Source organism: Halichoeres trimaculatus, unplaced genomic scaffold, assembly GCF_033239565.1.
Source record: "Halichoeres trimaculatus isolate MK-OKI-2021-1 unplaced genomic scaffold, fHalTri1.1 fHalTri1_scaffold_22, whole genome shotgun sequence".
Lineage (NCBI taxonomy): Eukaryota > Metazoa > Chordata > Actinopteri > Labriformes > Labridae > Halichoeres > Halichoeres trimaculatus.
The window spans coordinates 87775-231953 of record NW_027437200.1 but is presented as its reverse complement, the minus strand read 5'-3'; the positions used below and the strand labels follow the sequence as shown (position 1 = coordinate 231953).

The following is a 144179-nucleotide window of genomic DNA, read 5'->3' as shown; positions in this document are numbered from 1 at the left end:
GGACAGCGGCTCTGACCGTCTCCGCTACCGGGTCTTTCCAGCACACTTTCCGCTGCGTCTAGGATCAGTCAGACCAATCAGACGCTGCGCCTCGGCCACAGCACATTTAAAGGCGAGGAGAGGCGCTCATTTGATTGGTGAAAACAGCGCTCGGCTGTGTTAAACCCACTCAGGCTTTTCTCCTCCCTCTCTGCCATTTGCGCGGAGGGAGGCGTGGACCCGCAGCTCTGCGCTCCTCTGCGCCTTGACTGCGCCTCTCTTGGCACTGCAGGAAACTTGTCCACACAGCGAAGGCCAGCACAGGGCAGGTGCACCTGCGCTTGCGCTTGGTCTATGAAATTAGAGCCCCAGGTGTTTATGGTTATGGGCCAGTTCCAACTCTAGACCCCATAGCTCCTGAAGAGCTACTCCAGTTTACAAGCTGCAATTGCAATTCTTCTTGCAGTAACCGGTGATGCAGCTGCATGAAGGCGTCAAATGAATCTTAGCTTGTGGAGTCTGTAAAGGCATTATCTGCAAGAATGCCATTCATGATGGTTTTGATGATTTAGACATTGACACCTAAAGCATTTCAGAGCACGGATAAGTATTTGCTCTAATTATTGTGCAACTAATTGAAATAAATGCAACTTTATATGTAAATGCAAAGGTGGGTGTGTCATTTTTTCCACTAAGGAATGGTTATGGTGAAAAATAAATGATAGCAATCAACTCAGAATAATGAAAAACCACTTGTTTGAGCCTTCACAAGTTACTAAAGTCCAATTTAAGCACTTTTGAATTTTTGAAAATCGGTTATCAGTACCCCAACTTTGAGAAGTTTTTTGAGAGGTTTCCCACAGGAGTTGAATTTCAAACTTTTAGATACATGATATTAGACACCTTAAGAAACACATTGGTGAAGAAATTTCTTGGTAACGATTTAGTTCCCAAATTTTCAGATCTTTCCCGTACTATTACAATTGTGACTCTTCTCCTCCGCCATTTTTCTGCTTCTTCCTTTGGCCGAACGGGCAAATTGCATTGTGGGATTGGAGCTGTGAAAAGTCCGCTCAAGTTACGTCCGGAGGCAGACTTGGTGATAGGGGCGGGCCAAGTCCACATCCGGGTACGTGAACCGAACTTGTTTCGATGCGGACTTAGAATTGGAACAGAGCTTCGGCTGTGATTGATGATGTATCACGAGTCCGCGAGTCCAGAAGTACGCTGAAGTACACATATTGAGAAACACCTATAGCCTGGCCTTCGTGAAGTCCTAACCACTTAGGCCAGGGATGTCCAACTCGTGCCATGGAGGGCCAAGAGGCTGCAGGTTTTCTTTCCAACCAAGAACTCCACCAGCTGATTCCACTGATTAGCCCCTGCTCTCTGCTTGAAGGTGAGGTAATCAGTGGAATCAGCTGGTGGAGTTCTTGGTTGGAAAGAAAACCTGCAGCCTCTTGGCCCTCCATGGCACGAGTTGGACATCCCTGACTTAGGCTGTATTCAGACCAGAAAAGTCCTTTGGTCCACTTGTTTGGTCCGGACCAAAAGCGGACTTTATTTTTTTCGTTTGGTGCAGTTCGTATTCAGATTGTACTTTTTGCAAGTGGACTATATTCTGTAAACACATCCACGTGTGTGACAATCGGTGCTCTCATTGGACAGCACTGACAAAGGTGGCACACAGAATACAGACCCTGAAATGGAGGTAAACATATGAGTTTGTGCTCTTATTAGAGCTGCAAAATCATTTTCAGTTTCAAGAGCAGCTCCTTCAAAGCAGCTTAACAACACCGTTTACAATTTTGGAACAGGGAAGGCGAATGTACGCAGCAAGGAGACGCTATGCTCTGTGTGTCCTGACCCACAACATGCTAGCAACAGCATGTCTAAACAGAAGACGGAGGATCAGGTATGAACCAAAGACGGTCAGGTTACGGTGGCTTTACAGGCCAAAAAGGCGCATGTATCCTGTAGTTAGTTCGGATGGACCTTGGTTTGTATTCAGACCTGCACCAGAGAACCACAAACCGCCAGTGTTCGTTTGGAAGTGGACCAAGACCACCTCAAAAAGTGGGTCTCGGTCCGGTTGTTTGGTCCTCACCAGGGTTCGTTTGTGTCTATTCACACCTGCATGAAAAGTCCGCACCACCGTGGGAAACGAACCCTGGTCCGTTTAAAGTGGACCAAACAGTCCAGGTCTGAATACGCCCTTAATGAACCAGCAAACCGGGCTCCGATAGAGATAACATGTTTCAAGACAGTAACCTTTTCATTGCTGAAGTGAACTTTGCAGTACACTTAATTTCAAAACTTACATGATGTATTAAATGTGTTTTATTCAACTAAATTATATATATATATATATATATATATATATATATATATATATATATATATATATATATATATATATATATATATATAAATATATATATATATATATGATACGTTTATTTTTTGGTCCACGTTTTAAGGCCTTCTCTGAAGGCCTAGAAGTCCCTGAAGGTTCCCCACTGGTGTACAGAGGCCAAGAGCAGAAACACTTCTATATATCCATTTTACTCTGTTTGGCTTTATGAAGTAAATATTATCTGTTCTCTCAAGATCTCGGCATATCCTGTCACCTTAGCTTAGAAATTAGGGGTTACCTATGACAAACTTTTGACTTGAGATGTCTAGAAAGCATCCAACATATAAATATTATGCAGAGAAACATAGTAAGTATTTCAGGAGCATGTCCGCCCAGTGATTATGAGATTGTTATTATTTAATGTTTATAACATGTTTTACCACTTCACTGTATGTTTTATCTAAAAAGTAAAATGTGAATTTTTCCTACCAAATCCCAAATGAACTTATACTAAAACCCTTCATAGATGAAACAAAAAGGAAACCAGTGGGTCATTCATTTTTGGTAAAAAAGTCTTTTTTTATATAACTAGTCTTTAACATAGCAAAATGATTTTTTTAATCTAATTAATCTATGTCATTTTAATTTTTTTTTTTTAATCCAAAAGATGTATTTTAAAAAGAAGTCTTGAGGCATGTGAGGAATATTAATGTCTACATGTATATCGAACATATATATGTTGTCATGGTTTGACATCAGAAAACCACATTGTCAGGTAGAATAAGCTTAACGTGCATTTTTTCCATTAAAAGTAAGTAATAAAACACAAAACATTTTGCAAGACGTCTTGTGGCATGTGATGAATATTAGTATGCATTTTGCACAGTTGGTTTGACACCAGAAGGTCAGATGGTCAGGAAGAAGAATAGCTTTATATCCATTTGTTTCCATTAAGAAATAATTTAAAAGAAATGAAGCTTAGCGGAAGTTCAATCAGAAAGACTATCTTCCTGGCATGCCCCTTTTCTGTCTCTGTCTTTAACCGCTTCCTCACAACTCCACCTCTCATCTCTGTTTCTCCCAATCACAGTCAGTCACCTATTCTCTCTCAGCCAATCCGTCGTAGCTGTCATATTTAAATATGCTCTCTCTCTCTGCAGCCGGTCAGCTGTCATTCAGCGAAAAGGTCCTCAAACCCACCTCCACCCCTTCACCACCCCATCAGGTCTCGGTCATCCCTCAAGTCTCAACTCAAGCATCTCACTTCTTCACCACCACCAGTGTCTAGGCTCCGGGGGGAAGTTCACGGGAGCATCAATCATTCCTCATGCTCCTGAAACGATCACTTCCTGCGGGGTCTAAGCGCCAAAGACTTTTTCACTCATTAATTCTTTATCTGTTTCATTAAAATTGGTCACTCATACTATTTGTCTTCTCTTCCTTATTAGTCTTTCCTGATTGAAATACTAATAATGTGTTTTAAAAAAAGAAGTTGTTTGGCATGTGATAACTATTTGTCTCTATGTTGCACAGTTCATAGTTACCTTTTGAACTGAGCATTAATTCACAATTTCCAATGCTTGTCATATTTTTCAGGTTGAATACATGACTGAACCCCAAGTCAAGATCTGAAGGCATCTGACTGGTTCAGAAGGAGCGGACCCCGCTTTTTAATTGGTTAAGGTTAACAGTCCTGTGGCTGCTACAGATTTCTGATTTTTTTACCTCCTATTTCAGTCTCATGTTGTTTTGACTACTCACAGGGTGGAAGGAGCATATCACCCAGTATGACAAAAATGACTTTGAACAAGATTACACACCCTGCCTTTATTTCTGATATATTTTGTGTTGATTTGTTGACTTAGTAGATTGATATGTTTTCTTTGTTTTGTGGATTGTTCTTTGGAGAAAATCCTGATAATTTAATCTATTTTTTTTGTTCTTAAAAACACTATTTTATTGTATTATTTGTGAATTTTTATTTAATTTGCCCTTATATTTTCTTGTTTAATTCTAATTGTAATTTTTACTTGTTCTTGTTTCGTTCCGAAATTAATGATTGGGCGAGAACCAGGAAGAGGTGTGACGCTGCGCCCTGCGTGTGACCGTGAGTCTTCTCTGGGAGAGTTGAACGCAACAGCTGGACGCTATTCAGGTAAACAATGGCAAAGAAAACGCCATTGAGAAAACACTTGAGTTCAGTTTTGTCCAGTCTATGGTTCAGAGCCACTTCCTCTCTCAAGTTTTGCTACGCAGAGCAAGGGAGGACGGTTGTTGAGAAGGCGACGAATAAAAGGTGTTTGCATGCTGAGAAAGCGAAACTTATGAGGTTAAATTTGTGCCACCAGAAACTGAATTTGAACTAAAATATTGAATTTGAAAAAGCATGATGTGTAATGGAATTTAATGTTTTGAAATTGAATTTATTTTTGTAATTGAATTTTTTATTTGAATTTTAAAGTGTATTTTATCTATGAAAATTCAACTCTTTTTATACTTTCAATTAAAAAACAGAAAAATTCAACATTTTTATACTTTCAACTCAAAAATACAAAATTCAATTTCAATTCACAAAAGGCAGATTCAGTTTTACAATTCAATTTCAATTCAGAGTGGCATGACCATTACGTCATCTTGTGCCCGTCGGAGAGACTGATCGAGCAGATTCACGGACCCCTCTTCAAGTCCGCTAACTGTTCCGACATACCAGGGCTGTTGTGTTAGCTGTTGTTAGCACGCCTTGCGTTTAGTTCACAATTACCACACAAGGGATGTAAATAACACTATGGCAGCATTTCTACAAATATAAGTTAAACAATACTATGTATACGGCTGATTCATTGTTACAAACATTTGTCAGAAGTGCTATGAACTGATTATTACAGGAGCTTGATGACTGTTTAGGATGGGGGGCAGCCATCTTCGATTGTCTACTCGGGGTGGAGAGGGGCGTGTATGTGTTTTCATTCATTTCTATACCAGCCATCCCTTTTGGGGTTGGAGGGCTGATGCATGAGCCAAGTACTAACAGCTGCGACCTGCGGGAAGGCGGGGCTAGACATCCACTACCCCATCTATGTCACCTACATCACACGTCCAGCCCGCTCACATCCACAACGCCATTGTGGTTTGTTCAGGGACAGTCGGGATTTCAGAAACTCGATTGAAACAGCGTACTATTGGACTGAAGGCTGACTTAGAAATAATTAACATTTAATGAACATGAATGAACATGGAAAATGATTGTTTTTGGCAGTGATACATTGTGTTTTTGCAAATAATAATAAGTTTTTCACCGTTTATCACACTAACGGAAACCCACAAGGAGAATGGTCTAGCAGAATGCTAAGGAGTGGAGAAGTGAGTGACTGTCATTATATTAATCAGTTACTCACAGTCATGTAGGCTACATCAATCAACACATTTTTCAATTATCAGTAAAAGATCACATTATATAATTTACTTATCTTCCACTGAGTGACTGATTTTATATTAATCAGTTACTCACACTCATGTAGGCTACAGCAATCAACACAATTTTAAATAATCAGTCAAAGATCACATTATATAATTAACTTGTCTTCCAGTAATATATCAGATTGAAAAAAAAGTTTTTACCACTATTTAGCCAACATCAATTTATCAATATTAACCTCTGTTTAAACAGTATTAGTTGCATTTGTACTGACTATTTTATCTATTCAAATTATTACCAACAGAACTTACCTTTGCCAACCTCCTGACCAGCCCTCTCTCTACAATTACATTTCTATAGAGGGCATCCAGTACACCACCATCTTTTGTACTATTTTTTTTTTTATTATATCTGACCTAATGTCAGAATGTGTGAACAAGTGTTAGTGATAGCAAATAATGGACACTAAAGGAAAAGCTGTTCTATTATTTAGCAGTTAAGAAAGGAAGACGTCCACCACTGCCGGGTTTTTTTTGTTTTGTTTTTTTTTTTATTCATCAAGATGTTATTAAGTGGATGATCCTGGAGGTTGTTCTGAACGACCTCTCACACCTTGGGCTCTAATTTCGTAGACCAGGCGCAAGCGCAGGCGCACCTGCCCTGCGCCGGCCTTCGCTGCGCGGACAGGGAGTGACCGGCACACAGGAGAGGCAGTGCCAAGAGAGGCGCATTCAAGGGGCATAGAGGCGCAGGGATACGCTTCCACGCCTCCCTTCGCACAAATGGCAGAGAGGGAGGTGAAAAGCCGTGAGTGGGTTTAACACAGCCGAGCGCTGTCTTAACCAATCAAATAAGCTCCTCCCGTCGCCTTTAAATGCCCTGCAGCTGAGGCGCAGCGTCTGATTGGTCTGAGTGATCCCCAGCACCGCGGAAACAGTGCTGGTAGCGGAGATGGTCAGAGCCGCTGTCCCTGCAGTAGGAGAATGGACAGCGGGGTGCATCGGAGGACACGAAGCACGTCACCATGTGAGCCAGCTCCTGGGACAGATTTAATCTGTTCCTTTGTCATTAATAGGAGTACAAAATGAAGAGACAGTTACACAGCTGGCTTATCCATTCAGAAAACTTTTGATCCACCTGCACTCCTGGTTTGTCATCACCAAAAAGCAGAACCTTTGGTGATATACTGTATACTCTCCCGTTGTCTCCACCTCATCCTCCTTACAATAATGTACTCCATCTTTTTAGATCACGTTAAAAATAAAGACTAAAACAGAGATATATGGGAAATCACGGGTAAATCCTGAGTGACATACATTTATTTTGTCTCCTTTTCTTCATCTTTTCTCTCCCTCTTTTCTTTGACTTTAATGTTATGAGAGAAGCCAGATATATACTCAGTATCCAGTGTTAAGGCTGTTTATTGATTAATTGTAAGATGTGAATCAAACTTCCAGCTGCTGTCAGGTTAACTTTCCATTATGACAAAGGGCTTTAATCAGACATCAGATGTGACGGGACAATTAATATAGATATAAATGTATATGCTAGTTTAGGCGGTTACATTAAACAGCAATTGCTGTGATTGTTTATTGTTTTAAAATGTGCCTGACACTCTGGAAACCTGCCTCTGCGATGCTTTGTTGACATGTGTGCACTTGTGCGCCTGTCAACAAATGACAGCTGCGAAGGGTCCGCTGCGCTTTGCGCCGAGGATAGACCAGGTTAGAGCTGGCGAGCTTGCAGCGCACTTTTTGGGCACAAAATTGTCACTGCACCAACATGAATCTGCTGACACCTCCCCCTGGTGCACCGTCAACTACCCTGGCACGCAGTCACACCCATCTCTGCGCAGACAGTCTACCAAATTGTCAAATTGGCAGCACACGGTGGTGCGCCGCATGAAATTAGCACTGTGCAGGGCGCGCCAGGCTTGCGCCCCCTACGCTGCGCCCCCTACGCTGGGCCACGAAATTAGGGCCCATCCTGTGTACATGTCTCCACCACCAAGTAGCTTACCCAGCTGCTTTGCATCTTTGTGTATGATGCAGTCTCCCCAACAGGCTGCAGCATAAAACAACACACTTGCCACCACAGACTGATAAATCATCTACTACAGACGTTTGAACAATTTATTCAAACAAAATAATATGAAACATGAACATCTGACTGAAATTCTTCTTCTTCGCTGTCCACTCCCAAAAGGAAAGCATAACATGTCAATAAATTTGGATACAAAAGTAGAATTTTTGTCAATGATAACTACAGTTATTATTTAGTCATGAACACATTTACTCAGTCTTAAAGAACTAGAGGAAGGATAAGTATTAGCTGAATTTTTGTTGGATATAACTGATAACTTGTAGTCAAAGTAAAAAAAGGGAACATTTCTAAAACATAAAATAAAAATTGTATTGAGATAAAAATAGTCACTGACCAATCAAAGAGTCTTCACTCTGGAGTGCCAGCACAAATTTGGCAGAACTTCGAACAAAAGCCAGGGTGAGTACATTCAGAGTAGATTCCCTGCAGCTCCCCTCTCTTCCCCCTTCCCGCATAGCCTGTAGGAAAATAAAAGATTAATTAACTAACAGTACTTATTTGAAGCCCGACTTAATTTTTCCTATGTGCAACAGGTCTGCATTGGAGGCTGCATTTGCAGATGGGGTATTCTGCAAGACAAAATATTTATTACATTAGAGCCATTGCCAGCCTCACACACGATGCACATGTACTTGTGATGGGCAGGTGAAAAGGGAGGGGTAGGAGTAAAAGTTAATACGTGATATGTTAGAGTAAGATAAATCTAATCAGTAAATTCAGACCATACCTCCATGGTGGACCGCTCCAGATAAATTATACTGTAGATGGTAAAGACATTTATGATTTTGTTGGGTCCGGAAAGGACAACATGGACAATGGTATTCCTCTGCTTGAGGAAAAACGGGTTCTTCAGTCACTCGGAAATGGGTGGGATGCTGCGGACATATCCACACACAAAAAAAGAAACAACTGACCATTAGATTTAAGACACACAAGGCCTATTAGCATTAGTGTTCTTTTACATTCCGGTTAATTCATTTAGTCATATAAGTTTTAACTACAAAATAAACATGTTAGATAACTTTTTGTTACATTACATTACGTAACTATTTCATGTAACTTCCAAGTTCGTCACTTTCAAAATAAGCAATGAAAATGACAGACAGACAGACAGACACAGACATACACACATGCACACACACACACACACACACACACACCACTAAATTGGGGTTGCAACCTATGGTTACAAAAACAATGCTAACGCTAAAAACGCTGACGCTAACATTGCGAAGGATAATGTTACCACACAAGCTAAATTTTGACCATTAACCTGCCAAAATAACTTGAAGCTATACAACAGCAATATACAGCAACAGAATCACCATGAGATATGAATAAAGCTTTTCATTCATTGCATTTATTGTAGCAACATAATTTCACTCACCGACATGAACCATCTTGACACTGAAACACGATGGGAAGAGGTGTGGTAACCTGGGGAGGATTTCTATATTTGGAATTGTTGGGCAGGGCTGGACCTTTGTGTCTCTGGGCGAGAGGCGGTACTGGTCGCCAGTCAATCGCAGGGTAACATAGTAAACAGAAAACCATGAGTATTATGTGATTTCAAACTGATTATTCAATCGCTGGTCTTCAGCCATCTTTGTACTCACGATCAGCTAGACACAACACAGGGGAGTCCAGGGATGTGTAGAGGGTGTCTGTGAATCTGTGCTCCATTAGTCTCCCCACAGGCACAAGATGACTTAACGGTCGTGCCGCTCTGAATTGAAAATTAATTGTAAAACTGAATCTGCCTTTTGTGAATTGAAATTGAATTATGTGTTTTTGAATTTTAAGTATAAAAAGAGTTAAATTTTTCTGTAATTTTGAATTTAAGGTATAAAAAAGTTGAATTTTCATAGGTAAAATACACTTTCAAATTCAATTAAAAAAAAAACTTTCAATTCAAAACATTAAATTCCATTACACATCATGCTTATTCAATATTTAATTCAAATTCAGTTTCTGTTTGTTAGCAGAAAGCTAATCAGTTGTTGATCATCAACAAGAATGGGATTCTTTACAAAGCCTGTACGTTGTCTCCTATGTGTTTTCATAGCTATGAGAAAGATACATCCAACTCCACACCCCTGAAACACAGAGAGAGGCCGCTACCCCCAGCTGTTTCAAATGTCTGTTTGGAGTCTCCTCCAGACCGGTGAGTTCTATTTCGTATAGGCTTTGCCCTTTAAGGCTATCACTAGTGGGTTTACCCTCGCGCGTCAGCGCAGCACTGAAAAAACTTCTCTACGCCCACCCACGTGATGGGCCCCCCCGCGCCACCTGCCTATATATAGCCGCGGGTCCATACAATCTGCTTCTTCTTTTCTTCAGCATCATGACAAGCAGCACTAGAAGAACAGCGGTAGCAGCAGGTATGGCGTCGTTGGAGACCGTCCGACTCTGTCCGGATTGTAAGACGGGCTGCATCATGGGCAACGACATGCGGTCTTGCTGCAAGTCCTGCCTTGGCCCGGAGCACGCCGGGCAAGCGCTCTTCTAGAGAAGTGCCCGTACTGCAAGCTGTTGTCCCCAGCGGAGAAGCAGCATCGGGTGGATTTTTTCACCTACGCTGCCGAGGATGATTTCACTGTTGCAGACACTTGCAGAGGAGACCGACTTCGAGGATAAGCACGTGGGGGGTTGCTCAGGTTTTGCTGGGGTCCCCCTGTCGTCGTCGACAACCTCTCTGCCGGTCATCAGAGCTCACCCAGGAGCTTCCAGGCATCATTGAGAGGGCGGCTGCATACAAAAGCCTCTTCGTGCTCCGGCTCTGGCTGAACCTGATGATATGGCGGGCTGTTTCACAGCAGCACACATGGCCCGCCGGTAGCCCACCTGGCCACGTTTTCCTACCATCATCCCTTACCAGTCTGGCTGAACCAGGGAAGCTTCAGGCGCCGGTGGCTACGTACGCTCCCATCACCAGAGTCGAAGGGCTCACAGATGAGGGCTTCCCGGGCGGTCCCTCCATTGGATCCAGGCCTGGAGGCCGTCTGCGGGGTTCGACCGAACCTGATTGGCTGCCGACGACAGGCCCTCCCCTCTTCCCGGGACCAGCTCACATGCCGTTTCGCGGACAGGTCCCACCAGTGTGCCAGCCAGGCATCAGCAGCAGCCAATGACATCACCTTGCTGGCGTACTCCATTACACGGATGGCGGAGCCTGAGAAGCTGGCTGAACGAGCAGAGGAGCTGAGCAAGGCAGCGAGCGCGATCATCCCGCTCTGCACCTCTGTAGCGGTGGCTTTACCTCGCATCATGGCCTGGCAGCACCAGATACACCGCAACATGTGGCTCGGTCTGTCCTCCTCCATCCCCGAGCCAGTCAAGAAGGAGCTGCTAGAGGACCACATCTCCGCGGCCACGCTGTTCCACCAGCAGCTGCACTCTCTCGTGGAGCACATGCAGAAGACGTCAGAGGAAGAGGAGAAGATCTGGAGGCATGTGGCCGGCCCTCAGCACCCACCGAGTCGCTGGCGGGACCGCCGGGACCAGCCCCAGAGGCACCAGAGACGTTCGCAGTATCCTGTGGCATCAGTCTCTTGGCCCCCTGCTCCAGCTCCTCCTCCACCTCCTCCAGAGTCGTCTTTCACTGCAGCACAGCCAGCTTGTCAGCGCAGTGCCAAACATCACCGGGTGGCCTGCTCCTGGTCCAATCAAAAAAATGTAATCTCCAGAGTCCCACGGGGAGAGGAGAATCAGGGGTTCTACTCCTGCTATTTCCTTGTTCCCAAGAAAACAGGAGGAATGAGACCCATTTTGGACCTGTCACTGTTCAACACAGTGATAATGCAGCATCGTATTCACATGCTGACGATAAAACAAGAATTGGAATGCGTCCACGAAAACGATTGGTTCACTTCGGTGGACCTGACGGACGCATACTTCCACGTCACTATTATTCAGAAACACAGGAAATTCCTTCGATTCTCATTTTAAGGGGTCCAATACCAGTACAATCGTCTCACCTTTGGCGTTCCCTGACGTCCCTCCTCAGACGAGTGTTGACCCCAGCAGGGTGTTGACAGTCGTCTCTATTATGCGGCTGCTTGGCACAATGTCAGCGGCTCATGTGGTTGTACCATTGGGATTACTTCACATGAGATGGCTACAGAGGTGGTTCATCCGTCTGCAAATCGACCCGGTGCGTCAGTGAAGACGCCTGGTTTTAGTCCGTCCCTCAGTGTTACCCGATTTGGCTCACTGGAACGACCCTGAGGTCCTGAAGTCGGGTGTCCCGGAGGGCATCGTGTCACGTTTCTGTGTTCACAGATGCTTCTCTCTCAGGGTGGGGGGGGGGCACTTGTCTCTCTCAGGTAGTGAGGGGGCAATGGCCAGCTCACATGTCTCGCCACATAAATGCATTGGAGCTTCTGACAGTGTGGAAAGTGGTCCAGCATTTCGCTCCGGTTTTACAGAGGCAGCATGTTGTGATTTACACAGACAACCAAGTAACAGCGGCTTATATAAACCGTCAGGGCGGTGTGCGCTCGGCGCAGCTGCTAGACATAGCCAGAAAGCTGTTATGTTGGGCGCACAGATATCTCCTCTCTATCAGAGCGTTGTACATCCCTGGTGTGCTAAACAGGGGGCGGACATCATGTCGAGGGGAGGTCCTCAGGCGAGAGACTAGAGTCTGCACCCCGAGCTGGTGTCTCAGATTTGAGTTTATTGTTGGAAGCTTTGATGCTGGAATTTTTCGGATGAGGACCCAGTGAGGCATTGACTACATCCTGCTTCACCTTTAACCCACTAGTGATAGCCTTAAAGGGCGAAGCCTATACAAAATAGAACAATAGTTACGTATCGTAACGCCAGATTCTAAGTATAGGCGCAGCCCTTTAAGCTTTGGGCCTCACTGGTTCCCTTTATCAGCTGAAGTAAAAGGCTGTTATTGGGAGTAGATTGTATTTTTTTTTTAGGCAGGTGGCGTTGGGGGGCCCATCACATGGGTGGGCGTAGACTACGTTTTTTCAGTGCTGCACTGACGTGCGAGGGTAAACCCACTAGCGATAGCCTTAAAGGGCTGCGCCTATACTCATAGAATCTGGAGTTACAAAACGTGACTATCGTTTTAGCTTAAAGATAGAGCTCAGTGAACAAGAAAAGTACCTCGACCACTTGACGACTGTTTGCAGTGAGGTACGGTTAAGTAATGCCGTATAAACTGAGTCATATACACAGTATCAGATTGTTGGTAATCTGTGGGCAAAGTTTAAAAAGGGAGATAGAGCACATTCACACAGAGATCTTTTTCTTTCTCTGTATATCCTAACCTACAGAGTAAGTTTCAACCAGACATACTTCCCGTCCTTGTGATATTAGTCATGTTTTAGCCGCCATATGAGATCAACGTTTGAGGAGACAACAGTAAATATTGCAGATAATATCAAATTACAATGGGGAGCAAATGAGAAGTACAAGTGAAGGACATCAACAACATATTCACTAATAAAATATGAGATAGTAGTGAAGATATAACAATGATAATAATAATCATAATAATAAACCTACAATATGGGTACAGTACATATTACTGTAGGTATTAACCACACCTTAGTGTGTGATAGCAGCATAGAGTATTGGAGATAAACTTATTTTTTGCGGAGTGGTCATGAAAGGAACACTCTTTATTCTTGCTCTTCATTTGTGTCACATCATAAATCTTATGTTTGTTTTTCTTTGCAGTATGTCCTCACTGGGACTGGAGGAAGAGGACATCAATGATTATGACTTCAATGATATCCGTAATTCAGTGTGAGTTTATGTGTGAACTGCAAAGATCAATAATTTTTTATAACTTTCTGTTTTTGTCTGTAAAAATTACCTTTCTAGTCAGTTGTACTCACTAACACTTTTAAAGACACAACTCAGCAGAGGGCTAGGTGAGTCAGCACATCACACTACTGAATGAGTTATGGTTACATTGACAGAAAAATATACAGCTTCAATTGTCCTTTTTTATTGGCTTGCATTTATCTGGAGGAGCAATTTTTGACACTCCAAACTAGTGATGATTTTGCCATACTTTTAGAAAGGGGAAATGTAAATGACAAAGAAAAATGCTGTGAAAAAAAGACTTATGATAAATTGAGTAAATGCAATTAAGTATCTGAGGCAGAGGATTGTACACTGTCCAGGTAGTGCGAAATAATGCTTTGCTCTGAAAGGTAACACAGTTGGCATTCTTGGAGTCAATTTGATGTCTTCAAAATGTGGCATTTAGTTAATAATGTCCATACGTGCACCTGGCACCAGGACACCCTAGGCCACAGTTCAATGATCGACTTTGTAGTCGTGTCATCGGACTTGCGGCCGCATGTCTTGGACACTTGGGTAAAGAGAGGGGCGGAGCTGTTAACTGATCACTACCTGGTGGTGAGTTGGTTCCGATGGTGGGGGAAGATGCCGGTCAGACCTAGGAGACCCAAACGTATTGTGAGGGTCTGCTGGGAACGTCTGGCAGAATCTCCCGTCAGAAAGAGCTTTAACTCCCACCTCCGGGAGAGCTTCAACTGTGTTCCGGGGGAGGTAGGGGACATTGAGTCCGAATGGGCTTTGTTCCATGCCTCCATTGTTGAGGGGGCCGATCGGAGCTGTGGCCGTAAGGTGGTTGGTGCCTGTCGGGGCGGCAACACCCGAACCCGCTGGTGGATACCAGTGGTGAGGGATGCCGTCCAGCTGGAGAAGGAGTCCTATCGTGCCTTGTTGGCGTGTGGGACTCCTGAGGCAGCAGACAGGTGCTGAGGCAAAAACCCGGACATGGGAGGCCCATGATCGGTGAGGCCATGGAAAACAACTTCCAGACGGCTTCAAAGAGGTTCTGGACCACCATCCGGCATCTCAGGAGGGGGAAGCAGTGCATGGTAAACACTGTGTTCAGTGGAGACAGTGCGCTGCTGACCTCGACTCGGGATGTTGTGGATCGGTGGAAGGAATACTTCCAAGACCTCCTCAATCCCACCAGCATGCCTTCCTTGGAGGAAGCAGGGTCTGGGAATGATGGGGTGGGCTCTCCCAGAAGTCGCCGAGGTGGTTAAAAAAACTCCTCGGTGGCAGGGCCCCGGGGGTGGATGAGATCCGCCCAGAGTTCCTAAAGGCCCTGGATGTTGTGGGGCTGTCGTGGTTGACACGCCTTTGCAACATTGCGTGGACATCGGAGGCAGTGCCTCTGGATTGGCAGACCTGGGTGGTGGTCCCTCCAGGGGGACCGGAGGGTGTGTTCCAACTACAGGGGGATCGCACTCCTCAGCCTCCCTGGTAAGGTCTATTCTGGGGTACTGGAGAGGAGGGTCCGTAGGTTAGTTGAGCCTCGGATTCAGGAGGAGCAATTTGGTTTTCGTTCTGGCCGTGGAACTGTGGACCAGCTCTACACCCTCAGCAGGGTCCTCGAGGGTGCATGGGAGTTTGCCCAACCTGTCCACATGTGTTTTGTGGACTTGGAGAAGGCATTCGACCGTGTCCCTCGGGGAGTCCTGTGGGGGGTTATCCGGGAGTACGGGGTGTCGGACTGCTTGTTACGAGCCGTACGTTCACTGTACGACCGGTGCCAGAGCGTGGTCCGCATTGCTGGCAGTAAGTCGGACTCGTTTCCAGTGAGGGTTGGACTCCGCCAGGGCTGCCCTTTGTCACCGATTCAGTTCATAACTTTTATGGACAGAATTTCTAGGCACAGTCAGGGTGTCGAGGGGGTCCGGTTTGGTGACCTCAGGATTGGATCACTGCTTTTTGCAGATAATGTGGTCCTGTTGGCTTCATCAAGCCGTGACCTCCAACTCTCTCTGGATCGATTCGCAGCCCAGTGTGCAGCGGCTGGGATGAGAATCAGCACCTCCAAATCTGAGTCCATGGTCCTCAGCCAGAAAAGGGTGGAGTGGCCTCTCCAGGTCAGAGACGAGATCCTGCCCCAAGTGGAGGAGTTTAAGTATCTTGGGGTCTTGTTCGCGAGTGAGGGAAGGATGGAGCGAGAGATCGACAGGCGGATCGGTGCAGCGTCTGCAGTAATGCGGACTCTGCACAGGTCTGTCATGGTGAAGAGGGAGCTGAGCCGGAAGGCAAAGCTCTCTGTCGATCTTCGTTCCCACCCTCACCTATGGTCATGAGCTTTGGGTAGTGACCGAAAGAACAGGATCGCGGGTACAAGCGGCCAAAATGAGCTTCCTTCGTAGGATGGCCGGCTCTCCCTTAGAGATAGGGTAAGAAGCTCGGCTATCCGGGAGGAGCTCGGAGTAGAGCCGCTGCGCCTCCGAGTTGAGAGGAGCCAGATGAGGTGGCTTGGGCATTCGGATGCCTCCCGGATGCCTCCCTGGTGAGGTGTTCAGGGCACGTCCCACCGGAAGGAGACCCCGGGGCAGACCCAGGACATGCTGGGGAGACCATGTCTCTCAGCTGGCCTGGGAACGCTTTGGGATCCCCCGGGAAGAGCTGGAAGAAGTGGCTAGGGAGAGGGAAGTCTGGGTCCCTGCTTAGGCTGCTGCCCCCGCGACCCCACCATGGATAAGCAGTAGAAGATGGATGGATGGATAGTTTAAGATGTTCTTGTGGTTCTTATCACAGGACAACCCCTGCCTAAGGACCAGAGGATACTGGGAACTTACCGCTGCTCTCTAATCATGTCAACCATCCTCAGATTGTTAATCAATGAACAAGACGCCTCTAACAGACCTGTCTACCTTCCTTTTATAAGAATACAATTTATTGTGGAACTTCCTGAATATTTTGTTTTGTAATAAAGTTTGTTTTCTGATGAAAACATGTCATACAATATTTTCATGATGTAATCCTTTATGTTCAGTGTTATTTACTACTTCAAACTGATTAGATCCTTTTGAAATAAAAGAAAGACCATTGTGAGTTTTAAATATTTCTTAAATGACACAGTCAGCTTAAACGACAAAATACACACAAATGAAAAATCTTTATTGTTGTGTGGTACATGTACTATCAGCATTCACAGAGAAATCACCAACATCATCTTTACAGTGTTTTTATTTTGCTCGATCAAAAATAAAAACACTAGGATTCACTGGTTTGATAGTTATACTATATTACTCACTATAAATATTACCAATGGAGGTAAATTTGTTGAAGATATAATAGACGAAATATATCGGAAGTAATATGAGGCCATATCCGTTCATCAGAAATCATTCGGGCTTGTAGATTCTGGACTGGCTGGAGGTCTTGCTCTGTTCCTCCAACAGCGGTACGCCCCCGGCCTCTGTCCCCGGCCTCTGTCTCTGCCTCCGTCCATGGCCACTGCTCTCCCACTCTGACGTCTACCTCTGCCATGCCCTCGACCGCGGCCTTGTCTTCCCTGATCTGATGAGGTGCTCAGAGCTGAATTACAGTCAACCCCAGAACCAACTGCACTCTCATCAAAAGAGCTCTAACAAGAAAAAAAAACAAACAAACAAACAAAAAAAACGTTATAAACCCAAAGCGAAAATCTGACTGTAAACAACTGTGTACCAAAATAGGTATGTATGCGCCGTAGTCATTGAGTAGCTCCACATACACTGATAAACGTACACAAATACAAATCACTGGTTACTTTTTTTACTGTTGACTGTTGTTTCCAGCTCTCTGAATAGCAGGAATTGTTAGCAAGGCAATAATAAAAAATTTGTCATTTCTCATCAACCGATCAGCTAAACACAAACGGACGTGCTAACATAACCGCTCGTGCACTAAAAAGCATCATCCATCTGCCCTTTTTGCGGTAAATTGAATTCACTTACATGACAATGAGACATGCTTCCTTTTCTTTGATGAAAAAATATGGCAAACGGTGTAGCAAGTTAGCTCTCCACCGCTTCCTGGGCCCTGTTCTACGAAGCAGGATTACTGCCTAGCGAGGTAGCTTTGAGGAGGTTCCAGATTCCCTGTTCTATGACACGCGTTCACTCCTCAGCGAGGCAAGTCTGCATGGCAACATACGCTGGACATCAGAGCTCGCATTGTCTGAAGAGCACTCCGGCGCGCGAGAGTTTTCAGGGACCGCACCGACCCACTCTCTTTTTCAGATGACCACCTTTATAAAAGTTACTGGTTTTCCAGGGAGGGGTTGGTAGTACATTACACTTTCTACAAGTAGCTAAAGGGAATGAAGAACTCTCATTGCCGTAAAAAGATCTTCAATTCTGTTCAATGACAATATTTTATTGCCTGTATTAAAATTGTGACAGGAATTAATGTAGGGCTCATGTGGGCTACATATCACACAAAAAATATAAACATGATAGGAATGAAGAAATGAATAAATTCATCTAAGAAATAAATTAGGTATGTTGCATGTTACAGTAAAAGTGCATGTTGAACAGTGCTATTTCAGGATGATAATGGCACTTTTTTTTTTTTGCACTACACTTACGCATTTAGACTGTCAGCAATTTTCTGCCAGCACTCCTTCCGTGCATTAGCAGCGGCGACGGTGTTGCTTTTAACGTTAATTACATGTTTCACCTCGTCATACTTCCTCATGATCACCTCCTGCTCCTCCTGTGTGAAGTATGCGATCCTTCTCTCTCCAGCCTGCTCTGACACTCCAGACTGCTCCATGTCCGCCTTATATGTGTGCACATGCTCATTGCCTAGCTGGATCCACTTATGAGGTTGATAACCAGCGTTGTCAAACCGTGTAGCGAGACCGCCGGCTACCGCGCTCAGTTCAGCGAGGTAGCTCCAAGGCTATCTTGCTAGGCTGAACTTGCTTTGTAGAATAGGGCCCTGTACTCATCCTCCAGGTGTTATGATGGAACCCACATCAGTTCTAGGAAAACCCCGCCCCGCTGCTCTCCAGCCCTGGTGACGCAGTCAAACCACGCCTGCAACACGCTCAAGCGCAAGCGCAATAAAACAAACTGAGATGTCAAATGCTAAATTTGTCATGCAAGACGCAACGCACAGAAAATACACTAGTATAGAGCCCCAAGGGACTCTGCTCAACCATCTGGGGCTCAAGTGGTTAAATAAATGAGCTGATATTGGTCAAAATTAACTTGATATTTGAGTTAAAATTGCCTGTTTGTCTGAATTTACTTGCATATGCAACAGTGTTGATTCCCGTGCAATAATGTTGATTCCCGCTCACTCATATTGTTGTCTTGGCCTTGCATAAATGGAGTGGACTAATGTACATTTATGTGATAAAAATTTAAAAAATGCCTTTCACTCTCAGATATGGTGGGAACAAATCCTGTCGGGATGCTTGCATGAATATATCCCACTTCCCTGCCTTGAAGATAGGCTACCTATACTAGCAAAGCCAAAACATTTTAAACAGAACTATTCATTCAATCACACACACACACACACACACACACACACACACACACACACACACACACACACACACACACACACACACACACACACATCATCTAAACTTTAAATTTAAAATAAAAATACAAAAGTCAATGTAACGTTCAGAATAGAGGTGTGTTCTAGAACGCACGGGTGACGTCAGCGACGCTTGGTCCATGTTTTATACAGTCTATGGTCCAAATACACCTGCCAGAGCTATAGAGATAGTAACTTGTAACTTACTGGGCTCTAATTTCGTGGCGCAGCGCCATGCACTGCCAATTTGACAATTTGGTAGACCGTCTGCGCAGAGATGGGTGTGACGGCACGCCAGGGGGAGTTGACGGCGCACCAGGGGGAGGTGTCAGCAGATTCATGTTGGCGCAGTGACAATTTCGTGCCAAAAAAGTGCGCTGAAAGCTCGCCAGCTCCAACCTGGTCTATCCTCGGCGCAAGGCGGAGCGCACCCTTCGCAGCTGTAATTTGATGACAGGCGCACATGTGCGCACGTGTCAACAAAGCCTCAGAGGCAGGTTTCCAGAGTGTCAGGCACATTTTAATGCAATAAACAATTACAGCAATCACTATTTAATGTAACTGTCTGAACCAGCATAAACATTTATTTTTATATTACCTGTCCCGTCACATCTGATGTCAGATTAAAGCCGTTTGTCATAATGGAAAGTTAACCTGACGGCAGCTGGAAGTTTGATGCACATGTTACAATTAAACAATAAACAGCCTTAACATCTGATACTGAGTATATATCTGGTTCTCTTATTTCATTTAATTCAAAGAAAAGAGGGAGAGAAAAGACGAAGAAAAAAGAGACGAAATAAATGTATGTCACTCAGGATTTACCCGTGATTTCACATATTTCTCTGTTTTAGTCTTTATTTTTAAGTGATCTAAAATTATGGAGTACATTATTGTAAGGAGGATGAGGCGGAGACACCGAGAGAGTATACAGTATATCACCAAAGGTTCTGCTTGGCGATGACAAACCAGGAGTGCAGGTGGATCAAAAGTATTCTGAATGGATAAGCCAGCTGTGTAACTGCCTCTTAATTTTTTACTCCGAATAAAGACAAAGGAACAGATTAAATCTGTCCCGTGAGCTGGCCCACAAGGTGACGCGTGTCGTGTCCTCCGATTGCGCCCCGCTGTCCATTGACCTGCTGCAGGGACAGCGGCTCTGACCGTCTCCGCTACCAGCACTCTCTCCGCTGTGCTGTGAATCAGTCAGACCAATCAGATGCTGCGCCTCGGCCGCAAGGCATTTAAAGGCGAGGAGAGGCGCTCATTTGATTGGTGAAAACAGTGCTCGGCTGTGTTAAACCCACTCACTGCTTTTCTCCTCCCTCTCTGCCATTTGGGCGGAGGGAGGCGTGGACGCGCAGCTCTGCACCTGGACTGTGCCTAGACTGCCCCTCTCTTGCCACTGCAGGAAACTTGCAAAGTGCGCCGGTCACGCCCTGTGAAGGCTGGCGCAGGGCAGGTGCGCCTGCGCCTGCGCCTGGTCTACGAAATTAGAGCCCACTATCTCTATAGCTCTGTTTGGAACTATTCGAGGCTCCACAACCCGAAAGTAGACCGGAAGAAAGCGTACAACGGCGTCTTATGGGAGTGTCGTAACTCTTACTATCTCCATAGCTCTGGTGCTGAGCCACCCAGGCTGAAAACAGTAGAGGTGACCAGTATCGTTGGTGCTTGCACCCCCTGGTGGTCTCAGGCTGTATCGCCACTGAGGCTCACAGACAAGTCTCCAAACACAGATACAAATCGCTGCATGAATGTTTTCTTCTTCCGCGGCAGGAGTGTAGCAAAAGTCACGTGTGAGAATACATCCAATGTACTGGCCAGATATTCACAGACCACACACATAGTGATGAATGTATTTATTGACCTGTCTACGCTCACACATCAGTTTACGCAGCTGCAGATTTATTTTACATATATGTAGATCTGACTACACACACAGTTTATTTTACACACAAACAGATTTTTTTTAATAGACACTGTTTATTTTACACATACACAGATTTTGTTTTCACATTTAAGGATGTAGTTACACACAGACAGATTTCCTTTACAAATTTGTGGATCTGGTAACACACAGATCGCAATACACATTTGTAAATAGTTTTAGTTACAAATTTGTGGATCTGGTTACACACACAGATCAAAATACACATTTGTAAAGAATTTTGTTACAGTACTGGCCCCATAGAAGAGGTGGGAGAAAGTGTATAAAATAAAATAAAAAAAGCATGAACAAATAATCAAGAAACAAACAGATAAAAGAGAAGAAAGAAAGGTGGCAGTTTCACCAAAGAGGACAAAAGCCATGGTCTCATGCTGCAAATAGGTACTCATAATAAAGAGTAACACACCCACAGAAGTGTTACTCACTGGATATTTTCTCTTTTTGGGATCAGTCTCTGTAAATCCTAGAGATGGTTGTGAGTTAAAATCCCATTAGATCAGCAGTTTCTGAAATACTCAGACCAACAACCATGCCACATTCAAAGTCCCTTAAATTACCTTTCTTCCCCATTCTGATGTTCTCTTTGGACTGCAGCAGATCGTCTTGACCATGTCTACATGCCTGAATGCATTGCGTTGCTGCCATGCAATTTGCTCATTAGAAATTTGCATTAACAAGCAGTTGAACAGGTGTGGCTGGTGAGTGTAAACTGCTCAAGTCTACCTCTTTTAACTTCTGTTGGGACTATATTTCTGTTGTGGCCATATTTCTGATGTGTGGCATTTGCATTTGTGTTGTGGCACTGGCATTTGTGTTGTGGTTTTGGAAAACTGTCTGACACCTACCAGCCACCATATGTTTCTCCCAACATTTTTGGAATTAGATTTGTGCCAAAAAGAATCAAACAAAAAAATCAAACAAAGGGAAAAAAATTGAGAGGTATAATCTAACTCAAGCAAGATATTTGTGTAATTGTGTAACTAACTAGCCTTTTACCTTTACCATTGTGAGGCCGTGACTGATAACATGGTCCACAACTGTAGCCCTAACTTCATCAGGAATCCACTTGTATATACTTGGCCTCAAATTCCTCTTCCCCTGTTTTGTCCCCTCCTCCCCTTCCTCCCCCATCCTTACCCCTCTTCCACCACGCTAACCTTCCATTTTCCTGTAACAGAACAGTAGAAATGGAACACACTATGTCCTACACGTGTCAAAGTTAGCTAAGTGAGGGTTCATGGGATTCAGCTCTGAGTGACTGTGGAGAAGTGGGTAATCTTTGGTTGCAACTAATGCCTCACACACACACACACACACACACACACACACACACACACACACACACACACACACTATCTCGTAAAATTAGAAAATATTTTGTTTTGATTTTCCTGTTTTTACGAGATACTATCTCTTAAAAACAGGAATTTGAAAATCAAGAATTCCTGAAAATCCTTAATCGAAGAAGCAGGTCTCACCTGTTAAAACTCATTCAGTTTTACTGATTAGATTCATCTTGTCTTCTTAGAAATATGTGTAAATATGTGTAATATATAAGTGTTTTAGTGTTCTTTTTTAAAGACAAAAAGGTATGGTCACCTTGCCATGTTTCAACGTAACTCTGCCGTCTTCTTCAGATGCTGTCATCCTGACAGCTGTGGCGTGTCTTTTTATCAAAACTTGTCTTTAAGAAGAATAGATGGTATTGTTATTAGTTTGTCCTCTGGAAAGACACCTGAGGGATGCATCTGAAGTTTATCCAAGCTGGCTACGTGGTTAGTCAAGAAACAATCAAATAACTGCTAAAACTACTTGAAAAGTACTGGTTTGTAAAGGCTGATTTATGCTAATGAAGATGATTTTGGCACCTCCATGGGGATCCAGTATGTTTCTTGACCATCATTGCCAGCTTGAATACACTTCAGATCATCTTATTTCCATGCATCCTCCCGTATTGATCCAGCTGATCCTGGAGAAAAACCACAATGTTGAGCAGACTGCCGAAGACTTTGTGGGCTTTACACCTGAACAACCAATTAATGGTCCTTTACTTTTCATATTCCTGTACTTATGAGATAGTGTCTCATAAAAACAGGATAATCAAAAAGAAATATTCAAAACAAGAAAATCAGAAATAAATATTTTCTGTTTCTACAAGACAGTATCTCCTAAAAACAGGAAAATCAAAAATAAACAGCTTCTGCTTTTACAAGCTAGGATCTCATAAAACAGGAAAATCATAAATAAATATTCTAGCTATCTCATAAAAACAGGAGGATTTTTTATTTTTATTTTCGGGTGAATGCAATACGCCACCCTAGAAACGGGTAAAAAAAAGTATCTTAGATTTTAACTACCTTTAAGGCACTAAATCACGTGGTTTCTCGCGCTCCTCTAGGAGGTTCACGCCCACCCGAGGGGTTACTGGGGTCACCGCCCACGCCAGCGCGTGCTCACCTAAATGGGGGCCTGTAAACCCCGCCCTCGGCCGCGCGGAGGATGGTGACCGTCTGTAGCCTCTTCGGTGGAGCTTGCTAGCGCCAGAGAGGTTTGACACGAAACATGAAGGCGACCCCCTACAAACTCAGCTTTCTGCGCGTCTGCCTGCTTTCCTCCTTTATTTATCTGCTGTGTTCCACCTGTACGGGTCACGGGGTGATGCCCGGGAGCACCGCGGCCTCCCGGCACCCCACGCTGAGACGCAGCCGCCGGAGTCAGCATAGCGCCAGGCCCAAAGGCGGGCAGCACCACCGACCGTTAACAGACGAGCAGAGAGCGGACCAGAACCTGCAGTTTATGCTGAGTCTGTACCGGAGCGCGGCAGAACCGGACGGCAGGCCCAAGCAGCACCGGAAGTTCGGCTCCAACACGGTGCGTCTGCTCAGGCCGACTGCGTCTGCTGTGTATCACATACCTGCACCTGCGTCAACAGGTGAGAGTCAGGCTGTTTTTAATCCAGGTAAACACCTCAGTGTTGAAGCTAAAAGACTGAAGAAATAGCCTCCGAGAGGTAACAATGACTCCACCTGTCCTTGTATGGCGTGGTGGCGATGCTCTCCCTGCATTTTTCACCAGGAAAATCACTAAAAAGTGTCAGACGTTGACTCAAAATGCACGTTGTGTTGCTACTGAAGTGTGTTCTTGATAGTAAACCAAAAATAAGCCCGTTTTGATGCACCTTATTAAAAATATATATATATATATATATATTTTTTTTTTCTGCTTCAAAGATCATTACAAAAAGTGAAAAGTTATAGTTATTTAGTATGATACTTAAAGCACAAAATTTTCCAGTTTATAAATAAAATTAATTTACAAAACATAGCTGTCCGTTGATTTTATGTTCCCGTCGTTACTGCTTCTAGAAACCTTTATTTTGAAAAACTGCTGTGTTCCTCCAAAAATCCTCTTGGGTCAAAAGCATAGACTGTATAAAACATGGAAGTAGTCTCGCTGACGACACCCATCTGTTACTGAAACGGAAAATGAAGCACATCGGCTATAGCGGCCATATTGGTAGTGGCAACTGGCTTCAGCCTACAGCCATATAGGGCCCCGGCAGTCACATGACCCTCAGCTGTGCCTCTTATTGGGGGGGGCTGGCGATCTTAATATCATCTGAACAGCCAAGTTAGAACAAAATTCCCCCCCTGTACAGTGACAGCTGGTAGTAAAATTAGCGACTCAGAGGAGATGTTTTTTGAACCAGGCTGTAAATAGGTTAATGCTTTGAAAACGTCTTTTTTTGGCTTGGTGTGTATGTGACTTCTGCTACTTCTGGAGCCAGCCTCAAGAGAACTCTCCAGAAACAGCAGATTTTAGCACTTCAGCATTGTCTCATATTCTCAGACTGGAGGTTGCAGCTTGGTCAAGAGGTCATTGGAGGTGTTTCCATTTTGAGGAGCACATGGCAATTCAGCACCTTCTCTTCATTTGTTGACAATTTTAAGAATTAAGTGGTGATCTCAGGTGAAGACCTAAAATTTTCTCTGTGTTGTGGAGTTTATAGTACAGGGAAAGAAAATTTGATTAAAATAATTGACCAAATTGTATGAGTAGCTGATACACTGCCTAGCCAAAAAAAAGTCTCCACCAGAAAAAAAGATCACACACTCTGATACATTCTCTGTGGCATTGTTTCAATAAGCTTCTGCAGTGCCACAAGATTAATTTCCATCCAGTGTTGCATTAATTTTTCAAAATTCATGAATTTTTTCTTGCATTGATGATGGTTGAGTCTAGGGCTTAGCGATATTTTAATGTTATGATTATATCGATTTATTTCTTCTACGCAATATAAAAGGGACTCTGTCATTTGTGTTGATGAAGTTCATTTTGCGTATTGGTAAACAGTAAATTTCTTCATATGGTCTGTAAATTTGCTCCTATTTCCCCTCTTCCTTTCTCTGTATCAGTATGTCACACACACTAGGTGTCCCTGCTCCACCTCCCTAGTTCTGTGACTAAGGCTGCACGATATGGCCAAAATCCAATATCTCGATATTTGTAGGCTATATCTCAATACACGATATATATCTCGATATTCTGATTTCTCTTCTAAATCACCATATTAATGTTAAATCCAACCCTTTGATGTATAATAGAAATAGAAATAGAGAATAGAAAATACTTTATTTATCCCCGAGGGGAAATTCAGGAGTCACAGCAGCATTTAAGAAAACAAAAGTAAGAAAGAGTATAGAAAGTGCAAAAAGGTCCATAAGAAATTAGATGACGGCATCCCGTCCACCACTCGTCCACCACTCTCCAGCCCAGCCAGTCTCTACCTCCACAGGGTCCAGGACTGAGCCTCCCCAGCAGTCTGTTCAGTCTCTGTCTCCTGGATCCTGTCTGCTCACAGCAGGCGAAGCTCCTCCAATGTGGGGCCGGCGTCCGATGTCTGCTCCGTCAGCCACGTCCGTGAACAGCACGATGCCGCTGGGTTAGCACGGCTAGCTCGTCCATCCCCCGGGGCTAGATCCCACGTTCCCAACAACGATGGATGGAAGGACAGGTCCATGTCGTCACCTCCCAGCTCACAGCCGAGAACCAGCACGTCATCCTCACCTTCTCCTCCTCAGCTTGAGGGAAATCATCAAGCCCTACACTAGTTAGCATTGGCATGATACAGGCTGCTAACAGCTAATTTCGCATGTAAACAATGCAGCCATGGTTACATGTAGGATCTCCAGACAAACACAGGAGAAAAGTAGTAAAAATATCACTGAAGCCACAAAAAGTTTGGTGTTCGTGACCGACAAGGAACCATACAAAGTGATGCTCCACTCCAAATACAAAGATTACGAAAAAGAGACGAAAAAATTACAAGAAACGGACAAAGACGAGAGAGCTGCTGCAACAGGCAGCTGCAACAGGCAGCTGCAACAGGCAGCTGCAACAGGCAGCTGCAACAGGCAGCTGCAACAGGCAGCTGCAACAGGCAGCTGCAACAGGCAGCTGCAACAGGCAGCTGCTAGGGCAGCGCCTAGCAACGGATCTAAAATGACATCATTATAAGGATTCAAGCAGATCATTCAGTTGGATTTTTTAAATTTAAATGCAAAAAGGGGAAAATCTGAACCAGGTAAAGTTCAATAAACCTTTTATTTTAAACCAAACTTTATGTAGTTACATATTTTTAGTTCCAGTAGAATAATTCATTCAGATTTATTCAACTGGCTGATTATATTATATTATATTATATTATATTATATTATATTATATTATACTTTCAAAGTATCATGAACTAAAGTTGGAGATATTACTTTTATTTCCATAAATCAGCTACCTGGTCATGCTGAAAGAACTCTAGTGATTTCTGTCTTTGAGCCTGGGGTCTGGTTGAATTGTATCACTTTTTGGTTTGTCCTCTGATCATATCTCAGCCTGCAGTATTTTGGTATTCAGTTGTAAAATAGCATCAAACTCACCTGCCGTCATGTTTCGAGCAGTGATCAGCTGATTGCTTTGACTGAAAGGCACTCGGGGGGGGGGGGGGGGGGGGTGCAGGTGCAGGTGCAGGTGCAGGTGCAGGGTGCAGGGTGCAGAAAAGCAAAAGTGAAAGTTAAAAAGGTTCCGTGTTTGTTTCTCGTTGTGGGGAGCTGGAAGAGAATCAGGGATCATACAGGCAGCAAAGCAAACCCAAATGAGCAACTACTACAGTCTTGAAAACAAGCCCCAGGAACCTGCAACCCTAGACTGATATGACGTCCACGCAACTTTTCATCTCTCCTCTCCTAATATCATAACATGCATGCGCAGGAGAATTTTTCTGGGCGGGCAGGGGGAATGTTGTGCTGGCTGTGAGAGGAGCACCGGCTGAACAACAGAGAGTGAAACGAGCGAATCACCGAAGATAATTACGTTCTGACATCTGAAAAAATGTAGTTTTCTGTTAATACTCGATGATTGCGATATAGCCATTTCATTCATCTCACGTGCGCCCACGATACATCGAATATACTCAATATATGCCCCAGCCCTATCTGTGACGTGACCTTTTTCCTAAATGCTGTCACACATTCGGTGCAGGATGAAACAGTAATAGCAGGTGCTTCTGAGCAGAGAGCCGAAAGTGCCAGCAAGTAGGGATGCTCCGATCAGCATTTCAGTGCCTATCACCGATCATTGAAATCAATATCTGCCAATCTGATATTTCCGATCACAGCATAGAAAGCAGCAAATGATGCATTATTGTGTACCATACATTGAGTATTAAAATAGGAGATGAGAAAGTATGATGATGAGCTGACAATCTGTTTTATTGCAGAGAACGTGCAACGTTTCACTCTAGAGACTCTTACTCTAATGCCGCGGCCACACCAAACGCGAACACGCGAATTTACTCGCGCGAATGGCCTGTCACGCGCCGCGTGAACGCCCGAGTCTCGCCACTGGACTTTTTTGACAAGCTGAGGCGCGAACACGCGAATGCGCGGTACTGCGCATGCGGAGTAGAGAGCTCGTTCATTTAAAGACCGAAAGTCCAAAAGAGCAGCTGAAAAACAATGAGCTGTGGTTTCCAAAGCATGACAGGAGAGTGTGTGAAAGCTTTGGAGATCACAATCAATGCCTGCTGCCTCTCCCTGGTAATCCACCAGCCCTGCTTGGCTGTTCCCTGCGATCTCATCCTCGATCCCCCGAACCTCCGACCCCCCGTACCCCCGACCACCCGAACCCCCGACCCGTGTTCCCGGAGGTCTCCCTGGGGATAATGAAGGGATGGAGGAAAGAGAGGAGCAAAGTGAACTTCCATCTTTTCCCTGGCTCTGCCCCTGCCCCACTCTTTCCTCCTCTCTATCAGGCTCAAAACTCTGCTGAGGAAAACACAGTCGGACTCAGTGATAGCCTGTGCAGGCAAATCCAGCTGGAAACGAATGTTTTCAGAACTTACATTCAAAACCTGTCTCCTCAGAGACTTTCAACCAAGCCTGCTTCTGTTTTTCCAGTCTCTGTAAAGTACACACGTCGTATCGTATAACTCTGGATGATGACACACCGCACAGATTGTTTTCTCCTCCATCCTCCAGCGGAGTTGGAGCCGGAGCAGGCGGCAGTTGCCCCCCAACGTTGTCAAAACAATGACGTCGTGGGGGAATATTTTGAACTCGAGCGAATTCGCGTCTACCGCCCAAACGCGTGAACGCTCCAAACTTGCCGCGCCAAACGCGCGAATCGCGCCGCCCGAGGCGAATCGGCGGCTAAACGCGTCTTTGCATTGACTTTGTATGTAATCGCGCCGCAAATTCGCGTTCGTCGTGGCCGCACCATTAGAGACAACTTGCAAAGGCTGTATAAAGTCAAATATAATCAATCATAAATCAAATAAAATGTATATGTTTACATCTCATGTGCAATAGTCCACTCCAAAGGTTCCTGAGCTTGGAGTTTAAACAATAGCTTTCCTGTGGAAAGGTAATTAACTAAACTGCCACTAACAGGCAATAACAAAAGATAAATTAGATTTCAAGTCAGTTTGTCTGCATTTGAAGAGATAACAGACAAAAAAGTGCACAGCAATTAAAGAATTTACATGTATATTTATCTGTTGGCCCATTGTGTAACAAGTTCTTTTGTGTCTTTTGGACCCATTTTGAGAGAGCCATGGCACAGTGCACAGACACAGAGAAATAATATTAAAAATAAAACAACAAAATACATTGCTCTCTGTGCCATCTGTAACTATCTCAGCCCAGGCATTTCTGCCTGACAGTGGGCACACAGTTAAGACTTACTTCTCCTTAAGCAACATCAGTGGCAGGTTGATCCAGATTTTTCTCCATGTTCTTGGCATTATCCTGTAGAATAACGTGAAGCTTTTCCCTCGAAATTCCCCATGTTTGGAACATGTCCCTGTATGCTGCTGCACGCGCCTCTGCGGTGTGCGAGCCTGGAAACTCTTGAGAGTGAAGCACTACTTTTGTAAGCACCAGGTTTTCATTAATAAATTCTGCAGTTAGGCTCAGCATAGACAGGACATACACTCAACTCCATATATCACTCGTGAAGCTGATTGCGGCGATATTGTCGTTTATAAGGCCCTTGATGTGCTTATAGACATTTTGATATAACTCCAGCAGGCAAACGTCAGTAAAATATTAAATATTTTCGCTCCAGTGGTGAATAGCGGGGATTCAGGCAGGACACGAGGCGTTTAAACCCTGTGTCCTCTACCACCGACAGCGGCTGCTCATCCAGACAGATAAACTCCATCACTTTTGCGTTAATTTCCTTTCTTCTTTTGCTATCGTTGCCGTAGGTCTGCTGCCATTTGAGCACATTTGTCAGTCGGCTGCCGAAGTGATATTTGGGGAGGCTGTTTCACCTGCTCCGCTTTTTCTCCTTTGGCTCTCGTCAACTCGAACTGTTCAAATTCTTTGTGGCTCGTCTTCAAATGGCGAATTAGGTTGGTTGGTGTCTTCCTCCAGGGGAATTTCTTTTGAGCAAACATTTAGGGCTGAAACAATACCTCGAATAACTCGAGGTACTTGAGTACAAAAAATGCTCGAGGGATTTTCTTCACCTTGAAGAATCGTTAATTTTTAAAAAAAGATCAGAGAGTGGTATTTCAAATAAAGCTGACGCTATACTTAGAGAGTTTTCATACCCCTCAAGTTACCCACCCCACCCCCACCCCCCCTGCTGCCGTAACGTTGCTGCCCCCTCAAACAGTTAACCCAGGGAAAACACTGGTGTGATATTATATGCTTTCTGTCCCTCACATGATGTTATTCCTCTCTCCTTCAGTGTCCACAACCGTTACACACAAATGACTTGTTATGCAAATTAGTTGATCACTGATTTAGTGTTGTAGATAATCTACAAAACACAGCACTGAAAAGTGAAGAAGATTTAAAAACAGAAACATAATAGAGCTAACTGGGCTGGTGTCAGGGGTAGAAGGGTACAAATATCAAGTAGTAATGGAGCCATATGTGCTCCAATACAGCAGGGATCATCATTTTAGTCTGAACACTGCAAAGACTCAAAATCTTTCAAGAATGTCTCATTCTTAGTTAAAATGTCACATATGTTGTCAGAATTTAAAATCAATCACCAAAAGTGACTTGATTTTACACTTGCTTAAAACAAATTTCCATTTGAAAAATAACTGCTGTTTAAGTACGCCAATATGTGTTTTATTCGAGTACTTGATGTAATTTTCAGTAGAGTACTCGAATACTAAAATATTCGATAGTTGCAGCCCTACAAACATTACAAATTGCATAATTCTGGTCGGCTTCTGAAACTTTCAAAAAACTCCCACACTGGCAACGCCATTTTCTGTCCCCTCTTTCCAGGCCTGAGAGCGTGCTCAACCACGTGACATAACAAAGCGAGACAGCCAATCACAAGCGCCCATTTAGGTGACCTGGATGGAAACGTTTTTCCTCCAGCTTTGTATGCTCAATTGCAAATAGTAATTCTCATGGGTTTAATGTTTTCTTGATCGGCCGTGTTTGATCGGTCATTTTGAGAACGCCGATCCCTTCCCAAAATAAATAGTCAAGTTACATCCCAGGAAGCCTGACTTCTCATCTATAACAGTGGCAAAGCAAGAACGAGCATTTTTTTTTTTTTTTGACATGATGGAATAAAGACGTTAAAATAGATAAAATTTTAATTTATGTTGAAATATTATGGTTAGTGGTTAACTGGCACTGTTGTATTTGTTGAAAAAAGAAAACAAATAAAAAATTACTGTTCAAAAAGCCACCAATTTCATAGAATGACCCCCAAACAGATTTAGTTTAGACAACACATAAAGATCTTAGAATATTGGGCTTTGGAGTTTGTTCATGGGAGTGCACCTTGCATTGAGAAATTACTGTAGAATAGTATTTGTTTTGTATGTGTTTTTTTTTAAATAAATACATTTGGGGGAGAAAACTTTAAATAATGTTTCATTTTTTTATTTTCCTTTGTCTCTCTTTTGTTAGACCATCACTACAGCTTCACGGTGCAGTATCACCTCAACACTCTCCCATCAGAGCAGCTGATCAGAGCCTCCTTCATCCACCTCAGGTCTTCTTCCTCCCCCAGCACCCAGGTCCTCCCTCCTCCCCGCTGCAGGGCTCAGATCACTACCCTGGGCAGCAAGACCCTGGCCACCCTGGAGCCCCACGAGCAGTGGACAGAGACAGACATCACAGCACACGTCCAGCAGAGGGCGCACCAGGACAACAGGGGACATTTAACTCTCACTACTCTGTACTGGTGCACAGAGCTGGATGAGGGCGGCGCCCTCTCCAGGTGGTGGACTCAAGGCAGAAACAGACAGCCTCATGTGGAGGCCCCGTCTCTGCTTTTATACCTGGAGAAGGGGCAGGAGGTCAGGGACTGGATGGGGGACTTGTTAGGTGCTGAGGGGGAGATGGTTATAAGGCAAAAACTGCCATGGCACCCTCCACTGCGCAGTCGGCGTCACTCCAAAAATGCCCAGTCTTCAGAACCCAAAGATCCTTCTCTTGATGCTCTGAAAAACGCGCCACAGTCCCCCTCTTTGTCGTTTTCCACCTCCCCCTCAGCCGTTACCATCCCTGAAATCCCATTCTACAAACACAAAACCAGCATGCCCAAAAACCGCTGCAAGCTGCACTCCTTCCGCCTCTCCTTTGACGAGCTTGGCTGGGGTCATTACTTTATTGCACCGCCTGTGTACAACCCTCGCTTCTGCAAAGGGAACTGCCCGAGGGTGCTCCACTACGGCTACCACTCCCCACACCATGCCATCATCCAGACTGCCATCAATGACCTGGGCATGGGCGACGTTCCACCGCCATCTTGTGTACCGTACAAGTACATGCCCATGAGCGTGCTGGTGATGGACAAGAAGAAGGTGGAGTACCGGGAGCTGGAGGACATGGTGGCCGAGTCCTGCACGTGCCGCTAAATCCCCCTGAGCAGACCTTAGGAAAGAGACTTTAAGGGGCGGATGTGACTGTCTGATCTCCGATTTGAAAGGAAACCACAGTGAGCTTGAGACTGTCTCTTAAAGCGCTTTAAAATGTTGCCTGTGAGGAACTGAGAGACATCTGCTAAGAATCTGTTTAAGTTTTTCTTGTGTGAGCTCTTTAAAGCACTGTTCACATCATCCAATGCTCTGGTTGCTGCTTTAATGAGCTCTAAAGCACCTTAACTGCAGAAAAAAGGAGGTTAAAGTCACGGACAGAGCTAACTTTATGTAAATAATGAAGCTGATGCTAACTTAAAGAGCAGCTCCATCAGGTTTGAATGACTGTGGCTGTAACTAGCAGGGGTAACTTTTAAGGATGAAGGAAGAAACACTGAGAATTAAAATAAAACTTAAGCATATTCAACAGAAACAATGGAATTAACGGATACCTTATCTCTTTGAGGTCTCAAAAAGATATCCCAGTCCTGAAAATAAATATCAAGCAGTTTTAAAGGATGAGAGAGGTGGAGCATTGCCAAAAAACCCTGTCAGGTTCTTTTTTGCCATTCCTTGTGTCACACATTTGCACTTTGTATATATTATAAAATGAGAGGTCTTAAAAACCTTAGAAAAAGGCTGCTGCTGACAAAGCTTTAAAAATTATTTAAAAAAAATGAAGAAAAAAAGTATTAAAAAGCACTAATAAAGGGAACCATGGAAGTGTAATCATGGAGGAGAATGCAATTTTTTATGTCAAGTTGAAATGAGTAATAAAATGAAGGCATGTTTTCTAAAGCCCCATTTGTTTTCCTCCCCTGTTGTTGAGCAGAGGGATTTGTTGTTTCACCAGGCAATGTTTTAAAAGGTTTAAGAATGTCACCTTTCTATCAGTTCCGTGATAGAAAGGTGAATTTATTATTTTTGTGTTTGATACATCGTCACAATGTTCTCTCCAACTGCACTGCAGAAACTGAGTTCTAATCAAGTCTTTATGTCTTATTTGTGTCTCATTGGATTTAGACACATTAACCTGACAAGCCCCCAAAAAAAGTCTTATTTCAAAATATTTGAATATAAAAATGAGATCAGGGCCGGTATTCACAAAGAATCCTCAGGCTAAAAGTAGCTCTTAGTAACGTCGTTTCTGGAAAAATCTCTGAGTTCCTCAAATTCTAAGATTCTTCTCTGACTTTTCCCTCAGCAAGATAAAAGTTATTCACAAAAATTTTCTGAGAGCTCCTCAGGTGAAAAACTGTTCAGAGGAGCCAGGAGGAGTTGGAGAAGCGTCAGAGTGGACGCTGATACTGGGGTAGGATTTTTTTTGTTTTGTTTCTGCGAACCATTCACAGCTTTTAGAAAACTGTCAAACCTAGCAACAGGGTCAACCACACCTCCTCACTAGGATCATCAGCTGTTCTTGAAACCGCCTGCTACATACTACATGTGAATGTAGTATGTTGTAATAAAGTTCTCATATACTTTCATTTATAAAGACACAACTCATTTAAAAAAAAATAAAATAATGGAAAACTTCAAAAGCAAGGGAAAAAACACTGCAAAATTCACTTTCAAGAAATAGATTTATTTTGTATTCAAGTTTTGAAAACGGAAAATTTTCCAAGATAAACTGAAGGTAATTAATTTTTAAATGCCTGGATTATTTTAAACAGGCTAATTTAATACAAGCAGACAACAGTAGACAAAAATTGACTTGGAGATTTGTGATCGCTCATCTAATTTCTGACACTTAATGAAAGTGCAATGTAACATAAGTCCTCCAGATGGCGCTCTTAGCAAATGTAAACTGTGTATTACTTTACTTACTTTCTGCAGTGGAAAGGAGCTGCTTCTACACACACACACACACACACACACACACACACACACACACACACGTGTGTGTATGCATATATATGTATATATATAGATAGATAGATAGATAGATAGATAGATAGATAGATAGATAGATAGATAGATAGATAGATGGATGGATGGATGGATGGATGGATGAAAGTGCAAAGAGATGAAAGTGAAAAACTGAGTTTATGATGAAGTCTCTTTTTTTTTCACAACTCCTTGACCTCCTTATCAAGTGACACCTCCCTGGAGGTCATGTGGGATTTACACAAGGTAGAAAGGTCGGCTAGACATAAACAGGCAAAGACAACATCAAAGCAAGCAAAACAAAAGACAGAATTATTGAAACAACACTCTTTTACTCTCATACTGTCAGTAACGATTAAATGACAACTAGATAGTTCTTTTTATTGCTCTGTGGTGAAGGGCAGCTCTTGCTCTCACACAAAAAGACAATTCATAGACAGTGAACAAACACTAAAAGTATCCCAGATCTGACTGAATGTTTTTGTTGAATTAGTCAAACTGAATTAAAAGGTTTCAAAACATGTAGGAGAGTTTAAATGAAGCTGGACTAAAAGTGCAGTGATAAACTTAAAAAAGTGTAAACTTTATCAGCTCTACACGAGCCTCTGGCACTGAGGAGTTCAGACCCTGGACCCAGTCTGCTGTCGTAACTACAGAACTACAGTGTCTGTACATAAAGAACATGCCTTTGATGGTTAATGCAGTGTGCACTGTTTGCATGTTTGTCCAGGTTTATGTTCACTGCAGCAGGGCACTGACGAGCTATTTGGAGTCTTCATGGAGCATAAAAGTGCTTTAAATGTACAGGTCCGAGACAATATGTATCATATCTTCATGCATACCAAGATCTGTCCTCACTGTCATTACTGCCTTTTCCTGTAAAATGCATGATGGGTTTAGACCATAGACTGTATATAGAGTGGACAGCGTGGCTCCGCCATTTATCATTGTACAGTTTTGAAGCCAAAATACCGCCGTCTCAGGCGCCACCATTGTAGCAGTTTGGAGCCAGATTCTGCGCGGTAGAGACGATGAGGGATTCTGGGAGACTCTGGAGCTGTGTGACAAAAATAATAATAATTTTTTTCTTTCGAGAGTCTAATCACTTCCTGACTCTACCTCCCGACAAAAGTACACGAGAACGGCAGCTGTCAATAATCGTGAAACGTTACGTAAAACCTCGTTTTTAACCTTGAATAACTAATGAAAACAAAACTATTCAGAAAAAAAAGGATTTGGATACAACGTGAGAAACATTTCTATGAGGTGTACTAATTTTTTAAAGTTTGACCACAGCCCTTCTGGAATGCCTGGAAAGCTGTATTTTTAAACCTATACTGCAGCCAGTCACCAGGGGGAGCAGTTTTTGTCACTTCAAGCAGAGTAAGCGGAAGTCCATTTTGTCTACAGTCTATGGTTTAGACCATAGACTGTAGAAAAAGTGTAGTTGTTGACGTCACCCGTGCTATCTGAGACACGATTTTGAAGCCAATCCATGGCTGTGGCCATTGTGGAAATACAGCCTTCAGGTGGAGCCAGGCTCCGGTTCAGGGGTGGAGTCCAGGCAGAGTAAGGGCGGGCTGAATTATGATCAGGCGATAAAACTGTGCCTAGCCGCCTTTTGACTAGCAATCCCTTTCGCCCTCCCAGTCCTCCACACCTTTCAATGGCACTCTTTGAGGTAAGTTGATCCAAAAAAAAGTTGTAAGAAACTTTTATCATTTATGTCAATATCAGATTTATACAGTCTATGGTCAATATACAGTCTTAATATTTAAACATGCAAGTTATCTCTTAATGTACATGTATAGGAAAAAAAAAATGATGACAATTATTAGATGTTATACTGACCATATACTGTAGTCCTAGCTTGAAAATTTCCATATTACTATTTTAAAGTATGTTTTAGTGTCTACATTACTTACCAAATGGTTAATATGAATGAAATTCAAAATTTCATCATCACATTAATATGTGTTTGATTTGGGTGCCACTGGATGATAATTACATAAAGTTTAAGATACAGGTTTTGTAAGAGAAGTATTTGTAATTATGCAGTGCTTGTGATGCTCTTTTTTAAAGTTAATTGGGGGAGCATAATATATAATGCTGAAAGTTATGAGCCTTAATAAGGAAGAACCTAATGCATAAAATATGGTGCAGTTGTGGTTTTCCTAAAAAAGACACCCAGGACTGTGTAAAACTGTTGTAGCAAAAAGCAAAATACAGCAAAAAGTATGGTATTTACTTGGACATGACAGTTAAAAAAATATTTTTCTTAACATATATATTTTTACTTTCCCTTATATACTTAAGAAACAAGCCATGGCTGCCTGCCCACTGGACGCTTTCCCTCAGGTGAATCTTGAACAGCCTGCAACACCGGTGGCACCTGCAGCAGCTTTGGCCCCTGCAACACCAGTGGCACCTGAGGGACCTACGGCAACTGCAGCGCCTGTGGCACCTGTGAAACGCTGTAAATATCTGTGTTATAAACTATTCAAAGAAAAAAAAAAGTATAAATGCATCCATTTGGTTTGCAATGTTTTCTTCCATATACTCCTGAAAGATGTATATACCATTTTTAAAATAATGAGTTTTATCAAAAAAAGCCCCCCTGTTTTTTGCTCCCATAGACACAGTGTGGATTACTGGGGATAGTTATGTCCGTCGTGGTGCCCAGAGAGCTGCAGAGACGACTGGAAACAGCCTTGGGATACAAGGGACACGGATTTGTTGGTTTGGTTGGGGTGGACTGCGGTGGAGAGGCCTCCTTCCTTTCTTTGTCCACTCTTTGAAAGGGAAGACAGCACCAGATGTGGAAAAGAGCAGAAAATGTATTAACAGTGTCATGGCTACATTTATAAATAGTTTAGATGGAGTGAGCACCCTCACATTTGACATGACAGTCCTGGGCTATTTTTGAGGGATGGAGTTCATTTCACACCTAGGAGAGAGAGGGATAAGTACGTGCTACCTGTCAAAAAGTGATTTATGACCCTAGAGGTAAAGAGGTCAAACCCGCCCCCCACCACCACCACCACCTGTTGTTAATTAATAACATAACATTACATAACAACACCTGTTGTTGTCAATCAATTACTTACATAACAACCCCGCCCCCCTCACCTGTTGTCAATCAACTCCCCCCATCCGTGGGAACTTGGGGTGCCCCCACCCGTGGGAATTTGAGTTGCTCCCATCCGTGGAAACTTCAGGTTCCAGATACATGGCTATTATATATTTGATATTCTTTCGATATAAAACTAAGATTATTTGAATACTTGAGGAGTATACTTGTGGCTGAATGCTTTAAGATGTCTGCAAACAGGCTAAAAGAAAGCTATCTTGCCTTCAAACAGGCTAATAGAAAGCCAACTTGCTTTCAAACACACTCATAGGGCCTTTTTCAAACCGCCCCCTACACACTCCCCCTCCATGACGGAGTGCACTCCGTCACGGAGTCACACTCGCAGCTGAATGAAGTTCACTTCGTCAGGGTGTAGGGTATAAATACAGCTTTGGGACATAGGGCTCTAATTTTGTGGCGCAGCGCAGGGGCGCAAGCCTGGCGCAGCCTGCGCAGTGCTAATTTCGTGCGGGGCACCGCCGTGCGCTGCCAATTTGACAATTTGGTAGACCGTCTGCGCAGAGATGGGTGTGACTGCGCGCCAGGGGAGTTGACGGCGCACCAGGGGGAGGTGTCAGCAGATTCATGTTGGCGCAGTGACAATTTCTTGCCAAAAAAGTGCGCTGAGTGTCAGACACATTTTAATGCAATAAACAATCACAGTAATCGCTATTTAATATAACTGTCTGAACCAGCATATACATTTATATCTATATTAACTGTCCCGTCACATCTGATGTCAGATTAAAGCCGTTTGTCATAATGGAAAGTTAACCTGACGGCAGCTGGAAGTTTGATGCACATCTTACAATTAAACAATAAACAGCCTTAACATCTGATACTGAGTATATCTGGTTCTCTCATTTCATTTAATTCAAAGAAAAGAGGGAGAGAAAAGACAAAGAAAAAACAGACAAAATAAATGTATGTCACTCAGGCTTTACCCGTGATTTCCCATATTTCTCTGTTTTAGTCTTTATTTTTAACGTGATCTAAAAAGATGGAGTATATTATTGTAAGGAGGATGAGGTGGAGACACTGGGAGAGTATACAGTGTATCACCAAAGGCTCTGCTTGGGGATGACAAACCAGGAGTGCAGGTGGATCAAAAGTATTCTGAATGGATAAGCCAGCTGTGTAACTGCCTCTTTATTTTTTACTCCGGATAAAGACAAAGGAACAGATTAAATCTGTCCCGGGAGCTGGCCCACAAGGTGACGCGCGTCATGTCCTCCTATGCGCCCCCGCTGTCCATTGACCTGCTGCAGGCACAGTGGCTCTGGCCGTCTCCACTACCAGCACTCTCTCCGCGGTGCTGGAGATCACTCAGACCAATCAGATGCTGCGCCTCGGCCGCAGGGCATTTAAAGGTGAGGAGAGGTGCTCATTTGATTGGTGAAAACAGCGCTTGGCTGTGTTAAACCCACTCACGGCTTTTCTCCTCCCTCTCTGCCATTTGCACGGAGGGAGGCGTGGACTTGCAGCTCTGCGCTCATCTGCGCCTGTACTGCGCCTCTCTTGGCACTACAGGAAACTTGCAAAGTGCCCTGCACGCCCTGTGTGCACGGCGAAGGCCGGTGCAGGACAGGTGCGCCTGCGCCTGCGCCTGCGCCTGCGCCTGCGCCTGCGCCTGCGTCTGCGCCTGCGCCTGCGCCTGCGCCTGCGCCTGGTCTAGGAAATTAGAGCCCATAGACTTCACTCGATCTCAGGCGGAAACAGATAAAGAAAAAAAAAGAAAATATAACGTAGAAAATACAAAAGAAACTTACTCCCACGCTTCTTTGGCTGCATTTATTTTTTCTATTGAAGAGTTTTTCATGTTTCACTCTCACTTGAATTAATTCTTCTGTTTTTGTGACAGTCCCTGTTAATATTAAACACTCAAATAAACACCAACTGTCTGAACAAATGCAAGGCAGGCCTTAATCAATGACATGTACATCTTAAGTTGATAACATCTGCACTTGTTAAATATTTGTGTTAGTTTAACAGTGTTTGTGCAGGCACATATGCGTGGAACCTACATTTGTCAGGTACTCCAGATGCAGCATATTCAGATCACAATCAAGCCAAGGCCTTTGGGGTGGTTAAAAACAGGTCCGAGTGTTTCCAGGTAAATACTTCTGTTGTACTTCTGTCCCTGGCAGTTAGAACCCATCACTGAAAGCATAGAGGGCACTCATGTATTTATTAAATTGCATAGAACATCAAGAAACACATGATTTGAGCAGGGCATACATACGTCTTAAAATTAATTTTGGCCGCTGCTCTGTCAAATCTGAGTGGTAAGTTGAATCCTTATCATCATCAATAGAGACGTGTTTAAACTAACACTATGTTGTCTAGGTCAGTACCTTGCCAGAGACAGAGGCATAAATCAGGGCTAAAGGCTCAAAGGGTAACCTGAGGCTCGCACTGCTTATCCATGCTTTCTTATTTTTCTGTCCGACCAAGTTTCCACAGTTGCTGATACATAGTTGGTGTTGCTCAGCTGTGTTTTTAATTTGGAACGGCACAGGGCAGTCAGGTTCTCTGCTTTTGTTGTTAATGTTCTTTGGCAAACTGGACTGTACTTGCTGTCTTGTTTTCAATGATTGAAAGTGGCATGTTGCTATCTATGATCAAGTCAGACAGTACGGCATTTGTTATGGCTGTCTGCTGTGGATGACTTGTGCTGTAATGTCCTGGATGAGCATCAAGGAACTGCGAGATTGAAGGCCGTTGAGAGTCACTTGGGAGGCTTCTAAGCTGCTGGGATTCCTCGAACCTGCAAGTGGTGAATACACAAACATTTCTCAGAATTTGTCTAGTCTCGCAATAAATGCAGGTGACATAAGACCTGAAAAATAACCTGAAAAAATGGGTAACACTTTATTTTAGGGTCACCTTATTGGCCACTAATTACCTACTAGTTAGCATGCTAGTAAGTAGCTTACTAGCTGCCTATTAGGCAATACTGAGGGCTTATTAGCACCTAATTCTGCATGACCATAATATGCAGTAATTAGGATATTAATAAAGACTTAAAGTAAAAGTAAAGTAGTTAAAATAAAGACTACCTTAATTACCCCTTAATTACAGCCAATTTTTTATTAGAAAAGGAATTGTTCTTTATGAATAATGGTCTTAATTAACTTTGCTTAATAAACACCTCATAAGGTAGTAGTAGCACAGCAATAGCAATTAAAGCTGCAAGCAGCAATGAACGGGCCCTCGCCCTGTGTGCGCCAGTCGGAGCGTGTCCCAGCCGGCACATGGGCTTGCCCAAAGCTTGCCAATCAGAGCATGTCCAGCTGCCGCATGAGCAGCGAAATGTGCCTCAGCCAAAAGCCATACTAGGCATGAGTGTTAAGCCCAAATGTTTTGATGCCTGTTGCTGAAAGTAGCAAGACGGGCTGCAGATTTAAGCCCCTGGGTGGCGCTATGGAGCATTAATGTTACTGCAAGCAGCAAGTGGAGTAAATGCACTCAGGTTGTGACACTGAATCTCTGTGTGTCTTCTGGCCCTGATCCAACACTGTACTAGTGAGCTATTAAGATTTTAATGAAGCAGCCAAAATGGTCAACTTTGACAGCCATTTGTGGCCACGTCCATTGACGTAGCAAAAATCCATTTGCAACTTTTCATTGTCCGACTGTGAAGTGTACATAAGCCAAGTTTGGAGTTGATCCGATGAAAATCCAGGGAATTGTTCCATTCAGTCTGAGACTAAAAATCGTCAAAATCCGATGATGTCAGGCCATTGCCACTAGGGGGCGCTGTACTTTCTGTTAAAAATAATGACATGGCTGTGTCCGGGGTGCAACACTGAACATCTATGTCTATTTTCGTGCAAATTCGACAAAGTTGAAAAATTCCGAACTTTGAGCCGATGTTGTAGCGACAGCGGAAAAAAAATAAAAAAAAAATAATTATGATTATTGATCTTCAGTGTGTGTAGTATACTCAGGCCAAGTTTGGAGTTAAAAAGTCAAAAAACTTAGGACTAGTTTGTTAAAATACCTAGCCCAAAATTGCGAAATTTCGACGTTTAGGTGCAAATAGCAAAGTTCGTGTTCAGAATTCACAAAAGTCATAAGAGACTTTTTTGTAGAGCCATGCATACTTGTTGTGCACACCGAATTTCAGGGCTGTAGCTTTAAGTCACCTGAGGGGCTGCAGTTTTAATCCCCTAGGGGGCGCTATGGAGCGTTCATTTATGTGCAAGTTACAGATTCATAAATTTTTTCGGGCATGCGAATTTTGGGCACACGCGCGTTCTCGTTTTCGCCAAGCAAAAGGCACGCAATTCGGGTTGTTTTGGCGGAAACAAATAATAAAGCGGAAGAATAATAATCGCAAGGGTTTCAATAGGGCTCTCGCCCAACCTGCGGTTGGCGGGCTCGGGCCCTAATAATCGCAAGGGTTTCAATAACCTGCGGTTGGCGGGCTCGGGCCCTGATTACTCCTTAATTAGTCTTAGTAATCATGGTCTGTTCTCATAAGAACAATCACAAAATCCTGGCTGTAACTAAGTGTGAATAACTCATAACTGATCATTTGTAACTCAGGATACGTTCCCTAAACTAAAGTGAGGCACTGTTCATACCTATGTGATTGTAACCTTCATTCTGGAGATGACAGTAAGATCTCCATCCATCTGAAATGACTGTACTTCCCCGCGGTATATGCTTTTTTATATGGGGCATGAGATGCATGACTGAGCGACGACATACAATCTTGAAAATGGGCCTCCTCTGATCATTCTTGATGCCAAGTATGCCAAACACCCAGGAATTTCTGTTACTTCCTCGTCCTCTGTTGTACTGAAATGTACAAAAGTAAGACATGTTAAAATAAGAACAACATAATCTACAACAAAATGTCAAGAGTCTACAAAAATGGATATAAAACAGGTAAAAAATAGGAATCAAAAATCCAAGAAACATATCAAAGAATTCTTTGTTTGTTTTTTTAAAGATGACCAATGCAGGTTTGAAAGACTTATGAAGGTTTAAATGTGAAAGAGAAATTCTAAAACAGGGATTGTACTTAATAATTTCAATACTGTTTCTCATGTATGTAATACTATTTCTCACTAAGGTTTGTACCTTATCTCATATGAAATAACAACGAAACACCTTTTACAAAGGCTAAAAGAATGACTTTAGAAATTGTACGTAAGATTATTGATGTTGCCACATAAATGAGTTGATTATAGAGTCATAAGAGAAAATAGTGCATTTAATTGAACCTGTAGCTATAGTGTTAACTGTGATGCAAGACAGACTTGGGCCCAGAACTGAGAAATATAATCAATGTCACATTTCAAAACTGGGAGAGGTCAGTATGTTCTATGTAAAAACTTAGTAAAAAGTCCAACTTCAGCACTGGTGTGACTTCCATGTTATTGTGTATGTTAGGTTTTTTTTTATGCTTTTTTGATTTCCTCAAGAAAGTCATTATATTTGGGACTTTTAATGAAGTACAGCTAGCATAAAGTGTATTGAACAAATTTTCTAAATTTTTTGAAGAAGATTGCATGTTTGGATTAGGGGGTAAAACAGCTTTTGATTTATTTTGCATATCAAACACTATCAAAAATTGAGAATAATGAATAATAACACTCAGTTTAGAGTAATTATAAATATATCCTTGATTCATTTTTAAAAAGATACATTGTGATAAATCGTTTCAGATAGTATTTTTATTTATGCAAATTTCCACATTAAGTATAATTAGCACAGCCCTGTATGTTTTGAGTCATTTACCTTTCTTTCATGGCCAAATTGGCTTTCATCAACCATGACAATTTCTCTTCTCCTTCCAACAGTGTGATGACCTCTTCTTCTCACTCTTTTCATAGCAAATTTGCAGACCTCTCTCAGCTTGTGTGCAAGTTTACTAAGAGTTGCGTAGCTTCAAGTTATCCTATCCTGCAGCATGTCCACCTGTCGTAACTGAAGGCCTTGGGCAAATCTGTAATACATTGATCAAAGATATGTATGCTCTGTAGTCATTTAGTAGCTTCACATAATGAGATACAAATGCTAAACGTATACAAACACTCAAATCAATCGTTACTTTTTACCTCTGACTGTTGTTTCCAGCTCTCTAGCCAGCAGGAGTTGTTAGCCAGGCAATAATAAATCTGTCATTTCTCATCTGCCAATCAGATAAACACAAACGGACGTGCTTGCATAGCCGCTCGTGCACTAAAAATCCTCATTTTCATCTACTTCTAAAATGTGGTAAAGTGACTTTACTTACATGAGACTGAGACATTCTTTCTTTTCTTTCATGAAAAAATACCGCAGACAATGTAGCAAGTTAGCTCTCCATCGCTACCTGACCTGTACTTCTCCTCCAGCTGTCGTCTGCCTCTGCGCGTTCATGTGGTTCAGGAGCCGTGGTTTCAGAGGAAACCTGGAGGGAGGGGATGGGGTTGCTTCGGTTGTATTGTTAAAAATCCACCTAAGTGCTGCAGGTTTCTCAATCTGACCTACCCTACCTTTAATGGAAGCTTGGATTCAACTTTTGTTTGTTACAGTAAATAGCAAAACAGCTTGCATACTTCTATGTTTATGATACTTGCAAGTTATAGTATATTTGTTTCATGTGATGGTCCATAGTATTTTCTTAATATTTGTATTCCAAATTACTAAAACCATTAATGAATGTAGTTACAAAATTTAAAAGTTTTACGATTTTTCACTATAACAAACTTTTTTGGAGTTAATCTCTCTTCACTGGCTGCTAGTAGCAGCTCGAATCAAATTTAAGGCTCTTCTTCTGGCTTACAAAACATTGACAAGAACGGCACCTGCCTACCTGGGGTCCCACAACCAGGTCTCCACTCCTTCTCGCCCACTACAGTCTGCCTGAAAAAGACGTCTGGTGCTCCCAGCCCAGCATGGCACGTAATCTCAAGCCAGACACCTCTCCTCTGTTGTGCCCAAATGGTGGAATGAATTAGCTAACTTTATATAATCCACAGTCAGGGAACACATAGGCCCTTAAGCTGACCCTTCTCCTCTTTGTCCTCAGGGGTTGATTGAGTCAGAAGGTCTCTGACCCAGCTCACAATTAATTATGGTGAGGCATGGCTACATTATTGTACATGGAAAAAAAATCTCATTTCTAATACTAATACTAATCTCATCTCACTTAATTGCAGAACCTGCAGCCAAATAACTTGTAGCACTTTGTCACACTAACAAAGGTTGCTACTCACATCTAAGGTAATTAATGTAAATTGTTCATGCTTAAAATTGCCTATCTGTTTGATGATGATTGTTCATATTACAGATGAAATGTTCAAGATAATTAATCAATAAATTTTGCTTATTGAGTTGTTAGGTAAACAACATTAATTTTAGAAGAAAAAAAGGTGGAATTATTTGTTGTTCTTAGGCCACTGCTACAGCCATCAGAACTTAGTCACCACAGTCAGAGTTAACTTTTTTGTTGTATCAATACATTGATATGTTCAAATTATTTTTTGAATACAGTTCATTCATGTAGATAATCAATTTTTTTAAACAAAGTCTAAAATTGTCATTTTAAATATTTCATATAAATGATAAAAGTTGCAAGTATGAAGTTTTTCTGAAAGAGAACAAAGCTTTACACATTTGACAATCCATCCGTGTGTTCCTATGGTGGAAACAGACTTATTCAGTAAGACAATACCAAAATAAGAATAAATGAACCAAAATAACTAGCTTTTAATTTTGTCTGACAATGACAAAAATTAAGAAATTACAGTTTAAAAAAAGACATTTTTGTGATTAAATCACAGAATCAGCAAAGGCAAAACATTTTTGATGCTTTGCTTCATATACACATAAGTTTAGATTTGTTAACATTTTAGGAAAAACAAAATCAAAATCTAATCCTGTTTTAGCCAAATTCTTAAGCATCAGAGTTCTAATAAACATTTTGTGTTTACCTTTTAAAGCACAGCATTTAGAAAACTCTGATAACTTTCTTTTCTTACAAACACAGAGGTCAGTTGGGTGGCCATGTTAGAAAGACAGATGTTTTGTTTCATTGGCTGATATCTAGCGTGCACTAGATATCAGCCAGCAGATCATCAACAGAGAACAAGTCTGTTTTTTTGTGTTTTAAATAAAGCCTTGAAAGAGTTTTCCTTTACAGAAGACACAAATCCATTGTTGGGTCTAAGAAGGCTGGGCGCGCAAATCTCAGCTCATAGATTTTTGGATTTCTTCTGCATTAACTTCATGTTTGTGGACCGGGAGTTGCTTCTTGCTTTGATTTCATCTCTATGGTGAAGATGTAAAATAAGGACTTAATCTTTGGAGATCTTTCCTGCTCCGTGTATGCGCTGACGAAAAACACTCAAAAACAGTCAAACTTCCTCCTTTTCTTTTAATCCACATTTCCTCTCCAGCCCCCCTCATGTAGTATGCCATACAGTACAAACAGGACAGGACAGGACACAGTACAAAGATAATTTGTCCTCAGAAAGTGCAATCCTACTTTAATGTGTGTGTGTGAGAGAGAGCGCTCAGCATCGCCTGCTCTGTGCGTGGCATAAACTCTGCAGGAAAGTGGAAGCTTTATGCCTTTTTAACGAGAGGAGATGACATGAAAAAGTAAGACTTACTGAAAACACAGTTAACAAAAAAAAACTGTTGTCTAAATGTTGACGGAAACAGATGTAACTCACGTTTTTTCTTAGATTTTCTATCTTCTAAAAAAAAAAATATATATATATATATATGTATATATATATATGATGATTCTGAAATCTTTGTATATGAAACATTATCGGAGGTGAGATTGGACTTAAGGACACTTACATCTCCATCCATCATAAATTGCAGGATCCAGGACGCCAGTACACTCTAGGCTGATGAGTCACAGTGCCCCACCCTCCCCTTTCTCACACTGCCCTGCCCTCTTTTATTAATGGCATTAAAAGCTTTAAAATAAAATGGCACACGCTCCCTGCAGCCTCACAGCAAGAAGGTCACCGGTTCAAATCCCCACCTTGTCGGGTGGGCCTTTCTGTGTGGAGTTTGCATGTTCTCCCTGTGCATGCGTGGGTTCTATCCGGGTACTCCAGCTTCCTCCCACAGTCCAAAAACATGCTCATCAGGTTATCTGATCACTCAAAATTGTCTGTAGGTGTGACTGTGTGAGTAAATGATCGTCTGTCTCTATATGTCAGCCCTGTGATTGACTGGCGACCAGTCCAGGGTGTACCCCCCCCCTCTCGCCCAATGACAGCTGGGATAGGGGTATAGAAAATGGATGGGTACACACTCCATAATGTTTATAAAGAGCATAAAATCTTAAAGAGTGTGGCGAGAGCCTCTGACTTTTTTTGTTTCCTCCAGGCTGAGGATCACCAGAAGTGTCTTAAAGTTTCCACCCTTGTTGAAACCAGGAACAGTTTCAAGTATAAAAAGACACATTAATGTCTTCTTTCATCACAACATTTGAAACACATCAAGTAACGTCATCATTTTCCCCTCACACTTCTTTCTTTGGGTGCAACCTCCTAATCCATAAATTCATAAAAAGCTTTGATCAGAAACTTTTTGTCACAAATAAATACAATCTTAACAACACACACCAGAGACATGCTCATCCCTAGTGGTAAAACAAATATTAAATGTAAACATCCTGGTTGTATCTGCAGAGTTAGATGGTGGCGGTCTCTAACAGAGCTCGCTGGGTGTTGGAGCAGTGTCCCGCCCTGTAAAGGACAAGAGAAGAAAAATCAGTCATCATATCAACTGAACTATCTCTACAGTAAAATGATATTATTTTGAAATCAAAGACTTTTATTTTGAAATTAATGAGGCTAAATGGACCCAAATATAGTGATGCAAACAGTTTCAGGTTGTATGTTCATCTGCATATTGAGGGTGGAACAGATTCTGATTTTTAGAAATCAAATAGAGTATATCTTCCCTCTGATAAGTTTTTGGGTTGTTTTTAGCATACGCACGTCTCTCCTCCTCAGTGTCTACCTGCAGAGTCCCGTGGAGCACTCATAGTTGTTCTGGCAGTATGCTCCAAATGGTTTGCTGTTCATGATCCTCCAAAGCGGGGTCATACGAGCCACCCTCCGCAGGCTCTGTGCCTCCAAGTTCATGCTGGTCTGGATCTGCTGGACTATCGGACCTGCATAAACCTGGAGGACTCACCAAGGCAGAGACAAAAAATTACCACTATTAACACTAATAATCTGTGTGTGTGTGTGTGTGTGTGTGTGTGTGTGTGTGTGTGTGTGTGTGTGTATTATTATTATAATTATTATTATTATTATTATTATTATTATTATTATTATTATTATTATTATTATTATTATTATTATTATTATTATTATCACTTTTGAAAATTTACAATAAAATAAAATTGTGAAGAGGACAAGACTAAAAACCACAAAACAAAACAAACAAAACAGAAGAGATTTAAATAAAAAATAATAATAATAATAACAATAATAAAACAACAGGAAAACAAAAACAAAAATGTAACCAAAAGCAAAAAAGAAAAAAATAAATCTATGTAAATAAAATATCAGAAATGTACCTCAGAGTTTAAGAGAAGATTAAGAAGCCTGTCTGTAAAATAAATTAATAAATAAAAATGTTTCATTTATAAAATGTTTTATTTGTAAAATAAATAAATAAATGAATAAATAAAATGAAATGAAAAAAGATACTTTAATAAAAGCTAAGTTTTCAAATTCACCAGTCTTTAACAAACAATACATTCAAAATGCTTAAAATGATTTGGAAAAAAAATCTTTGAAATAAAAAAATTGTTAACATCATTACTTTTATAATTTTCTTCAGTCTTAATCTAAATCACCAGATTTCTGTCTCTGTTTATATTAAGCTCAATATCAGCACGTTTTTTACCCTTCAATAGGCCTTTATGGTTGTCTGTCAAAAAAAAATGTTGAAAACCTTTTCTGATGGAAAATGAAAAACAGTAGTTGTGGTTGAACATATGTTGTATTTCAGGCTTTTAAACCTCTACTTTCTCCTGTGAATCATCTAATTTTGCATGCTATCAATTTTTATGTTCTGCAACGCTGCATTTATTTTCCCTCAATTATCATGCTTTTAAGAAAAAGCTCTCAGTAATTTTTATAAGTGTGGAGAAACACTCTTAAAACCAACAAGCTTAATCGATTCATCTAATTTGACTTGTTGGTTGGTATCCATGCCACACTCACCTGCTGAGCCAGCACAACCAGCACCAAGTAGAAGACCAGCACTGCCTTCCTCCGGCTGACTGAGCTTCCTTCTTGCATGTTCATCAGATAGTCTTCAAGTTTAAAATGTTTTCAGCTTCTTCACCTCTTAGGAGTTGATTCCTCTTCAAACTTGGATTTTCTCAAAACCCCAAAAGTTTTGTATCACGGGACAGATCCTGTGGAATATTTGTCAGTGGCAGTGTCTCTGAAGTCTCATCGAGTCAGCCTGACTCAGCCTGGAGTGGTCCCTCCTTTATATAGACGAGTCGTGATCCTAGGAGAGAGACAGCTAGAGAGGGGAGAGAGAGTCACAGTCCATGCCGCCCATGATGTCCTCCCCTTTTCATTATCTCCTCCTTCTGCTCCTGATGTGACTTAATGCAAGGGCAGGTAACTGTTTCCACCATTTCTCTTTAGGTAACATGAGCTCAGGAGGACAGACTCAGCACACGTGACACCAAGGAGAGACAGCGAGGAGGTCAGGGGATGAGTCAATGCCAAAATGTATGTTTGTGTGTGTGAATGACCAACCAGATGGGTTTAAGAAAAGAGTAAAGGGTTTATATATGCAGGTACACACACAAATACACAAATACACACACACACACACACACACACACAAACACACAAACACAAAACTGGGGCACGTGGGTTTTGTGTGTGTGTGGGGGGGTGGGGGTGGGGGGGGAGCCTGATCTCTCTGAATGTTTGGAGACATACCTGGGAGAAAATTGATGATTGAGTATGGGAGAAAGCGCATCAAAAACCTGCACACACACTCACAATGGATTCACACACACACACACACACACACACACACACACACACACACACACACACACTGACGACTGGCACATATAGACTGAAACAAGGAAAAAAAACCCACCCAAAATCTGCACATACACCCACAGTTTACACACACTCACACTGATAATAGTTACTTACACACTGTAAAAAAAGGCTAAACACATTAAAAAGCTGCATACACACACCTACAATAGGCACATACACACTAAAGATATGCACACGCAACTGCATGCACTCACACACTGAGAACTGATACATACACAATCAACATTTTCACACACTGAAAACCTGTACACAAGCACACAATGAGTATTTACACGGACCACCTTTCACACAGGGGGTAATAGCTTTCATGTCTGTGTAAACTTCCACTACTTATCTTGTGTGTGGGTGTGTGCGCGCATGTGTGTTGGTGTGAGTGAATAATAAATTCATTGTGCCTGGAAGCTCTGGTCAGTGTAACCGGAAGTACCTGAATCTGCTTGTTTACAACTCGTTTAAAGCTGCCAATAGCACAGTTACTTCCGGCTTTGCTGTTTCAAAATATTTATCTCTTTATTATAAATAGTTCATAACCTATACTATAGAAACTTCACACTTGAATGACAAGGACTTAATGTTCATTATTTTTGCGTAAATTAACCATCTATCAGAACAAACCACCTCACTCGCTTCGCCATGTTTGCATCTATTTTATTCTGAAAGCTTTGACAGAAAGTCCTAGTATCTAATCCAGCGTTTGATGCTCACTTGACTCTTGACTTCGATCATGACAGAGCGGGAAGCTTAGTGGTGAGCATCAATGGCCGCAGGTAGGCAAACCGAGGAAGCTCTTGCTGTTTTGAGGAGGCTACTGGGTTCACCAGACCTCATGAACTGTCTGGTAAACCAGGTCCTGCTGAAAACAAGCTAAAACTCAAAATAATGGAGATCACCTTGCTTTGATAAATTTTTATCTTCAGGGCCTAGAGTGAAACGCAGTCTAGGATTGCCATGGAAAATATCACAACGTAGAGTACAGTCAGGTTAAGTGTTTCTCACATCCGATTGTTGTAGTGATTTAAGGTATTATTTGGCTGCCTTGTATTCAAGTCCTCTTTTTTCTGAAATGTTTCATTTTCATTACTCATAAGATGTTAAATATGAAGCTTTACATCATGTTTGACGATGATTGACAGCTGCCATTCCTGTGTGTGTTTTTTTCAGGGATTGTAAACCAGGTCGGAAAAAATATATTATTTTTGTCACCCAGCTCCACTCAGATTCTCTTCAAGTCCCTCATAGCCTCTACTGCGCAGACTCTGGTTGCACATCGGCTGCCAATGGCTGTGCCTGTGATGGGGGTATTTTGGCTTCAAAACCATACAATGATAAGTGGTAGAGCACAATATACAGTCACTGGTTGAAACTTAAACTTGAGAGTCAAAACTTGAGAGTCATTCAGTAAAATAAGGTGCCAGGTTATGTAAGCTCTGCTTGGTGAGGTTGGAGTTGGTAGATGAGAACAAGCACTGGAATTTAGTTTGAAGTAGACCAGCTGACCTTTGAACCTCACATGGCCTAGATTGCTCGATCTCGTTGATACGCCCTCTATAACATCAGGAGGATCAAACCTTACCTGACACAACAGGCCACGTAACTTCTGGTACAGGCCCTTGTGATATTACGCATCAACCACTGCAATTCCCTCCTAGCAGGCCTCCCTTGGTGTACATTTAAACCTCTGCAAATGATCCAGAATGCAGCAGCATGTCTGGTCTTTAACCAGCCCAAAACAGCATGTCACCCCGCTGTTAATCTCTCTTGCTCTGGCTGCCAGTAGCAGCTTGAATCAAATTCAGGGCTCTTCTTCTGGCTTACAAAACATTGACACAAACAGCACCTGCCTACCTGGGGTCCCACACCTAGGTCTACACTCATCTCGCCCACTACGCTCTACTTGTGAAAGATGCCTGGTGCTCCTAGCCCAGCACGGCTCCAAACCTCTTGCCAGACTCTTGTCCTCTGTTGTGCCCAAATGCTGGAATGAATTACCTAACTCTATCCGTTCCACAGAATCCCTTTCTACTTTAAGAGATGTCTGAAAACTCATCTGTTCAGGGAACACTGAAGCTGACTCCTTTCCCCTTTGTCCTCAGGGGTAGAATGAGTCTGAAGGTCTAAGACTTCAGCTCTTACTGTTTTTTTAGCACTATTACTGAATTTTGTTGAAAGTTGAATTTCTATTGTTGAAGCAATTAATTTCGGTTTGTTGGCTAGGTTTTATTACACTACCTTAAAAAAAACAACCAAAAAAAAAACCTGCACTTAAATGCAGAACCTGCAGCCGAATGACTTGTAGCACTGGTGTGGCACTAACTAGGTTTTCCTTCTGTCTAAATTCTTGCCTGTGTTGTACGTCCCTTTGGACAAAATGAAACTGTGGCACTGTAGATGAGCACTAGGACGTTACACATTACAGACACGTCTCACAGCACAGGGCTAAATAAAGCCAGCTACTAAACTACTGTATAAACTGACAACGTTTGCTTGTTGTCACGTTTCCAACCAACAGTGCTACATAACTGTACTTATACTGGGTGTCGGTGGTGCAGTTGGATAGTGCGCTTCGTCGGTAATCGGGAGGTTGCCTTGCCCAAGGACACATGGTGATGTGCTTAACCCCAATTTGCTCCAATTTGCTCCCACTCAGTCAGTGGTGTGTAAATGAGTATGAAAGGGCGTGAATGTGTTAGACATACTGATGGATATCTCACATGGTAAAACTGTGATCCATCAGTGAGTGAATGAGAGTGCGAATGGGTGTGAATGGGTAAGTGTGGTAAGTGTGTCCTGTGTGACCTGTGGTGTAAAGCAGCTTTGAGTAGTCCATGACTAGAAAAGCGCTATATAAGCTCAAGTCCATTTACCATTTTACCATCAATACCATCCCTCTTTACATTGCATCCAGTCCTGTCTTGAACAAACACGCCTGGTTAAGAATCATTTACGACAGGGTCACAAGACTTCAGGCCAGAAGGTGGTGAGGCACTCCAATTAAAACAGATCCTTCTCATACCTTCTGCTGGTTTTGTCACATAAAAATTTGACATGTAAAACATTTTCACGGAAAATATTTGTCACGTTAAATATTGTCATGTTAAGTTTGGTTACATTAAGTGTATAACAACTGTGTTGCTAAAAAAAAGTTTTGTTGATATACGCTAACCGCTATCATATCAATGCAATTTCTAATGTATGTTAGCATCAAGCTAGCACCAAATGCTCTTTATTGCTTTTGGTACATTAAGAGCTATATAACCAGGGCTTGACATCAACACCCGCCAACCTGCTAAATGCCCGTGAATTCCAGATGTGGCAGGTAACACTGCCACTCCTACTAGCCACTGTGGCAGCTTGAATTTTTTAATTGTAGTTTTCTGATCTGGCATCTGAAACTCTTAACCCATTGCAAGATGATACTGTGACACTACAACTCCCATGAGCACTGCCTGCATACAGTGTTTGCTCATTGGTCGTGGTGTCTTCTGCTGACAGGCACTCAGAGGCGCTTGTCTCCAGCCTCCGTCTTGGACTCCGTGACAGCTCCCAGTGTTTAGCATCTGACAACATGATTTAAAAGTTCCCTATGTCTTTTTTGCTCTCTATTGCAAACAAATTCCGGGGTTTAAACCACAATCTAGCATCAAAACTCCCGTAACTTTGTTAAAGTGAGGATATTTATTGGATGGAGCACATTTAAGCTCACACTGCACCGATCTCACCAGCAACACTCACCTGGAGTGGGGGGTGCATAGAGAAGAGAAACTGGTCACAGATATGAGGAGCTGAAGAAGCAATATTTAAATACATTGCTCTTGGTCCCGGGCTGCTCTCCAAGTTCTTTAAACTGAGTGAAGTAGAACCAAGCTTCACCCTTGTTCAAAAAAAAGCTTTATCTGTTTTACGTTTTGTTTCTTCCTCAGTGCTACATCCACTTGATAGCCATTCAGAATAGCTTCTTCTACACCCATTAATCTATTAATCAATCAATCTTTATTTATATAGCACCAAATCATAACAAATGTTATTTCATCATCACGCAAAGTCACTTATACACTGGCCATGCTGTGATTGGCTGAGGTAACCATGGCTACCCTCCGCCAAGAAATATCTTGATACAACCATTACATCAACATCCAGGCAGAGGAAGGGGTTGAGGCAGTCACAGACACTGAAATATAAGTGTAGAGGCCCAGACATGACAGCTGTGCAGAATTATTCCTGTAAAAATTGTCAGTGTAGTTTTTGGGGGTAAATCCTTCAGACTACCTCTAACCTGCTTAACTTTTCTGACTTCACACTACAAAAAGCACAATCTAATCAAGCGTTCCATTTTGCTTTTAAACAAAAATGGTCTTATTTAGACCCGCCAACCTGCCAAATGCGGGTCGGCTGAAACGCCATTTCCGTGTAAACGCGAGGCTGAAACGCAACAAAACTTTTGCGTTTCACCCTAAAACCGTTGTCGTGTAACGGCCCCTTAAGCTCACACTGCACCGATCTCACCAGCAACACTCACCTAGAGTGGAGGGGCTAGGCGTTGAGAGGTTGAGACGCACATGTTGAGAGTAAAAAAGGAATTGCGTTAGTAACTCAGTTACCTCATTGTAAGAGTAACTAATTACTCAACAAAGTAACTGTGATGTTATTTTTTCATGTTCTATATGTTGTTACACTCTATTACATTTTTTAACGTCAAAGATGTTCATGTCAGCTGATTAAAGAATAAAAACACTATATACAGTATTTTAGAACATTTGGTATTTACTTGAACTAAAAAGATTGCAAACTGTTAAGAAAACACAAATGTAAACTTCTGGCCATTAAGTAGTGCAAATCTCTAACTGTACATAAGGCCTACTAGACAATAAACAGAGCAATATCGAACTCTTAAAGTAATAGAAATTAAATCTTGAAAATAAAAAGGCTAATATTCACACACTTTGCATTCAAGTATAAAACCCAATCCCAAAAATGTAAACTTGGGTAATAAAAAACAAAGGAAAATCTGGCCTTTAATTAGTGCAATTCTCTGTATCTGTATAATACTGCACAATAAACAGAGTAAACTCTTAAGTCCTGAGCTCAACGCCATCATTGCTGTCTTGTTGTGTTCAGCAGTCAGTGCGTGCAGTGAGACAGCATGAGCAGGGCATTATCATAGGGCATGATCCCCCTACTTAGCCAATCATCATCCCATTTGCAATGGCGTCATCACCCCCCCCCCCCCCCCCTCCCTTTTTTCGCTCCAGCTTAGTGATGTGTGGCCAAAACCTGACTCTTGTGCTTTATTCAACCAAACTGTTACTTCACATTCTCAGTAACGGTAACGGCGTTGCAACGATGGGAAAAGTAATTAATTAGATTACACGTCACTGAAAAAAATAACGCCGTTAAGTAACGCTGTTATACTCTAACGCCGTCATTACCAACACTGCTAATAACACTTGTCAAAGAAATTTCACTCTGAAAATACTGTAAACACACCAAATCATTATAAATAATTGTGACTTTAAGTCCAGTGTGACGTTTGTTGTTTTCCTCTTTATGACACATTTTTTGACTGATAGAACTTCAAAACAAATGCATGATTATACTATGGAGTGACTTATGGTCAAAACAGTATGGTACTTGGTTTATTACTGCCCAAATATACTGTTGGAAATAAATATTTAATCAGATGGTGTTTCTAGCTGGATTTTTTTCAGTTAAGTGTTTATCTTCTCTTTTATCTTTTAATTAATTTTTAACCAAATTTCACAACTTTAATTAGATGCAATAATAAACTTCATATTACTTTGTCTCAATAGTCTACATATTTTCATATCAAAGGAGTACAACCGTTTCAGAGCCGAATACCTGACAATGACCTGTGGTGTGAAACATTGATCTAGTCTTGATATGAGTGTGCACGGGGGTCATTCACATTTTAAAATGTTGTTAATCTAGTTCAAGCAAACTTTAGCATGCCATAGTTGGCTTTCATCATATCAAACATAGTTATCAAACAACACAATTGTGGTTAGGGAAAATGATGACTAGCTAGTAACTTTGGGAAACCATTAGCCACAGTGGCTGGTGAGCAAAAATGTTAATGTCAAGCCCTAGTCTTGTCATACTTAATGTTAGCCACATTTACCTGACAAGTCCAGAATTTTTTAAAGGTTTTTAAAAAACTAAAATGATGCATGAATTGTTTGTTAAGAGTAAAAACAAAAGCTAACAATGGTGTAATTTTTTTAAGGTATTTTTTTTCACTCCTTTAAGATAAAAAAAACAATGTTTTAAGGAAGCAGGTTCCAAATTTGAGCGAGGTTAAACACATTAAAACTAAATAAAATGTTTGACATTGTAAACCAAGCATTTTTTGTTTTTAAATGGGTAGGAAATCATCATCAGTGATCTGAAAGAAGGAAATACATTTTAATTTGACTATGATTTCAGAAAAATATAACACTTCAGGTGAACAAAATGAAAACTTATTGGAAACTTAAACGCTCAGCTTCTAACCTCTTTACACACACATATCTGTTTTCTTTATGCTTTCATTTATTTTTTCGGCACATTTTCCAGGTTGATTTAAGGTCAAATGTGCTTGTGTTTGTTCTAGCACATTCAGTCCACAATCCCCTGTCTATGAAAAACCTCATATGGCCACGAATGTCTGTACTTTAGACTTTGATTTGTTCTGAAAAAAGCCTGGAATAATTCCCCGGGACAAACGGATCGAAGAGAGGTCACAGATGCCCTCATCTGACCAGATCTCACAGTGAATCCAGCTGCCCAGAAAGGCCCGCGAGCATAGACAGGCCTTGAATGGAAGCCAGGAGTCCTCTGATAGGGGATTCGGTGACAGTTCATGGTGAAGTTTGTCACTTATCTCTGTCTCCTGTAAAGTGAGCTGACATCTTTCAGGACAGTGAGGAGGGAGTACTGAGATGACTTTCTGTCACTGAGGGTGAGGGGCTTGAAGGCCAGGGTTTGCATATTTTCAAAAACATCAGATGTTGGATATTTCATTTGTAGTTATGTTTACATTTTGGTTTGCATACTGAAGACAGCAGTGTCTTCAGTATGCAAATTATATGCAAATCAGGTCATAACTGGCTTATGTCAACAACACCAAGCAGTGACAGAAAGTAGAAACAGAAAGCTTAACAGGCTAATAATTCAATAAATGCATCAAAAAATCGACAAAACATCTCATTTGTCTTCATCTTATGTTTGTGTCCCTGAATTCTTCCCATGTGAGGCTGTCTTAGAGTATCTGGGAATCAGCGTGTGTCAGAGGAGATTAGACACCAAAGAAACCCCTCTTCGGTGGCCCTTTGTTTGGTTGTTTTTTCTCTCTCTATCTCAGTTGTCTGAACTAGGGTCTAAGGCTATGTTCACACTGCAGTCAAAAGTGACCTGAATTGGATTTTTTGGCTCAAAAGTGACCTGAATCTGATATTTTGGCTCAAATGTGACCTGTATCTGATTTGTTTCTGACAGTGTGAACAGCACAAGTCGCATTGAATCTGACCTTTTTAAATCAGATTCAGGCCACTTTCAAATGTGGTACTAGATCAGATACTAGATAGAGCTACCTGGTTAAGATTCTTATAGTTGTCTGGCTCTACAAGGATCCAGAAATGAGAGAACTGCTGTTGAGACGTAAGCTGCACATTATTTTGGTTGTTAATAATCTCAATTTCTGTCTGCACTGGATCAACACAGAAAAGTTCAGCCATCTGACCTGATAGCTCACTTTGCTCCACATCCATGAATGGATTTGCCATAAATGTCACACAAGGCTCAACTTTGTCAAAATCAGTAAACCTGTCAGAAAACTCCTGTCCAAGCCTTGCCAGTAGGTCACAGTATTTGGAAACATTTAAAACACTGGTTGTACCTGTATGAGTTTCACACATCTTTGACACAGAGGGGAAGTGCTGCAATTTTTGGTTTCTCACTTGCAGAATGTACAATGAGAGCTTTGCACTGAATGCCCTGACAGCACTGATCATGTCAGAAACACGTTTATCCTTGCCTTGCAATTGTGTGTTCAGCTGATTGATTTTCTCAGTCACATCAGTCAGAAATGCAAGATCAAGAAGCCACTCTGCATCAGTTAAAAGAGCTGTGTCCTCTCCTCTACTTTCCATAAAGGTCTTAATTTCATCAAGCAAGGAAAGAAAGCGCTGCAGTATCTTACCGCGACTTAGCCACCTGACGTCCGTGTGAAGGAGGAGATCCCCGTGCTCCGCTGCGCATTCTTCCAGAAACAACTTGGAGCTCCTGTGCTGCTTTGCCTTTGCCCCAAATGGAGTTGATAATCTTGAAGACTGGTCCCATGACGTGGTCAAAATCAAGAACTTTGGCGCATATTGCTTGTTGATGTATAATGCAATGATAGGTCAGAATCTTGGGAAAGTCCGGGTCGTTTTTACAGTGTGCAATAAACCCAGAATGACGACCTATCATAGCTGGCGCCCCGTCTGTGGTTATAGATTTTCCAAGGGTATCTTTGTCTTCAAAAAAAAGTCCTTGATGACACTGTAAATGTCCACTCCACTGGTGGTAGTTTTAAGTGGAAGTAGAGCAAAAAACTCTTCCATGGTTGAAAAGTCCTCAAAAACCATGCGAATGATTGGGTTGTGTCACCTGAGTCCACTGACACATCGCATTGAATGGAATACCATTTGCACCTTTTAATGTCCGAATCCAGTTGTTGTACGGCATCCTCAGACAGCGCAGTCACTCTCCTGTAGGGCTGGGCAAGTATGGTTAAAATAAGAATCCCAATTATTTTAAGTGATATTGAAATCACGATTAATATACACAATTATCCATTTATTCAAAAACTTCAGTACTGATTTAAACACAACTTTAAAGAACCAGCAAGTGGCACATACAGTATTATTGATAAGTCACACACACTCGCTGTGGCTGCACATGGAACACAGAAGAGCTATGGCGCACAGGAACTTGCATACATCTACACGGTGTGGCATATTATTTGTTTTTCTTCGATTATATTGTTTTTATGACTGTCAGATGGCAAAATTGAAATCACGATTAAAATCTGATTAATTGTCCAGCCCTACTCTCCTGGCTACAGTATTTGCTCCCACTTGTACATCACGGATAGCAGACAAAATTTCTGTCTTACTTTTATGATCCCCAAACAGTACAGGACAGTGCGTGCGATCCGTTACGTATGATCACAGCGAGCGCATCTCTCGACGGTCATTTTAAACAAAACGGGGGTGTTAGAGGGCTGTGTCGGTCGAAAACGACTTAATATAAGTCCAAAAGTCTCTAAAGTTGGAGCAGTGCTCTCTGTGTCTCATTGTGCTGACTCTGATGAGATTGCGCTTCATGTAAACAAATGCTTCACGATGACGTAGGCGGGCTGTGCGCATGTCTGATACTGCTAAAGTCTGGTTCATATTGGGGTAGTGTGACCGCCGGCCGTACTCTCCAGCTGGGGATCTGCGCTGCAGGGGGCAATCGTGCTTAAGCACGGCACGTTTTGGAGGGCCAGTGTGACCGCGTCCTGAGATTATTAACATTCAAAATAATGTGCAGCTTACGTCTCAACAGCAGTTCTCTCATTCCTGGAGCCTTGTAGAGCCAGACAACTATAATCATCTTAATCAGGTAGCTCTAAAAATGTCTGCTTTGTTTGGGTCTACTTACCTGTGTGAGACTGACTGATGAACACTTATCTGACTGTATCAGGGTGAACTTAAGTGGCTACACTCCACAGTACACCTCTCTTGATTCCTCCATGCAGTGCCAGGCATCCCACTGAGTGAGTTCATGTCCTGTGTGAATGTTTGTATACGTTATGATTGTTCATAAAGGCATATTTATGTTCAGACCAACTGAAATTAGGTATTTACTTCAACAAACATGCAAACAAAGCATAAAATGTTATCTTTTTATGTAAAATGCAAGTTTCTGAACTCTAAAGATGTGTTAATGTTTAGATAAATGCTCAGGCAATACTACAATAATTTTGTTTCCTATAAATATATTCACAAATAAATATTGTGAAACATGAGTAGCTCTCTGGTGTTTTGCTTTTCTAAAAGTAGCTCTTGGAGGGGAAAAGGTTGGACACCCCTGCTTTAAGCTGTACGTGTCAGTGGATCTCCAGTTTAAAACAGCTGTTCAAACACAGAAGAAGTCCTGGGGGAGTCATTCTAGTTTGGTTTTATATATGTGTATGTGTCATGAGCTCCTCATCAGAACAGGATTTAATGAGGATCTAAAGCTGTTGGAGAAGGATGTATCCGGCACAGAGTCATCAATCAACAAGTTCAAACATGGCTTCCAAACCATCTCGACTGTCTTCATACTTTATAGGGGAGAGCCACTTTTTACATGGTTTGACCTATAGGCAAGTGGGAATGTAACTGAAGTAAAATCAACACATGTACATTAATTTCATGATGTCTCATGTCAATGGAAATAATTAGAACACATCCATAATGATTGGTCATGGAAATATAACATGTAAAAAAAAAAAGGTCTTTGTGGCTCAACTTGCCCCAGCTAAGGGGTAAATTGCTCCACCCAAAGGGTAAATTGAACCACATGGGGGTAAGTTGACCTTCTGACTTTTTCAATTTTCAACTTGAGCAGAGTTAGAATATAACTAAATAAACAACAAACCAAATTGAAACTCAAGTTCAATATTCAGAATATTTATTTTACAGGCAAGCCTTTCACGAAAAAAACAATCTTATCTGTTCACCTGAGTTAAATTGTGATCTCTTCTACACTACCTGCTGAACAGTTAGCCTTCCAGCTCTCAGGGACAGGGATATTGTTTTTCTCTGCCATTTCGTAGGCTAGATCACGGGATTTCTTCGGCCATGGAACTGGTCAGCCAGTTCAGTCAGGACCACTTTGTCAAAAATAAACTTTATTGACTTGCACAATTTACATTTGGCGGTATGGTTCTGTTCAGGGACTCCCTGCTCTTCCACTTGCGTGGAAAGCCTGAGGCAGGAAGAGCACACCTTCCTGCCCATCATGAGCCATCATGAACGGCATAAACAGGGAGCGCAGCAGCAAAATAAAAACCCAGACAGAGCAGAGCAAACATGAATAAAATAACAGGAGGATCTGGGGTGGAGGTGGGTTGTGAAGTGCCAGCAGAGGAAGCAGGAAGTAGGTTTGACAGGAGCAGCTTAAATAGCCCGCTCTAACAGCAGTTTTCCAATAGGAGGTGGACAGGGGAGTCAGCCGAGCCATCAGCTGATCTGCACTGATGATGACAGCTATGTTGTTAGAGCTTGACGTCGTGACCTGCATGAACTAAAGCTACGCTTAATTTTTTTCACATGGTTTGCAGTGTCTTCCTCCATCTCCTCCGTGAAGACCCTCTTTGTGTTTGCTGTCCCTGTGTTGCCTGCCACTGTCATTTCCCCTCCCTCTTTCTTTCTTTCTTAGGAATCTGCATAAGGTTGCCCTGTCAATACTTCTCTCTGTGGCCACTCCTCAAGGGTTGATGAGCCCCAGTTTGTCTTCCTGCTGTATTTTCTCGGCATTCTAGGTTGTCTACAATGTTACACAAATTAAAAAACAACAACAAAACAAATCATTATGTATTACTACCATAGACTGTATCAAACATGGACGTAGTCTTGCCGATGTCACCCATCTTTTTCTGAAACGGAAAATGCAGCACATTGGCTATAGCTGCCATATTGGTAGTGGCAAGGGCTTCGCCCACAGCCATAGGGCGCCTGTTGGTCACATGACCCTCAGCTGTGCCTCTTACTCGGGGAGCTCACAATCTTAATATCCTCCCAATGGCCGAGTTAGAAAAAAAATTCACCCCCCGTACAATGGGTGCTGATAGTAAAATTAGCGACTCAGACAGGAGACGTTTTTTGAACCAGGCTGTAAATAGGTTAATTTCAGCTTTGAAAAATAACTTTTTTGGCTTGGTGTGTATGTGACCTCTGGTACTTCTGGAGCCAGCCTCAAGGGAAAACTCCAGAAACAGCAGATTTTAGCACTTCAGCATCGTCTCATATTCTTAGACCGGAGGTTGCCGCTTGATTACTACACTTAAACACGTTTTACCTCTGACACTTTAGTGCATCATTGATGGGTAAGTTAAACCACTGGGTCAATTTACCCAAAGCAGTTTGGCTCACTTTACCCCACAGCCACCATTTTGTTAAAAACAACCTAGCCTAGCAATTCAGGCTAATACCTAGCTACACAATTCACATGCTTTTACACATTGATAGTTCAGCAACATAGTTGATTTATGTTTTTTAAATATAGTTACAATAATTTTGAGTTTATAGTCATTATTCGTGATATGTAGAAAATTTACTTCGACATGCGAAAAATTATTTTTGGAGAATAAAATTTACTTACCACTCAAACTTGTGTTTCTGTTCACTACAGAGAGCTTGAAATGAAGCAAGCTAACTAAATCCAGAGTCATGTGACCACTGATTCGTACCGTTTCCGAGAGACAGGGGTGGGTCAATTTACCCACAGGCTCAACTTACTCTGTTCTCCCCTATGTTGTTTGTGTCATTACTTTAGCTGTTGTTTGTAAGGAAACTTTAAATTTGTGGGTGAAATTCAAAGACTCCATTCTATGAAATAACCAGCCAATCATACATCTTATGGATTTCTCAGATCCCCTTTCCCTTACTATAGTTCCAGTCTACAAATTAAAATTGTCCAAGCCATTGCTATGCAAAAAGACACAAAGGCCATAAAACACATTACATGTATATATAAGTAGTAGAAACAGAAATTGACAGAAGTAATGTTTATGTATTGCTGTCATTGTAGATATAAACAATCTGATTACAACAATCCAAAAATGCATTGGTTTTTACTTGTATCAATGGCTCATTATTATCTCATCACAAAGGCATAATATACAGGCCCTTTGTGGCTGCTCAATATTAAAATGAATAACATTTCATGTGAAATGTTTGTTTTGAATCCAGCATCCAAATTCTAAATGAAATCATACTTAAAGGATGAATTCTGAACAAATATTTAAAGGTTCCCTGATATACAAGATATGGAACAATATCCTGATTCTACCACAGTAACCCAACCTGTTAATTGAACAACTTTACCGCTCTCAGAATTTGATGATTTTTTTCCCACCTTGAGAATATATATGTGGCCTAATAATTTGTAAGTATTTTAGGTGTACAGCAACTGTACGTTTGTCAGACACATCTCTAAAGAATTGAATTTGTTGAAAAAAATCATGGAAAAAAAATCTTTTTTTTCAGTTAAAATTCAATAACTTCTTTCACTTGTAATACTTAGCTTTACATTTGATTTCAAAAGATGCACCAGACTTCAGTGAAGGTGATTGGACCCAATTTGATGATTGATTATTTGTGTTTGAGTAAGTTTTGGGGTAAAGTGTGCACCCTGGCTCACACCTATGGCAATGATCATAAAATAGGTCATAGTACAGGCCCTGGATGACTTTTGGATCTTCTAAAGGTATATTCTTGGGAGTCTCTGGGTGTACTAGAAATGCCACACAATAAACAAAAAATTGGGCTGTGGGCAAAATTACATGTATTGTGAAAGAGGTCCTTTGCCAAATCCCTTGTACTGATGCCAGGCAGCTCCGTCTGAGTCTCCAACTGAGTCTCCATCTGATTTTGGTGGGTTGAAATCTGAAGACACATTGGCAATGTAACAGTTTGTTTCATTAACTGGTGCTCTAGTGGCGTTTGGAGGCATTAAAGGAAAAATAACCAATCAAAGCTTGTGGTTTTAATAAATAAACATGTTTCTTTGTTATGTTCACGTCTCCAAAGCTGTCCTTAATTTTTTCTTTTTCTAAATTTCTCAATGTAAATCAGAGTCTACAAAGCCAAAAAAATGTTACACAAGAGGAGAACAAACTCCTCTGACTCATGCTGGGATGAATAAGCAAGCTTAAAAACATGGTCAAGGTGACAGTAGGCCTCAGGGAATCCGACAGTAAAGCTGTTTGCCATGTAATCTATATGTTGGAGGAAAACAACCCGTGTGTGTGTGTGTGTGTGTGTGTGTGTGTGTGTGTGTGTGTGTGTGTGTGTGTGTGTGTGTTCCTGTCTGTAAACACTGCTGAATGCTGGACTCTCTCTGACCCACATACAGCTTCTGGCTTCAACAGAGCAAAGTGCATTTTCATAACACGCCGGCTGTGTGTGTCTGCTTTTATCTGCTGTGTAACAGTGGCATGCAGACTTTTCAAAAGGGCAGGGGCAAAAAGAAAAAAAAAGGACCTGCTACACATATTTGTCACTGTAGAGGGCGCTAAATACTACACGTTTTCCAGGACACTCCAGCATGTTTGTTTTTTTTAGTGTGTTCTTTGAAATTAGGAGGGCCTTTCGTGCCCATTTTGACTCAAGACAGCACTTTAGCATGCGTTTATCTCCAACTGACTTTGAAGGGAACTTCATAATGCTTTAGCCAGTCAAGTGTCAGTTTTCCACCCAAAAGGGGCACCTAAGTGCCCATTCTGGCCAAAAGAGTGCACTTAAGTATGTGATTTGTCTTACAAAAATGCACCTTAGTGTGCTAGTGTGCTATTCCTCTCTCAAGGGGACGCTTAAGCCAACAGTTTGAGCAAAAAAAAAGGCATTTTACCACAAGTTTTGGCACCTTAGCGTGTATTTTGGCTTTCAAGGGGACATTTTGGCACATTTCACCTCCCAAGAGTGCACTTAAGTGTTTTTTGGCCCTTGGGAGGACACCTCGGTTAGCATTTTGCCTGCCAAGTGGGCATCCAAGCGCACATTTTGGCTCCCAGGAGGGTATTTAAGAAACTTTACACTTTTAAGGGAGTTCTTTAGCATGTGATTTGGCTCCCAAAAGGGCACCTTGGCACATTTGTTTTGCCTCTGAGAGAGCACTGTAGAACATATTTTGGCCCCCCTTAGCATTATTTGGCTCCCAAGAAGGCACTGTAGCATACGTTTTGGCCCCCCAACAGGGCACTGTCCATTTCTCCCTCTTCTTTTCTGCCATCCTCCTGTGGACACTACTGCTGCATTACATCTCAGCTTTAACTCCCACAGACTGTCACAGAGGGGACAGGATTGAATTAAAGAACTGTGCGCTAAATTAAATCCCGGGAGTCATTGAGTCATTCTGGCCCAAAGCTCCAGAAACCGTAAACACACCCATTTTAAAAAGTCAATCTTTGCACCAGAAACCAACATGTTTATAGCCTGGTTCAAAACATGATCTCAGCTCTAAAAAATTTTTTCTCTCTCTGTTTTGAAAGGATGTTAAGATGGATGAGCATGATGGTGTTGTGTGGGACATGCCACCTGTGTGTGTGCACACATGATAAAGTATAAGATGTCGATACTGTCAGGCAGGTCCAAACTGATCCTGTGTCTGTGTTTATTTTCCTGTTTGTTTTCTCATGTCTATACTCAAGTCAGGTATTTTTGTCAGTTCAGCACTTTGAGACCTCGGACTCTGAACACCATGTTTCAGAGTCAGACACACAGAGTTTTCAGCTAGTTGTGAAACACTGAGAGTGATACCACAGACTTCACACTGCAAAGAGTGAAATCTAACCCTCTTAGGTCTTTTTTTAGTAAAAACTGTCTTATTAGACTTTAACCCTCTGGCTTATGGTGGTTACTGCGGATCAGCCCGAGCCCAGATTAACTCCTGTGAAGTGTTTTTATGGGCATAGAAAATGTTGATTTCAAATATTTGATGTCTGTAAAGTTACCGGCTGGCATCAGAGGGTTAAGAAAGCTTATCAGCTTTAAAATTTAAAATAAAACAAAGTTAAAAAATGTGAAAATATGTTCAAATGTTTTTCAAAGCATAAAAAGAAATTAATGATTTATGGAATCACCAAAAAAAACACAGTCTAACCCTCTATCTTACCCATTTTTGGCCTTTTACATTGACACAATACATCCCAGTTGTCATGCAACACGATTAAAAAAGAGAAAAGATTTTAAGGAACCAACAACCGTGTTTGAATTTGTCACATGACCCTCTGGAGGTCACACTCTCAAGAGGGAAAGAATGACATACCCTTTTTTGCAGACTTCTCTCCAGTCCATAAACTTTTTTTAACTGGGCCTTTCTCAGGCATGGAAGTTTTTTTTTCATATTAATAGGGAAGTGAAGCTTAATCCCTAAAAGTTAAATGAACTTTATTTGCTAATTAGTTATTGGAAATGGAAAAATGCAAATGTTGCCCTGAGGCAACATTGTATCATTACAGATTCCCCATGACAACATTTTGCTGTTGTGTCTTTGGGTTTACAAATTAACAAAAAAAAAAATTCAAATTAAAAAAAAAAAAGCCAATAAAACTTTGTTTTTACCTCTACAGTTTAAGTCTAAATATAGATTTTATGTTAGTTTTAGTAAAGTTCAGATTATAACTGCACACTGTAGGGTTTGGGCTACTGTTACAGTGAACTTTGTGAGCTTTCCTTACAGAACAAAGGCTGATATCCTCCGCACTTTTGACCTATATATATAAATATATATACATGTATATATTTATATATAAACATATATATATACATGTATATATATATATATATATATATATATATATATATATATATATATATATATGTATATGTGTGTGTGTGTGCGCTCAAAACATTTCTCCCAACAGGCATCACTGTGAGGATTAATGTATAGCTGCGTTTCCACCAAGCAGTACGGGTCGGTTCAGTACGGTTTGGGACGGTTTGGGACAGTTAAGTCTGATCCCGTTTGCGTTTCCACAGCAAACTGTACCCTTGTGGTGGGCGGCATGTAAGCCGGATGCCGGAAGCCGCAGCTGGTAAACAATAGCGCGACGCCGTAGCAGCTTACCCCGCTATTAAATCCAACAAAGAAGAAAACGCGACACAGTAAACAAAGAGCACGGATGGAAGACATGCAGCATTTCGTCCTCTCTGTGATTTTCATGTAACTCTCAGTTACAAAGTGCAATCAAGCTTCGTTTCAGAGAAGTCTGTGTGCCGCCAGGAGAAATGCAGCAGCTGTCGGGGTGAGTGACAATTCTTTTGACCAATCAACGGTCTGCAGTGTGTTGCTCCACCTTCCGAGAGCGGATCAGTTCAGTCTGGCACCCATACGAAAGGGTCCCAAAAAAGTGGGACGGCTCGTCTCGGTTTTTAGGGATCCGTCCCGGGATGAGTGTGTGGAAACGCCGCTAAAAGCGCACCGTACCGAGACGAACCGACCCGGACTGCTTGGTGGAAACGCGGCTTATGTTAAAATTAAGTTCATACTGTTTGATGATGATGAATGCTCAGGAGCATGGCATCCACTCAAGAGGACAGGTCTGTCAAATTCAAGACAATCTGTCCACTAATTGGTCAATAAATTGTAAATTATCAATTATCAAAGCCTGACGACCCTGCGCAGTGCTAATTTTGTGCGGCGCACCGCCTTGCGCTGCCAGTTTGACAATTTGGTAGACTGTCTGTGCAGAGATGGGTGTGTCAGCACACCTGGGGGAGATGCCAGCACACCAGGGGGAAGTGTCAGAAAACTCATGTTTCGTGCTGAAAAAGTGCGCTGAAAGCTCGCCAGCTCCAACCTGGTCTATTCCCGATGCAAAGAGCAGCGCACCATCCCCAGCTGTAATTTGGTGACAGGCGCACATGTGCACACATGTCAACAAAGCCTCAGAGGCAGGTTTCCAGAGTGTCAGGCACATTGTAATGCAATAAACAATCACAGCAATCACTATTTAATGTGAACCAGCATAAACATTTGTATCTATATTAATTGTCCCGTCACATCTGATGTCAGATTAAAGCCGTTTGTCATAATGGAAAGTTAACCTGACGACAGCTGGAAGTTTGATGCACATCTTACAATTAAACAATAAACAGCCTTAACATCTGATACTGAGTATATCTGGTTCTCTCATTTCATTTAATTCAAAGAAAAGAGGGAGAGAAAAGACGAAGAAAAAAGAGACAAAATAAATGTATGTCACTCAGGATTTACCCGTGATTTCCCATATTTCTCTGTTTTAGTCTTTAAATTTAACGTGATCTAAAAAGATGGAGTATATTATTGTAAGGAGGATAAGGTGGAGACACCAGGAGAGTATACAGTATATCACCAAAGGTTCTGCTATTTGGTGATGACAAACCAGGAGTGCAGGTGGATCAAAAGTATTCTGAATGAATAAGCCAGCTGTGTAACTGTCTCTTCATTTTTTTACTCCTATTGATTACATCTGTCCCTGGAGCTGGTCCACACGGTGAGGCGCTCCGTGTCCTCCAATGCACCCTGCTGTCCTTTCTCCTGCTGCAGGGACAGCGGCTCTGACCGTCTCCGCTACCAGCACTGTTTCCGCGGTGCTGGGGATCACTTAGACCAATCAGACGCTCAACTCAGCTGCAGGGCATTTAAAGGCAAGGAGAGGCACTCATTTGATTGGTGAAGACAGCGCTCGGCTGTGTTAAACCCACTCACGGCTTTTCTCCTCCCTCCTCTCTACCATATGCACGGAGGGAGGTGTGGAAGCGCACCCCTGCGCCTCTCTGCGCCTTCAAGTGCGCCTCTCTTGGTACTGCAGGAAACTTGCAAAGTGCGTTAGGCCCGCGCGGCGAAGGCCGGTGCAGGGCAGGTGCGCCTGCGCCTGGTCTACAAAATTAGAGCCCAAAGAGGGAGTCAGAGGGTTAAAATGAGCCACATGCACCTGACAAGTCCAGAAAAGTTTGTTATTACAAGATATTAAAAGACAAAAGTGATGCCTGAGTTGTTATATATATTACACTTATGAAATGATGGGCCAGGTCATCTCTGATGCAACACATTTAATGATGCTGTAAAGCAAAACAAAACACATTGAACAGGAGGACTCGGTACATTCATTTAGTCTCAGTAATACTGACTTATTCTGCTTCTTCACGTCAGCTACTAAAATACATTGGTCCAGTCTCATACTCTCTGCAGCTGAACATCTTCTTAACTTAGATTCATGAAATATAAAGATGACATAATTTCAATATCCTGTACCTGAATGAACTGTATTTATTTATCAATATCATGTACCTGAATGAACTGTATTTATTTATCAATATCATGTGCCTGAATTTATCATGAAGCAGGTCTCTTTGCTCTGACTAACAAAATTACATACTGCTACTTTAATTCAACACTGCATGAAAAACAAAACTGATTCTAGCGGGACTCACAGATTCGGGCTCTTACAGGACCACACTTCCGTTTCACGGCTTAGCTCTACCAAGCATACAAACACACAGACACATCCACACTACCACACATGCGCCTCAGCTGCAGACTCGTGTACACACCCTGACCATCAACATCTTGAACATGTATAAACCTGGATAATTACCATTCCAAACACTAAATGGGCGGACGGCAAATCAGCCATTTTAAAGCCTAGCTTAACAGTCACGGCGCAGAGTCATACACAAAACCAAGCAAACTCACTCCCATTCGCCACCTCAGTCACACATCGTAAGGCACTTAACCTGTAACCTGAACTACTATTCTCTGTCATTTAGATGTTGTCTGTATCCCAACCTTACCTGTAAAGCAAAACAAAACACATTGAACAGGAGGACTCGGTACATTCATTCAGTCTCAGTAATACTGACTTCTTCTGCTTCTTCACGTCAGCTACTGATGCGGCACCTAAAGCACCGAGCGCCCTCTGCGGTGAAACATTATAATCTAAGAAGACAGACGTTAACAGCAGTCTTGTGTGACCTTAAAAAAAAATGAAATAGGGGCAACTATTTTAGTACTTTTGTCACCATTGTAGTGCCACATATAGGTTAAAAACTGTGGTTAAAAATGTTCTTGTTTGTTAAATTATTATGAATTTAACGGGATAGTTCAGTTTTTTGAAGTGGGGTTGTATGAGCTCTATGTGACCACTAAGGACATTAGATACAGTAGAAAGTTGTCTCCTCTCCCTCAGTAAGACACAAACTGTAATCGATGGTGACGAGGAAATAGGCGCTAACAGGGAAAGACCGTACCAAATTCAAAGGCTGTGTTCTGTTGAAACAAAAGTCCAGCTTTTTTGGGCACAGAGATGTGGCTTTCATCTGAGGGACAAAGGGTGAAGCCTACAAACCAAAAAACACAGTTCCTACTGTTAAATATGGAGGTGGAAGCATTATGCTGTGGGGCTGCTTCTCTGCAAATGGGCCTGGCAACTTGGTTAAAGTGGAAAGAATCATGAGGAAAGAGCAGTAAATCAAGATTCTTGAAGAAAACCTCAAGCAGGCAGCAGTGAAACCTGAACCTGGGGGAGCGTTGGACCTATCAGCAGGACAATGATCCAAAGCATACGGCCAAGGTGGTGAAAAAATGGTTCCAGGACAATGACATTAACGTTATGAAGTGATCAAGTCAGAGTCCTGATTTAAACCCCATCGAGAACCTATGGATGGAGCTCAAGAAACAGGTGACAGCACAGAAACCCTCAAAACTCAAAGATCTAGAAACATTTGCAAAGGAGGAATGGTCCAGAATTCCTGCTGATACTTGCAAGAAGCTTGTTAGCAATTATAAAAATTGTTTGGAGGCTGTAATAAAAAATAAAGGCTTTGCAATTGATTATTGAGGCAGGGTATGAATAATTTTGGACACTGTGAGTTTTTGTTTTCACCCTGCTTAAGATGTTTATTTACACTTTCTATCTTAAATAAATTAGTTATAGCTTCAGACTTTCTTGTGTGTCATATTTAAGTAACATCTGAAGTAAAATACTAATTTGTAACTGAAAAAAAATAAATGCATTGTGTTTAATAAGGGCATGAATAATCTGGGGCTTAAGTGTACATCTAAGTTTAAATTTTACTATTTTCCCACACTTCAAGTGGAAAAGAAGCAGGGTACCCGGCAACTGTACACTCAGCTATTTTTGCTACAGTGCCAGAGCAGGGTACTTTGTAATTGTGAATTTAGTAATTTTTCTCACGCTGTTGGCTTTCAAACCATGACGGGTACTTTACAGATATAGTATGTCACTCAGTAGTTTGTCTTAGTCTTGAATTTCCCAAATATTTAAGTTATCTTCTTGTTGGAAATGTGGTACTATTTGTCTGACCAAAGTACCTTAAGATTTATTAATCTGACGCCATTCTCCTCTCACCTCTTTTGGCACAGTTTGTTGATGGAGAAGGATCAGGAGGCGTCCTGGTTCTCTTGCAATGCATACCAACACAATGAGCACATCTGTATAAAAAAGTCAGTAAAGCAAATTTGCATGATATTGTTTGTAAAAACATGCATACATAAGCTATTTATTTTTTCATGTGTGTGACTTTAATAATGTTAACATGTCAGCTGAGGCCCATCCAAAGCCATGGTGATTATTGTTGACTAAGTGCCACCAGAGAGTTGGTTCCAACTGTTGATTCACAAGATCCTACCACTGATATCATCATGTCAAACTGCCTGCACTTGTCACAAAACTGTAGGTGCAATCAGAAAAAGGAACAGACCGTATAAATCCTGAGACCCTGAGACTTTATATTCTGAGAATGCCACAGCACACTCGACAAGAAAAACAATAAAGCCATGATGACTGGCTGCTCTCTGCATGCTATTGCAAGCACCAGTCTCAGTGAGGGTGGTGACTGTTGTGCCTGTGTGCAGCCGAGGTAGTGTTGCTGTCAAATTGGTTCTTGGGAAAAGTAATGTTGTGCCCAACTGAAAAAGGAACTATGTTTCATTACTATATTTTCTATATAGTTTGGTAATTAGACTGCCCACCACACACAATTATACAAATCTCTAAACACACGACCTGGGTGAGCAATTTTCAGTCAGGAGAACTGTAGCATAAAAGGGCCTTGAGCTTCTGCTTTGTTTAGTGAGCACTGAACAATGGACGAACGACAACCAAAGAAGGAGAGGGGTAAGAGGTTGAGGAGGAAGAGGAAGAGGAGTAGGAGGAGGAGATGGAGGAGTAGGAGGACAGGGAGGAGGAGGAAATGGAGGAGGAAGAGTAGGATAAGGAGGACAAAGAGGAGGAAGAGTGGGATAAGGAGGACAAGAAGAAAGAGGAGAAGGAGGAGAAAGAGGAGGAGAGCAATCATTCCTAATTAGATCTGGGCCACTATTGTTGACCATGTTCTGAATCATGGTCTAAGCATAAGAGAGGCGGGCCTGAGAGTCCAGCCAAACCTCAGCTGTTTCACTGTGGCTGGACTCATCAGGACCTTCAGAGTAGAGAACAGATACTAGAGTAAATCTATTTGCCTTGTGTTCTCTACTTGTACAGTAATACTGCATATCAATAGAATACAGTATGCTGACTGTAGTTTTTACATACATTTTCTTTAGAAATGCCTTTGCACTGAAACACTGTAAATAAAACAACGATGTGCTACATATTTGTGTGATACTTTATGTTTGAAGAAGTGGACCCACACAGACATTTTTAAAAAGGAAAAATGGGTAATTCTCATAAGTCATTGCCATTTAAATTGTGTGTTGCATTTCTATAATTGGGTGTTCAATTTTGCACTTCAGTGTGCTGTGAATGTTGGTAGTGTGCAGCAAGTGCTGAGCTGTGCGTATCAATTCAAATTTTGTATTGTTCTGATGGAAAATGATTGTTTACCAAAAGTGCTCTTTCTGAATGGAATTACAAGGTCACCTTTTGTGGTGCTTCTATAATGGGGTGCTTTTATAATGGACTGTGAGGGAGATTAGAGGAGGGGGAGCAGTAATATGTAGAATTTTTATAGACTAGGCAGATGTTTTGTATTATGATGACTTCCCAGCTCAGTAATTGACAGTTATTTAATATAATACAATGATGTGAATTATTGGGCTTCTGGTCAAGCACTTCAGAATGAAGAGCTGCCAGTTTGACCCTTGACAAACAGTATGTTAAATGTGACATGATCATAGCATCCATAAACAATTTGGCAGCGTTAAAAGTCAGTGCATCTCTAACAAATTTAAAACTGACTTGGCTAAATTTGACCCTGCTGCACACTTTCTTTAAGTGTGCTTAGAGATTAGAATCAATAAAACTACCCAGATACTTAAGTTGTGACACAATAGTAATGTTTTGACCAGAAATATTTAGGGTTAAGGGTTAAAAATTAGATCAAAGTAATATCACTTGCATTTCAAAATTGACAGTTAAAGGGTGAATCAAATGAGAAGTAACCTGTGAGCATGTGCTGCCATCTGCTGGTGTCTGTCTTTAACCTCCCTCTCTTTGGCCTCAGGGGTCAGAATGAGTCGGAAGGTCTCAGTGCAGAAAATTCACTCAGAGCTGAGTCTAGTTACTAAATGTTGTTAAAGGCTGAAGTATATTGTTGCAGCGATAAATTGTGGTTAGTTGGCTGGATTTTTCTACATTATCAAAAATAATTATTATAATAATAATTATAAATATTAATTAAATAAATTAAATTAAATTAAATATGTTAACAATAATAATAATAATAATAATAATAATAATAGAATAGAATAGAATAGAAAATACTTTATTTATCCCCGAGGGGAAATTCAGGAGTCACCGCAGCATTTAAGAAAACAAAAGTAAGAAAGAGTATAGAAAGTGCAAAAATGTCCATAAGAAATTAGATGACGACATCCCGTCCACCACTCGTCCACCACTCTCCAGCTCAGCCAGTCTCCACCTCCACAGGCTCCAGGACTGAGCCTCCCCAGCAGTCTGTTCAGTCTCTGTCTCCTGGATCCTGTCTGCTCACAGCAGGCGAAGCTCCTCCGATGTGTCGCTGGCGTCCGATGTCAGCTCCGTCAGCCACGTCCGTGAACAGCACGATGCCGCTGGGTTAGCACAGCTAGCTCATCCATCCCCCGGAGCGAGATCCCACGTTCCCAACAACGATGGATGGAAGGACAGGTCCACGTCGTCACATCCGAGAACCAGCACGTTGTCCTCACCTCCTTCTCCTCAGCTCGAGGGAAATCATCAAGCCCTACACTAGTTAGCATTGACATGATACAGGCTGCTAACAGCTAATTTCGCATGTAAACAATGCAGCCAAGGTTACATGTAGGATCTCCAGACAAACACAGGAGAAAAGTAGTAAAAAATATCGCCGAAGCCACAAAAAGTTTGGTGTCCGTGACCGACAATGAACCATACAAAGTGATGATCCACTCCAAATACAAAGATGACGAAAAAGAGACGAAAAAATTACAAGAAACGGACAAAGACGAGAGAGCTGCTGCAACAGGCAGCTACTTGGGTAGCGCCTAGCAACCGTTATCAAAATAATATAATAATAATAATAGTAATAATAATAATAATAATAATAATAATAATAATAATAATAATAATAATAATAATAAATCTTTTACTTAATGGCAGGACCTGCAGCCAACTAACCTGTTGCACTTTTGTCTCACAAACAAGTGTTTTCTTTCTGCCTAAAGTCTTGCTTGTGTTGTTCATCACTTTGAACAAAAGCAACAGCTAAATAAAACTGTAAAACTGTAGAACATATCTAAACATATGTAGGAGAGTTTGCTTTCATTTACAAAAACTGTGAGGGGGAGGCAAAGGGGTGGCAGGAGGTCTAGACGAGGTGTCATGGGACGTTGTTGTTTTGTTCATCTTTTTAAAATGAACGTGACACATGCCTTTTTGCACGAGCTGACTTGCTCCAAACTTTATTATTGTATCTTCTTCAAACCTCTGGTACCCACACCGGGAGTCGCTAACCTTCCATATCCAATCACCAGTTCTCTTTACTGGTTACACATGGTAATGACAGCTTACTATCAGCACAGGTGTCAGTGCAGGGAGAAAATTTGAAAAAGGTCCACAAAAACACTTTTTTTTTTCAAACAAATAAATTAGCAGACACAGCTGTAGCTGTACACTGTTTATCTACAATAGGATGTGGTTCATTATAATCAGTAATAAAATGAGATCAGTTGTAAAGCTTTAAACATCCAACCTCAACCCAGGGTATCTTTCTTAAACCACATAATTTTTTTATTGAGGATCATCTTTGTAGACTGGAATATGAAATGAATCAAAACAACATGTGGTTCAACTGAACCTGAGGGTTGATCGTCTGACTCCCCGCAATCTTTTTTTTATCCTCATTATTTGCCTCTTCAGTAACTGTACCTTTTTCCTGAATCTGAAAACCCTCTGGTCTTCATCTCTCACACCACTGTCTTCCTTTTCCTCTTCTTCCTCACTTTGTTCCTGCTCTGTTCCTCTCTGTAGCCGTCTGCATGTTTGAACCTTCTGGTTTCTCCTCCATTCTCTCGTCGTCATTTCTATCCCTCTTTTCTGCTTGGTTCAGCTCCTGCCCACTCCTTTATTTTTACCAAAACAACTTGAAATATTTATTTTTCCAAGGTTTTTTTTTTCTTTTAGCCTGAAAGTGACAAGATGTTATGAATATTTCAGGGTTAAACTCCTTGTATAATATTTTACCGTAGGACCATAAGTATCCCAAGAAATGAAAGTAGAAAGATCAATCATATGCCCCACAAGCACTTATGTTCTGACTTCCTATTTTCACAGCGTCATATAATGCTGTCATGTTTACTGATCAGCTTATCAAAAGGGGATAACACACCAAGACGTAAAAGACAGTTTTGGCTGGTGATTAAACAGAACAATCACCTTCGGCTGGTGTGCGCTGCAGAAACCCAGAGCAGAGCAGAACGTACCAAGCAGGAAATCAGGCACATAAACAGTCAGAGTAGCCGGTCATTTTCAAAAAAGCACCATGTTCTGGCTCCCGATGATAAATCTAGTCTTTGTTTATCAGAACTTTGTCTCTGGTGCATGGCCAGAAGTCATCAGCAGGTCAGATTCAGATGAAATCTGACCTTCTGGACAAGAAAATTAATCTTGGAGGTGAAAGACTTCATATTTCTATCTGACACACAACACATAAGGACACCAACCGAAAAGAGGAGGCATGGACTGAAGGTGCTGAAGTTTTGGGAGGGCCAGGTGGGTTGAACATGCTATTTAATCACCATGGGATTCCTGCAGGAACATGTGGTTCTCCTGTGATCTTGTGATCTCTGGTATTCAGCTGCTCTGGGCGCTGCCCTGCGCTGTGTTCCAGAGACAAATCCAGTGTGAATTGGCTCGCGCCCCAGAACCGCGGCGCTCACAGTGCGGCCCTCACGCTTTATGTGTGAATTAAGTGACTGTTTTTTTAGTGTTTCCTTTGTTTATAGGTGTCAACTAGCAGGTATAAAAGTTTTAGTAACGGCAGAACACCCTTTCATGATTTATCACCCAGTTATTCTACATATGTAACCCATAAACACAAACAAAACAAATAACTCGAGAAAGTATTCCTTTGTTAAAAAATTAGCTGGTTTTATTTCACACAATCAGACATTTGATCATAATTACAACTAGAGAATATTCCATCACTCACACACTGATTCTGACACATGCAAAGTGTTAGGGCTTAGTCCCTTCCTCTGAGGTCTGGTATGAAATTAAGAAGTTTTAAATAAATGTGTTACGTTTGTCATTATTTATACATCGTACAGCATGAAGGGCTGGAGGGACAGGGACTCTTACAACAACAAGAATTATTAAGAAGTTATGATCAATTACAGTCATTATTCCAGCTACAGTGACATATAAGATTTTCTTCAGCGTTGTTTGAACAAAGAAATGCTCAGCGTGTTTTCAGGCTGATACTTCATACTAATCTTCCATTATTCAGCCACCGCGTGTGCTGATTCCCTGTGATAAAACAACTGTGCCCAAAAAGACTGAATCAGGGCTGTCTTTTTGTTCTACTTTCCAACATCTCCCAAAAAAGACCACAATAAAGACCAAATCTGTGAAAAAGAATCCTAAGACATCTGCCCCTTCAGGCTGTGTGGGTTACAGTGTGATGTGAGGAACAGGTAAGACTTAAACCAGCTTTAAATATTTGTTAAAGCAAAGTAAAACAGTGCAGGTGAATGTCTGTGTAGATTCATACATGCATAACACAAAAAAAGTGGAAGGGTGTTGGATTATACTTGATGAATTTCAGATCAGTGGCGGGCACAGACTTTTTTATGGCAGGGGCAAAAAGAAAAAGAAAGGCACATGCAGCGCATTCTCGTTACTGAAGAGGGTACTGAAGTGCACATTTTTCTTTTTTGTGTTTTTACAACCAGGAAACCACTTCAACTTTGATTCAAGAGGACACTTAACTATGTGTTTTATCTTTAAGGAGGGTACTGCAGTGCCCGTTTTGACTCCTAAGAGGAAACTTTTTCATGTTTTAGCCAGTAAAGTTTTTTTTTTCCCAAGAGGGCACCTAAGCACCTGTTTTGCCCCCAATACCCCTTAATAAATTCAAGAGGTAACTGTTAAGAAAGGGTCACTGTAATTAATAAAAATCCCTGCCCGTGTGTTAGCTGTGGAGGTAAATAAAATCCTGGCACATGATCCTGTTCATTTATTGTTTGTCAACAGATGTAAAATCAGTCCAAACTCTCCTTCTCCAACCAGTGCTTTCTCCCTCCCTCTCCCCCCTCACTGCACCGCACATGAGCCACTGGGCAAGAAGTCCTGCACATACACGGCCACCGCCTTAGTGAGGTACGTCATGCTCCCAAAGCGGCCACTTGGGGCGCTGTCGTAAAGCAACTTGCAGACCCCGGTGGATGGGTCTCTCTCCAGGATGGACTCTTCAGCTCCCAGGTCGGTCTGGAGGAGGAGGGGGAGGGCAGAGCAGGTTAACTGTGTGCTTTTAAAGATCTCTGATGTGGCTGTGAGAATGCAGCATCTATGGTAGTCACCTGATCTTTGTAGAACATGTCGTTGGCCTGATGGACGATCTTCTCCACGTGGATGATGGAGCCGATGCGCGGGATCTCCACATCGGCTAACATGGTGAGCACCAGGATGGCTTCCACCAGAAGCTGTCGGTACTCAGGCTGAGGGACACGGTTCAGGACAGTTTCCACATGAACTGAGAACTTGATTTCACCTGGTGTCATCTGAAGGACAAGATAAAAAGATAACACCCAGGATTTTTAATTTGAACCCATGTTTACAGCACAGGAAAGGCAGAATTCTCTCTCTTTAAGGACAATTGGACTCGAGTCATAGAGACTCAACTCGAGTCAGACTCAAGTCACAAATTTGGCAACTTGCAACTCAAGACTCAACTTGACTTGAAAGACAATGACTTGCGGCTCAACCTGACTTGAGACAAGCTGACTCGGACAACTTGCAGCATGTTCCCCGCGCTATAGGTTCACACTTTTATTGATTGATTGATGGATTGATTGGAGACAGGCTTGGAGTGAGATCACAAGCATGCAAGCAGCCAATGGGCACACACAACACAAATGTGCCACCTGGTGGAACTCCAGGCATTACAGGACAAGGTCAAATGAATGCAGTCATAATCATGATATGATTTAATTTAGGTTATTCTATACTAGGGATTAAAAAGACCAGCAGAGATGGATGTGGCCCCCGGGCCGTAGTTTGCCCACCCCTGTCTAGACATTTACATTAGGAAGATAAGGTTTCTCTCTTCAAAATATAGACCCGAGTTATAACCTGTGACTTGACTTGACAACCTTGTAACTTAGATCGACTTGAATTGAAACCTTGTGACTTGAGTGGACTTGAATTGACAACCTTTGAGACTTAATTTGACTTGACTTGCCCACAACAGAAAAACTTAAGACTTGCTTGGGACTTGGACCAAATGACTTGCAACTCCCTTGGGACTCGTTAAATTGTCTGGTGGTCACAATGGCAAACTGTACTGTGCTTATGCATGCTTTAGCCGTAAGGCTTTTGAATGGCCAGTGTGACTGCATCCGTGCCGTGCTTGAGCAAGATTCACTTCTCTGCCTTGGCGGAGAGGTGGGCTTGGGCATGGTTTACCAAATGCACAAGCATAAGCACACAGGTAGTGCATGTTATCCATGAGGTATGATCACCGCGAGCGCATCTCTCGACAATCATTTAAAACAAAGCAGGGGTGTTAAAAGGCTGTGTCCGACCAAAACGACTTACCATAAGTCAAAAAGCCTCCAAAGTTATTGCAGTGTTGTCTGTGTCTCAATGTACTGACTCTGATGAGATCGCACTTCATGTAAACAGACGCTTCATGATGACGTAGAGGAGCCATGTGCGTGTGTGAGACCCGGTAAAGTCTGTTTCATATTAGAGTAGTGTGACTGCTGGCCACACTCTCCAGCAAGGGAATGGCGCTGGGGGGTAATTGTGCTTAAACACGGCACGGTTTGGATGGCCAGTGTGACCGGGCCCTAAGTTATCCTGTAAATCATGAAACGTTGGCTAATGGAGCAGATCTCTCACCTCTCTGGTGGTTGAAGACGGGAGGACGAAGCCTTCTATGGACAGACCGTGGCACTACAAGACAGCAGATTATCATTTTAAAGCTTTAATCAGTCAGAAGTAGCAACACCCAGAAGAAAATGGAGGTGAGTAAAGCAAGAAACAGTGCAAGTTAATCATATCTAACACTTTAAAACATCCAAAATCTATTTTTCACTTTCTCATGTAATATAAGATCTACTTTCAGGCTTCCACTGCAAAATCAGACATCTAAGCAAGTGTTTGTGTCCAGAAAATGTCTCATTTCAAGATATCAAAAGGTGGGGGGGGGGTGAGTGTTGTTTAATCTTCACAGGGAAGGCGTTGAGAGATGTTTCTTGTGGTATCTTTTCCAGTTCTCTTTTTGCTTTACAGAATGAGCTTGTCTGTGTTTAAATGTGCGCAAGTGTTTGTGTCTCTGTGAACATGTTGGAGTGCAACTTCATTGTGCACTAAAGATCATGTGCTCTTTTACGTATGGTGAAGTTCCACGAGGAGGAATGTGAACTTTATTATGTACAAACAACATCTGATCACGAAAATTAGATAACTTACATGAGTCTATTTAGTCCGTTGGATAAACAAAACAAGGTTCAGACCTGATTTATTTAACACTTAGTTAGTACATTAACCAGTTTGCAGTCCTGCATAGTGAAAATATTTTATCATCCACATCTGTCACGGTGCAGGTTTGTCAGTTCCTTTGTCACTTATCCCTGAAACTGACACAGACCTGGTGAGAGCTCGACTCACTCCTCAGTCTATGACAGGTTCATGTTCAGGATCAGGTTCAGGTTCAGGTTGGAGTCTGACTGCAGCTTCTTTCAGAGATGTCAAACATTTTTAGTTGCCAACTTTCCACATTTCTGGACCTGAAGAAATTATATTGTTGAAGCTCAAATAGTCAAATATCAAAGACTAAAGCCCTGTTTCCACCAGGTGGTCTGGTTTGAATCAGTACAGTTTGGTATGGGTAGGATCAGTAAAGCCTGATCCTGTTTCCGCAGCCAACTGTGTCCCCTCGTGGTAGGCAGCATGTAAGCTGGATGCTGACAGCTTTTTTAGTTACGTAATAGTGTCACACTATAGTAGCGCGACTCAGTGTACCCTGCTAATAAATCCAACAAAAAAGAAAAACATAAAACAGTAACAGAGAGCAACAATTAAGGAATCCAGAAAGTCATTTTTTTCAGTGATTGGCATGTGGCTCTTAGTTACAGAGCATAATCAAGCTTTGTTTCAGAGAAAGCTGTGTGCCACTAGGAGAAATACAGCAGCTGCTGTTACACAGGAAGTCATGATTCTTTCACCCAATCAACAGACTGCAGTGTTGTAGCTCCACCTTCTGTGGTTGAATCAGTGTGCCTGGCACTCCAACAGAAGGGTACAAAAAGTGGGAAGGTACGAGTCGGCAGTTTAGGGACCTGTCAATGGATTAGTCAGTGAAAACAAGGGCTGGGTGATACAACATTTTATCCATATCTCTGTATTTTTAGGCCATGTCAAAATATATGATATGTATCTCAATATTTTGACTTGGCCTTGAAATGTTACTTTGATGCATACAATGAAACAAGAATAGCAACACTTGTTATGTATTTTAATATTTATTGTGATTATTGATATTAATTATGTATCCATTTTGATGTCCAAACACATTGAACCTAAATTTATTAGGTAGGAAAAAAAGTCATATTTTTTCAAGATAGAAACCACTTACATGTGCAGCGATTCATTCTTAAAACTTAGAATGCAAATTTAAATATTAAATTTCAGACGCTCATGTACAATTTTAGCAAGTAATACCGGTAACTTTTTGCATTAAAACACCAAATTGGCAGGCATTTTTGTAACACTATTTACAAAACCATCAGGTGTCAAAAAGATTTTACAGAATAATTGCCATGAATTGCCTCATTGCTTTGACACACTAAACACAAAAACTACACTTTATACAAAACAGACTACTTCACACCAACAATATAATACAAACACATTAGAAGTCACAAATAGATCAAAACTCACTTTCACCCTTGTTGTAACTCTGTCCCCTCTCTCCAAGCAACCATAAAATTTTGTGATTGGCTGAGGTGATGCACTTTTGAATAAAAGAAAAGGAGTGTTGTGTTTCCCTGTTGTTTTTTTATCTTGCTGGTGTTGCACCAAAATCTGTGACCATCGGAATATGTGACTGCAGGAGGCGATGGTGGGCGTTGACTATGTATATGTTGTTCAAAACAGTGGAGAAGAAGTTGAGTTACGTAAACAGCATACTCAAAGATTCATGGGGGTAAAATTCTGAAGAAATTGTGTGTAATTTATCCAAAACCTTTGATTATTGTTGCTTCATCTACAACCCACCTGAATCAGAATACTTTATTGATCCCCAAGGGGAAATTTCATTTCAGGTACATCCCTTTCAAGACATACAGACCTGATCAAAATCTTGAGGCCAGTTGAAAAATTGTTAGAATTTGTATTTTGCTCATTTGGACCTTAATGAGGTTTTAAGTAGAGCTACAATATGCAAAAACAAGAAGGGGGAGTGTAACTAAAAAAAATTGGTTAGGGTTAACCCACTTGTAATTAAAAAAAACCGCAAAAAAACTGAAACAGGTTGTACATCACACGACCACAGGCTATTAAATCCAAAAATTGCTCAAAATTTCATTTTCTGTCAGGCATTCACACGTTCATGCCCTCCTGATGGCTAAAGCTAAGAAGCTGTCTCTTCTTGAACATGATCCCATCGTCCAGCTGCATAAACAAGGCCTCTCGCAGGGTGCCATTGCTGCTGAGGTTGGACGCAGTAAGACAGTCATTCTAAATTTTTAAAGATCCTGAGAATTGTGGAACAAAAAGGTCAAGTGGTAGACCCAAAAAATTTCCGATTGGCTGTAAGTCAAGACACGGGGCAGTCCTCAAAATTAAGTGTCTCACCAAATTAAGTGCCGACTGCAGCGCAATAACCATCAGGTACCATCTGCAGGAAAAATGTTTCAAAAACAAAAAACAAATTCAAAGACCTCGTCTCGCCACAGAACTGCCCGTTTAGACTTTGCCAGGGAGCATCAAACATGGGACATTGAAAGGTGGAAAAAAGTTTTATTCTCTAATGAGAAAAAAATTTAACATGCATTCCTCCTGGCGGCACACAGACTTCTCTGAAACAAAGCTTGATTTCACTTCTGTATCAAAGAGCTACATGCAAATCACAGAGAGGATGAAATGCTGCATGTCTTCCATCTATGCTCTTTGTTTACTGTGTTATGTTTTTCTTCTTTGTTGGATTTATTAGCAGTCCAATCTACACACCGCCAACCAGGAGAGGGCACAGTTTGCTGTGGAAACACAAACTGGATCAGGCATAACTGTACCAACCCAGGCAATACCATACTAAAAACTGAACTGGACTGCTTGATAGAAACGTGGCTAAAGACTGTATATAGAGTAGGTCTTAAAGCAATTATTTCATGCCTCCTCTGTCCTACCTCCTCTGCAGCACCGACAGTCCTTCCTGAGTAGGGATGGGTACCGACTTTGGTACTTTCAAAGGTACCGACTGAATTCTGTCAAAAGTACCGGGTACCAATTTATGCAAAATCAAAAGGTACCATGTTTAGGTACCTAAATGCACCTTTGTGACTGTGAGGGAGTGGAAGAGTAAGCAATTTTCCATACTGGACATGAAAACAGCATTATCAAACAATTATTATTAAACAAAAAGATACTTTTTAACACATACAGCCAAAAAAGTATCAAAAATTGGTACTGTTGAGTATCGGTACCGATTACCAGGTACCGGGAATCAGTACCATATCGTTTCAAATGTGAATAGTACCCATCCCTATTCCTGAGACATCATTTTGAAGACTGTCCCAAAGTGATAATTGTGCTCGGAGGAGAGAGGAGAGAGGATGGAGGAGACTGATTGGAGGAGCTATGTATGGGGAAACACAAGAGCTGGCTGAAGTCTTTTCACAGACACACACGCCCCCGCATGGAATATCACTCTGATTGGACGCTGCAGCGGCATGAAACTTTACAAACACAACAGAGTTTAATGAGAGAGAAAAGATGAGCTGAAAACAGGCGCGGAGGATCGAGGGGTCATAAATCTGGTAATAAAGTGTTTGTGAGTTTAAAGCACAAAATACTGAACACAAAGGTCATGAAATCAATATAACAGAGGATCAATACTGAAAACTGAAATCTAATAAATAATATCTTCCTGAGACACAATAATCTAGGTTATATCAATAAGTTTCAGAGGTCACAATCAGATTTGCTCCAGATAAAGGCTAAATAATTCATAAATAATCAAACAATTACGCATTTTAATGGTAAAGTGATCCTTTTTTAGATGCTTCTAAACAGCACATAAAATAAAAAGAGAGCAGGTTTTCTTCGTTTGACCGTGTTTGTGTAACAGGTTAAAGGAACCAACAAGTCACAGTTTATGTTTTATTAAAGTTATGACAGCGCACATGTGCAGACACACAAACAGCTGTTGGAGCTGGCTGACAGATGATCCAGAGGTGATCATCTGATGCCGTCATCACTGAGACACGTGACTTCATATGACACTCCGGAGGAGAAGATGTCCCATTGCTCTAAAAACAAATCTCTATCTCTCTCTTCTCTCTCATTTCCTCGTGTCTCTCCTTCATCTCTTGTGGGAAGGACTAAGACACAAGTGAACAACGCAACTGGAAGAATGAAGGATGAAACTTTGAGGCTATGAGATGTACCTTGAGATTCAGCTGCTGTGTGTGTGTGTCAGATACGGACACAGAGAAAGGGAGAGGGGAAATAGGAATGAACTTTGGGACCATGGGGAGAAATTTACTGCTACATAAAAATGAAAAATGAACTTTATTGATACACACGATAGAGTCCCTTTTATATAATGTATAAGAAATAATCTATAATTAAAACATCTATAAATCGCACAGCCCTAATGGACATGCCACAAAATGCGTGCTGTACCCGGACCAACCAAGACAATCCGCTTGGTGGAAAATGGGGCTTAATGACTAAATGAAGTATAAACAAAGGTTGTGTAAATTAAATGTTTAAAACTCTGTAGTTCAGTTTGTCACATCCACTCCAATGATGACTGAAGTGATTTCCTTGCGGACATGATTTTTATGACTCTCTTTAATGCCACTTTTCTGGCTGCCGAATAACAGCTTCATTTCTTTCTACCTCTGTTGCTGTGGTGTCGATCTCTAGAAGTCTATTTATTTCCCTGTAATGCATCTCTCCATGTCATAAACTCCGTGAGTTTGGCCAGCTGAATCTTGAATATTTGGGGGGCTTGTCATTTAAATAATGGCTGTTTTCAGCTGCCTCGTTTATCAATACCTGATAAGGCCCATGTTATGATTGGCCCTGGTACACACGTTTCATTATTCACATGTGAAAGTTGCTGTAAACTTGTTTCTACACCCAAATGTGCGCCAATTCCTACATGAGATTGATAAAGAGGGCCATCAGGTCTAATAAGACATTTTCTGCTAAAATAAGAAACAAACACTCGTTAGATTAAGTTTCTGCAGTGTGTAAATCTTTGTCCGATCCCTGTCATACAGGTCTGTCGGCTTCCAGAGACTTTTCTGAAATAAAAGATTTGAGGACCTTAACTCTTTGACTATATCAGAGTTTATACTCTTTATTTAAACTGACCTTCTGCAGGATCCTCCAGACCTTCTGGTAGAATCCCACAGGGACCCGGTTCAGCGCCCCGTCCAGGCGTCTCCTGCGAAGCCACTGCCCGTGTTTGGTGTCCTTTGCTGCTGGGATACACTCAGGAATGTCCAAAGACTCTATAGAAGGCAGCCTGTACCTCTTTACAACCAAAGGAACATAAAACAAAGATGTTAAAGAGAAATCAAGCCCTCTTTTACCTTTGTTAGAGGTGAAAAACAAGACATCAAATTATTGTCGACACATAAGTGCACAGAGCCAGCAGCTGAAACAAAAGAGGACGGTTTAAAAGACAAAACTTTACCCCGGAATCAATGTTTTCCACAGAGAAGGACCGCAAGCTCTGCGAGATAAAAAAAAAGAAAGGAAGAGAAACAAACCATGTAAAGGTGAGTAGGTGGAGGAAGACTAGATCAAAAGATCAACAGAACATCAAACAAAGCTGGAGGATTACTGTATCTTCAGCTTTAGTCACAGCAAGCATAGAGGAATTATCAGCAGGTAGGAATGAGAAGAAGCTGGAGCTTCCACCAATTAGAGCAGAATTGGTAAATGGTAAATGGACTTGAGCTTATACAGCGTGTTTCTAGTCATGGACAACTCAAAGCTGCTTTACACCACAGGTTCCACTTACCCATTCACACTCATTCGCTCTCACATTCACTCACTGATGGATCACAACTGTTCTGTATTGGACATCCATCAGTATGTCTGACTCATCCTCATTATTTCATGCCCATTCACCCACTGACACAGCAGTGGGAGCAACTTAGGGTTAAGTGTCTTGCCCAAGAAACACACGAGTGTCACCGGGAGCCAGGCTTGAACCTGCAACCTTCCTATCACTGATAAAGCGCACTATCCAACTGCGCCACCGACGCCACAAACCAACAGCCACCCTGAGCTTAGTCTGCTTTCATTCAGAGAACAGGGTATGAAATAGGATTACCATCAAGGTAACCTGAACTACCTTCATTAAAGCTAAGTTATTCCCTTCTTTTATACCTTTGAGTATTTTTGGTTTAAATCCAAGAATTATTCACACATCATTAGGGGAACAATCATTTAAATCAATGATCAGCTCATAAAATCAGCCAGGAGCCAGCTCTAGGTTAATGTCTGGAGTGATCAGCATTTGCACTCTCAGGTGATCCGATAATCTTTGAAAGGTGAGTAAACTCCACCGTCACGCGTCTGTGCTCGTCACCTTTCCAGCAAAGCTCAGTGACTGGTTGAGCTGAAACAGAGAGAGCAATTTATCCTTCAATAAAGCTGCTGTGGGGTCACACAAACCTGTTCAAAGGTTATCGTTGGCGCTGACACCAGAAACTCGCATAAATTCACACACAGTTCAAAGATCAAGCACCACAGCTGAAATCCTTATAATATGTGATTTGATTCTCTGATAACATCTTCATTTCAGCCAGACACAACCAATTACATTAACCATCATCTTCATTATCATCATTATCATCATCCCCTTTAATAAGTAAGTCAAAGACACCTTGCGGTCAATCTGCAACACAGGAAACACAAAGGATGGGGTGTCTTTCTCTTCAAATACATCCCTCTGATCGTCACTGAGGTTAATGTCAACTTGAAACTCCACCGCCTGAAGATTAACCTCTCCTTTAAACTATCATCATTATCATTATCATCAGCATTACCTCTGAGGGATCTGTCAGAGACAACCTGGTCTCCTGGATTGAAACAGAGAGACAGAACGAGGTTTCATTTCAAGGTATTAAAGGGAGTTTGAGTACAATCTGTGTGGTGTGTTCATTTTGGAAATGAATGGAGATCAGTTTTGTTATTGACTCTACTTTTCTTTGCTCAAGACAACTTTTACAACACCACACGGTAAGGTATTTATCAAAAGTTAGGTCGAACTATGCTTTGAAACGTGACAACAAGCAAACTTTGTCAGTTTGTACCGTAGTTTAGTAACCAGCTACATTTACCTCTACTCACACCCCGGTGCTCTGAGACGTGTTTGTAACGTATAACGTCAATGAATCCTGGTTCTGTCCTACCAGAGCTCATCTACCAACTCCAACCTCACCAAGCAGAGTTAATGCAACCTAGCTCTTCATTTTATTGATGAACTCTCAAGTTTGGACAGACCACTGCAGAATAACTGCTGACTGTGGGTTGGAATGAATATTATCACAAACAAATAAACCCGGGTTTTAGCCTTTAGCCTGTGTTTAATCATTTATTCTGTCCTTTAACCTTTAGTTCATGTTTTAGCCTTTAGCTTGTTTTTAAGCCTTTAGCTTGTTTTTAAGCCTTCAGCCTGTGCTTAAGCCTTTAGCTTCTTTAAGCCTCCAGCCTGTGTAAAGCCTTTAACTTGTGTTCAAGCCTACAGTCTATGCTTAAGCCTTTAGCTCATGTTTAGCCTTTAGCTTGTTTTATAGCTTTTAGCCCATGCTCTATAACTCTTCTGTCCTTTTTCTGTCTGATAGTTAGGCTCCAGTGTCCACCATCACTATGAAATGAATCACAGAAATCATTTTCAGCAGCGAAAAACACAGATCTCTCTTCTTTTTACTAAAATTAGTCAGCCGGCTTAGTGTTGTGAAAGAGACTTAGACATGCTGTAAATCAAACCGGTCCCGCTCGACCTGATCAGGAAGCTATGAAGCAACATTTATAAATAACCTATATTATTGCTGATAATCTCATTTTAAAGTGTGTATTACAATCATGCATGTATCCAGGGGGGACACTTTTTTAAGATCACTTAGAAACTCCTTACAGGAACTTAAACAGAAAAAGTTGTTTGATAAGTCTGGATGTTTGGATGTTTTATCATTTATCAAAGAGGTGGGGTTTTAGACCCATGCTGCAGGCTGCCAGCAGGAGGAGCTCTTCATGTTTTGGCTTCACTTATATGAATCATCTTGTGCTTTTCAATTGAGGCAGAATAAGAGTGACACATTTCATTCATACAACCTTTGATATTCTGAGTGATTAAAAGGTGATGTTAACATGTAAGGTGAAGTAACATTTACAGGATATAAGAGTGTTCTACTTGATTAACTTATTACCAATGTTTTACTTAAATTATTATTTATACAATGCAGTAAAAGCTTCATCATCACCTTTGAAGAGTCCGTCAGGGACAATCTTTGCTCTGCCTGCAACATAAAAACCTTAAGGTTACACAGAAATCAGTGTCAGGGAGCAGCTCTGGTTAATTTTTTATACGACCAGATGAGACTAATTTCTCTTTATCTAGGAGTTCAACCCAGATCTCTTGAAATTATCAACAATTATTCCCACAATTCTCCTTCAACCAAACTTATCCTTTTATTACTTCTCAATCAGCAAAGGGTGAATTATCAGCAACAACAGCACTAAGACTGATTACCATCACCTTACTGGGATCCGTCAGAGACAGCCTATGCTCCAGCTGGAAAAAGACAGATGTTAGATCCACAGGATGCGCAAAATTCAACAATCAAATCCTACTTCTCCAATCCAACGCCCTCAAGGACGCTCGACTCTCCGTCCAAGAGCTTCTGATGGATGATTTTGGGCAATTTTTTACATCTTCTCTGTCTCTGTTTCTCACTCAGCCATCGCTCTACCTGTGCACACCTGAAGAGAGAAGTTTGTCTTAACATGAAGGAGTTTTTGTTCCTACCATCTTCATGTCACTCTTTAACTTGCTGATGCCAGCTCTCTCGCTCTTGGTGGCACCCGTGTGTCCAAGGTGATGGATAGAGATGGCGGGGCTGACGCCAGCCTCCATCTCTCTGACTGTGGAGGAGAAAATGTGAGCTTAATGACAACCTGACAGGAGGTCAGAGAAGTGAGAATGAAGGTGTAAGGGCTTACCGCTACGCTGCACTCCAAACTCTTTCCCACTCAGGATGTGATGGAGGAGGTTCTTCAGCTCTGACGGGCTTAGACTCATCAGGCTCTCTGTGGCCTCCTCTCCTGAACACAAACAGAGAAGACCAGATTTAGTACATCTATTGAATAATATCTTTACATAATTTACAGCCAAGGGGTAACATCTGTTTTAGGAAAATGAAGCCTGTGTGTAAGTGGTAAAAGTTGCTGTTCAACGAGAATTTGCTTGAAGCTGGTGGCAGACAGACGGGCGCCATGAACACATTAAAAACGTATTTACAGGGACTTCCAGTTCAGCAAGCAGAGAGTTGGCAGCTTAAACCAGAGCTCCAGCCAGTCAAGGTAAACTATCCCCCTAAATCTTTAAGACATTATCAACTACTTCGAGTAATGAGAGGGGGGAACACACGTAGTAGACTACCAATACAAAAACTCCAGAATAAAACAGGAAAAAAAACTTTGGATGAAAACTGCACATACAACAGCATGCAAGGTAGGGCTGCAGTGATTAGTCGACATAATCGACTAGTCAACGATAAAATTCATCGACGCAAATTTTAATAGTCGAAGCGTCGTATTATTGTTTTTATTGTCGTCGTCACATGGTGAAATCAAATACCAGGGGGGTAGTACTCATTTGTAACTTCAATTCACAGCATGAGGTGCTGTGTTATTGGATACTTTTATGGGAAAAGATCACTAAGTTCATACGTGAGGAATATTGATGAGGAAAGGTCTCCACTCCCAGAGAGCGCTGTGCGCTGACGGAGGCTCTGCATCTGCGGCTTGGACAGCCTGACAGCTCCCAGAGTTTAGCGTCTGATAACGTGATTTAGAGAGTCTCCTTCACTCTCCGTTACCGACAGTTTTTCAGGATCTGAGCCACAAACTAGTGTCAAAACTCCCCTAACTTTAGAAAAGACCGGGGACTTATCTGATGGATCTCTCACTCGCAAGCTCACACTGCAGCGGTAACACTCAGCGGGGAGGAGGAGGGGCGGAGTGCGCATGAGCGAAATAGCGCATGTAGAGAAACTAAACTAAACGCTGGGTTACAGTGTAACCTTGGTTCTCTGAGTGAAGAGACTATCTCTCCACAGCTACATATTCCATATGTACGGGAACTGACCCACTTGGGCAGTCGACGTGGATATTTCTTTAAGACACACCACTACGTGGCCCAAGCGCAGGTATAAAAGCCCCAGGTGCACATGATGTCACTGATTTACATTGATTGGAACAGTATCCGAGCGGCCTTGACCTGGAGAGATAGTCTCTTCACTCAGAGAACCAAGGTTACACTGTAACCCAGCGTTCTCTATCGTATTGAGACTATCTCTCCACAGCTACATATTCCATATGTACGGGGACACTGTAAGACACCCCGCGAGGAGACATGGGAGACGGAGCAGATATCACGCCTCAGAAAACCTCCCCCAGGGTTTGTCACTCTGGTTATCGAATGAGACGTCCCCGCCACCAGAGTGCAATAAACAGTGTACAATAAAACTGTCACCATGTGAAGTGCTATTTACAAATATACCAATATATTAAAACACACACCCCCACATCAAGTAGCCAGTGACACCGCCAGCCGCTAATGTCACTGCAAAGTACTTCGGAGCCCGATGCAGCCGAAAGCACCCTCAACTCCGCAAGACGCTAGAGCTGTGTGTGTGAGGTGATACTGTCACTCAGTAGCCAAAGCTCATTGGCTAACCGGCTAGTCATCCTGTCATCCCCTGAGGCCGTGCTAAGGCCAGCATGCTGCCTCAGGGGCAGAAGTTTCTGGTCTAATCGGTGGTGGCTCCAAGCACCCGATCCCCAAAGGACAGGCTTGCAGCCACATTCAGGTTGTAAAATCTGGCGAAGGTGGATGAACGTGACCATGTTGCAGCCGCACAAATTTCAGGTAGGCTAGCACCCCGCCATAGGGCCCAGGAGGTTGCCACGCCTCTAGTCGAGTGAGCTCTCACTCCTGCAGGTACTGGAACACCAGCCTGTCTATAAGCCTGCTGGATCGTTTCCACAATCCAATGAGACAGCCGAGGTCGAGAGACTGGCTGGCCCAAACGTTGGGGCTTAAAACAGACAAACAATTGGTCTGTTTTCCTAGACCCCTGTGTTCGTCGGATATAGATCCGCAAGGCCCTGACTGGGCACAGGAGTAGTTCATCAACGTCCAGTCCACCCTCTTTTTGTTCTTGGTGGAAAGAGCGCAGTTCCACCTTGTCATTTAGATGAAAATCAGAGAGCACTTTTGGTAGAAATGCAGGGTTTGGTCGTAGGATGACCCCTGCATTGTCAGGCAAGAACCTACAACACCCTTCGTGCATTGAGAGGGCCTGAAGTTCAGACACCCTCTTAGCTGACGTAACTGCTATGAGGAATGCCAATTTAAATGATAGCCACTTCATCTCAATTTGATCTAATGGCTCAAAAGGCTCTCGTCGTAGAGCGGCCAACACAAGGCCTAAGTCCCATTCAGGAATGGTCAATCTCCTGCGTGGCCTGAGCCTTTGGGCACCTCTCAGGAACTGAGAGACAAGGCTGCACTCCTCTTCTGGTAGCCTAAACCTGCCTGCCCGAGCAGCTCTGACTGCTGCAACCATGCCTCTCAAGGTTGCTGGTGACTTATTGGCATCAAGGAGCTCTTGAAGATACCTGAGGATATCCCGGGCTGAACATGACAGTGGGTCGACCTGGTTCACCCCACACCATGACCTGAAGAGCCCCCATCGATAGGAATAAACTGCCCTCGTAGATGGTGCTCGAGCACTCTGGATGGTTTGCACCACCGGGTCCGAAAGCCCCAGGTTTAGTAAGCTGGCCCTCTCAGGGGCCAGGCCCAGAGTTTCAGGCCCTGTGGGAAGGGATGGAGCAGAGCTCCCTCCCCCTGGTCCAGGAGATCCCTGCGAGCTGGAAGTTCCCACGGTGACCCGTCCAGCAGAGGTGTCAGTCCTGAAAACCATGCCATGTGGGGCCAGTTTGGGGCCACCAGAACCAGCCTCACATCTTCCTCTTGGACTCTCTGCAGCAGAGATGGAAGGAGACTGAATGGGGCAAAAGCATACAGTAGGCCTTGTGGCCAATCGTGTGGCATGGCATCTATGCCCAGAGGGGGGTCGTCCCTCCCCAGAGAGAAGAACAGCGGGCATTGCGTGTTGTTCCTGGACGCAAAAAGGTCCCATGCCTCGTGCCTCGCCGAAGTGATCCCAGATGACTCTGATCACTTCTGGGTGAAGACTCCATTCCCCTGGGCTCGGGCCCCCTCTGGAGAGCAGATCTGCACCCTGATTCATCTGTCCAGGCACATGTCTGGCTCTCAGGGACAGAAATCTTGTGATTGCCCATTCCCACAGCCGGAGTGCTATTTTGCAGAGGCGTGGTGAGCTCAGGCCCCCCTGCCTGTTGATATATGCTGCAGCTGTAATGCTGTCCGTTCTCACCAGCACATGACGGTCCTGCAGCTTCCATGCGAAGTGCTGAAGCGCCAGAAAAACTGCCTGCATTTCCAGGATGTTGATGTGCTGACCAACCCATGGGGCGCACCATTCTCCTCCTGTGCCCTCCCCATTGTGGACTGCTCCCCATCCTGTCAAGGATGCATCCGCAGAGACCACTTCGCGGCAAAGAACTGGCCCAAGTCTGCTGCCCTTTGCAATATTGGTCGGGTTTTTCCACCATCTGAGTGCCACACACAGCCTTTTGGTGACCTTTACCCTGGCTTGATTGGTGTTTTTGCGGGCATAGCCCCAAGCACCAAAAGCACCTCTGAACTGGGCGCATGTGCAGAAGTGCTAGCGGAACCACTTGCACTGACGCTGCCATCAGACCTAGGAGGCGGAGGCAAAGCCGCCAGGTCACACTGGCTCCCAACTGAAACTGTGAAAGGCACTGGAGTAGAACATCTTGTCTCTCCTGCGTCAGTGTCACAGTCCCAGCTCTGGTGTCCAGCTGCATACCCAGAAACTGTGTCATCTGTGAGGGTTGAAGCCTGCACTTCTTTTTGTTGATTCGTAGCCCCAAGCTCTGTATGTGTGACAACAAAATTGCCATATGGCTGTTGCACACTGCCTCTGCTCGTGCACATAGCAACCAGTCGTCGAGGTAATTCAGAATTCTGAGACCCCTGAGACATAGAGGCCCCAGGACTGCATCCATGCATCTGGTGAAAGTTCGCGGAGCCAGAGAGATGCCAAAGGGTAGGACGCGGAACTCGAATGTCCTGCCTTCGAAGGCAAACCGGAGAAATCTCATGTGGCCTTCCCATATTGGTATTTGGAAGTAGGCATCCTGCAGGTCGATGGTTGCGAACCAGTCCCCAACAAGAACTGCCTGTTTCACTCTCGGCACTGTCAGCATTTTGCATTTCAGTGGTCTGAGAAATTTGTTCAACCCCCTGAGGTCTAGAACGGGTCTGAGAGTCTTGTCCTTTTTCGGTACAAGAAAATAGCGGGAGTAAAATCCTGTATGTCGAATTGGTGGGTGCACCTCCCTGATGGCCGATTTTGCGAGGAGGGCTACAACCTCCGAGCGCAGGGCCTCTCTGTGCTGCTGATTTGCCATGGTTGTAAACACGGGCACCTTCGTTACTGGAGGGGTGCTCCTGAACTGTATCCGATACCCCTTGGTCATCGTTGAAAGTACCCAGGGACCTGCCCCCAAAGCCTGCCATGATGCACAAGGGTCTCTCGGGCAGCAGCAGGCCCGGGGTGACATACTGTCAGGACCGGTGCGGGGGCTGGCGTGGCGCCTGGCCACTTCTACCCCTTCCACCTCGACTAGCCCGACCTCTTCGGGATGACTCGAGGTAAGCCCTAAGGTCTTCATGGCTTCTGGCAGGCTGAGGATGGCTAGGCTGAGGTGGTTGTTTTTCTCCTAGCTTACGCCAGTCCCTGTTTCGCCTCAGGGTGCTTGATACTTCACGGGCACACCGTCGGCCTTCCTGTGCCTGCTGCAACATTCTGGAGGCATCTGGTCCAAACATAGCAGATGGCTCCACCGGCAATTTAAGCAGGCAGGCCCTGTCTTCCTGCTGCAGCATTGACTGTGACAGCCAAAGGTGGCGCCTAACCGCCCATAAGCCTGTCATGGCCTTACCCGCTGCTACTGCTTGTTCTTTTGACAGCTTGGGGAGGAGTGAGGAGACCTGTTGTATCTCCGACAGCAGCTCAGTATCCCACTCACCCTTTAACTGTTGAATCAGCTGGCGTTGGTACAAGGCTAGTATGGCTCCTGTATTAGTCAGCTGAGTCTGGACTGCCATAGCCGCATGCATTTTAGTTAGCAATGCGTCCATCGTCCTGCAGTTTTTGCTTGGGCAGCCTCCCTGGCCAAGCACTGACTTGGATGATGAAAACAGGGCCGCCAAAGCCTGATCTATGGGAGGCAACGACCCACAGCATATTTTCTCCCTGTTGTCAACTGCAGCTAGGCGTCGACAGAGTGACAACCAACGACTAGTGCCTGCGGAAGACTGAAACTGACGTTTCATTATGTCTTCAAAATCTGGGAGGAGAGGTATCTTGGGGCGTTTCGACTGACTCCCTGCTTCGTCGTCGAAGCGAGAAGGCCCTGGCCCTTGATCTGGCTCCATCTCAATGTTTAGAGCTGCTGCTGCTCTACCTATAATCTCATGGGTAAGAGGAGTTAGCAACTCATGTTCCCCCAGGTTTGTTCCCTGCTGTCCTAATGGAAGCATATCCTCATCGTCAGATGGTTCCAAACTGAGGATGTCAACCTCCCTGTCTGAATCAGGGGAGAGATAGGCTGTAACCGCCCTCTGACCCCTAACTGAGCCCCTGGCTGGGGCCACAGGGGGAGGCATGAGTGATGGTTCACGTATCACAGTATGCCCTTGACTGTCCCCACAATATTTTTTGGCCTCATTTAGGCTCCCTACAGCAGTGGAAGGCAGTGGAGTTGCTCTACCTGCAAACTCCTGAACTGCTGTAGCAGCAGATCTAGCACGCTTGGCTGGCTGCAGCGCCTCCACAGTGGGGGATGGCCTCTTCCCAAAAGCATGACACCGTGCCTCTCTCTGTCTTGCTGTCATACAGAAGCAGCTCATGCACAGAGAGGGCTCATCTGTAGCTCTTAATGCGTGTTCTATGCCGAGACACAGCACACAATAGTCATGGCCATCCTCCATGGGCATTTTACTGCCGCAGCCCAAGCACGGAGGTCCTTCCTGACTCGTCATACTGACGTCACCGGGAAGACCAGGAAGTAAGCGGCCGCACGCGCCTGTGTTTTTAGCACCAGCGGCTAGCTGCTTCGTCCTTTCCTCGTGCTGTATTTTCCCCCGCTATGTCCACTGTCAGCGACAGTATCAATAGCAGCCTGATGTGTCGTTTAGTGCTTACGTACACAAGGAAGAATGTAGGATGCGGAAACCGGTAACCCGGCAATGCGCCCCACAAAGCTCCCGAGAGGAACGCCACACTGCACCGACCGGCACCGGCTTCGGCAGTGGACTGTACCTGGGCGCGTTAGCAGAGCTACTCGTGCAATACGCCGTGAGGTACACCTCTCTCCAGTTATTCCAAGATAAAACGAGATAAAACGGCAATCCGGAGAGGGGCCCGGAGACCAGCTCTCTCTTCCTACACACGCGGTAAGTGGATATTATGCCGTTTTCACTCAAGATTCTGTCTTCGATCTCACGTCTCACTCCACAGTGGAAATCAATGAATCAGTGACATCATGCGCACCTGGGGCTTTTATACCTGCGCATGGGCCACGTAGTGGTGTGTCTTAAAGAAATATCCACGTCGACTGCCCAAGTGGGTCAGTTCTCGTACATATGGAATATGTAGCTGTGGAGAGATAGTCTCGATACGATAGAGAACACGTTGTCATGGAGAGCTCAGAGCGAGTCAGGCGGGATCATACAGAGAGCAAAGCAAGCCCCAATAAGCAAATAAACATTAGAAAACAAGCCCAAAGTCACTAATAAGCGGTCTGTCCAACACTGCAACAACAATTTCATTTCCCTGTTACCTGCTTCATTCATTTTGAGATTTATTTAATTTTTTTGTATAGTAGGCTACTTAAATTTTTTATGCCATCATGAATGAAATAAAGACAAACAAACATGACACAGGGCTGACTACTAACTCTGAGTAAATGCAGTGAAAATGCAACACACAGGTTGAATTTTAAAGGTCTGCACATTTTAAAGGCCAAATTAGGTTGTAGCACAAAATACTTGTGATTAATCGACTAATCCAAAAAATAGTCGATAGATTAGTTGACTTTAAAAATAATTGTTAGTTGCAGCCCTATTGGACTGTAAGAGTAAACAGACTGGCTTTTTTATTTTTTATAATTTTATTCTATATTTTGCATTTTGCTGTGCAAAACAGTGTTGTTTAATTCGCTGATGAGAGAGAGCGTTTTGGCATGTATTTGGATACATTATGGGGTCATCATGATTATACGAGTCATCCCGAAGAGGTCGGGCTAGTCGAGGTGGAAGGGGTAGAAGTGGCCAGGCGCCACGCCAGCCCCCGCACCGGTCCTGACAGTATGTCACCCCGGGCCTGCTGCTGCCCGAGAGACCCTTGTGCATCATGGCAGGCTTTGGGGGCAGGTCCCTGGGTACTTTCAACGATGACCAAGGGGTATCGGATACAGTTCAGGAGCACCCCTCCTATCGTCCAATTAATTGTTAGATTAGTCGACTAATCGATAAAATAATCGCCCTATTAATCGTTTTTAAAATAATTGTTTACCCCCAGCCCTAATGCAAGGAGCATGCAGCATTTTAAGGAAAAATTCAAAGCTGACTTCAGGCAGGAATTCAACACCTTTTAAGAGCAAATTGACAAAAATTTGTCTGCCAAAAAGAAGGAAATACAGGACCCAAAGCGAAGGATTGAAGATTCTCAAACACGAATAGAGGAACTCAAAGAATGGAGCATGGAGGCCAAAGACGTTCTGCTGTCGGCACTCAAAACTCAGAAAAATCTGAGAGAAAAACTGACTGACTTGGAGGGGAGGTCAGGAAGGAACAACTTTTCAGTGTTCCTGAGGGATCAGAGGGGGACTCTGTGCCCTGATTCGTGAAGATGTTACTTCAGAGAGAATTAGCACTAAACAAGAAAACCTGCCTGCAGATTCAATGGGCGCACAGAGCAGCAACGGGGGAAACTGCGACCTGTAGCAGTTCTGCAATCTATAATTGTTAATTTTCTCCAGTTTGAAACAAAGGAATTGATCCCTAGGAAAGTATGGCAAAAGCGCATCAAGATTGACAGAAAACCCAATTTTTGACCATGATTATGCAAATGACATGGTGGAGAAACACAAATCCTACTTCGAGATTAAAAAGGTGCTGAAGGAGAAGGGGGTCAAAAAAAAAAAAAAAAAAAAAAAGTAGAAGGGGGTCAAATTCCAGACGTCGCTAACAAAGATTAAAATACACTTGTCCGAGGGCCCCAGAGTTTACAAACAGTGCAAAAGAAGCAGCAGCAGCCAAGGAGGAAAAAGGGCTCAAAGCCAAGTGAGATACACAGAAGACAGCAACTCAATGGAGGAGCATATATAGAGAGTGTTTCTATGGCAACGAGTCAGAGGATCAGCTGCGTGGAGTGAGGCGAGCTACAGAGCAAAGCAAAAGCAGCAGGAGTTTAGAAGAGGAGGACAGCAACGGAAAGGATTGGGAGGAAGCTGTAAGCAGGACACGTTTTGGTTTATACACTTAAAAGCAGACAGAATATTAAGGTTTCAAACTAGGAGAAATCTTTCAATTCACTTTTCACAAACTCTTATTTCATGGGGGCTCATCACCTAGAAAAGGTTTAAAAGACTGTTTTTGCAAAGCAACAGCATTCCTTCCATTTGATCCATTGTTGAGCTTTGTTTTACTTGTTCAATTTGGAGTTGTAAATCACTCCACCGGCAGGAAAAGTCTGAGGATAAATGTGGGACCTATCGAGAAAAGAAGGAGGGCCCTTGGAGAGGCTATCCCTTTCTCTAGTGAGGGACCCTTCCCAAAAGGCATTTGTCTTATTGGAAGACGGTTCGTGTTTTAGTTTTGAATGTTCATGTTGTTCCTAGTATTGGAAATACAAAGAAATATCCGGGAGAGGGAAAGGATGAGACTTGAAGCACTAAAAATAGCCTCTCTGAATGTGAATGGGTTAAATAACACTAAAAAAGGGGGTTAAGTCTTCAATAAATTCAAAAACGATGAAGCACCTGTGATTTTCCTCCAGGAGACTCACTTGTCTCAACAGGAACATGAAAAACAGAAGACCTTGGATTTTAGTGTCAGGGCCTCCAGCTCTGCTTAGTGGCAGCCTCTCCCTTTCCCCCTCCTTTCCTTTTTTCCTTTTCCCAGGTGAGCATGAGTGAGGTGTGTGGAGTGCATGCAGGTGCAGGCAGTTGGTAATCACCAGGCTGGTTCACCAGCAGTCACCTTCCCCCTTTTTGGATTATTCAACCCTGAAGCCTCCCTTGCCTCGCCGCACACCTCCTCAGCCTGCCTCACCTCAAGCTCTCCCCTCGTTCAGGCTATTCACCAAGGTTTCCCCTCTCTTTCTAGCAGGGCGTAGGAGAGGTTGTGTATGGGAGGGGGAGGGCACATATTAAAACTAGGGCTGTCATTTTAACGCGTTAATTAGATTAATTAATTACAACGCAAATTAACGCGTCATATAAATTAACGCAGATTAATCTGGATCCCAAACCCGCGAGGCATTCAAAGACGCACTTATTTTCAAATGTCTAGCATTTACAAACCGTTTGTCCTACATGAAAAAAGTGGTATTCTCGTCAGATTTTCAAATTTCCGACGGTCCCTGAATGTATCACACCTAGCAACATGCTTTGAACCAGGGGGAAGAGAGAGCGCTGTTAAGGGGACTGCCGTCCACATCTCGTTTATTCACTCGTCCTTTTTGAAAATCTGCAGAAAATCAACCGTTTGCTCTAGCTCAATTCTGTAAAAAACAGGTAATTTTACACTCTTTACTGCATCAAACAAGCCCTGAATGATCGAAAAATGTCTCGTATTTAAATCTAAAGAATTCTTTGAAAATTTCCTTCCATCTTCCTGGTGTCATGTTTCAGCTTGTGGCTGCTCTGCACCAATGAGCAACAGTTTGTGTGTTCAGAGCATGTTAAACTGAGAATACTTCACTCTTCTTTGATCCAAGACTTGAAAAAAGTGTTTGTACATAGTTCCCACAGTTTTTAGCCTTTAGCCCTGGTTCTCCTGACCTCATAGAAGTATAGAAGTTCATATTGCAGTGAAAATTGAGTCCACATCGCGTAAAAATGTGAACAGAAGCAAAAAACGTCCTTAAAATCAAATCAGCTTATCTTAGGTGCAGGACTGTGTAGATTTTGTAAAGATAGAACCATAACACTTTTTTCATTTGTTCCTTATGCCTCAGGGTACCTAAAAATGTGTTGTATATATTCCCACCTTATTTTTAAATGTTTTTTAATGTCTTTTAATGTAATTTTAATGTCCTGGAATTCAAATTCTTTATTTTGGGACCTTAAGCAGATATGAGATTAAAATGCGATTAATTAGATTTATTAATTACAAATCCTGTAATTAATTAGATTAATTTTTCTGAATCGCCTGACAGCACTAATTAAAACCTGACAGATCCATAAGTAGTTTGAGCAGAAATGTGTCATAAATTATTTTCATTCCAAAAAATTCACAAAATGCAATATGATACACGCAATTAAATCTTTTTTTCCCAATTTTTTTGTGAACTCCTGAAAAATATCTTCTGCTGTTATATGTTACTCCTTCTTACCTGTTGGTCTGCTCCTGTCTCTCCCCCACTCTGACTCCCTACCTCAAGCCCCTGTTGTCCCTGCATGGCATTAATGTATTTACAACAGAAATTACATATAATAATGCAAAGTTTCAGCATTTTCCTTGCAAAAACTACAAAAGTAACTGTTCAGGTTTTTGTCACACAGAATGAAGACGTTAAACAGTTGATTTACAGATGTTTATATGCTCATACAATGTTCACCCTCTTGACTTAACACTAACAGTTAAAGTTTTCACTAATTCATTTTAAAGACCTCACTTCAAGCCCTGTGTCATCCACTCCTTTCCCTGTCTCATTCCTGCTGCTGCATTCGTGGTCCTAAACATACAAAACGGCTTCAGAGATGCAAAGGGAGGGTATTGATAAGATTTCACTGATACCAGTGCCCTTATGAATTCTGCTTATCAACTGGATTCTTTACTGATTCCTTTATCAATCCCTACTGTGAATTTTCTCTGTACAAAAAGTAGCTTTACAGGTTTTCTGTGTCAACACTTGGGTTTACAAGTAAATAAATATGAAATTGGTCACTTGATCTGGATGTCTCTGGGCTTAAATGAATAAAAAAACAAATAAAAAATGCATGTCATGTGACATTTATGTATTGTTATGTTACATTTTATTGGCTGAAAAAGGTCATCCAGTGCTCAGTAGAACAGAGAAATAAGGTGGAAGAGACAGAAAGCAGGTAAAACCCGCCAGGCTTATAATATACTGGGGGAAAGCCTGTTGTGTAGGAACCATGACACAGCCTGTACCGTGGAACAAAATGTTTTAATCACTAACTTAGCTAACGTTACTATGCTCAGGCCGCGACTAGCAGAGACAACCATGCTAATCAGCGTGCTTCCAACAGTAGGGCATTATAATTAATTATATTGTATTGTTGTTGTTGTTGTTGTTGTTGTTGTTGTTCTGAGTGTATGGTGGACTGTAGCCAGAGGCTATCAACTTAACTCCAGGCCTTGTGTAAGAGGGAAGTGGTAGCTGGTGCTTTCACTCAGTAAAGCCAGGTCGAACCAACCAATAGAAACTATTCTCCCATCCACCTGCGTAGGCCCCACCAATTAAGTGCAGTAGAATTTGCAAGCAAAACTTTGGAACTTGCAAACAAAGAGGACTGATTTTCAAGAGAAGGTTTTCAACTTGAAAGCAAAGAGATTTACAAGCAAAATACAAAGAAACGTGTTCTCCGTTTTTTTTTTTTTTTTTTTAATTGCAACCTGTTGTGTTTTGATCTGAACTTTTTTTTTCAGTTGCAACCTGTTGTATTTTGATCTCAACTTTTTTTTTTTTTTCAATTGCAACCGGTTGTGTTTTGACCTTAATTTTTTTTTCATTTCTGACTTATTCTCTTTTGCTTACAAATCTCTTTTTTGGTTTTAAATCTATTCTTTTTTGATTGACTAATAAAGAAACAAAATTCTCTCCATAGAAGTGACCATTACGAGACACACAATAGCGTGATTTATTTGAATGCAGTTGTCTGCTCTGGAGCAGCAGGAGGAGACTGCTGTGAGTGAGGAGAACTGTCTGTCTGTGTTTTGGATAGGAGAGGGGCTCACACACACTGACCATGAAGGAGATCAAAACACACTTTAACCTCAGATTCTTCAAACTCCAGAAAAGTTGCATTAAATGCCACCTTTAAAAAGCTCACCAGAGGGATCTGAAAGGTCATTAAATGTAGTGACAAAGGCCCTCATTTATCAAACATGTGTACACCCAAAAAATGGGTGTACACTCCTTTCCACGCGTAGATCGGCATTTATCAATCTGAACACGGGCGTCAGGTACGCTCAAATCCCACGCCAGGTCTGAGTTCGTGTACTCAAGTTTCATGTCAGTGGGGAGCGCGGTGCAGTGAGGGAAATCTGTCTGTGGAGGAGAATTATACCCAGATCATATGAGCACAAAACATTTTCAGAAATAAAAACTGATGTTCTTAGATAAATATTTAGATCCTTGAATTAGATATGACACCAATAATGTTTTTAACATGTCATTCTTCTTCCACTAATCTATAAAATACATCACTATGAAAGGGCAGCGCAAGCTGTCAGCTGATTTCTCCATAACAAAATGTACTTCCTTTATCAGTTTACTTTAAAAAATAAGAAAAAATAGAGATGCTATTAACAGTTTTCAATACACTCCCGTGTCCATGATGAAGTTTCTGCAGAGCCATTTAGAGGACGCTGGATCAAACTTTTAGCATGTTTTTTTTTTTAAGGAAGCTGTATTGATTGCAGGATTTACTGTGAAGATGATTATGTCACTCCTCACAATAAAATTATATAAACGTGAACTGTGTGTGAAAAAGTGACATTTCATTACAGAAGACGTTCAGTTACACGGGATCACAAATGTGCTTGTCTCGTGGTATGAATACTCATAAAACTCTGGTCCACCCGTGCGTAATTGCACACGATGAACACACTTCAGCTCCACTCCCTCCCTCCCTCCGTCAGTCTGTGACAGGTTCAGGCTGGAGTCTGCAGTTTCTGTCAGAGCTCAAACACATCTTTAAAAGACAACTTTTCATGTTTCAGGACCTGGACGGAAACATTTAATAATACTGTGGCTTCTAACAGTCAGACATCACGGATGAATTAAACAAGGTGTAAACGAATGCTGTGTAAATTAAATGTTTAAAACTCTGCTGTATTTTAGTTTGTTACATCCACGCTGCTGAATAACTGCAGCGATTTCCTTGCAGACAAGTTTTTTCTAACTAGCTTTAACACCACTTTTTCTGGCTGCTAAACAAGGTGGCGTCATTTCATCTCTAACTCTGTTGCTATGGCGTTGTCGATTACCAGCGTGGAGAAATTCCCTTTTTTCCCCGTAATGTGTCCCTCCATGTCGTAAAGTCTGTGGGTTCTGCCAGCTAAACCTTGAATATTTAGGGGCGTACCATGTAAATTACAATTGTTTTCAGCTGCCACATTTATCAACACCTGATCAGGGGTACACCGGGATTGACCCTGGTACGCATGTTTCACAAATCACACGTGAACATTGCCGTAAACTGATTTTTACACCCAGATCTGCGCCAATTTCCGCGCAAGATTGATAAATGAGAGCCAGTCGTTGGCTCAATCCCAAACCACCCCCTTCACACTACCCCTTTGCTACCAAGTGTCACTTCAAATGAAGTCACACTCCCGGCTGTGGAGGGCACTTTAATTGAAGGGGGAGGGTATAAACATTACCGGCAGGAATGGGAGGCCCTCTTCACTTCACCGGAAAACCTCGTCGCCATGGAAACAGAAAGAGGCTCCCCGTGTATGGATGTTACACTGAGGCACAGATTGCGAGTCGCTATATCCCTGTCTAAGGTTGATAAGAGCTTTAAGAGTTTGTTTCCAAAATGACGCTTAGATTGACACAGAGATAACAGTGAAACATGTGGATTTCATTGGGATAGGGCAGATACCTGCTCCCATGCCTCTTGTGTGTGTGAAATGAGAATCATTCTCTGTTTGGAGCCGCATTGTCTGTCTAGTTTTTTTCTTCCTCTTTACAATCATAAAATCTGAAGCCGTTAATGACAGGAGCTATATTATACTTTTCATTATTTGAAGTGATCCCACATGTCTTTCAATGCTATCACCATCTGACATTTCCAATTAAACAAATGAATTAATACTGCAAACTGCTCACATTTTAGGTGCCAGGGCTTCATGATCAAATCAAACATCAGCATAGAGTAAGATTTGCTTGTTTCGTTTCATCTTTCTAAACCACGCTTCTTGTGAGTTTCTGTTAGTGTGATAGAGGTGTGGGGAACATATTTTACACATGTGGCACTTGTTGTTTCCTCCTCCATTTCGCTGTTGCACTTCCTGTCAAAGTGTGCATCTACGAAGGCTCGCTGGCTGTTTCCCAAAGCCCAGGTACCTTGCCTTGCCTTGCCTTTGAAGGCAGTGCCTTCGAAGCCACTTCCTTCCAATCCAAGTGTCCTGCCTCTGCTCAAAAGGAGATGCTAATGGAACAGCCTACAAAGGCATATTTTTTACCATCAGATTCCTTTCACAAATTTTTGTGTAATTGGAGTTACATTGTCTTACATAACGTGTTGCACTGTGGATAGTGCTTGGAAAGTTAAATACAAACGTGGGAGTAGACCGTATGCACAAGCGGCTACAAATATTATCATGGCTTGCCCATTTCGTACGTTTTTTGCTTTTTTATTGTCACATCATTGACACTCTGAAGGTGCAGCTTCTCAGTAATTATAGTTACGTAAGTGACTCACAAAAGAGTTAAGTGTTGGACATGGTGTAAGTTGATATTTTCAGAGGTGTATTTTGTTACTTACATTTGAATTGGAATTTACCGCACGCCTCCACTGGAGTGTCTCTCCCTGGTGCGTCTTTTCCTTCCATTTTTTCCTTTGCGTAGATTCATGCGTTGCATGTTGGGTATTTATAGCCGTGGCAAGGCAGCGAAGGATTCACCAGTGTATCCTTGGTCAATTACCCACATGCTAACCAAACGGGGGACATATGCCTCCAGAGGACATGATCATTGGAAGAGCACTTGGGCAGCGACTGATGATGTGGATGCCTGCCCACGCCCACCCCACGCCCACATCAGACCAAGGCAAGGCAAGGTACCTGGGCTTTGGGAAACAGCCGCTGTTTAAGGGCTGAACAGTCCACTCCCCCTCCGCACTACGTGGTTTGGGACGGCCCTTAATGTGGCGGACCCTCTGCGAGAATGCGCAAACGGAGGGTTAGTGTGTAGAAAGAGTGAGTAGGGGGCGGTTTGGGATTGGGCCTCTGAGTTAACAACACTCAGTCGTGGTTTTACCCTCCACATTCTTACCACCGCCATCAGAGCTCACACTGGCCCCTATTTATCAATCTTGTGTAGGAATTGGTGCAGATCTGGGTATAATTCTCCTCCACAGACGGATTTCCCTCGCTGCACCGCGCTCCCCACTGACATGAAACTTGAGTACACAAACTCAGACCTGGCATGGGATCTGAGGGCACCCGAAGCCCACGTTCAGATTGATAAATGCCGATTTGTGCAGGTAATGGAGCATAAACCCATTCTTTAGGCTGACGCACGTTTGATAAATGAGGGCCTCTGAATATAAAGTGCTCCCAGACTGCAGAACAACACAACACAACACCACAGGTACACCCTCTAACTCTGTCTTCTCTGCTCGTCATGTAAACGGCAGTGTTGCCAACTCCTCAGCATCGGAAGTGGCTAGAGGGCCGCCCACAAGTTGCTAGAAGTCGCCAAACCTTTTTTGAACCTGTGGCTGCCTACCTGTCAACTGAGCGGTCCTAGTGCCCGTAGTGTACAGCAGGCCATTAAGGCAGGCAGCCACACACACAATGCATGGCACACAAAGAGAAGAGAGCGACAATGAGAAGTCGCAAAAAAGTCGCTAGATTTGTTGCTAGTCGCTTTTCTCTTACTTTCTCGCTAGGGGTGTCCAGAAAATCGCTAAAAATAGCGACAAAATCGCTAAGTTGGCAACACTGGTAAACAGCACACACGCTGTACTCCTTTGCCTTGAATTGCACATGGGCATGATCGGAGCTACATACTCACTCCAAATTGGGTAGTAAAATGATAAAAGAAAAACACAAATCAAACAAATAAAAACCAAGTGAGGAAAACCAGACGGTTCAGGGTTTTTTCATTAATTATTCCATCCCTAAAACTAACATATTCATGGCAACGTTCTCTACAGGTTGTTTACCTCATTAAGAAGTTTTCTGACAGCCAGCTTTACTGCCTTGCCGCTGCTGTCAGCCGGCTCTTAAACACTCAGAGCGAGAGAGAGCAATGAGGAAGGGGGCGTCCCACTGACAGGACGCTGTTTTGCGCTTTCAAAGTAAAAGCACCTGACTTATTCATCACAAATTTTCCTCCTCTGCGGTGTAATTTTTTTTGGGGGGGACAAATGCGCCTGTCTTAAATATTGGGGGGGGCACGTCCCAACATTCCCCCCCATTTCCTAGGCCTATGCTTTCTGGATCAGCTACTCTCTAGTGAGAGAGTAGCTCTGTAGAGTGGTAGAGTCAGTTTTGTTTCCTAGTTTGCCTGGTTTTGTCCCTTGTCACAAATGTGAGATAGGGTTTCCTTTTTATCTTCTTTGGTATCTCAGCATAGCCTCAGTTAGTCTTTTAGTCTCCCGTGAAGCTTCTTATTTAGCTTGACTCCTTAGTTGGTACCTTTCCTTGGCCAATGCTTGTTTTCTGTGTCCCTCAGTTGTTAAATAAACTTTTTGCTGTGAATTCTCTGGTCTGCTGTGTCTCCAAGTTGTCCTGCACTTGAGTCTCTGATCCGCTCCAAGACATTTAGAAATACTTTCCAGAGTTCACTTAGAAAGGGCAGCAGAAGAGGGGTAGCAATTCTGATTGCAAACAAGACACAATTTTAAAATTTTGAAAAGGTGAAGGACAAAGAAGGCCGTTACATTATGGTGACAGGTAAATTAGGAGACCAACTGGTCACATTGCTCAACGTATATGCACCCCGGAGGCAGACAAACACTTTTTCGAGGTACTATTTGATATTATCACTCTAGAAGCAGAAGGGATAATGATTTGGGGAGGTGATATTAATGTTGCTCTAAAACATAACATAGACACAAACAGTACTAAGAAAAGTAGTTAAACACACCTGGCCAGATTCAATAGTATCAGGATAAAATTGGAGTGCTTAAAAAGTCAGAACAAGAGCATAAAACCATAAATGACCCAGAGAAGTACCAACACGATGACGTTGGTGGGCCATGCGCTTGTGATACATGTTAAAGTCTGGTTCATATTGGAGCAGTGTGACTGCTGGCTTGGGCTGAACAATTATCGTTTTCAGATCGAAATCCCAATTTTAGACAATGCAATTTTGAGATCGCCAAAGCAGCAATTTTTTGCAGCGCTCCTGACTGACTCAGGATCTGTTGTGTCAGGTATTATACACATTCTGTTTTCCAAATTGTAGACAATCTATATGTTAAAAGTGCTGGTAAGCAGGTCAACAACACAAAGCCTCTGTTTAGGAGTAGAAGTTGATGAAAACAGATTATTTATCATCACTATCGATGATTAAAAAATCGTGAATTGCAATATCTGCCAGAAAAATTAGATCTTTTCCTAAAATCATTCAGCCCTACATGTGAATATCCCAAAGCCTGATTTGAAGAAAATCATGAATCGAATTGAAATCACAATATCTGCCAGAAAAATCGCAATTCAATCTTTTCTTAAAATGCTTCAGTGCTTCAGCACAGCACAGTTTGGATGGCCAGAGTGACCACGTCCTTTAGTGTTCTAAAGGTAGCCAAAATGCACCCTTAGGTGCCCTGTTGGGAGCTAAATCACACTAAAGTGCCCTCTTGTGAGTTAAATGACACTAAAGTGCCCTCTCTGGGGCAAAAACACATACTGAAGTGCCCTCTTTGGAGCTTAATAAGATGAAAGTTCCCTCTTTGGGGCAAAAACACACTCAAGTACTCTCTTGGGCGCTTAATCACACTAAAGTGCCCTCTTTGGGGCAATTACACACACTAAAATGACCCCTTGGAGCAAAAACCCATGCTGAAGTCTCCCTTTTGGAGCCAAAACTCATGTTTAAGCGTCCTTACGGTGGAAAAAAACAGTAAGCTGGCTTCCTGGATGGCAGAGTCATGGAGTGCTTCCCAATGTGCCAAAATGCAGTCTCCTATCTCCTCTCTCCTCTGCGACACCGGAAGTGCTTGTGAACAGCCATATTGGAGGACATTCCAAAGCGCCAAATGCGCTCAGAGGATAGAGGAGAGAGGAGAGAGGAGAGAGGAGAGAGGAGATTGAGCTGGAGGAGGCATAATTGAGGAAACATAACCGCAGGCTTAGCAGAAGTCTTTTCACTGACAGACACGCCCCCTTATGACGTATCAGAGCCGGCTATAAAGTGTCAGCTGTCCACATGCGTGAAACGTGAGCTCCATGGAGCAAGATAAGCTGTTTAAGTGTAAAGCCTGGCTCACACTACAGGATTCTCGGCCCGATTTAACCCAGATTCGGTTCTCCCCACAATCAGGGAAGAAATCTGGTCGGGGACTAAAATCTGCCCCGACGTTCGGGGCAAGATTATCTTCTAGTGTGAGTGGTTGACAGATGAATCTTTAGCCCCAAGACTGTCTCACAGACTCGTCGGAGCCGCGGATAATTTTCAAACATGTTTGATATGTATCTGGATGATTACAACATTCATTCTCACTGAGGATGACAACAGACAATTAGAAAGAGCCCCAGAGACCGGACAACAGACAACAAACACAGGCTCAAAGTGCAACTGAAAGGCTCCGGGTCAGCTGACTGCGCGCTCCACTGGCCCACTCGAGCCAGTTCAATAATGCCTTTAAAAATAACACATAACCACGCCATTTTCATACAGTAGCAAACTGTTGTTTTATCAGTGATGGGTGTGAGATCATGTCATTATTGTTTGATACAGCAACATTTTCACCTCTGTCCCTCTACGTGCTCGTAATGGATGAAAGGCACCGCTGCAGACAGCTCCACTTCTCTCTCCTCCTGTCCCACCAGTGAGCTAAAAACCTCAGATCAACAACTGAGAACATGTGGTGTATCTCTTTCTGTGGACACATAGGCAAATCTTGGTGAAATTCTGTAGTGTGGTGGTCAGTATTTTCGAATCTAGTAGTTAGTGAGTGCTTAAGATTTAAGAGAAGATGATCTGTGAAGATTCTCCTTATGTGTGAGATACAGCCTGATTTCAGAATCTTATAAGATTTTTAAAATCCTGTACTGTGAGCCAGGCTTTCGAAAGAGCTACAGAAACCGGACAACAGACAACAAACACAGGCTCAAAGTGCAGCTGAAAGGTCAATAATACCTTTAAAAATAACACATAACCACGCCATTTTCATACAGCAGCAAACTGTTGTTTTATCAGTGATGGGTGTGAGATCATGTCATTATTGGCTGATACAGCAACAGTTTCACCTCTGTCCCTCTGCATGCGCGTAATGGATGAAAGGCACCGCTGAAGACAGCTCCGCTTTTTTCTCTCCTCCTGTCCCACCAGTGGGCTAAGCAGTGCTTATAGCAGAATAAACACAGTATTTATGAACACAAAGTGGCCCCAACATAAGAATTAAAAACTATCAATCTGGGCCTGGGAAAACGTGACATTTTTCTTTTTCGTTCATGAACTTACTCATGTTAAACTGATCTAAAAGTGAATATGAGCTTTCCACGGTCGAGCGCCCTGTTGTCTACATTATTTTCCTTAATTTAGATTCTCCCGTGTGTTCAGATCGGTTTATCCAGCTGTGACACCATCATCACTAAAAGACGTTGCTTCATGTGACACTCCGGAGGAGAGGACATCTCAATGCTCATAAAATGAACCTCCTCGTCTCCTCTCTCCTCTCTTCGTTTTCTCGTGTCTCTGGCATGCATCTCTGGTGGGCGGGACTAAGACGCAAGTGGAGGAGGCGAGGAGGGAACTTTGGAGCTTTGAGAAGCACCCATGCTCTATGTGCCTCTTTTGTTCTTTTTGCCACTGCCCTTTAAAAAGTCTGTGCAAGCCGCAAGTCAGAGCTATGGGTAGGTCCTTAAGCTGCATTTCCACCAAGTAGTCTGGTTTGGTTCAGTACGGTTTGGCACAGTTTGGTATGGTTAAGCCTGATCTGATATGCGTTTCCACAGCAAACTGTGCCCCCTTGTGGTAGGCGGTGTGTAAACTGGATGCCAAAAGCCGCATCTGTTAAGTAATAGTGGGACCCCACGGCAGCTCAACACAGTGTACCCTGGTAATAAATCCAACAAGGGAGAAAAATGCAGCACAGTAAACAAAGAGCAACGATGGAAGACATGCAGCAATTTGTTTTCTTTGTGATGACATGTGGCTCTTAGATACAAAGTGCAATCAAGCTTTGTTTCAGAGAAGATGTGTGCCGCCGGAGAAATACAGCCACTGTCGCACAGTAAGTGACAATTCTTTCAACGGTCTGTGCAGTGTTGTAGCTCTACCTTCCGAGATCAGATCAGTTTAGTCTGGCACCCCTATGGAAGCGTGCCAAAAAGTTGTACGGCTCATCTCGGTTATTTGGGGATCTTTCCTGGGATCAGTCAGTGGAAACGCTGTGAAATGTGTGCCATGCGGAGATGAACCAAACTTAACCGCTCGGTGGAAACGGGGCTTTAAGTCTCGTAAAGCTGTTGAGAAGATCTGGTGCCTCAAAAAGGCTGTTTTTCTTTTTGACATTTTTATTTCTAATTTCTTCAGCTTAAAAAATAAAACAAGAAGCCATATCGTCACCCTAATTAAAATAATGACCTAAGTCATTTTTTGCAGAAAATGAGTCTGGGAGCACTGGGCGACTTTCACAAGCTGAGCGTAGTGGGCAAGAAGGAGTGTAGACTTTGATAAGGGACCCCAGGTAGGCAGGAGGTGTTCTTGTCAGTGTTTTGCCTACTCATTATATGATTGACCAGACGTTTGATCGATTGAGGTTGGAGTTATTTACGTTTTGAGTTTGCTTTATGGGATGAAAAGAGAGTTAATGGTCAGGTTTCAAAAAGATGTCAAAACTGGGTGTTGGAAATGGGTTAAGGTCCATAAAAAACCCAGCAAAGAAGACCTGGAGAAGTGAGGAAAAGGACTGCCTAATGACCAATTTGATTTACCTGACATTTGTTTAATTTAACTTGGGATATTTCAGCTGTGAGTTTGCACTATGAAATGAAAGGGCAGTTAAAGCCAGTTTTAAAGTTGCTTAAATCACACTAGAATGTTAGAAAAATTGGCCTAAGTCACTTTATTCTTCAACGTTACATGATTGTCAACAAATTTTCTAAGCATGTCAACGGCCATCCACTGTGAAAGCCTTTTTGATTGAAACAATGAATAAATATCATATGCTCAGTATTTCGTAACATTCTTTGTGTTTCCCCAAAAACTTGAAAAAATTACTTAGGCCATTGTTTTAAAAGGGTGACAACATGTGAGTTTAAATCTCCTCTGTTTTGTTCTTTCTCTGTTTGTTACTCAGCTCTTTCAGAAAATGAGTGATTGGTTGATGATGGATTACATGAGTGATAGATTGATGATTTAACTGTCACTGACTGTTTTCTAAATAACACAAAAAACCTAAAACAATAATTACATTACAGCTATAACTCTGGATTACTCTTTCTGTCTTCTGACATTTCGCCCATACCTGAGCAGTTGAGGGACTGAGCGAGCTCGGTGGCCATCACCTGGATAATGAGACCAATCCGTAGTCTGAACATCTCACTGAAGAGGTTGGGCTGAGTCCTGATGCTCATGGCGAGGTACACCATAATCTCCTAAAGAAGAGAGGTAGAGACAGATTAAAAATGATAATAAAGATGATGATGCTGATGATGACAGTGGAAGAGAAGGACAGGACCTGGGTGAGGATGGCCACGCTGATGTTGTTGTCGCTGGCCCCATCGATAAGACTCGCAAGCTGGTCTGGAGGGATCGGGGCTGTGATGGTTTTCTCCCTGGGCTCAGGAGGTAAACCCACAGTCAGGTGTTTCTGATGAGCGAGCAGGTCAGAGCACGCCTGAAGATGCATGCGCCGAAGATACAGGCATGATTGAGTTTTATCACATTCATACCACTCTGATACGCACAGGGCTGGAGCTGAAATATTTGTCTAAAACTCTCAAACACACCATAGAAACAAGTCAGAGCGAAGTCTGATATTTCTGGAAGCTCTTTGAGTTTTGAACATGTCACCAAGTTGACTTGAATCTCATCTGAACAGCATGTAGTGTCTCTATTAGGATTGCACTATATACCGATACTGAGAAAGTATAGATACTCCCTGTTTTCAAAAAGTAAACCATACCACTTGTTTTAAGTGTTGATACTCCATGGTATTTTTTTTGCCCGAATCAGAGACATTTTGTCTCAGGCAACCTGTGAGTCTGCAGCCACCAAGCTGGGTTCTCTCTCCTCTCTGAGGAGTGGGCGGAGACTTGTTCTCTTTCTTAAGTGTGTGTGTGTTGTCGTTAAATTAAATTAAACAGTGAGCCTGTATTATCTCCGTGGGTTGTTGCATGAACATTTTCAGTCTGACTAAGTTGTTAACGTGCATCTTAATCATCTGATCTCATGCTGACTACCTCACAGTTTGATTTCTTAATGCATGCAAACGTACAGACATCAGGGCTGTTTAAGTCTGGCAGGGTCATTTTACCTGCTCATTAATGTACAAAAATTACTATTTTCTGGTTTTCTATTGAGTGGAATTATTCTTGAGAATTATAAAGAGTGCAGGTTTCCTCCAGGAATTGATTCTGCATGTAATCTATACAACTTTTTGTGTGTGTGTGTGTGTGTGTGTGTGTCTTTGTCTGTGTGTAATATTTGCACAATTTAAAAATCCCCCTGAGCCCCACAGACAACAGATGTCAGAAGACTCACTTGAGGCAGCCTTTCCTTCAAGCTGCTTATTCTATTCATTTTCTGATGTTTTAGGTTTTGCCATGGTTATGGATAAAGTATCAGTATCAAAAATTTTTAGGCAGGTATCGTATCGAACTATAATTTTGGTATTATGAAAACACTAGTCTCTATCAGAGAGAGGAACCCTTAACCAAATGTCACCCTGTTTATATATAGCAGTGTTTATGTTCCCCTGTGTGTGTGTGTGTCGCACCGAGTCCAGCTCCTCCACCTTCTTCCTCAGCATGCCAGAGATCATCCTAATGAGGCTCCAGTGTTTGAGCTCGCCAACTTTCTCATAAAGGTCAGCAAGCAGGGTTCCAACTGTGGTGCCTTGCCCCTGCAGACGGGTGTCCCAGTCCATGCCCCTGTCACACACACACACACACACACACACAAACACACAAACACACACACACACACGTACACGCACACACACACACGCACACACACACACGCACACACACACACACACACACACACACACACACACACACACACACACACACACACACACACACACACACACACACACACACACACACACACACACACACACACACACACACACACACACACACACACACACACACACACACAGAATGAGCTAGAAGACTCTAAACCTCAAAGGGAATCTGAAGGATCTCTCTTCTCACTTGTCCTTGTAGAGGATGTAGAGAATATCTGCCTGGTCCTGGAGGTTCTGAGTGTCTTTGAGCAGCTGGGCCAAAGCGCTGTAGTCTATGGCTCCACAGGCCTCTCGAGGGATGCCACTCTCAGCTGTGACCTTCACCTCTGGACCCTGGAGGTCAGATAGAGACAATAAACATGAGGAAGGAAGAGGAAGAAGCAGACTGGAGAAGGATATCAGAGCTTACCTGAGCTTCTTCCACAGGGTCAGGGAGGTTCAAGTTGAGGGAGGGGTGTCGTGTGCGGAAAAGCTTGTTGGGCAGGTACATGTTCACGTCTGAGGGGGGAATCAAAGAAAACTCAGGAGGAGTTTGGTGCCCAGTGAAGCTCCATATTCAGAGTGATTGTTCTCACTGTGCACGTCCAGGTCCTGAGCCTTGTTCATCAGAGAAACCATCTCTTTGGTTTTGGTGACTGCAGCCTTGAACCTCCCCAGACCTTTCATTGGCTGCTTGGGCTTCTTGGGGGTGGCATGAGCCAACAGGTGGTCCAGGTATTGTGCTAGGTCATCAGCCTCTGGAGGAGAGGACACAGACAGAGAAAGAGACGTGACGAGGAGGAGGAGGAAAAGCATCCAGGGCTGCTGTATTTGAGGGGAATGAACTTACCGCCGTAGGAGCTACAGATCTTATTTTTCATGACATATCTCAGGAGGTAAACCTCAGGTGTTTCAAGGTTTGACTCCAAAAACAAAAAAAAAAAATTCTCATGCTGTGTAATCCAAGCTCTTAAAAGCAGGACAGTTTTCATCATTCACAATCAAAACATAGCCAAAGCATTATATAGGAGTGTATAAAGTAAGTATAAAGAAGTGCCTTCTTTAAAGCCAAAGTGCACAGCAAAGGTTCCTCTTCTGAGCCATTTTGTGCTAAGGTGTACTCTTTGGAGCAAAAACCTCCAAAATTTCCTCTTTAGAGTCAAAACCCATGCTAAGTGCCCTCTTTGGAGCCAAAAACCACACTTGAGTGCCTTCTTTGAAGCTTAACAGGTGCTGAAGTTCCCTCTAAGGGCCATATACTGTGCTGAAGTTTCTTCTTTGGAGCCAAAATACACTCAGGAGCTGAAACTTGTGCTAAATGCCCTCCAGGAAGGCAAAACACCTGCCAAGGTTCCCTCTTTAAGCCAAATTGTGCTTAACCCCCAATTCACGCATAAAGTGTGAGCACTGCGCAGCGTCACACACTACGCCACACACTATGCCCGGCACTACACCATACTTAAAAAAAACTCTGGTCAGCAATTGCATTCAAACAGCACACGTTGCAGTCCACCAGCAACACCATCAACAACAGCTGAGCGTGGCTGTTTTGCTGCAAGTCTATTTTTGCCTGAGTACGCTGCAGAAATGCATCAATCTCTGCAGAGCAGATGGTAGCAAACAGGAAATCAGACACGAAAACAATAAGAGTATCTGGTCCTTTCGAAATAAAGCACCATGTTCTGGCTTCCGATTGTAAATCTCAGCCTTGTTTATCAAAACTATGTCACTGACACGTGACCAGTCATCAGCAGGTCAGATCCAGATGAAATTCGAAATTTTGGACAAGAAAAGTTAATCTTGGAGGTGAAAAACTTCATAATTCTTTACGACACAACACGTTTTTTCTTTTTCTTTTTTTTCCCCCTTGTCTGCATTATCTTTTCTGCTGAGCACTGTGTCATATGACAGCGTTGAAAAGACCAATGCATTTTTTTTCTAGCAGTCAGATTAACTGCTATAGTGACCATCACCAGCCCTCCCTGTAGGCTACTCCATCATTCTAAACTTTATTTAACCCCTGATGTGAGCTGAAGGGGAGGGCCGTGCCACACCACAGTGTGAAAGAAGGGGAAATAATGACAGGCAGGACGAGACAAGACAAACAGAAGGGAGGACAAACGTCTACTATTGTTGATTTAAGATGACAGTTCAAGTGCTGGGCTAATTCAATACAGGAAGTAAAGGTTGTACGAAACCAGGGACACCAGAAATGTGGGGTCTTGATAGTGTGGGGAGTGTGGGCCTACGTGGATAGGAGAAGAAGTGGCATGCATCACAGGATGTAAGAAGATGTGTAATAGTACCTAACTCAGCATGCTCTGACGGGATCTATCATAACTCTTAGTTAGTCTCGACAGAAGCTTGAGTATCTGCATGCGTGTGAGGTGGTCACCGAATATCCAAGTAAGTAAAACACAGCCAGGGGCGCCCCCCTGGCCACCAGGGCATCCGTGCCCCCCCACACAGTCCCCAAACCGCCAGGCCCAGGGACAACCCCAGGACTCAAGGGGGCACAGACCTGCCTCCCCGCCGATACCAAAGACAGCACCCAGGGCCCAGAGCAGCGGCCCCCCCTGCATCGCACCCATCCTCCCCGACCACCCATCCGCCCGGCCCCAAGCCACCCCCACCCCAAGCACCCAGCCACCCCCTCGCCCCCCGCAGCAAGCCGGAGGCCCCAAGCCACCCAAGAGCCAGCCCCCCCAGGACCAGACCCCTCCCCAGAGGGGAGGCCACGAACCACAGCCAGGCCAGGTGGGGCAAGATGTGGGCATGTAGCGGTGGGATGGAGGTCCCGGCCCGTCCCCCAGAAAATCCGAGGCCATGAGAGGCCTTGGACACCGCTGCCCAAGCAACAGGGTAGCCCCCCCTGGCAACCTGCACAGGACAGCACCCCACAGGGAGCCCGCCATGCCAAGGCCCCCAGCGAGCAATAGACCGAAGGATCACGCACTGCAGCCCACCAAGGGGTACGGGAGCCAGCCGGGCCTACCTGCCCCCTAGGGCCAGCGCCAGACCCCCAGCCGCACCACGGAAGCCGCCGGCGCCACCCGCCCCCCACAGCCACACCAAGCCTATGCCCGTGACAAACTCTATACCACCAACCCCCCTCACTATTCTGTAACCTGGTCCCAGACAGGCTACATTATCCCTACACCGTGAATAGTGCAGCTAAGTGTAATGTGGTGCATTAAAACTGGGGAAGAACAGGTCGAGTGGGGGTCCACCAACCCCCCCTCTCCCTGTCTGGCCCAAAAAAGTGGATGATGTGTTGCATTAAAAACAAAGGATCGGTGAGGCAGGCGGGAGGGAAGCAGAAAGTGGCCACAGCCAAAACAGACTGCGCTCGCCCTCCAGTCCCCCCAACCATCCCCTGTATGTAGTACAGTTAAAACAGGAGGACGGGAGAGACAGAGGGGTCGAGCTGGTCGCTCCCCCTGTTACCCCCAACCCCCAGAACCCTAGGTGTTATGAATGTGTCCTGAAGTGAAAATATAAACAAAGGTGCAATGTGTGAGTGGTGAAGTGCAATTAAGAGGCAGGGCTAGTAAGGGCCGGGCCAAACCACCCAAAACAGCGCGAAGGCACGGGAGTAGCACCCAACGGCTCCCTGAACAGAAGGACCCAGGATCCACAAGCGACAATCCAGACGAGCCCCAGTGAGCAGGCGCGCCCAGCACGAGCAACAACACATTTTTTCTGTAAGGACACCAACAGGAGGCATGGACTGAAGGTGCTGAACATGCTAATTAATCACCATGCAAGTATGTTGTCACGGGGGTCTCCTGTAAGGAAAACATGTGGTTCTCCTGTGATGTTGTGATCTCAGTTATCCAGCTGCTTTGCAGCTGCACTGCGCGGTACTCCAGGGACATATCCAGTGTGAATTGGCGCGCCCCAAAATCAGAGCCCTGCGCGGCTCTCACGCTTTATGTGTAAATTGGGGGTAAGTGCCCTATAAGCAGAAATGCACTTCATTTCACTTTTTGAAGCAAAAACAAGTGCTAAATGCCTTCTATGGGACCAAAAGGCACACTCAAGAGCCCTTTTTGGATCCATAACACTTGCCAAAGTTCCCTATTTTGAGTCATAACACACATAAAAGTGCTCTCTTTGGAGCTTAAACACTAAACTGCCCTCTTGACCAGTTGAAATATGATCAACTGCCCACTTGACTAGTTAAAATATGATTAACTGCCCTCTTTTGTGGCAAAAACGTATGCTTTTTGAGCCTGTTTTGTTCTTCTGGCCCTTGCCCTTCAAAAAGTCTGCGCACGCCACTGTGCATGATACACTACATTTTTACACTATGACAGAGCAGCACCTAAAACACGCAGAACGACTGCTGCACCCTTTTATCAAAATGCTGCTCAATTCATGCAAAGCATCAAAGTTCAGTGTCTAGCCTCAGCCAGCTGCCATCAGCTGTTCATGCTGAAAAAGGATCAGTGATGATGTCACAGCAGGAAGTGGTGATTATTAAATAAAACAACATGAGCCTTTTACTATCAGGAATGGTCAAACCAGTGAGGGGAAACAAACGCCATTGATCTTTCTGTCCCTGGAATCACCATCCCTTCTCATCCATCTGTCCATCTGCCTGTGTCTTTTCTTACCATCATCATGACGTAACTCATGCACGTATCCACCGCCGTCAGCCTCATCATCATCATCATCATCATCATCACCATCATCATACTCTTCGTCGTGGCGGCTCATGCTGCTAGAAGCCTTACCATCCAGGAAGCTCAGGTGAGCAAAACAGGAAGTGGTCATTAGCTCTGACAGCTTGCCTGTCTGGATCCTGGAGAGGAGGAAGGGAGAAAAGACCACTGGAGTGAAAGATCCATATTCGTATGCATACTTCAGATTCAACTGTGTTTAAATATCTGATACAAACTCCTTTATCATCCTTAAATTTCCAGAAACAAGATGTGGGTGTTGACCTTGGCATCCCCCTTTAGACTTACCTGGATCCTCCATAATATCCATCCTGTAGCTTCTTCAGTGTAGCCAGGACTGCCGGGTCCAGGTCTGTGCGGTCCTCAGCTAAAACACACAGATTTATGTTTAGAGCACGCAAAGTGTGTAATTTGCAGGCTACAGTGAGTTTCAGTTTTCAGTTTACTCAGCATGGTCTGTGAGATGGGGAAAGTGATGGTGGGTCGTCCGGTCATCCTCCATCTGGAGGCCAGGTAAGAGATCTCCGTCCTCAGTGACTCTACGATCATTTTGTTATCCAAGGCCAAGTAGAACTGCTGATGGTCGATGAACTGGAGGGATTTACCAACAGAGGCATGATGGGAAAATGTATTCAACAGGGATTTTAAAGCTGTAGCACATTTCCGTCAGAGGACATGTTTTGATTGACATGAGGACTTCTTCTCACGAACCTGAGGCGTGAATGAGAAGATGGTGTTCCTGATGATGTAGAACTTGGAGGTTCCTAGGACTCCAATCCTCCTGCAAGGTCGTCCGGTCAGACCCAGCCTCGGGTTACGACCTGCAGGAGAACCAACAGGATATCCTAAAACTACAAATGGTAAAAATGATTCAGCATCTTTATATCTGTAGGTGGATGTTCTAAACCATTTCCTGAGGTCACTTAACCCTTTAGCACCTGATGTGATCTGCGGACACGTTTGGGCAAGTGCACCATTAATCCTAAACGGTTTGCATGATCAGAAAAATTCCAGTGGTTTGTGAAAGCTGAGACGGTGCTTTCTCAGCCAACATGAGGTTTTAATGGTATTTTCACTCAGCCATTTAAGGAGCCCATGAGTACACACAAAATGTGGAGCAAATGGATGCCAGGAGTATATAAATTTCTCCTAAAAAATACCAAAAAGAACATCCTCACTGGCTATAAAATCTCCACTGAGGTTTCTGCATAATTCTGAGACTAAACGAGCAACTTCATGTGAAAAAAGGTAACATTAGATGAGATGAAATATGGATGAATGAAGTTCTTTTTGTCTAGTTTTTACTTCGTATGCATAATTATGTCTATTGAATGAGGCTTCTATTCTGCAGTGACTTTTTTAGAACAGTGAACCAAGTCTTACTTGTTAAACATGAGCAAAATTAATCGTTGACAATGTGTAATAACCTCTACAAACCATGCTGTTTGTACTGTATAAATCAGCGCGGGAAAAAAATGCATGTAGTTATTGTGCGATGTAAGAACAGTGTAACAAGCTTTCTTTTTACTGTGTAAGCATGATTCGAGGCTTTGATTGTGTGATATCCTTTGTAAATCAATGCACAAAACCTTATTAGTTCAGTTAGTGTAGCCAGCTGAATTTCACTTTTAGTTTGTCCCATGTCGAGAAGCAGCCATCCTCAGTGGTGTGTGTGTGTGTGTGTGTGTGTGTGTGTGTGTGTGTGTGTGTGTGTGTGTGTGTGTGTGTGAGGAGAGCAAGAGCTGTATGGATGGTGGACATTCTGGTCATGTTACCAGTCACCTTTTTTAATTTACAAAAGAAGAGACAATGCTCATAAATTTTGATGTACATATGTTTTTTAATGTTCAAATCCTAAGTTTGTCCTTTAAAATTTATTGCCAATGTTTGATTGCAGTGATTTTTTCCTTCACAACACCTCTAAAATCCGATTCTGTCTTTGTGTTTTTCTTTTCTTTAAACTATTTTACTCTCATATAACAGGCAGTAAATTGAAAATAACTCACAGGTCACAGGAGCATACTTAAAGTTGGGGGATAACCAGGACAAATCACAAGCCAGAAGAACAGCAGGAGAAAGGGTTAAAAAATGGGAGACTCCCTCCATATTTAGAAGTATTGGCAGCCTGCCAGCACTCCTGATTGGTAAAAGTAATGAGTATATATGTGAGACAGATTGACAAAGACAAAAACTAAAGACATTTTCTCTTTTATTTTAGGTTATTCTAGTAAGTTTTGTAAACTCACTGAAGAATTTTAGTCCTTCATTTATGTAAAGTCTCATTTTTATTTTTTATTTCAACAAAAATGTTTTTTAGAACTACAATAACCTTAACACGTACACAGATGCATGTCTGTTGTGCTTTTTTTTTTTTGCTTTTATTTACGAAGCATTTTTCTTGTCTTCCTTTAAAATTACATAAAAGAAATAACCTGTTTTGTCAGCCAGAGCTTGTTGCAAACTTCATGTTTACAATAAATATTTAGCAAAATCATAGCTAGAGTTACTTCACCCCCACCACACCACCTCCAGATAAATAAATAAATAAAAAAAATTAATGGCACGACCAAATTATGTGCTGGTGCACTTTCTCAGTTGGTCTCACCACGGCTACCAGTTAAAAAGTTAGGTTAGAGCCCTGTCAAAATAAGCAAAAAGGTCCAGGCAGGCTTTTTTAAGGCTCAGGGGATAAAGGGTGAAAGATGGGTACTGTGCTACTTTTGGTCCTTATCCAATGCTTTTCACCTAGCAGGAGCTGATCCATAACCTTGCAGAGCAGATAGACCTGCCTGATTCAGTTTCTGAACTCCTGCAGGTCCATCTTGCCAGGCTCCATTGACCAACAAATTCACTCGGCTAAATTCTACCCGGCCCAATCAGGGAAGAGAGGCGGGAGCTGTGGGAGCAGACGTGACGTCAGCAGACTTTCGTACTTGTCAGCATTCCTTTCATTCTTAAGTTAAATTTATAAAAATGGAAGCTGTCGTCTTTTTCACAGCTGTTTCTCGTGATTCAGTAGTTGTTCATTTATTTTTTCTTGGAAGCATCGGCTCACATAAGCTTCGTCAAACCGTGGCTTGATGTGGATTGGTCCGTGGTGAGTGTGTTAATCAGAACGGTCGTCCAATCACCAGCTGCAGATTTTTTTTTGAGTCCCACCTCTGAAAACAAATCTGAAGAGCTGCTACCCAGATGGACTAGTGAAATCTTTCCGTGGCGGACATATGAAACTGTTCGTCTGGCATGTCAGGTTAGCTGATCCACCCCCTTTGAGGTCATACCAAGTCTGGCATAGATATGGCTCAGGACTCTGGAGGGCTGCACATGGATTGGGTGGATGTCAGCGACGGTCTCCACGTCCATACCGTTCTTCAACAGCAGCTCTTTGATCTCCTCCGTTTCTGCCAGAACAGAGACTACAGCAGGAGACGTGATCAGTCCAGAGTCTCAACAACAACAACCAAACACCTACAACATGTTATGGAGACTCACCCTGGACCACCACGTCAGGTTTGGGGATGGTGGAGAAACGTCTGTTCAGGGGGTCAATTTCTCCAGGGGCCAGAAACCCCTGTAAAGGAGAAAGATTAATTTGTTGTCATGGTAACCACCTCTCTTTCTCAGTGGCTATGACTATGACCTGTGTTTGCAGACCAACCATTGTCTCACCTCAGACAGCAGGTTCCCCAGGATATACAGAGACTGTCCCCACTTCAGAGGACAGTTCCCCATGGGAATCCTCTCTGCGGAGTGAGGGTTCTCGTACTCCTCCTCCACCTGGAGGCAACACAAAGTGAAATAAAACATTGACCTGGGATATAAAGACACACCACCACTAGACTGCAAAGTCTGACCTTATCTGCAGGAACGCTATAGAGCTCCGGCACCAGTCTGATCCCATCTTTCTGCTTGATGAGGATCCCCTCCAGAGCCTCCTGGTACTCCTGGACCTTTATTGGCAGATCAAGATTAAATCTGTGGTTAGTGCTCACCTGGATACAGGCAGGCCTGGAGTAAGGAGCAGAAACAGTGATGTTAAAGACCTGCTCAGGGCTGTTGATGAAGATGCCATCCAGGATGAGGTAGGTCCAGAAGAGCGGCCACTCACACTCAATGTTCTCAAACAGCTTCAGCTCAGCGGACTCATAATACAGACGGCTTGGATCCTGAAGAGAGAGACACAGAGGAAGAAACTGCTCTGAGCTAAAGGTCAGCCATTAAGTGCATCTATAAATACCTAACTACCTCGACTGCAGACAGAGCCATCAGAGAAACAAAGGAGACACCCATCCATACAGAGTGTTTACCTCTTTGGGTGTTTTGTGTCCGTCCCTGAGGAACCTGCAGCAGCCGTATCGACCCTGAGTCACAGACACAAAGACGTCAGCAAATATGAAAAAAATATTTTACAATCTATTTCTTCAAATGTGCTGTGAGGAGGATCTGTTCTACTTGGACCTTTTGCTTTTGGCCTGGAGTCTCACACACACTGTGGTGAAGATGTGGCCCTTAACAAGGCGTGTTTGTTTTGGAAATGAATGGAGATCACATCTTCTTTTTAACTCTTCTTTTCTTTGTTCAAGACAACTTTTTTTTACCAGATACAACGCCACGAGGTAAAGTATTTATTAACACTTAGGTTGAGCTACACTTTAAAACGTGACAACAAGCAAACTGTCAGTTTGGACTGCAGTTTAGTAGCTGCTACATTTGCCTCTACTCACAGCCCGGTGACTGAGACTGTCTATAACGTCTAAGGTTAGTGAAACCTGGTTGTGTCCTACCAGTGTTCATCCTCCAACTCCAACCTCACAAAACAGACCTAACGTAGCGTGACTCTTCAACCTTCTCTTCACCACTGCAGAATAACTGCTGCATGTGGTTTGGAATGAACACGAGCGCCGACAGTGTTGTGTTTTAGCCTTCAGCCCATCTTTTAACCTTTAGCTTGTGTTTTAGCCTTTAGCCTGTGTTTAAGCCTTTGGCCTGTCTTTTGGCCTTTAGCTCATGTAGTAGAATGAGGTGGAATTTCGGAATAACCTACAATGGCACTGATAGTCTAATTTTAAATTGTGAATTAGGATCCAGCGTTTATCTAGAAAGGAGACCTTTTCAAGAAAGTCTCAAAGGGATTTCAAAATGGGATAATTGCAACTTACAGGTAACGAAAACCTCAAACTCAGTATGTTAAAAAACAGAGAATCTGGTAATAAAGTTGACCAACAATGGTAAAATGACTTAAAGCTGGTTAAATGGTCGTGGGAATGTAGAGTACAATCAAACCAAAAACAAGCTTCTGCACATCTTAACCTTGCTGTCCTCTTTCTAAAATTTAAACCCTCTCCATGTTCTTTCTGTTCTCCTTGTTTCTGGTTCTTTTTGCCTCCTCTGTACCTGCAACTTGGAGATGATGTCCTCCTTTGTTATGTTGACTATGCTTATGTCCTCCACAGCAAAGGCCGGGTAGGAGATGATGGCCAGGACTCCGGCGTCCACCTCTTTGGAGATGGAGGCTCGAGGTAACATGGAGGTCAGGATGGACTGAGAAAGGAGTTGAGTGATCGTCAGAGAGATTTTGATGAGATACCAGTGCTGTACATTTATAAATCTGTGTGTGTGTGTGTGTGTGTGTGTGTGTGTGTGTGTGTGTGTGTGTGTGTGTGTGTGTGTGTGTGTGTGTGTGTGTGTGTACCTGACAGTGCTGTATGTCATCAGCCAAAGCGTGCACCACAGATCCAGGTCCACCTTTAGCTCCAAACAGGTTGAGTTCATCCAGAGCCTCTAAAGCTGCCTGCAGACACACAGCATCATGTAACCAAAATTAGACAGAATAGCTTTACTGTGGTTTGTGTCAAACTGTGGCGTGAAGAAGAGGGGCAGTCAGGCTCAGCTTGTCCACAGATTATCACCAAATGGTACAACTTGGCTACATATTGGGTTATTTGTTTTTATAGAATAATCTAGGTTATATAATTTCAGTCATCTTGAACTCATAAATAAAGAGGTTCCTGCAGAGTAAAGAGAAAGTTTGATGTTTAATACCAGCAGTAATGTGTGATTACTGGTCTTTAAAAAGTTCAAAGTGCAGTCAGCAGGACTGTCCTTTAAACCTGTGTTAACTTTTACAGCTATAATTCTTTTCAGTCATCTCCTCTGGGCCTCTATACACGTGTGTCAGTGTCTGTGTGTGCCTCAACATCCACCCTTCCCTGTGTGATGATTTTTCGGTTGTTTCAGGAATGTTTCTGTAGGGAAAGTAAGCATGGTTACATCAGCCAATCACAGAGCGCCCAGTGAACAAGTTACTGAAAGAAGCTGATGACAGTGAGTGAAAGAAGCAAATCAGAGCAGCTACAATAGTAGACGTAGCACGAAAGAAAAGCAACCAAAGTGAAACGAAACGGCAAACAGAAAAAGCTTTTTTCTAAACAAGGGTAAAGCATGGTTCAACTTTCACTCACTTTTAGGAACATGGAGAGCAGCATGAGACAAATAGGGGAACGAGTTGGTATGTGTTAGCTTGTGCTAACATGCCCAGCTCTCGAGTCTCTCCCACCTACAAACCCGATGCTAAAGGTGGTTGCTGGGCTGGTAAGTGTATTCTGGTAACTGTAGGCACAGTTGGTGGCAATGGGAGTGCTGCTGCCGCTGGCACTGAACCAAAGAGGGTGAGTCCAGATTAAATGTTGTGTTTGCTAACATGTAATGAAAATTCCGACAGACCCTACTTTTAATTCAAAATCACTGAACACCTCTCATCCAATCAGACATAAGGACATTTTACCTAACACTCACATTAGGACATCATGCCTCTCTCCCTCATCAGATACCACTAACTGCATGTCAATGCTTACAGGAGGTTCCTGTAGAGGAGCCTGTTTCCAAAGTCTTAAAATAAACTGTGTCCGTGTGTGTGTGTGTGTGTGTGTGTGTGTGTGTGTGTGTTATTCCGAGTCTGACACTATTCCTGGAAGACCAGAGAGAACCTGATACCTCCTGAACACTGCCGGGCAAGGACGGAGCTGGGTCAGTCCCAGAGACAGAGTGTGAAATACTCTGTGTCTAAACCTTAAACTGGAGGACTACTCTTTGATTTGACGCACTTCAAAGTTTGAGATGATATGTTTTAAGTCTTTTTACTGCTGGATAAAAATAAAAAAAAACATATTTTCTTTTACCTTGAAATGACATGGTCAGCCTTGTTTCATCTGTACAGCAGTTGGGAAGAAGTGGTGCAGCTGTGTGTGTACAACTTAGCACCAAAAAAAAATCCTTCACCTGATCCAGTATAAACAGTCTGGGTCACAGAAAGGTCAGTGTAAAGGCCTCTGCCGTCACTTGACACCTTCCACCATACGAGAGATGTCTTACTGGAGCATCTGTTCAGCTCTCAGCTCTCAGCATGCAGGCTGCTCTCTGGGCTCTATCTTCTGCTTATTGATGAAGTCTCATGGAGCTCTTTATTCTGTGTGTTTCTGTGTGTGTGTATGAACCTTGGCCATGCCAACAGAGCTGGCGTTGAGCTCGGTGATGCCCTGGTTGGTTTTGTCTCCTCTCTCCCACATTCCATAATCCTGAGGGGAACCAGAAAAGAAGGCAGCTTTGGTATCAGTTCAAAGACCTTAAATCATGAGAAATGGAGGTTGTCGATGATAAATATACACTCACAGCCACTTTGTAAGCTGCCTCAATGTAGAACATTAGATTCTGAACAACGTCCACTTCGTCCTGGGTGTAGATGATGTGGAGACCTAGTGGAAACACAGAGAGAGATGACTGAATGAAGGCTCATCATTATTAGTCTGAATGAGATTGTTTGCGACATATTCACCTGATGCTGTCATCTGAGCCAGGAAGAGGAGGAAGAGTGAGGTGGCATCCACCTGTAGGTGACCCCACTGGTCGTCCCCGACAACAGTAGCACAGGTCTTGGTGTCGTACTTAGCATGGAGCGAGTCTGAGGTACTTCTGCTGTATTTAAACTTCTCTACTTTATCCAGCTGCAGGAAAACAGGTCAAAATTTACAGGAAGATACAAAAATAGTTGGTTTACATCTTTTTATCCTTTGAATATTGTTGTCATAAACTTTTTTCAGTTAGTTATGACTTCTAACAGGTATTTAACTGTTAGCTCATAGCTACAAGTCCACAACAATACAGGATGCAGAAAAGGATTTATTTTTCCAAAACTGTAAGATTCTGTATTTCAATTAGTAGCCCATAGATAGCTATAGCGTGGCGTGACAGATCTGCAGCATGTTTTAGGTTCTTTTATCTCACTGTTTTGGTTTTACTGCCAGAACCAGGAGACTTCAGGTTTAATTAGGAGTGTAACAATTTGTTTTAACGATGATTCAATTTGTATCATAACTCGTGAAACAATTCAAAGACTTGAATTGGGTTCAGTAACTTTTTAGTCAAAAATTTAACCAGTATGAATAGAATAGACTAGAACTTGTCATTGTAACAAGTACAACAAAATCAAAGTCACAGCAGCAATCATGAAAACAAATGCAAGAAAGTGTATAGAAAGTGCAACAAGGTCCATAAGAAAATAGATGATTACAGCTTGTCCATCATTGTCCAGTCAGCCAGCCTCCACCTCCACAGGGTCCAGGACTGAGCTTCTTCATCAGTCTGTTCTGTCTCTGTCTCCTGGATCCTGTCTGCTCACGGCAGGTGAAACTCTTCCAATGTGGAGTCGGTGTCTGATGTTAGCTTCGTTAGCTATGTCTGTGAATAGCATGATGCTACTCTGCCCTCTGGTTTTCCCTCTGTTGCTGGGTTAGCACAGCTAGCTCGTCCATCTTATTGGGGATAAATCTTACGTTCATAACGATGGATGGAAGGACAGGTCCATGTTGTCACTTCTTAGCTTACACCTGAGAACCAGCAAGTCGTCTTCACCTCCTTCACCTCCGACACGTCTCTTCCTTGTGGGAAGACATCAGGCCTTACGCCAGTTAGCATTGACATGCTACAGGCTGCTAACAGCTGAGTTCACACGTAAACAATGCAGCCATGGATACATGTAGGATCTCCAGACAAACACAGGAGAAAAGTAGTAAAAATATCACTGAAGCCACAAAAAGTTTGGTGTCCATGCCAAAAAACATGAACCATACAAAGTAATGATCCACTCCAAATACAAACATTATGAAAAAGAGACGAAAAAAATTGCAAGAAACGGAAAAAAGAGAGAGCTGCTGCAAGAGGCAGCCATAGCCAACAGGGCGGCGCCTACCTACTGTGTGAAATAAAGTTTCCTAGATTCCTGTTGTATCTTGTAGGGGAACCAGGTATAAATAAATCATTGATATAAACAATCAAGAAAACAACAATTAATGGCAAATTCATTCACATTTTATTTGCTGACCTAGTGCAACAGACACGTCAGTAGGTTTATCCGATACTTCTGCATCTTTTTTTCATCATAAAGATAATACATATCCTACAAACAGCAAGAGTGGCATTATAATTTATAGCTTGCCAGCTTCTCCTATGCCATCTGCCATTCTCTGCTTTGTTGTCTGCAGGCATGTGGTGATGATGTCACAGACAGGCAAATTAAATTGAGTAACGTTTGACGTCTTTATCTTAAAAAGTCCAAAAAGGACAAGTCCATATCAATTTTGCCCTGCTTAGATAAAACGCTTTATTTCCTCTGTAAAAGGGTAAAGCCAAAGCACAGGAAAAAAATGTGGGGGCTTTGACCAAAATGACCTTACCCCTCAGGCCCTTACACATCGTACCGATTTATTTCTTTTTAAAAAAAAATTATATCAATAAATGTTGCTCGGGAGGCCAACTTACAGAGCACAGACCGATGTAGTTGGATCACTGGAAAATAAACCAGTATAATGATGTGGTAGATGAATTGTTACAACCCCCCAATTCAATGTCAGGGGAACTAAACAGAGGCATGTTTTCAGACCACTGGTAAACCTTAAATAAGCTAGCAGTACAGCAGCGAATCACAGCACAGATAGTTTTCCTACTCAAAATATAAAATGTTCCTTGAAGGGCTACAGTAACCAGTTATTCTCATTTGATTAATCAATTGTTCGATAAATCGCTTATTTGATAAATTACATTAATTCAATTATTCCATTAAATGATTAATCCAATTAAAAAATGTTGAATTCTAAATTTAATAAGTTATACTTTCATCATTCATCCTGTTTTAGGCACTTTTTATGTATTTGCATTCTCACTTGGGCACTTGTATATCGTCACCCTATTAAAATAATGTCACACACGCACACACACACACAATGTTAATGGTTTTTATAAAAGCTATAAGTCTAGTTTTATTTTTTTAAGCTGTAGTCTTAATATGTAATTTTAATACAAACAAATAAGCAAAATAAATATCATTTATTTTAGTGTGGGCTCACAAAATTTATTCCCCCCTGCATAAGTCAGTGCACTGGTCAGGGCACCCCGATCTAAAAAGTCTGGACCTGCTCCTGCTTGTCAGAGCGCACCTCGTTGCAGGTAAGTTATGTTGCTCTGCTTGTCAGCAAATGGATTAATGCCGAATGGAGGGTTCAGTTTGTGGAGTAGAGAGAGTTACAGAGAAAGACGGGACTCAGCTTCCCCCAGGTAAAACTCAAACAACTTCTCAGTCATATCTGTCCAAGCAGCGCACCGCTTTAGTCGATCGCCCGTCTCCCTCCATGCAGTCTATGTTCACAAATTATGATCCATTCATATCATCAAAAGAGGGGATTTTCTTTGGTAAAGTGGGGATGTTCTAAAAAACTCTGATGTATATTTTTCCACTATTTAAATCTAACAATGATCAGGGACAAACAGAAATGGTTCAACGTTTCCCTTGCCCGGACGTGGGTCACTGGGGCCCCCTCCTGGAGCCAGGCCTGGGGGTGGGGCTCGATGGCGAGCGCCTGGTGGCCGGGCCTACTCCCATGGGGCCCGGCCGGGCACAGCCCGAAGAGGCAACGTGGGACCCCCTTCCCGTGGGCTCACCACCTGCAGGAGGGGCCATAGGGGTCAGGTGCAAAGTGAGTTGGGCGGCAGCCTTGGCAGACTGATCCTCGGCTGCAGAAGCTAGCTCTAGGGACGTGGAACGTCACCTCTCTGGCGGGGAAGGAGCATGAGCTGGTGCGCGAGGCTGAGAAATTCGGGCTAGATATAGTCGGTCTCACCTCGACACATAGCAAGGGCTCTGGAACCAGCCTTCTCGAGAGGGGTTGGACTCTCTTCCACTCTGTAGTTGCCGCTGATGAGAGGCGGCGGGCAGGGGTGGCGATACTCATTGCCCCTCGGCTCGGTGCCTGTACGTTGGAGTTTACCCCGGTAGACGAGAGGGTAGCCTCCCTCCGCCTTCGGGTGGGGGGACGGATCCTGACTGTTGTTTGTGGCTATGGTCCAAATAGCAGTTCAGAGTATCCACCCTTTTTGGAGTCCTTGGAGGGAGTGCTTGAGAGTGCTCCGTCTGGGGATTCCCTCGTCCTACTGGGGGACTTCAATGCTCATGTCGGCAATGACAGTGAGACCTGGAGGGGTGTGATTGGGAAGAACGGCCCCCCCGATCTGAACCCGAGTGGTGCTTTGTTGTTGGATTTCTGTGCTCGTCACAAGTTGTCCATAACAAACACCATGTTCAAGCATAAGGGTGTCCATATGTGCACCTGGCACCAGGACACCCTAGGCCACAGTTCGATGATCGACTTTGTAGTCGTGTCATCGGACTTGCGGCCGCATGTCTTGGACACTCGGGTAAAGAGAGGGGCGCAGCTGTCAACTGATCACTACCTGGTGGTGAGTTGGCTCCGATGGTGGGGGAAGATGCCGGTCAGACCTGGTAGACCCAAATATATCGTGAGGGTCTGCTGGGAACGTCTGGCAGAGTCTCCCGTCAGAGAGAGCTTTAACTCCCACCTCTGGGAGAGCTTCAACTGTGTTCCGGGGGAGGTAGGGGACATTGAGTCCGAATGGGCTTTGTTCCATGCCTCCATTGTTGAGGCGGCCAATCAGAGCTGTGGCCGTAAGGTGGTTGGTGCTTGTCGGGGCGGCAACACCCGAACCTGGTGGTGGACACCAGTGGTGAGGGATGCTGTCCAGCTGAAGAAGGAGTCCTATCACGCCTTTTTGGCGTGTGGGACTCCCGAGGCAGCAGACAGGTACCGACAGGCCAAGCGGAATGCAGCTTCGGCGGTTGTCGAGGCAAAAACCCGGACACGGGAGGAGTTCGGTGAGGCCATGGAAAACGACTTCCGGACGGCTTCGAAGAGGTTCTGGACCACCATCCGGCATCTCAGGAGGGGGAAGCAGTGCACTGTAAACACTGTGCTCAGTGGGGACGGTGCGCTGCTGACCTCGACTCGGGATGTTGTGGATCGGTGGAAGGAATACTTGGAAGACCCCCTTAATCCCACCGGCACGTCTTCCTTGGAGGAAGCAGGGTCTGGGAATGATGGGGTGGGCTCTTCCATCTCTGGGATTGAAGTCGCCGAGGTGATTAAAAAGCTCCTCGGTGGCAGGGCCCCGGGGGTGGATGAGATCCGCCCAGAGTTCCTTAAGGCCCTGGATGTTGTGGGTCTGTCATGGTTGACACGCCTTTGCAACATCGCGTGGACATCGGGGGCAGTGCCTCTGGATTGGCAGACCGGGGTGGTGGTCCCTCTTTTAAGAAGGGGGACCGGAGGGTGTGTTCCAACTACAGGGGGATCACACTCCTCAGCCTCCCTGGTAAGGTCTATTCGGGGGTACTGGAGAGGAGGGTCCATAGGTTAGTTGAGCCTCGGATTCAGGAGGAGCAATGTGGTTTTCGTCCTGGCCGTGGAACTGTGGACCAGCTCTATACCCTCAGCAGGGTCCTCGAGGGTGCATGGGAGTTTGCCCAACCTGTCCACATGTGTTTTGTGGACTTGGAGAAGGCATTCGACCGTATCCCTCGGGGAGTCCTGTGGGGGGTTCTCCGGGAGTATGGGGTGTCGGGCTGCTTGTTACGAGCCGTCCGTTCCCTGTACGACTGGTGCCAGAGCTTGGTCCGCATCGCAGGCAGTAAGTCGGACTCGTTTCCAGTGAGGGTTGGACTCCGCCAGGGCTGCCCTTTGTCACCGATTCTGTTCATAACTTTTATGGACAGAATTTCTAGGCGCAGCCAGGGTGTTGAGGGGGTCCAGTTTGGTGACCTCAGGATTGGATCACTGCTTTTTGCAGATGATGTGGTCCTGTTGGCTTCATCAAGCCGTGACCTCCAACTCTCTCTGGATCGGTTCGCAGCCCAGTGTGAAGCGGCTGGGATGAGAATCAGCACCTCCAAATCCGAGTCGATGGTCCTCAGCCGGAAAAGGGTGGAGTGCCCTCTTCAGGTTGGGGACGAGATCCTGCCCCAAGTGGAGGAGTTTAAGTATCTCGGGGTCTTGTTCGCGAGTGAGGGAAGGATGGAGCGAGAGATCGACAGGCGGATCGGTGCAGCGTCTGCAGTAATGAGGACTCTGCACAGGTCTGTCGTGGTGAAGAGGGAGCTGAGCCGGAAGGCAAAGCTCTCTGTTTACCGGTCGATCTTCGTTCCCACCCTCACCTATGGTCATGAGCTTTGGGTAGTGACCGAAAGAACAAGATCGCTGGTACAAGCGGCCGAAATTAGCTTCCTTCGTAGGGTGGCCGGGCTCTCCCTTAGAGATAGGGTGAGAAGCTCGGCTATTCGGGAGGAGCTCGGAGTAGAGCCGCTGCTCCTCCGCGTTGAGAGGAGCCAGATGAGGTGGCTTGGGCATCTGGTACGGATGCCTCCCGGACGCCTCCCTGGTGAGGTGTTCAGGGCACGTCCCACCGGGAGGAGACCCCGGGGCAGACCCAGGACACGCTGGGGAGACTACGTCTCTCGGCTGGCCTGGGAACGTCTTGGGATCCCCCCGGAAGAGCTGGCCGAAGTGGCTAGGGAGAGGGAAGTCTGGGTTTCCCTGCTTAAGCTGCTGTCCCCGCGACCCGACCCCGGATAAGCGGAAGAAGATGGATGGATGGATGGAATGATCAGGGTATTATCTTTCAAAAGCAGCAGGTTTTACGCGTGTCGATCACATCATTAATGATTTACAGGTGAACCTAAAAGGGTCCTGGCTTTGTAAATGTTTCAGTCAAAGATCTTAATCAAACTCCTGAAAAGTGACTGATAGAAAACTGAAGGAATGGGGTTTAAACATTTACTGATAAGTGGTCTAGTTTATATTATAAACTTTTATAAACTCTGTTGATTTTGCCCTTCAAGGCGCTGGGTGTCAAAGACGCACAAGAACATTGTTATGACATTCTAGTTTCTGTTGTTTCGTCAGTGAACTGTAAAATCACACTGCGCACACGCGGAGTCAGCGTTTGCTGCAGTACAGAAGGTGCACAATAGCCGGGGAGAAAAATTCAAATTTTTCTTTCTTAAAATCATCAGCGAAGCAAAACTCGATTTATCACACACACCTACATTCAGCTGTACATTCAGCCTTGCTGCGCCCCCCCTGCATTTCCTCCACGCCCTCCAGTTAGGGAGCCACTGGCCTATGTCAAAAAATGACTTGGGCCATTTCATTTCTAGCCTAAGTCAGATTTTGGATCAATTAGAATAAAATGTGTGACTTGGGCAATTTAACAAGCTTTCATGATGGCGGCTGCTTCAAGAAGAAATAGAATCTTTAATGCAGAAGAAGCTGTAAACATGAGTTTTGAACCAGTTTCAGCTGGTAAGTGATAAGGTTTACTATCATAAAGGCGAGGGTAAAACGTTGTTCCGTAATATAGTCTAAGTTCACAAGTTATAGTTTAACGCAAATTTAGCCTTCTAGCTGGCTACCTATTCTCGGCAAGCCCACTTATTTCTGTAACCAAACATAATGATCACAAGGCAATTATACTGCTTCAGTTATACAGTTCTATTTAGCAGACGCTTTTGTCTTCAAGCAATGTGCAACACAAGCAAGACTTTAGTAGACAGAAGGGAAAATGTAATTACAGCAGCAAAGTGCTAAAAGTTATTTGGCTGCAGGTGCTGTCCTTAAGTGCAGAAAAGTTTTTTATTTTTTATTTTTCTTATGTAGAATAATGTAGCCAACTAACCACAATTGATTGCTGCAGCAATATACTTCAACCCTCAACAACTTTCAGTAATAAGTGCTGAAAATTCACTAAGAGCTGGGTCTGAGACCTTCTGCCTCATCCTACCCCTGAGGACAAAGAGGAGATGGTCAGCTTAAGTGCTTAAGTGTTCCACGAACAGATGAGTCTTCAGACATCTCTTACAGTAGAAAGGGACGCTGCAGATGGTATAGAGTTAGGTAATTCATTCCACCGTTAAGGAAAAGAGTCTGGTCTAGTGGGCAAGAAGGAGTGTAGACCTGGATCAGGGACCCCAGGTAGGCAGCAGCTGTTCTTGCCAATGTTTTTTAGCCAGAAAAAGAGTTTTGAACTTGATTGGAGCTGCCACTGGAAGCCAGTAGAGAGAGATTAGCAGTGGGTTGACATGTGCTGTGCAATTTTAAAATCAAAGAAATGTTTTTGTTTTTTGGTAGGAGATGTATGAGTATGCCTACTCAGTGTATGATTGACCAGACGTTTGTTCAACCGAGGTTGGAGTTATTTACGTTTTGAGTTTGCTTTATGGGATGAAAGGACAGTTAATGATCAGGTTTCAAAAAGATGTCAAAACTGGGTGTTGGAAATGGGTTAGGTCAATAAAAAACCCAGCAAAGAAGACCTGGAGAAGTGAGGAAAGGAACTGCCTACTGACTAATTTGATTTACCTGACATTTGTTTAATTTAACTCTGGTATTTCAGTTTTGAGTTGAAATAGAATGAAAGGGCAGTTTAAGCCAGGTTTAAAGTTGCCTAAATCACACTAGAATGTTAGAAAAATTGGCCTTAGTCACTTTATTCTTTAATGTTACATTATTGACACACAATTTTCTATGCATGTCAACGGTCATCCACTGTGAATGCCTTTTTGAATGAAATAATTAATAAATATCATAAGCGCTGTATTTGGTAAAGTTTTTTGTGTTTTCCCAAAAACTTGAAAAAATGAGTCAGGCCATTATTTTAACAGGGTGACAATATTGAATCTCCCCTCGACACTTGGTGCTAAAGGCCTGCCCGGTACACTGTATCTTGTTCTGGACTCACTTACACTTCGTATTCTGTATTTTATCTCAACTTACTTTTTTGTTTCGTATTTTGCACTCTGGCAACAGAATCTTCTTCAGGATTTATGAAGTGGATCTTATCTTATTGCCATAGCTGACACAGTCTATCATTTCATGATTTTATGAATTATTAAATAAAATACTTAAAAATTTAATACTTTAGAAGTTAAATCTGTCAGGTATTGTTTGTAGTTGAGTTAAATTAATGCAGGACTTTAAGCACAAAGGACTATTCATGGTTTATATCTGCTAAATGCATTGGACAGAACTTTGTGTAAAACATCATTTGCATTGATGCTTTTTATAAACGTTTAACTTGAAATTTGTCTCAATGTAATAAATCATAAATCATGAGGCTCTTGCTTTATCCTTGTCTTTATTTAGATTCATCCAGCAGCTGGAGCCCTGTCCTGTGTTTCTCAGACCACATACCTGCCTCATTATGCTCTGCAGGATGCCTCTCATCAGCTTCACCACACTCTGCAAAGAGAGAAAGACACTCAAACATGTGACTCCAGGAGTCCAACAGGGACACATGGAACCAACCCAGGGCCCCACATGGACTAAGTTTCAGTTAAACACACAGAGAAAGTCAAAGCTCTACCTGCTCCAGCTCATAGGCCTTGGCCTTGTCCTCATCCCTGTCCGCGTTCTTCCTATAGGCCAAGCTGAGGGCCCACACTGACACCACGCTGTAAACATTGTCTCTGACCCAGGAATGAGGCTGATCTGGACTGGCTGGAAGGAGACCTGTTACTGGATCCTGACAGAGAAGATATCAAAGGTCAAAGGATGGCTAATAACTCACTGAAGAAGATTATTTTGATTTTTCTGTGCTTGCTTCATGAGACCAAGAGATTAAAATACACCATACAATGAAACTCCATTTCCCATAAGCCCCAGTGTTTCCTGTTAAAATGAGGATGTTTCTTTTCCGACACGTGTCCTTGATAATATCACAACACATGAGCTGAGATGCAAATTCAAACCACAGCACAATTTTCAGACTGCAGTCCAGGGTTTCCGCTACACGTAAATGACCGTGGCGCACCGCCATGCCAAAATAAAAGCTGCCAGGTCTTCAGAAATGTGATCTTTTTTCCCAAATGTTTCAAAGGTGAATTAAACTGTACAGGGCTCTTGTACATGAAACGAAAACTACCTAGATTAAAACTCACACTTGTGGGAGGATCATGGTCAAAACCAAAAAGAGACAGAACTATAAAGCTTACAATTCTCAGCCCTCAGCATCGCGCACGGCAAAATTCTGCCCCAATGCGCATACGTAGGACACGCAGTATTTGGAGCAAATCGATTCCGTGCTTACTTTGACCATTAATCAGTGTTTACAGATACTTGTTTATGCTGTAATGATGCAAGTCACATCAGAAATACCCCACGAGTCGTGAAGTAAACTTTCGTTTTCTGCACTGTATTGAGTGTTCATATCTGTATATAAAGTCAGCACGAGCAGAAGTCCCCCCTGTCACTGTGTGTGGTTTATATCTACTTTAAACTTCATCCCGATCAGTCTGTGGAGACTGTAATGATGATCAGCGCTGTGAAATTAGTGGCACATATTACGCACCTGCTGATCATTAATCCTCCTGGTGCTCCTATGGGCGAACATGTTGCATTTGAGTCACCACTCTGCTGTCTCTGGAACAGAAGTTTCAGTTTGTCTATCTTTCCCTTCATTTTTTAAAAATCAACAGAGGAGTTTTCCTCCAGCTTTTGATGAACAAACCTTAGAGCCTGTTAGCTTTCATACCAATAGCCATGGTTACATGAGGGGTTTTTCATCTTTCCGAATGGAATCTTTCTGACTGACTTTCGGAAACAATAGTATACATAGAAAAGAATATTCCAATCTCTAGTCTACATGTGCCGCTATAATCAAACAGAATAGTCAATGGGGCATGCGCAGAAAAACGTAAACATCACGTAATTTATCAAAGTTGCGTCTCATGTCATATCTGAGCATGCGCTGAAAGAACGCACCCTGACAACTTTCAGTTTGAGTGGATATATGATACCTTAATGCAGGGCTATTCAACTGGCGGCCCTCGGGCCAACTCTGGCCCGCGGTAAAATTCAGACTGGCCCGCGGACCAGTTATAAATAAAATAAAAAATATCCATCTAACGGTACGGAGATGGGCTGTCATTGTTGCAACTCTTAAAAAAAAACAGCAGAGCACTCTTGTTTAATAGAACACAGTGTTTCCCATTAATTAATGAGACTGTGGCGGCCCGCCACAGTCTCATTTGGCCCCGCCACAGTCTCATATGGAGAAAAAAATACGATCCGTCACTGGGTCAGATCATTGCACAGCTGTAATTTCCTACCGCACGTAAACAAGCAAGAACAAGAGTGCGCGCGCACTGGTCACGCTCTAACACGTCGCTCTTTACTTGATACGTTTGACGCAAACCAGATTCCAGAGACACTTGAGCGGGCCGTCTGACTCTGAGGTACGTGCATTTTTGGGCATTAGCGCTCATGCTAACAGCAGCCGTTGCCACAGTAGCTCACTGCGCTGTCTGCCTCCCTTCACTGGAAGAGGACCGGCTGCACCGCGAACGTCTCGGTTCCAGAGTTTCAGTAACGAGAGCGACCACACTGTTTTAATATCATAGCGCATTCAGAGTCAGTGCAGGCACACAGTACAATCACCTGTTACCATCCCAACGAGCTGACACGGCTTATTATTTCATGGTCTCCTCTCCTGGGGCCTCATTTTTTACAGCGTGTGAAAGTCCTCTTAAGTTTCACTTACGACGAAAAGGCAAAACGTGCATACGACCAAAATATATACACTCTTTTCAGATCTATCAAACTCTGCGTACACACGGCTGAAGCTATTCCCTGTGATAAACCACACCGCGCCGAGAACAGCGTAAATGCGGTGACGTGAACACACCGACGTTTCCCGCCTTCAGCACGCCCGAACATAACCATATATGGTCAATGCAAATCAGTACGTGCATATTAAGTAGCCATGTGCGCTGTGGGATTTTTATAGTGACATCAGCGTAAGATGGTGAACACAACATACGGAGAGAGCATGGAAGAAGCTGAATTTCTCTCAAAGCCAGATACACAGCAATATCAGGAAATATCAGTCAGAAAATGATCTTGCATTGATTTAGGCTACATTTTGTGATGAAGTGGGCCTCAGCAAATTTAGGCATCTTTATTTATTTAGACTATTTTCTGCAGTCACTGTAGAAAAAAAAATAATGAAAACACAACAGTCCTAAATCCAGATAAGGGAGCAGAGAGAAGAAGAATAACGGTAGGCTACAGTCTCAGTAGCCTGATAATGGATCACAGATCATGGAAATAGTGTAAATAACCTGTTGTTGAAATGCTGTTCAGTAAATTTTTCAAAATATTGTGAGTAAGTGAGTTTTTGGTTTTGTTTCTGAATCAAATTTAAAATATTTCTGATATGCCTTTGTAAGTTCTTATTTATCAGCGTACGTTCATGTCCATGGTCCCAAACTGCACTTACTGTAAGGGCGATACATCGTGCTTAAAATCGTACACACACATTAAAACCGCTGAGGGTCAGCGACCCTGCCACCACAGTCTCTTAAAATCCTGTGGGAAACACTGGAACATCTTTGGTCCGGTGCTCACAGCCTATCACAGCGCATGTTAATGAAAAAAAAAAGCACCTTTGCGAGCTGGCGGAGTTGTGGCTAGCTAGCAGGAGCAGGAGTATTCATACAACAGATTTGTCAAAATGTCGCTGTCAACACTAAGGCCCCGTTTACACGACGCCGAAAACGGTCGATTCCGCAAACATTTCGTTGCGTTTTGGCCTTCCGTTTAGACAAGACCACGTTGCGTTTTCAGTGAAAACGCAAACTTTTGAAAACGCTCCCCAGAGTGGAAAGATCTGGATCTGCTCCTCCATCCAGCTTCGTGTAAACACAGAGCGGAGCATCTCAGGGTGAAACGCTGACGTCACCGCATGCGCACTTGCAGTTTCAGGTGAAGGCTCCGCGCTCAGCCACATTTCCAGTTGAGCCAGTAGTTGGCGGTAATGCGCGTTATGGTTGGATTGCCGACCGTCTCACACAACAAAACGGCAGAAAAAGAAAGAACAGAAGAGGAGACTTCTCCTCCTGGAGTCGTATGAACGCGGATCGTTTTCACGCCGTCCTCATGTAAACGCAGGTGGCTTTTAAAAATGCAAAGGAAGAATCGTTGCGGGAGTCTCCGTGTAAACGGGGCCTAAAGAAACGGAAAGTGGATGCAGAAAATCGCAAATTCAACAACGACTGGACTGAGAAATATGTGTACACCGAAACTGCAGAGGGTAAGCCGATGTGTTTGCTCTGCAATGAGTGCACTGCGGTCGCAAAGGACTATAACCTACGGAGGCACTTCAAAACTAAACACCCTGGCTTTGATGAAGCTTATCCCCTGGGTTTGGATGTTCGCCAGCGGAAATCAAAGCTCTTGCTGCAAACTACGAGCGAAGCCGTGTCGTCTTCAGTCGATCATGTTAAGCTCAACAGAAGGCAACTGCAGCTTCTCTCCACATAGCCTGGATCCTCGGTAAAAAGAAGTAACGTTGAAACGGTAAAAGAGTGCATGCTCGCTGCTACCGAGGAGGTGGTTACGGACAACGAAACGAGAGAACAGGTGATATTGTGCATCAAGACAATTCCCATGTCCGATACATCAACTGGAAGAGGGATAGATGTTTAAGCCAAAGACGTTTTTGAAACTCTTTTGGCTGAATTAAAGAAGGCTGAGGTTATATCCCTGGCTGTGGACGAATCCACTGACAGTTCAGACACAGCACAACTTTGTTCATTTGTACGTTTTTTTGATGGTGAATGTTTCAGAGAGGACATCCTGGGCTTGATACCACTTGAAGGGCACGCAACTGGTGAAATAATTTTCCAGACCATTGTTGCTCTTTTCAATGACAATGGACTTGATTTGGAGTGCATTAACATGCTGGTTACAGACGGCGCACCATCCATGGCCGGTAGAGTCAAAGGACTTGGGCGCGTTTGTCTGCCGTTGCACCGAAGATGAAGTCACTCCACTGCCTCCTCCACCAGAGCGTGCTATGCGCTCGACTTAGCGGTGAGTTGAAAAATACAATGGACACAGTTATGTCTGTTATTAACTTCATCAGATCAACATCCAGTCTTTAACACAGATTGTTTCGTCAACTACTTGCTGACATGTCAGCTGAACATTATGACCTGCTTTTGCATAATGATGTGAGATGGCTGAGCAAGGGCAATGCTCTCAGAAGGGTCTGTGAGCTCAGGGAGGAAATTGTCAGTTTTCTCCACAACAGCAAGCAGAAGAAAGCAGCTATGTTTCTTTCTCAAATGCTGGATGATGGATTTGTGGCAAATGTGAGCTTTTTGAGTGATATCTTTCATCATTTGAATGCACTTAATCTGGGACTTCAAGGGAAAGATAAAACTGTGGTTGATCTTGTTGAAAAACTAACTGCATTTAAAAAAAACTGGAACTGTTTTCATCTGACCTCACAGACAGGATGCTCCATTTTCCCTCACTCCGTGACTTTATCGAGTTGTCAACACAAACCACAGTAACTCAGGCAATGTTTGACTTTTTAAACAAGTTGAAAGACAACTTTGCATCCAGACTCAATGACTCTGACATGCCCAAAGAGTTGCTGCATTTCATAAGGGACCCATTTGCCAACACCCAAATTTCCCCAGAAGTGCAAGAATTTCTTGCAACACTTGACACTGATGAAGGTGCCTTGCAACTGGAGATCATTGACATGCAGGCATCTTCTGACATGAAGCGTACACATGACAGAGAGGGCTTTACAAAGTTTTGGACAGTATTTACTGATGTGGAAATATTTCCAAACACAAAGAAACTGGCCATCTATGTGTTAACGATGTTTGGATCTGCATATACCTGTGAATCCAGCTTCTCTCACATGAATGCCATAAAAACAAACGCTCGGTCCTCATTGACAAACGAGAGATTGCATCACTGTTTGCACATAGCCCTGACCTCATATCAACCATCCTTCTCTGCCATTGTCCATTCAAAAAAATGCAATCTCTCCCATTAGTAGCTTGTTAGTTAAGCAAGACAGTATTTGCTTCTGTTTTATGGATCATCCATGCAGACTCTTATTGCAGTTTTTTTGTTGACCTCTTGGTGGACAAAAGTAAGAAATCAAAGTTTGTTCATTTATAAATGTCTTAATTTGTTTAATGTCATGTTCCAGAATTGATCTGTAAAGATCTGCTTGGTAATTTTTTTTCCAAATGTTCAGCTACTGTAACTTATTGAGTGGCATGAAATCCACTGGCAAGTACAGTTAGCCCATTGTAAAACATCTGTTGTTACTGTAGTTTTTTTTTTTAAAGGAAATGCACTGCTATAGTTTGAGATGTCAGAATTGACCAAGTTTTATTGAATTTTTTCCTTGTAGCACAATAGAAGTTTTATGAATGTAGAAGAGCATTGTGTGAAATTAACATACATATTAAGAATGATGGCTTAGAGAAAAGTATGGCCCCCGGGTCTTAAGCTTTCTGAAAATTTGGCCCCCTAAACATTATAGTTGAATAGCCCTGCCTTAATGGGTTGAGGGGCTTCGGGGCTCCCCCACAGTTTCAAATAAAAAAAGACCCTGCAGTCTTTGCTGTTTCTCTCCCAGCCTTGGCTTTTCATACATGCACGTGAATGAAGCAGAGTGGATTTTCTTCTTTTACTTCCACATTGACTTCATCTTTTAACACAGAAAGGTTACTGCGTGGTTTCGTAACTGTTAGAGATGTGGGTTGGTAAGTTACACAAACACCAGAAAGAAGAAAACATGTTGAGCTGAAACCATGCAAACCTACAGCAAAACATATCCCATGATGCACGTGCAAAAAATACTAACAGCAGACTTTCAATACACTCTAAAGAAGATTTAATGTCGTGGTCTGCTGCCCCACAGTGAGCAGCCTCAATTTGCTGTCCTTGCGCAAGTATTCAGTGATCCATCTAAGCACTGAGCTGTGAACTGCTGGCTGGCTAACAGCCATCTGGGACTCATTCAAATCTGACTTCACTTTGAGATTGGCTCCTTACTTATTACAGCACAAAAAGAAGCTGGGGGAGTTTTAGACCATCCGGACTGGTGTTCGTTCGGGATATGACTTGAGTAAGGGAGGCACTGCTCCAACTTTGTCGGCTAAACATCTGGAGTTTTGGAGTTGACTAACAGCAATGTCTCCTACTAAGTAAGTTGAGAGTGGTGCTCTGGTGTCATACATGTCCTCTTGGATTCCTGTAAGTAGATGATAAAATATTGAAAATTGTCCCCTCTTGTGCCTTGAGTGGAAAATATGTAAAAGATTGTTCCCATATCTGCCTCTAAGTAGAGAATAAGTCTCTCCTGGATGCTCCTCCAAAAGAATAAACTTAAAAAAGGGGGCATTGTGCTTAATTACTCTTTATTCTGTCCCTCTGGTGGCCCCATAGTAGCTTCACATGATCAAGAACACAAAAAAATCTCTCACAACACTTAAGCCTCTTTCTGTTTCAGCTACTGGCTCTTGGGGACTAATACCCTTTCTTCTGATTGGACAGCCCTCTGGAGGCCTGGTGGGGGCAGAGCTCTGGGAAGACCTTTGTGTTTGAGGCCCGAAAACATGTCATGAATATGTTATGAGATGACCTTATCATTTTAGAAAGTTGTGCAAATTTTGTGAAGTTCCCATGAAGATCTTGGGAAGTTCTTGTTCTATTTTCTAAGAACTGAGCGTTTTCCATCAGGTCACAGACAGATGATTCAGGGATTTCAACAACATGTGAATATCTGTACTTTGATCTTCAGCTGCTTTAAAGTAGTAGAAGCACATGCACATGAATTATACATGTGTAAAATGTGTATATTGTGGCTTTGAGAGAGTGCCGCAGACTTGTGCCACCCTTCACTTACAACTCTAGCATGAAAACATGAATGTCTGCTTTCTATTAACGAGCCAACATTGTGAGGCAGCTCTGTTTTCACTCACAGCCTACTTAAAGTTACTCTAAAGTTTAATATATGCATATAAAAAGGTGAAACGAGTCACTTACTTGGTGCTTGAGGATAGTTTGCTGTACCATCCTGGCATAGTTGTCCAGTTTCACACCCGAGTTACTCCTGCTTCTCATGCTGACAGGTCAACGGTTCACTTCAAGTCTTCGCGGAAACAATGTCAATAGTCACTCGACACTAAAGTAATTTTAAGCTCCTTTTTGGTGCTTCAACGAGACGGAAAATATCAGGACGATCAGAAAAAGCCGCCTCACTGCTTGGCTGTCAGGAAAACAGCCCCACAGCAGCGACAAACACGGATATAGATCATAGCTTCTGTGGTAACCTGAAGCTGTGGTAAGCTAGCACATGGAGCGATACCAAAACAGGAAGTGGAGGGGACTAGGTTAAAAATAAAAGCTTCTAAGTATTTTACAAAACGGAAACCTAAGGTTTATATTGGGATCTTTATTTATTCATTTATTTATTTAGTGTGTGTGTGTGTGTGTGTGTGTGTGTGTGTGTGTGTGTGTGTGTGTGTGTGTGTGTGTGTGTGTGTGTGTGTGTGTGTGTGTGGATTTGTGAAATGTGAACCAACAGTTATGCAGATATATTGTTAAAAAAAATAGCAAACAGTGGATCTGATGGGAGCTTGTGACAGAGGCAGTCAGTTCAGTTTAGGTTTCTTTTATGTAGCAGCTTACAGTGTTCACAGTCGCACAAAAGGCTGCATGCACATAAACAAAGTTCTATCAAGAAATATATAGAGATAGTATAGCTATAAAAAACTTCAAAATAAATATAGTAAACTTAAACTAAACAGTTGTTTTTGACAAGGGCACTCTAATACGGGTTATGGAAGAAATATTTTTTCTAATTATATCAGAGATATTTACTGCTCCACTTGCCTCACACTCCGACAGCCCGATGCAAAAAGTTTCTGTAGATGTTGGAAGCTTCCAGGCTCTTTTCAGGCACACCCCTCCCCCCTGATCATGTATCACATCTGTGGACTGCCAATCTGTCAGGTAAAGGCTGCATTTGCAAAACAATGGTGGCTAATTGAAGGCCGTTCAATTGTACATTCTAACTGAGCAGCCATTTGGCTGTCCTCTGGGCATGGCAGCAGGAGTAAGAAAACCCTGGGACTTCTAGTGCTAAGGGTGTTTTCACACCTGATAGTGCGCACCCTGGTGCGGCGGGTGATCATACTACTAAAAATGTTTATCATTGAGTTTATTGGGAGGTGCTGCTATACTGGAGAGTATAAAATATTGAATTATTCTTTATTTTTTGTCCCCTTCAGTGTATGTTAATGAGCTGGGCAATGTTATAAGGACACTGCTCAACATAACCCACTCCATTACACCACCATCATCCTCTATGAGATCAATAAGAAACTTTCAGTAGAATGATCCCTTTTCTGACAATATCAATAACTGAATGTAACAGCTTTATAGAAGTAGTGTATGGCAGAGCTGTTGCATTGAATTGCTCTAGATTGCACAGGTGTACCTAATGTAATGGCTAGTGGGTGTATGCTGTAAATATGCACTCTACTGTCCCATCCTGGAGGTCAGATTATCTTGGCCTGTCTTAAAATAATTAAAGTGTTAATGTCGATGACCCTAAGAGTCTGCAGTTCTTTACACATTCTAACAATGTATCAATTCTGTCACACAGGAATATATGGACCGTCCCACGCAGCAGTGCTTGGTGGAACTGCATCAGAACCACTTGGAAGGATGAAGAATGGTGCAAGCATTTCAGAATGAGACGAGACACCTTTAATCAGTTGTGTGACTCTCTTCGGCCCTGGCTGACCCGGCAGAATACTAAATACAGGCAGGCAGTGCCTGTGGAGGCTCGTGTGGCAATTTGTCCGTGGAGGTTAGCTACAAACCTTGAGTATAGATCGGTTGCACAGTTATTTGGTGTTGGCTTATCAACATGTTGTATGATCACTCAGGAGGTTGTGACTGCCATTAATGTTGTCTTGAAGCCATTAAACCTCCTTCTGCAGCAGAGTTCAGGCTGATAACTCAAGGTTTCAGAGACAGATGGCGATTCCCTCAGGTTGTAGGATGTATTGATGGTTCCCACATCAAAATCAAAGCTCCACATGACAACTCCTCTGGTTATTTTAATCAAAAGGAAGACTATTCTATTATTTTACAATGTGTGGTGGACCACAAAATGAGGTTTTGGGATATCAACGTTGGCCGACCAGGAAAGTTGTATGATGCCCGTGTTTTTGCCCTGTCATCACTCTTTCAACTTGGCAGTGCAAGCTTACCTGACTGGACTGAACCATTTGAGGGTGTTGATGTGCCCCCTTTTCTCTTTGGGGATTTCCGCCTACCCTCTGTCAACCTGGATCATGAAACCCTACCCAGAGCAACCAGGGGTAACACCAGAGCAGCTCAACTTTAACCACAGATTGAGCCAAGCCCAGATGACAGTTAAACGTGCGTTGGGGTGTCTCAAAGCATGCTGGCGTTGCCGCTACAAGTTAAATGAAACCCACATCACTTTTATAAGCCGCATAGTGTCTGCTTGCTGTGTGTTACACACTTACTGTGAGGTCCATAAGGAGGTATTTCTAGATGGAGATTGTAAAAGAGCTGGGGAGGAAGAGGGTGAAGGGCAACATCAGCAGGGGCAACAGGGGCCACAGCAACAACATAACATCAGAGATGCACTTTGTAGTTACTTCTCTACATTGTGATTTAACCTCACAAGCAACACACGCCAGTGTGAGCTTCACATGTGTTCTCTAAAGTGTAGTTCATTTGAAGAGAGTCTTTTATTTTCTTCATGTATTTTTACAGTTGATCTACAACAAAGCAATAGTATTTCTTTTCTGATTATTTGGTTAATTAATGTAAAAACTGAGAGAACTTGAATACTAAAATAATCGATAATTGCAGCCCTAGCGTGCATATGCCAATATTTTTTTTCTGTTGTCAATACCTTTCTTGAGTTCTATTTTCTATACATATTTGATATTCCAGAAGCTATTTTTTTCAATGTGTTATTATTC

At 43.0% G+C, this 144179-nt stretch overlaps 3 protein-coding genes across 5 annotated transcripts; 1 reads left to right on the top strand and 2 right to left on the bottom strand.

The window, feature by feature from the left end:
• Window positions 1-23619: 23619 nt before the first annotated feature.
• bmp15 (bone morphogenetic protein 15) lies at window positions 23620-33349 on the top strand. Its single transcript, XM_074661831.1, has 2 exons — window positions 23620-24085; window positions 31593-33349. Exons 1-2 carry the CDS (start codon window positions 23716-23718, stop codon window positions 32543-32545), a joined length of 1323 nt encoding a protein of 440 aa, XP_074517932.1. The 5' UTR covers window positions 23620-23715; the 3' UTR covers window positions 32546-33349.
• Window positions 33350-47217: 13868 nt separating this feature from the next.
• leap2 (liver-expressed antimicrobial peptide 2) lies at window positions 47218-48844 on the bottom strand. Its single transcript, XM_074662279.1, has 3 exons — window positions 48767-48844; window positions 47550-47713; window positions 47218-47272 (listed from the first exon to the last, which is right to left on the bottom strand). Exons 1-3 carry the CDS (start codon window positions 48842-48844, stop codon window positions 47218-47220), a joined length of 297 nt encoding a protein of 98 aa, XP_074518380.1.
• Window positions 48845-75961: 27117 nt separating this feature from the next.
• Window positions 75962-141497, bottom strand: phka1a (phosphorylase kinase, alpha 1a (muscle)). 3 transcript variants are annotated; one of them, XM_074699248.1, is made up of 32 exons: window positions 141196-141497; window positions 133700-133858; window positions 133528-133575; window positions 124773-124941; window positions 124610-124692; window positions 124435-124515; window positions 122634-122732; window positions 122336-122482; window positions 121249-121302; window positions 120985-121107; window positions 120796-120891; window positions 120611-120718; window positions 120434-120512; window positions 120223-120357; window positions 117653-117762; window positions 117388-117532; window positions 117230-117308; window positions 116876-117063; window positions 112853-113014; window positions 112687-112775; window positions 112465-112610; window positions 112023-112176; window positions 110763-110921; window positions 110550-110679; window positions 88521-88622; window positions 88327-88442; window positions 87782-87817; window positions 84982-85020; window positions 84657-84818; window positions 78951-79004; window positions 77408-77608; window positions 75962-77315 (listed from the first exon to the last, which is right to left on the bottom strand). In XM_074699248.1, exons 1-32 carry the CDS (start codon window positions 141271-141273, stop codon window positions 77142-77144), a joined length of 3705 nt encoding a protein of 1234 aa, XP_074555349.1. In that variant the 5' UTR covers window positions 141274-141497; the 3' UTR covers window positions 75962-77141. The 3 variants fall into 3 exon arrangements, with proteins under 3 accessions (XP_074555349.1, XP_074555350.1, XP_074555351.1); XM_074699249.1 differs by lacking the exon at window positions 87782-87817; XM_074699250.1 differs by lacking the exons at window positions 84982-85020; window positions 87782-87817.
• Between the last annotated feature and the right edge of the window lie 2682 nt (window positions 141498-144179).

Excerpts from the sequence above, each read along its gene's own strand:
- leap2 (XM_074662279.1), bottom strand. The coding sequence starts at position 48,844 with ATGCAAGAAGGAAGCTCAGTCAGCCGGAGGAAGGCAGTGCTGGTCTTC. Across the intron at positions 47,714-48,766 it reads TGGTTGTGCTGGCTCAGCAG|GTTTATGCAGGTCCGATAGT; the intron begins GTGAGTGTGGCA and ends TGAGTCCTCCAG. Across the intron at positions 47,273-47,549 it reads TGCTCCACGGGACTCTGCAG|GGCGGGACACTGCTCCAACA; the intron begins GTAGACACTGAG and ends TGTCCTTTACAG.
- phka1a (XM_074699248.1), bottom strand. The coding sequence starts at position 141,273 with ATGAGAAGCAGGAGTAACTCGGGTGTGAAACTGGACAACTATGCCAGG. Across the intron at positions 124,942-133,527 it reads TGCAGAGCATAATGAGGCAG|CTGGATAAAGTAGAGAAGTT; the intron begins GTATGTGGTCTG and ends GTTTTCCTGCAG. Across the intron at positions 121,108-121,248 it reads GACACAAAACACCCAAAGAG|GATCCAAGCCGTCTGTATTA; the intron begins GTAAACACTCTG and ends CTCTCTCTTCAG.
- bmp15 (XM_074661831.1), top strand. The coding sequence starts at position 23,716 with ATGAAGGCGACCCCCTACAAACTCAGCTTTCTGCGCGTCTGCCTGCTT. Across the intron at positions 24,086-31,592 it reads ACCTGCACCTGCGTCAACAG|ACCATCACTACAGCTTCACG; the intron begins GTGAGAGTCAGG and ends CTCTTTTGTTAG.